Source organism: Heptranchias perlo, chromosome X (assembly GCF_035084215.1).
Source record: "Heptranchias perlo isolate sHepPer1 chromosome X, sHepPer1.hap1, whole genome shotgun sequence".
NCBI lineage: Eukaryota > Metazoa > Chordata > Chondrichthyes > Hexanchiformes > Hexanchidae > Heptranchias > Heptranchias perlo.
The window spans coordinates 17,161,362-17,305,540 of record NC_090370.1 but is presented as its reverse complement, the minus strand read 5'-3'; the positions used below and the strand labels follow the sequence as shown (position 1 = coordinate 17,305,540).

Sequence of the window (144,179 nt, the reverse complement as noted above, 5' to 3'; positions counted from 1 at the left end):
AGGTGTTATTCTGTTAATGGGTCTGTAGTGCCCAGGTGTGATTCTGTTAATGAGTCTGTAGTGCCCAGGTGTGATTCCATTAATGGGTCTGTAGTGCCCAGGTGTGATTCTGTCAATGGGTCTGTCGTGCCCAGGTGTGATTCCATTAATGGGTCTGTAGTGCCCAGGTGTGATTCTGTTAATGGGTCTGTAGTGCCCAGGTGTGATTCCATTAATGGGTCTGTAGTGCCCAGGTGTGATTCTGTTAATGAGTCTGTAGTCCACAGGTGTGATTCCATTAATGGGTCTGTACTGCCCAGGTGTGATTCTGTTAATGAGTCTGTAGTCCACAGGTGTGATTCCATTAATGGGTCTGTAGTGCCCAGGTGTGATTCTGTTAATGGGTCTGTCGTGCCCAGGTGTGATTCCATTAATGGGTCTGTAGTGCCCAGGTGTGATTCTGTTAATGGGTCTGTAGTGCCCAGGTGTGATTCCATTAATGGGTCTGAAGTGCGCAGGTGTGATTCTGTTAATGGGTCTGCAGTGCCCAGGTGTGATTCCATTAATGGGTCTGTAGTGCCTAGGTGTGATTCTGTTAATGGGTCTGTAGTGCCCAGTTGTGACTCTGTTGATGGGTCTGCAGTGCCCAGGTGTGATTCCATTAATGGGTCTGTAGTGCCCAGGTGTGATTCTGTTGATGGGTCTGTAGTGCCCAGGTGTGATTCTGTTAATGGGTCTGTAGTGCCCAGGTGTGATTCTGTTAATGGGTCTGTGGTGCCCAGGTGTGATTCTGTTCATGAGTCTGTAGTGCCCAGGTGTGATTCCATTAATGGGTCTGTAGTGCCCAGGTGTGATTCCATTAATGGGTCTGCAGTGCCCAGGTGTGATTCTGTTAATGGGTCTGTAGTGCCCAGGTGTGATTCTGTTAATGGGTCTGCAGTGCCCAGGTGTGATTGCATTAATGTGTCTGTAGTGCCCAGGTGTGATTCTGTTAATGGGTCTGTTGTGCCCAGGTGTGATTCCATTAATGGGTCTGTTGTGCCCAGGTGTGATTCTGTTAATGGGTCTGTAGTGCCCAGGTGTGATTCCATTAATAGGTCTGTAGTGCCCAGGTGTGATTCTGTTAATGGGTCTGTAGTGCCCAGGTGTGATTCCATTAATGTGTCTGTCGTGCCCAGGTGTGATTCTGTTAATGGGTCTGTTGTGCCCATGTGTGATTCCATTAATGGGTCTGTTGTGCCCAGGTGTGATTCTGTTAATGGGTCTGTAGTGCCCAGGTGTGATTGCATTAATGTGTCTGTAGTGCCCAGGTGTGATTCTGTTAATGGGTCTGCAGTGCCCAGGTGTGATTGCATTAATGTGTCTGTAGTGCCCAGGTGTGATTCTGTTAATGGGTCTGTCGTGCCCAGGTGTGATTGCATTAATGTGTCTGTAGTGCCCAGGTGTGATTCCATTAATGGGTCTGTAGTGCCCAGGTGTGATTCTGTTAATGAGTCTGTAGTCCACAGGTGTGATTCCATTAATGGGTCTGTAGTGCCCAGGTGTTATTCTGTTAATGGGTCTGTAGTGCCCAGGTGTTATTCTGTTAATGAGTCTGTAGTGCCCAGGTGTGATTCTGTTAATGGGTCTGTAGTGCCCAGGTGTGATTCTGTTAATGGGTCTGTAGTGCCCAGGTGTCATTCTGTTAATGGGTCTGTAGTGCCCAGGTGTCCTTCTGTTAATGGGTCTGTAGTGCCCAGGTGTGATTCTGTTAATGGGTCTGTAGTGCCCAGGTGTGATTCTGTTAATGAGTCGGTAGTGCCCAGGTGTGATTCTGTTAATGGGTCTGTAGTGCCCAGGTGTGATTCCATTAATGGGTCTGTAGTGCCCAGGTGTCATTCTGTTAATGGGTCTGTAGTGCCCAGTTGTGATTCTGTTAATGGGTCTGTAGTGCCCAGGTGTGATTCCGTTAATGGGTCTGTAGCGCCCAGGTGTGATTCCATTAATGGGTCTGTAGTGCCCAGGTGTGATTCCGTTAATGGGTCTGTAGCGCCCAGGTGTGATTCCATTCATGGGTCTGTAGTGCCCAGGAGTGATTCCATTAATGGGTCTGTAGCGCCCAGGTGTGATTCTGTTGATGGGTCTGTAGTGCCCAGGTGTCATTCTGTTAATGGGTCTGTCGCGCCCAGGTGTGATTCCATTAATGGGTCTGTAGTGCCCAGGTGTGATTCTGTTGATGGGTCTGTAGCGCCCAGGTGTGATTCTGTTAATGGGTCTGTAGTGCCCAGGTGTGATTCCATTAATGGGTCTGTAGTGCCCAGGTGTGATTCTGTTAATGGGTCTGTCGTGCCCAGGTGTGATTCCATTAATGGGTCTGTAGTGCCCAGGTGTGATTCCATTAATGGGTCTGTGGTGCCCAGGTGTGATTCTGTTAATGAGTCTGTAGTCCACAGGTGTGATTCCATTGATGGGTCTGTAGTGCCCAGGTGTTATTCTGTTAATGGGTCTGTAGTGCCCAGGTGTGATTCTGTTAATGAGTCTGTAGTGCCCAGGTGTGATTCCATTAATGGGTCTGTAGTGCCCAGGTGTGATTCTGTTAATGGGTCTGTCGTGCCCAGGTGTGATTCCATTAATGGGTCTGTAGTGCCCAGGTGTGATTCTGTTAATGGGTCTGTAGTGCCCAGGTGTGATTCCATTAATGAGTCTGTAGTGCCCAGGTGTGATTCTGTTAATGAGTCTGTAGTCCACAGGTGTGATTCCATTAATGGGTCTGTAGTGCCCAGGTGTGATTCTGTTAATGAGTCTGTAGTCCACAGGTGTGATTCCAATAATGGGTCTGTAGTGCCCAGGTGTGATTCCATTAATGGGTCTGTAGTGCCCAGGTGTGATTCTGTTAATGGGTCTGTAGTGCCCAGGTGTGATTCCATTAATGGTTCTGAAGTGCGCAGGTGTGATTCTGTTAATGGGTCTGTAGTGCCCAGGTGTGATTCCATTAATGGGTCTGTAGTGCCTAGGTGTGATTCTGTTAATGGGTCTGTAGTGCCCAGTTGTGACTCTGTTGATGGGTCTGCAGTGCCCAGGTGTGATTCCATTAATGGGTCTGTAGTGCCCAGGTGTGATTCTGTTAATGAGTCTGTAGTCCCCAGGTGTGATTCCATTAATTGGTCTGTAGTGCCCAGTTGTGATTCTGTTGATGGGTCTGCAGTGCCCAGGTGTGATTCCATTAATGGGTCTGAAGTGCGCAGGTGTGATTCTGTTAATGAGTCTGTCGTCCCCAGGTGTGATTCCATTAATGGGTCTGTAGTGCCCAGGTGTGATTCCATTAATGGGTCTGTAGTGCCCAGTTGTGATTCTGTTGATGGGTCTGTAGTGCCCAGGTGTGATTCTGTTAATGAGTCTGTGGTGCCCAGGTGTGATTCCATCAATGGGTCTGTAGTGCCCAGGTGTGATTCCATTAATGGGTCTGAAGTGCGCAGGTGTGATTCTGTTAATGAGTCTGTAGTCCCCAGGTGTGATTCCATTCATGGGTCTGTAGTGCCCAGGTGTGATTCCATTCATGGGTCTGTAGTGCCCAGTTGTGATTCTGTTGATGGGTCTGTAGTGCCCAGGTGTGATTCTGTTAATGGGTCTGTAGTGCCCAGGTGTGATTCTGTTAATGGGTCTGTGGTGCCCAGGTGTGATTCTGTTCATGAGTCTGTAGTGCCCAGGTGTGATTCCATTAATGGGTCTGTAGTGCCCAGGTGTGATTCCATTAATGGGTCTGTAGTGCCCAGGTGTGATTCTGTTAATGGGTCTGTAGTGCCCAGGTGTGATTCTGTTAATGGGTCTGCAGTGCCCAGGTGTGATTGCATTAATGTGTCTGTAGTGCCCAGGTGTGATTCTGTTAATGGGTCTGTAGTGCCCAGGTGTGATTCCATTAATGGGTCTGTTGTGCCCAGGTGTGATTCCGTTAATGGGTCTGTAGTGCCCAGGTGTGATTCCATTAATGGGTCTGTAGTGCCCAGGTGTGATTCTGTTAATGGGTCTGTAGTGCCCAGGTGTGATTCCATTAATGTGTCTGTAGTGCCCAGGTGTGATTCTGTTAATGGGTCTGTTGTGCCCATGTGTGATTGCATTAATGGGTCTGTTGTGCCCAGGTGTGATTCTGTTAATGGGTCTGTAGTGCCCAGGTGTGATTGCATTAATGTGTCTGTAGTGCCCAGGTGTGATTCTGTTAATGGGTCTGCAGTGCCCAGGTGTGATTGCATTAATGTGTCTGTAGTGCCCAGGTGTGATTCTGTTAATGGGTCTGTCGTGCCCAGGTGTGATTGCATTAATGTGTCTGTAGTGCCCAGGTGTGATTCCATTAATGGGTCTGTAGTGCCCAGGTGTGATTCTGTTAATGGGTCTGTTGTGCCCAGGTGTGATTGCATTAATGTGTCTGTAGTGCCCAGGTGTGATTCTGTTAATGGGTCTGTTGTGCCCATGTGTGATTCCATTAATGGGTCTGTGGTGCCCAGGTGTGATTCTGTTAATGGGTCTGTAGTGCCCAGTTGTGATTTTGTTAATGGGTCTGTTGTGCCCAGGTGTGATTCCATTAATGTGTCTGTAGTGCCCAGGTGTGATTCTGTTAATGGGTCTGTGGTGCCCATGTGTGATTCCATTAATGGGTCTGTGGTGCCCAGGTGTGATTCTGTTAATGGGTCTGTAGTGCCCAGGTGTGATTCTGTTAATGAGTCTGTAGTGCCCAGGTGTGATTCTGTTAATGTGTCTGTAGTGCCCAGGTGTGATTCTGTTAATGGGTCTGTAGTGCCCAGGTGTGATTCTGTTAATGGGTCTGTAGTGCCCAGGTGTGATTATGTTAATGGGTCTGTGGTGCCCATGTATGATTCCATTAATGGGTCTGTGGTGCCCAGGTGTGATTCTGTTAATGGGTCTGTAGTGCCCAGGTGTGATTCTGTTAATGTGTCTGTAGTGCCCAGGTGTGATTCTGTTAATGGGTCTGTGGTGCCCATGTGTGATTCCATTAATGGGTCTGTAGTGCCCAGGTGTCATTCTGTTAATGGGTCTGTAGTGCCCAGGTGTGATTCTGTTAATGGGTCTGTAGTGCCCAGGTGTGATTCCGTGAATGGGTCTGTAGCGCCCAGGTGTGATTCCATTAATGGGTCTGTAGTGCCCAGGTGTGATTCTGTTAATGGGTCTGTAGCGCCCAGGTGTGATTCCATTCATGGGTCTGTAGTGCCCAGGAGTGATTCCATTAATGGGTCTGTAACGCCCAGGTGTGATTCTGTTGATGGATCTGTAGTGCCCAGGTGTGATTCCATTAATGGGTCTGTAGTGCCCAGTTGTGATTCTGTTGATGGGTCTGCAGTGCCCAGGTGTGATTCCATTAATGGGTCTGAAGTGCGCAGGTGTGATTCTGTTAATGAGTCTGTAGTCCCCAGGTGTGATTCCATTAATGGGTCTGTAGTGCCCAGGTGTGATTCCATTAATGGGTCTGTCGTGCCCAGTTGTGATTCTGTTGATGGGTCTGTAGTGCCCAGGTGTGATTCTGTTAATGAGTCTGTGGTGCCCAGGTGTGATTCCATGAATGGGTCTGTAGTGCCCAGGTGTGATTCCATTAATGGGTCTGAAGTGCGCAGGTGTGATTCTGTTAATGAGTCTGTCGTCCCCAGGTGTGATTCCATTAATGGGTCTGTAGTGCCCAGGTGTGATTCCATTAATGGGTCTGTAGTGCCCAGTTGTGATTCTGTTGATGGGTCTGCAGTGCCCAGGTGTGATTGCATTAATGTGTCTGTAGTGCCCAGGTGTGATTCTGTTAATGGGTCTGTAGTGCCCAGGTGTGATTCCATTAATGGGTCTGTTGTGCCCAGGTGTGATTCCGTTAATGGGTCTGTAGTGCCCAGGTGTGATTCCATTAATGGGTCTGTAGTGCCCAGGTGTGATTCTGTTAATGGGTCTGTAGTGCCCAGGTGTGATTCCATTAATGTGTCTGTAGTGCCCAGGTGTGATTCTGTTAATGGGTCTGTTGTGCCCATGTGTGATTGCATTAATGTGTCTGTTGTGCCCAGGTGTGATTCTGTTAATGGGTCTGTAGTGCCCAGGTGTGATTGCATTAATGTGTCTGTAGTGCCCAGGTGTGATTCTGTTAATGGGTCTGCAGTGCCCAGGTGTGATTGCATTAATGTGTCTGTAGTGCCCAGGTGTGATTCTGTTAATGGGTCTGTTGTGCCCATGTGTGATTCCATTAATGGGTCTGTGGTGCCCAGGTGTGATTCTGTTAATGGGTCTGTAGTGCCCAGTTGTGATTTTGTTAATGGGTCTGTTGTGCCCAGGTGTGATTCCATTAATGTGTCTGTAGTGCCCAGGTGTGATTCTGTTAATGGGTCTGTGGTGCCCATGTGTGATTCCATTAATGGGTCTGTGGTGCCCAGGTGTGATTCTGTTAATGGGTCTGTAGTGCCCAGGTGTGATTCTGTTAATGAGTCTGTAGTGCCCAGGTGTGATTCTGTTAATGTGTCTGTAGTGCCCAGGTGTGATTCTGTTAATGGGTCTGTAGTGCCCAGGTGTGATTCTGTTAATGGGTCTGTAGTGCCCAGGTGTGATTATGTTAATGGGTCTGTGGTGCCCATGTATGATTCCATTAATGGGTCTGTGGTGCCCAGGTGTGATTCTGTTAATGGGTCTGTAGTGCCCAGGTGTGATTCTGTTAATGTGTCTGTAGTGCCCAGGTGTGATTCTGTTAATGGGTCTGTGGTGCCCATGTGTGATTCCATTAATGGGTCTGTAGTGCCCAGGTGTCATTCTGTTAATGGGTCTGTAGTGCCCAGGTGTGATTATGTTAATGGGTCTGTAGTGCCCAGGTGTGATTCCGTTAATGGGTCTGTAGCGCCCAGGTGTGATTCCATTAATGGGTCTGTAGTGCCCAGGTGTGATTCTGTTAATGGGTCTGTAGCGCCCAGGTGTGATTCCATTCATGGGTCTGTAGTGCCCAGGAGTGATTCCATTAATGGGTCTGTAGCGCCCAGGTGTGATTCTGTTGATGGATCTGTAGTGCCCAGGTGTGATTCCATTAATGGGTCTGTCGTGCCCAGTTGTGATTCTGTTGATGGGTCTGCAGTGCCCAGGTGTGATTCCATTAATGGGTCTGAAGTGCGCAGGTGTGATTCTGTTAATGAGTCTGTAGTCCCCAGGTGTGATTCCATTAATGGGTCTGTAGTGCCCAGGTGTGATTCCATTAATGGGTCTGTCGTGCCCAGTTGTGATTCTGTTGATGGGTCTGTAGTGCCCAGGTGTGATTCTGTTAATGAGTCTGTGGTGCCCAGGTGTGATTCCATGAATGGGTCTGTAGTGCCCAGGTGTGATTCCATTAATGGGTCTGAAGTGCGCAGGTGTGATTCTGTTAATGAGTCTGTCGTCCCCAGGTGTGATTCCATTAATGGGTCTGTAGTGCCCAGGTGTGATTCCATTAATGGGTCTGTAGTGCCCAGTTGTGATTCTGTTGATGGGTCTGTCGTGCCCAGGTGTGATTCTGTTAATGGGTCTGTAGTGCCCAGGTGTGATTCTGTTAATGGGTCTGTGGTGCCCAGGTGTGATTCTGTTAATTAGTCTGTAGTGCCCAGGTGTGATTCCATTAATGGGTCTGTAGTGCCCAGGTGTGATTCCATTAATGGGTCTGTAGTGCCCAGGTGTGATTCTGTTAATGGGTCTGTCGTGCCCAGGTGTGATTCTGTTAATGGGTCTGCAGTACCTAGGTGTGATTGCATTAATGTGTCTGTAGTGCCCAGGTGTGATTCTGTTAATGGGTCTGTAGTGCCCAGGTGTGATTCCATTAATGGGTCTGTAGTGCCCAGGTGTGATTCTGTTAATGGGTCTGTCATGCCCAGGTGTGATTCCATTAATGGGTCTGTAGTGCCCAGGTGTGATTCTGTTAATGGGTCTGTAGTGCCCAGGTGTGATTCCATTAATGGTTCTGAAGTGCGCAGGTGTGATTCTGTTAATGGGTCTGTGGTGCCCAGGTGTGATTCCATTAATGGGTCTGTAGTGCCTAGGTGTGATTCTGTTAATGGGTCTGTAGTGCCCAGTTGTGACTCTGTTGATGGGTCTGCAGTGCCCAGGTGTGATTCCATTAATGGGTCTGTAGTGCCCAGGTGTGATTCTGTTAATGAGTCTGTAGTCCCCAGGTGTGATTCCATTAATGGGTCTGTAGTGCCCAGGTGTGATTCTGTTAATGGGTCTGTAGCGCCCAGGTGTGATTCCATTCATGGGTCTGTAGTGCCCAGGAGTGATTCCATTAATGGGTCTGTAGCGCCCAGGTGTGATTCTGTTGATGGATCTGTAGTGCCCAGGTGTGATTCCATTAATGGGTCTGTAGTGCCCAGTTGTGATTCTGTTGATGGGTCTGCAGTGCCCAGGTGTGATTCCATTAATGGGTCTGAAGTGCGCAGGTGTGATTCTGTTAATGAGTCTGTAGTCCCCAGGTGTGATTCCATTAATGGGTCTGTAGTGCCCAGGTGTGATTCCATTAATGGGTCTGTCGTGCCCAGTTGTGATTCTGTTGATGGGTCTGTAGTGCCCAGGTGTGATTCTGTTAATGAGTCTGTGGTGCCCAGGTGTGATTCCATGAATGGGTCTGTAGTGCCCAGGTGTGATTCCATTAATGGGTCTGAAGTGCGCAGGTGTGATTCTGTTAATGAGTCTGTCGTCCCCAGGTGTGATTCCATTAATGGGTCTGTAGTGCCCAGGTGTGATTCCATTAATGGGTCTGTAGTGCCCAGTTGTGATTCTGTTGATGGGTCTGCAGTGCCCAGGTGTGATTGCATTAATGTGTCTGTAGTGCCCAGGTGTGATTCTGTTAATGGGTCTGTAGTGCCCAGGTGTGATTACATTAATGGGTCTGTTGTGCCCAGGTGTGATTCCGTTAATGGGTCTGTAGTGCCCAGGTGTGATTCCATTAATGGGTCTGTAGTGCCCAGGTGTGATTCTGTTAATGGGTCTGTAGTGCCCAGGTGTGATTCCATTAATGTGTCTGTAGTGCCCAGGTGTGATTCTGTTAATGGGTCTGTTGTGCCCATGTGTGATTGCATTAATGTGTCTGTTGTGCCCAGGTGTGATTCTGTTAATGGGTCTGTAGTGCCCAGGTGTGATTGCATTAATGTGTCTGTAGTGCCCAGGTGTGATTCTGTTAATGGGTCTGCAGTGCCCAGGTGTGATTGCATTAATGTGTCTGTAGTGCCCAGGTGTGATTCTGTTAATGGGTCTGTCGTGCCCAGGTGTGATTGCATTAATGTGTCTGTAGTGCCCAGGTGTGATTCCATTAATGGGTCTGTAGTGCCCAGGTGTGATTCTGTTAATGGGTCTGTTGTGCCCAGGTGTGATTGCATTAATGTGTCTGTAGTGCCCAGGTGTGATTCTGTTAATGGGTCTGTTGTGCCCATGTGTGATTCCATTAATGGGTCTGTGGTGCCCAGGTGTGATTCTGTTAATGGGTCTGTAGTGCCCAGTTGTGATTTTGTTAATGGGTCTGTTGTGCCCAGGTGTGATTCCATTAATGTGTCTGTAGTGCCCAGGTGTGATTCTGTTAATGGGTCTGTGGTGCCCATGTGTGATTCCATTAATGGGTCTGTGGTGCCCAGGTGTGATTCTGTTAATGGGTCTGTAGTGCCCAGGTGTGATTCTGTTAATGAGTCTGTAGTGCCCAGGTGTGATTCTGTTAATGTGTCTGTAGTGCCCAGGTGTGATTCTGTTAATGGGTCTGTAGTGCCCAGGTGTGATTCTGTTAATGGGTCTGTAGTGCCCAGGTGTGATTATGTTAATGGGTCTGTGGTGCCCATGTATGATTCCATTAATGGGTCTGTGGTGCCCAGGTGTGATTCTGTTAATGGGTCTGTAGTGCCCAGGTGTGATTCTGTTAATGTGTCTGTAGTGCCCAGGTGTGATTCTGTTAATGGGTCTGTGGTGCCCATGTGTGATTCCATTAATGGGTCTGTAGTGCCCAGGTGTCATTCTGTTAATGGGTCTGTAGTGCCCAGGTGTGATTATGTTAATGGGTCTGTAGTGCCCAGGTGTGATTCCGTTAATGGGTCTGTAGCGCCCAGGTGTGATTCCATTAATGGGTCTGTAGTGCCCAGGTGTGATTCTGTTAATGGGTCTGTAGCGCCCAGGTGTGATTCCATTCATGGGTCTGTAGTGCCCAGGAGTGATTCCATTAATGGGTCTGTAGCGCCCAGGTGTGATTCTGTTGATGGATCTGTAGTGCCCAGGTGTGATTCCATTAATGGGTCTGTCGTGCCCAGTTGTGATTCTGTTGATGGGTCTGCAGTGCACAGGTGTGATTCCATTAATGGGTCTGAAGTGCGCAGGTGTGATTCTGTTAATGAGTCTGTAGTCCCCAGGTGTGATTCCATTAATGGGTCTGTAGTGCCCAGGTGTGATTCCATTAATGGGTCTGTCGTGCCCAGTTGTGATTCTGTTGATGGGTCTGTAGTGCCCAGGTGTGATTCTGTTAATGAGTCTGTGGTGCCCAGGTGTGATTCCATGAATGGGTCTGTAGTGCCCAGGTGTGATTCCATTAATGGGTCTGAAGTGCGCAGGTGTGATTCTGTTAATGAGTCTGTCGTCCCCAGGTGTGATTCCATTAATGGGTCTGTAGTGCCCAGGTGTGATTCCATTAATGGGTCTGTAGTGCCCAGTTGTGATTCTGTTGATGGGTCTGTAGTGCCCAGGTGTGATTCTGTTAATGGGTCTGTAGTGCCCAGGTGTGATTCTGTTAATGGGTCTGTGGTGCCCAGGTGTGATTCTGTTAATTAGTCTGTAGTGCCCAGGTGTGATTCCATTAATGGGTCTGTAGTGCCCAGGTGTGATTCCATTAATGGGTCTGTAGTGCCCAGGTGTGATTCTGTTAATGGGTCTGTAGTGCCCAGGTGTGATTCTGTTAATGGGTCTGCAGTACCTAGGTGTGATTGCATTAATGTGTCTGTAGTGCCCAGGTGTGATTCTGTTAATGGGTCTGTAGTGCCCAGGTGTGATTCCATTAATGGGTCTGTTGTGCCCAGGTGTGATTCTGTTAATGGGTCTGTAGTGCCCAGGTGTGATTCTGTTAATGAGTCTGTAGTGCCCAGGTGTGATTCTGTTAATGTGTCTGTAGTGCCCAGGTGTGATTCTGTTAATGGGTCTGTGGTGCCCATGTCTGATTCCATTAATGGGTCTGTAGTGCCCAGGTGTCATTCTGTTAATGGGTCTGTAGTGCCCAGGTGTGATTTTGTTAATGGGTCTGTAGTGCCCAGGTGTGATTCCGTTAATGGGTCTGTAGCGCCCAGGTGTGATTCCATTAATGGGTCTGTAGTGCCCAGGTGTGATTCCGTTAATGGGTCTGTAGCGCCCAGGTGTGATTCCATTCATGGGTCTGTAGTGCCCAGGAGTGATTCCATTAATGGGTCTGTAGCGCCCAGGTGTGATTCTGTTGATGGGTCTGTAGTGCCCAGGTGTCATTCTGTTAATGGGTCTGTAGCGCCCAGGTGTGATTCCATTAATGGGTCTGTCGTGCCCAGGTGTGATTCTGTTAATGGGTCTGTAGCGCCCAGGTGTGATTCTGTTAATGGGTCTGTAGTGCCCAGGTGTGATTCCATTAATGGGTCTCTAGTGCCCAGGTGTGATTCTGTTAATGGGTCTGTCGTGCCCAGGTGTGATTCCAGTAATGGGTCTGTAGTGCCCAGGTGTGATTCCATTCATGGGTCTGTGGTGCCCAGGTGTGATTCTGTTAATGAGTCTGTAGTCCACAGGTGTGATTCCATTAATGGGTCTGTAGTGCCCAGGTGTTATTCTGTTAATGGGTCTGTAGTGCCCAGGTGTGATTCTGTTAATGAGTCTGTAGTGCCCAGGTGTGATTCCATTAATGGGTCTGTAGTACCCAGGTGTGATTCTGTTAATGGGTCTGTCGTGCCCAGGTGTGATTCCATTAATGGGTCTGTAGTGCCCAGGTGTGATTCTGTTAATGGGTCTGTAGTGCCCAGGTGTGATTCCATTAATGGGTCTGTAGTGCCCAGGTGTGATTCTGTTCATGAGTCTGTAGTCCACAGGTGTGATTCCATTCATAGGTCTGTAGTGCCCAGGTGTGATTCTGTTAATGAGTCTGTAGTCCACAGGTGTGATTCCATTAATGGGTCTGTAGTGCCCAGGTGTGATTCTGTTAATGGGTCTGTCGTGCCCAGGTGTGATTCCATTAATGGGTCTGAAGTGCGCAGGTGTGATTCTGTTAATGGGTCTGTAGTGCCCAGGTGTGATTCCATTAATGGGTCTGTAGTGCCCAGTTGTGATTCTGTTGATGGGTCTGTAGTGCCCAGGTGTGATTCTGTTAATGAGTCTGTGGTGCCCAGGTGTGATTCCATCAATGGGTCTGTAGTGCCCAGGTTTGATTCCATTAATGGGTCTGAAGTGCGCAGGTGTGATTCTGTTAATGAGTCTGTAGTCCCCAGGTGTGATTCCATTAATGGGTCTGTAGTGCCCAGGTGTGATTCCATTAATGGGTCTGTAGTGCCCAGGTGTGATTCTGTTAATGGGTCTGTAGTGCCCAGGTGTGATTCTGTTAATGGGTCTGTGGTGCCCAGGTGTGATTCTGTTAATGAGTCTGTAGTGCCCAGGTGTGATTCCATTAATGGGTCTGTAGTGCCCAGGTGTGATTCCATTAATGGGTCTGTAGTGCCCAGGTGTGATTCTGTTAATGGGTCTGTAGTGCCCAGGTGTGATTCTGTTAATGGGTCTGCAGTGCCCAGGTGTGATTGCATTAATGTGTCTGTAGTGCCCAGGTGTGATTCTGTTAATGGGCCTGTAGTGCCCAGGTGTGATTCCATTAATGGGTCTGTTGTGCCCAGGTGTGATTCTGTTAATGGGTCTGTAGTGCCCAGGTGTGATTCCATTAATGGGTCTGTAGTGCCCAGGTGTGATTCTGTTAATGGGTCTGTAGTGCCCAGGTGTGATTCCATTAATGTGTCTGTAGTGCCCAGGTGTGATTCTGTTAATGGGTCTGTTGTGCCCATGTGTGATTGCATTAATGGGTCTGTTGTGCCCAGGTGTGATTCTGTTAATGGGTCTGTCGTGCCCAGGTGTGATTGCATTAATGTGTCTGTAGTGCCCAGGTGTGATTCTGTTAATGGGTCTGCAGTGCCCAGGTGTGATTGCATTAATGTGTCTGTAGTGCCCAGGTGTGATTCTGTTAATGGGTCTGTCGTGCCCAGGTGTGATTGCATTAATGTGTCTGTAGTGCCCAGGTGTGATTCCATTAATGGGTCTGTAGTGCCCAGGTGTGATTCTGTTAATGGGTCTGTTGTGCCCAGGTGTGATTGCATTAATGTGTCTGTAGTGCCCAGGTGTGATTCTGTTAATGGGTCTGTTGTGCCCATGTGTGATTCCATTAATGGGTCTGTGGTGCCCAGGTGTGATTCTGTTAATGGGTCTGTAGTGCCCAGTTGTGATTTTGTTAATGGGTCTGTTGTGCCCAGGTGTGATTCCATTAATGTGTCTGTAGTGCCCAGGTGTGATTCTGTTAATGGGTCTGTAGTGCCCAGGTGTGATTCTGTTAATGGGTCTGTAGTGCCCAGGTGTGATTCTGTTCATGGGTCTGTAGTGCCCAGGTGTGATTCTGTTAATGGGTCTGTAGTGCCCAGGTGTGATTCCATTAATGGGTCTGTAGTGCCCAGTTGTGATTCTGTTAATGGGTCTGTAGTGCCCAGGTGTGATTCTGTTCATGGGTCTGTAGTGCCCAGGTGTGATTATGTTAATGGGTCTGTGGTGCCCATGTGTGATTCCATTAATGGGTCTGTGGTGCCCAGGTGTGATTCTGTTAATGGGTCTGTAGTGCCCAGGTGTGATTCCGTTAATGGGTCTGTAGTGCCCATGTGTGATTCTGTTAATGGGTCTGTAGTGCCCAGGTGTGATTCCATTAATGGGTCTGTGGTGCCCAGGTGTGATTCCATTAATGGGTCTGTAGTGCCCAGGTGTGATTCTGTTAATGGGTCTGTAGTGCCCAGGTATGATTCTGTTCATGTGTCTGTAGTGCCCAGGTGTGATTCTGTTAATGGGTCTGTTGTGCCCATGTGTGATTCCATTAATGGGTCTGTGGTGCCCAGGTGTGATTCTGTTAATGGGTCTGTAGTGCCCAGGTGTGATTCCGTTAATGGGTCTGTAGTGCCCAGGTGTGATTCCATTAATGTGTCTGTTGTGCCCAGTTGTGATTCTGTTAATGTGTCTGTAGTGCCCAGGTGTGATTCTGTTAATGGGTCTGTGGTGCCCAGGTGTGATTCTGTTAATGGGTCTGTGGTGCCCAGGTGTGATTCCGTTAATGGGTCTGTAGTGCCCAGTTGTGATTCTGTTAATGAGTCTGTAGTGCCCAGTTGTGATTCTGTTAATGGGTCTGTAGTGCCCAGGTGTGATTCTCTGATGAGGGAGATTACAGGAGGACAGAGACAGGGTTTGGGAGTGGGCAGATCGATGGCAGGTGCAGTGAAATGTGAAAAGTACATTTTGTGAGAAACGGACAGGAAATATACACCACAGCGAACCCTGGCTGAATTTGATCTCTCCGTAGCACAAAGGCGGGAGGCCAATTGTGCCCCCCCCCCCACTTTGCTGCCCCAGCTGAAAGCAGCTAACTCAGCACAGATCAGGGATTGAAGGGCTCAGTGTCACACCAGGTTGTGTATACATCCATTGTATAAATATCATCCCAGCTCAATTCATTCCAATGGGCTGTAACATTTGGTTTCCATGGTCTGACCTTGACCATGTAAACCAGGCTGCCCAGGACTCAACAGAAGACCCTAAGCCAACAAACTGCCTTTAGATCAGGGGGGTAATCGAAACAGAGTGAAGGCTGCAATGCAGCTGGGCCTGACCACAGTACAACTGCAATCAAATTTCTCATTCAACTCCGAGACTGTTCAGGGGGAAGGGTACAATGGTAGTTGGAGCTCCAACATACTGAGCCACCTAGTGGTAGGACACAGGCTCATGGCCAAGTGTCAGTGAGTGAGTGAACATTCTGAACCGGTCGAGGTGGGACATACCTGGGCGAGGCTCAGCAGTTTAAACAGAGAGAGAGAAAGAGGGAACTAATTGGAGTGAGTGTCTCCCTGGGCTTTGCCTCCCAGCAAAGCAGCATTGGCAGAGGGACAGGGAGCAGCCTGCACACCTTACAGAGCCATTTAATTGACCCTTCAGAAACTGAATGGAATATTTTGACCAAATAGCGAACTCCAGCAGAATGCAGCACTTACTCCTCCGCTTCTTCAGTCAGTTTCAGCAGGAAATGATGTCAGCTGTAGAATACATCTGCCCAAATATGGGCAGGAACATCAGGAAATGCAAGTGACAGAACTATGGCTTTCCCACCATCTGCACCTTAGCAACACTGGGTGCAAAGGATGCCAATTCACCCCAGCATCCAGTGCTGCTCTGGGTGATGGAGCTCTGCTGCAGCCAATCTCTGCCCCCCTCCAGGCAGACACCCCAGCAGAGGCCTGAGAACCTGCAAATGACCCTGGCCCCAGCAAATCAGCCAGGGTCAGGGGTGCATTCTCATGGCAGGTGGAACTCCCGCTTGGATGCAGAGGCTCCAGGAGTCCAGAAAAGGGGAAATTCTTGGCCGATGTGCTTTATCTGTAACCTTTGGATCCGGTACTTGAAACCATGAGGAGTGGACAAATCTGTGTGAACTGGTTTTCAAAGTTGAGACCAGATGAATTTACATGGACTCATGCATTTTCTGCATAGATTATTTTAAGATATAGCACCATACTCTATAGTTACAGGTGAGTACAGACAGCTGAAGCAGGTTAGAGGCAGCCGGGGAGGAGCTATTTAGTGCAAAACTGCTCCCCTGCCCCTGCCCTGATGTGACATAGATGGGTAGTGCTGCCTACAGTAAACTGCTCCCATTCACAGTCACATCAACTCATTCACCAGCACCCCCTCTATAACCTTCAACACTAGTAAAATATTTCAAACTGGCTTCTACTGCTCGTTTGCCTCTGCGGGTTTCCCACTACACCTGTAATGAAGGATCTCCTGTATTTGCTTTTTGAATAGGTAACATGTTCTGAACTGCCCCCAAAACCTAAATGCTATGAAGGTACCTGTCCCAGTACTGGGATCCTGTGTTCCAGAGTTTTATACTTTAGACCTGTTGGTTCTACACAGTCTGGGTGCAGCAATTCTGCATCGAAATTCCCTCCAGTGACATTGAGAAGGAGCCGTTCCTGTCACTGGAGCTGAATTTCATGCTATCATATCAGCTCCCAGACTGAGGTGCAGCACAGTAATTGGGTGACTGGCAACCACCAGAAAGACGGGGGGGTTAGCAGGATGGGGGGGGGGGAGGGGGAAAGGGAGGGAAATTGTGCGAGGCTCCATCTCACACTTGGTCAGAATGTTGTGGGCCTATCTCTGATGTGATCATTGTTAGCAAAGCTCCCTCCTGGGACTGAGCCTTAACATTACCCCCAATGTCATGCCCTTGACCTTACAGTTTATCAAAGAGTAACTTAAACCACATTGGGGGTTGGGTAGAACTTGGGGTGAATACACAGGAAAGGGGAGCAAAGATTAACAGTTATATGTGAGCCCAATGGGTAAATCTTCAATTTCTCAGTCACCAAAAATTGACGAATGAAATGCAGTTCTGGCATGGTTAACATAATCAGATTTACCAGGAGCCCTTTGTTGAACAAGGGCTATTAAAAGCTTGTCTGGGTGATGCTCCCCCTGATGTTTCAGTGATACTTGCCCCTCCTGCTGGGGTACTGAGCGTTATAGAGCAGGAAAGGCCCAGGCTCAATGCACAGTTTGTGCTGATCTCACTCATGGTTACTATCCAGATTGCTACCCGCAAAGAGAGTGTGTGAGTGGACATTGGGTGTGGGCAGAGCAGTCTTGGCTGTGATGCCCACCACAGTTGAATAGTCTGCGGCTGCTGTTTAGGCTTACACATAAAGAATGGCCATTGGTACCCCGGAGTCACACCTTCAGAAGAGGCGGGGAAACAATTGGAGGAGGGGGAAAAAACAGCTGCAGGAAAACTGACAAACATACAGAGCGGGAAGATGTCGACTGCATTGCAGGAGGACTCAGCAGGAATCAGCATGCAGGGCAAGGGGAATCAAGATGCAGTACTCACACCTCCAAGCAGCCAAGGCAGAGGATTTCTGGAGTGCTAGCGAAAGATGAAGGACAGTGTGTGGCAGTGAGCAGGTCCGGAGCTAGAACAAAGGAATAACAAAAGAGCCAATCTCAGCACAGCCAGCAGCAGAGTAGGTCACTCTCTGTGGCCTCTTGAATGGCACTTTCCCCACATAATCTTAGACAACGCACACGGAGTTTTGTGCACCTCCCAGTAGCTGGTTCATTGCAGGAGTCACCAAACCCGGAGTAGGCCCACGGTGTTGGTAAGAAAGTGTGCACTGTCAACGAGTGTGTGCGTGTGCAGTCGAGTGCAGCACATGAAGAAAGCTTTATTAAAAGCTTCAAGTTGGGTTAATGAAAACAAATTGCACTGTCCGCATCTCGCCTCAATGTGAGGCATATAACATGCTTCTCAAATCCATTGCAGATCAGTTAAATAAGTCAAGTCGTGCTCCCAGGCCTGACTACCGTCCAAAAACAAAACTCTCACCTTTGCAGGGGGTTGCTATTCTTGCCGAGGTTTCCTGATGTAATCATTGTACATAGAGTAGATGACACCTAGAAAAAAAATGATTGGAAATTCAGCATTATTGGGGTGCTACAGCGGAGTTTCTGGTTTAGCTGCCTGCTGGCTCAGTTGGTAAAAGCGCAGTGTAACTGAGCCATACAGACCAGAAGTCCCAGCTTCCATCCCCAGTCTGTGCTCAATTAGCTCATCTCAACCAGAGAATGGTTGGGGTCTTACAATTTAGCCTCAGTGTGCAGGATCTGGGAAGGGAACCTCATGATCACCATTCAGTGACTACTGCGGGAAAGTAGGACGACAGAATTGGGCTTGTGTGTGGTACCCTACATGGTGAAATAGCCAACCAACAACTCACATTCAAAATGGGCTCTTGGGCAAGGTACCAGGGTAGCCAATGTCTGCAAAACATAACCAGCAAGGAGCCAGCACCTCCAGAAGAGGGGAAAAACTGAGCCCGACTTTACAACCCAGTGAAGTGGGGAAGGGGAGAGGAAGAAGGATGCTTCAAGTTTAATGGGGAAGTGTAAATCTATTGAAGTGTAAAAACTGTAATATGCTTTAATATAACTGCATTCGTTAACACATACTGAACAATTACTCTGAACTATATGATGCACCAAGACATCGTTCAATAGCTCAGTCTTCCAGCTCCCGCTCATGCTGTTTCACCAGCACCCCCTCTTTCACTAGAAAAAGCCTGAAGTTCAATTTCCACAGGTCTACTCCAGAGTGATTGGGCTCTGCTGATGGTTCCATGGGTAAAGACACTGCCCACTACCCAAGACATGCAAACAGTCAGGTTCCAGGTTTGATCCCAAAATTGAGAGTTATTGGTGAGCGACAATGAGTCTCCGTCCTTGGTTGGGGGGGGGGGCGGGGAGGAGGGAGGAGGGGGAAGTCAGCCGTCGTTCCTTCTCATTATCGAAAGACCCCCTGCTGGGAGCTTGCCCCGGGGGGGGCGGGGGGGGAGTTGGGTGAAGACATAAGTGGCTTGGGTGTGATGCCCTCCACGATCAAAGAGCCTGCTGACACGGTATCTCATTAGAGAGTAAAATATTTAAGAGACATTGCCATCAATACCTCAGCAACGGACACTGCTTTATGTGACACCCCAATGCTACTCCACAGTACCAGTGCCAGCAGAACCCCCTCAACTACAACTCGTTGGACCCCAAGGAGAAAGGATGAGGAGAAAAACAAGATGGGAGAGGGAACAAGCAAGGACTGGAGCTTCTAAAGAGAGAGAGAGGGGGACAATAAGGGTGGAAGGTGAAGGGAAAGCAAGGGTGCGAGAACTTTAAAGGAAGAAATAACAAAGCACAGAGAGTAAGCAAAGACCATTTGGCCTATCAGCACCCCCCCCAGACACCGTACGATTCACCCCCCAGACACCGTACGAATCCCCCCCCTAGACACCGTACGAATCGCCCCCCCAGACACCGTACGAATCCCCCACCCAGACACCGTACGATTCACCCCCCAGACACCGTACGATTCACCCCCCAGACACCGTACGATTCACCCCCCAGACACCGTACGATTCACCCCCCAGACACCGTACGATTCACCCCCCAGACACCGTACGATTCACCCCCCAGACACCGTACGATTCACCCCCCAGACACCGTACGAATCCCCCCCAGACACTTGTACGATTCACCCCCCAGACACCGTACGATTCACCCCCCAGACACCGTACGATTCACCCCCCAGACACCGTACGATTCACCCCCCAGACACCGTACGCTTCACCCCCCAGACACCGTACGAATCCCCCCCAGACACTTGTACGATTCACCCCCCAGACACCGTACGATTCACCCCCCAGACACCATACGAATCCCCCCCCGAGACACCGTACGAATCGCCCCCCCAGACACCGTACGATTCACCCCCCAGACACCGTACGATTCACCCCCCAGACACCGTACGATTCACCCCCCAGACACCGTACGATTCACCCCCCAGACACCGTACGCTTCACCCCCCAGACACCGTACGAATCCCCCCCAGACACTTGTACGATTCACCCCCCAGACACCGTACGATTCACCCCACAGACACCGTACGATTCACCCCCAGACACCGTACGAATCCCCCCCCAGACACCGTACGAATCCCCCCCAGACACCGTACGATTCACCCCCCAGACACCGTACGATTCACCCCCCCCAGACACCGTACGATTCACCCCCCAGACACCGTACGATTCACCCCCCAGACACCGTACGATTCACCCCCCAGACACCGTACGATTCACCCCCCAGACACCGTACGAATCCCCCCCCAGACACCGTACGATTCACCCCCCAGACACCGTACGATTCACCCCCAGACACCGTACGAGTCCCCCCCAGACACCGTACGATGTCTGGGGGGGACTCGTACGGTGTCTGGGGGTGAATCGTACGGTGTCTGGGGGGTGAATCGTACGAATCGCCCCCCCAGACACCGTACGAATCCCCCACCCAGACACCGTACGATTCACCCCCCAGACACCGTACGATTCACCCCCCAGACACCGTACGATTCACCCCCCAGACACCGTACGATTCACCCCCCAGACACCGTACGATTCACCCCCCAGACACCGTACGAATCCCCCCCCAGACACCGTACGAATCCCCCCCCAGACACCGTACGATTCACCCCCCAGACACCGTACGATTCACCCCCCAGACACGGTACGAATCACCCCCCAGACACCGTACGATTCACCCTCCAGACACCGTACGAATCCCCCCCCCCAGACACCGTACGATTCACCCCCCAGACACCGTACGATTCACCCCCAGACACCGTACGAATCCCCCCCCAGACACCGTACGATTCACCCCCCAGACACGGTACGAATCACCCCCCAGACACCGTACGATTCACCCTCCAGACACCGTACGAATCCCCCCCCCAGACACCGTACGATTCACCCCCCAGACACCGTACGATTCACCCCCCCAGACACCGTACGAATCCCCCCCCAGACACCGTACGATTCACCCCCCAGACACCGTACGATTCACCCCCAGACACCGTACGATTCACCCCCAGACACCGTACGATTCACCCCCCAGACACCGTACGAATACCCCCCCAGACACCGTACGAATCCCCCCCCAGACACCGTACGATTCACCCCCCAGACACCGTACGAGTCACCCCCCAGACACCGTACGATTCACCCCCCAGACACCGTACGATTCACCCCCCAGACACCGTACGATTCACCCCCCAGACACCGTACGATTCACCCCCCAGACACCGTACGATTCACCCCCCAGACACCGTACGATTCACCCCCCAGACACCGTACGATTCACCCCCCAGACACCGTACGATTCACCCCCCAGACACCGTACGATTCACCCACCCAGACACCGTACGCTTCACCCCCCAGACACCGTACGATTCACCCCCCAGACACCGTACGATTCACCCCCCAGACACCGTACGAGTCACCCCCCAGACACCGTACGATTCACCCCCCAGACACCGTATGATTCACCCCCCAGACACCGTACGATTCACCCCCCAGACACCGTATGATTCACCCCCCAGACACGGTACGAATCACCCCCCAGACACCGTACGAATCCCCCCCCCAGACACCGTACGATTCACCCCCCAGACACCATACGAATCCCCCCCAGATACCGTACGATTCACCCCCCAGACACCGTACGATTCACCCCCAGACACCGTACGATTCACCCCCCAGACACCGTACGATTCACCCCCCCAGACACCGTACGAATCCCCCACCCAGACACCGTACGATTCACCCCCCAGACACCGTACGATTCACCCCCCAGACACCGTACGAATCCCCCCCCCCAGACACCGTACGATTCACCCCCCAGACACCGTACGATTCACCCCCCAGACACCGTACGATTCACCCCCAGACACCGTACGAATCCCCCCCAGACTCCGTAAGATTCACCCCCCAGACACCGTACGATTCACCCCCCAGACACCGTACGATTCACCCCCAGACACCGTACGATTCACCCCCCAGACTCCGTACGAATCCCCCCCCAGACACCGTACGATTCACCCCCCAGACACCGTACGATTCACCCCCCAGACTCCGTACGAATCCCCCCCCAGACACCGTACGATTCACCCCCCAGACACCGTACGATTCACCCCCAGACACCGTACGAATCCCCACCCCAGACACGGTACGAATCACCCCCCAGACACCGTACGATTCACCCCCCAGACACCGTACGAATCCCCCCCCAGACACCGTACGAATCCCCCCCCAGACACGGTACGAATCACCCCCCAGACACCGTACGATTCACCCCCAGACACCGTACGATTCACCCCCCAGAGACCGTACGATTCACCCCCAGACACCGTACGATTCACCCCCCAGACACCGTACGATTCACCCCCAGACACCGTACGAATCCCCCCCCAGACACCGTACGATTCACCCCCCAGACACCGTACGATTCACCACCCCAGACACCGTACGAATCCCCCCCAGACACCGTACGATTCACCCCCCCAGACACCGTACAAATACCCCCCCCAGTCACCGTACGAATCCCCCCCCAGACACCGTACGATTCACCCCCCAGACACCGTACGAATCCCCCCCCAGACACCGTACGAATCCCCCCCAGATACCGTACGATTCACCCCCCAGACACCGTACGATTCACCCCCCAGACACCGTACGATTCACCCCCCAGACACCGTACGAATCCCCCCCAGACACCGTACGATTCACCCCCCAGACACCGTACGATTCACCCCCAGACACCGTACGATTCACCCCCCAGACACCGTACGATTCACCCCCAGACACCGAACGAGTCCCCCCCCAGACACCGTACGATTCACCCCCAGACACCGTACGATTCACCCCCCAGACACCGTACGATTCACCCCCAGACACCGAACGAGTCCCCCCCAGACACCGTACGATTCACCCCCCAGACACCGTACGATTCACCCCCCCCAGACACCGTACGAATCCCCCCCCAGACACCGTACAATTCACCCCCCAGACACCGTACGAATCCCCACCCCCAGACACCGTACGATTCACCCCCCAGACACCGTACGATTCACCCCCAGACACCGTACGATTCACCCCCCAGACACCGTACGATTCACCCCCAGACACCGAACGAGTCCCCCCCAGACACCGTACGATTCACCCCCCAGACACGGTACGAATCACCCCCCAGACACCGTACGATTCACCCTCCAGACACCGTACGAATCCCCCCCCCAGACACCGTACGATTCACCCCCCAGACACCGTACGATTCACCCCCCCAGACACCGTACGAATCCCCCCCCAGACACCGTACGATTCACCCCCCAGACACCGTACGATTCACCCCCAGACACCGTACGATTCACCCCCAGACACCGTACGATTCACCCCCCAGACACCGTACGAATCCCCCCCCAGACACCGTACGAATCCCCCCCCAGACACCGTACGATTCACCCCCCAGACACCGTACGAGTCACCCCCCAGACACCGTACGATTCACCCCCCAGACACCGTACGATTCACCCCCCAGACACCGTACGCTTCACCCACCCAGACACCGTACGCTTCACCCCCCAGACACCGTACGATTCACCCCCCAGACACCGTACGATTCACCCCCCAGACACCGTACGAGTCACCCCCCAGACACCGTACGATTCACCCCCCAGACACCGTATGATTCACCCCCCAGACACCGTACGATTCACCCCCCAGACACCGTATGATTCACCCCCCAGACACGGTACGAATCACCCCCCAGACACCGTACGAATCCCCCCCCCAGACACCGTACGATTCACCCCCCAGACACCATACGAATCCCCCCCAGATACCGTACGATTCACCCCCCAGACACCGTACGATTCACCCCCAGACACCGTACGATTCACCCCCCAGACACCGTACGATTCACCCCCCCAGACACCGTACGAATCCCCCACCCAGACACCGTACGATTCACCCCCCAGACACCGTACGATTCACCCCCCAGACACCGTACGAATCCCCCCCCCCAGACACCGTACGATTCACCCCCCAGACACCGTACGATTCACCCCCCAGACACCGTACGATTCACCCCCAGACACCGTACGAATCCCCCCCAGACTCCGTAAGATTCACCCCCCAGACACCGTACGATTCACCCCCCAGACACCGTACGATTCACCCCCAGACACCGTACGATTCACCCCCCAGACTCCGTACGAATCCCCCCCCAGACACCGTACGATTCACCCCCCAGACACCGTACGATTCACCCCCCAGACTCCGTACGAATCCCCCCCCAGACACCGTACGATTCACCCCCCAGACACCGTACGATTCACCCCCAGACACCGTACGAATCCCCACCCCAGACACGGTACGAATCACCCCCCAGACACCGTACGATTCACCCCCCAGACACCGTACGAATCCCCCCCCAGACACCGTACGAATCCCCCCCCAGACACGGTACGAATCACCCCCCAGACACCGTACGATTCACCCCCAGACACCGTACGATTCACCCCCCAGAGACCGTACGATTCACCCCCAGACACCGTACGATTCACCCCCCAGACACCGTACGATTCACCCCCAGACACCGTACGAATCCCCCCCCAGACACCGTACGATTCACCCCCCAGACACCGTACGATTCACCACCCCAGACACCGTACGAATCCCCCCCAGACACCGTACGATTCACCCCCCCAGACACCGTACAAATACCCCCCCCAGTCACCGTACGAATCCCCCCCCAGACACCGTACGATTCACCCCCCAGACACCGTACGAATCCCCCCCCAGACACCGTACGAATCCCCCCCAGATACCGTACGATTCACCCCCCAGACACCGTACGATTCACCCCCCAGACACCGTACGATTCACCCCCCAGACACCGTACGAATCCCCCCCAGACACCGTACGATTCACCCCCCAGACACCGTACGATTCACCCCCAGACACCGTACGATTCACCCCCCAGACACCGTACGATTCACCCCCAGACACCGAACGAGTCCCCCCCAGACACCGTACGAATCCCCCCCCAGACACCGTACGATTCACCCCCAGACACCGTACGATTCACCCCCCAGACACCGTACGATTCACCCCCAGACACCGAACGAGTCCCCCCCAGACACCGTACGATTCACCCCCCAGACACCGTACGATTCACCCCCCCCAGACACCGTACGAATCCCCCCCCAGACACCGTACAATTCACCCCCCAGACACCGTACGAATCCCCACCCCCAGACACCGTACGATTCACCCCCCAGACACCGTACGATTCACCCCCAGACACCGTACGATTCACCCCCCAGACACCGTACGATTCACCCCCAGACACCGAACGAGTCCCCCCCAGACACCGTACGATTCACCCCCCAGACACCGTACGAGTCACCAACCCAGACACCGTACGATTCACCCCCCAGACACCGTACGATTCACCCCCCAGACACCGTACGAATCCCCCCCCAGACACCGTACGATTCACCCCCCAGACACCGTACGAATCCCCACCCCCAGACACCGTACGATTCACCCCCCAGACAACGTACGATTCACCCTCCAGGCACCGTACGATTCACCCCCAGACACCGAACGAGTCCCCCCCAGACACCGTACGATTCACCCCCCAGACACCGTACGATTCACCCCCCAGACAGCTTACGATTCACCCCCCAGACACCGTACGATTCACCCCCCAGACACCGTACGATTCACCCCCCAGACACCGTACGATTCACCCCCAGACACCGTACGATTCACCCCCCAGACACCGTACGATTCACCCCCCAGACACCGTACGATTCACCCCCAGACACCGTACGATTCACCCCCCAGACACCGTACGAATCCCCCCCCAGACACCGTACGATTCACCCCCCAGACACCGTACGATTCACCCCCAGACACCGTACGATTCACCCCCCAGACACCGTACGATTCACCCCCCAGACAGCTTACGATTCACCCCCCAGACACCGTACGATTCACCCCCCAGACACCGTACGATTCACCCCCCAGACACCGTACGATTCACCCCCAGACACCGTACGATTCACCCCCCAGACACCGTACGATTCACCCCCCAGACACCGTACGATTCACCCCCAGACACCGTACGATTCACCCCCCAGACACCGTACGAATCCCCCCCCAGACACCGTACGATTCACCCCCCAGACACCGTACGATTCACCCCCAGACACCGTACGATTCACCCCCCAGACACCGTACGATTCACCCCCCAGACACCGTACGATTCACCCCCCAGACACCGTACGATTCACCCCCCAGACACCGTACGATTCACCCCCCAGACACCGTACGATTCACCCCCCAGACACCGTACGATTCACCCTCCAGACACCGTACGATTCACCCCCCAGACACTTGTACGATTCACCCCCAGACACCGTACGATTCACCCCCCAGACACCGTACGATTCACCCCCCAGACACCGTACGAATCCCCCCCCAGACACCGTACGAATCCCCCCCCCAGACACCGTACGATTCACCCCCCAGACACCGTACGATTCACCCCCCAGACACCGTACTATTCACCCCCCAGACACCGTACGATTCACCCCCCAGACACCGTACGATTCACCCCCCAGACACCGTACGATTCACCCCCCAGACACCGTACGAATCCCCCCCCAGACACCGTACGAATCCCCCCCCCAGACACCGTCCGATTCACCCCCCAGACACCGTACGATTCACCCCCCAGACACCGTACGAATCCCCCCCCAGACACCGTACGATTCACCCCCCAGACACCGTACGATTCACCCCCCAGACACCGTACGATTCACCCCCCAGACACCGTACGATTCACCCCCCAGACACCGTACGATTCACCCCCCAGAGACCGTACGATTCACCCCCCCCCAGACACCGTACAATTCACCCCCCAGACACCGTACGAATCCCCCCAGACACCGTACGAATCCCCCCCAGACACCGTACGATTCACCCCCCAGAGACCGTACAATTCACCCCCCAGACACCGTACGATTCACCCCCCAGAGACCGTACAATTCACCCCCCAGACACCGTACGATTCACCCCCCAGACACCGTACGATTCACCCCCCAGAGACCGTACGATTCACCCCCCAGACACCGTACGATTCACCCCCCCCCAGACACCGTACAATTCACCCCCCAGACACCGTACGAATCCCCCCAGACACCGTACGAATCCCCCCCAGACACCGTACGATTCACCCCCCAGAGACCGTACAATTCACCCCCCAGACACCGTACGATTCACCCCCCAGACACCGTACGATTCACCCCCCAGACACCGTACGATTCACCCCCCAGAGACCGTACGATTCACCCCCCCAGACACCGTACGATTCACCCCCCAGACACCGTACGAGTCCCCCCCAGACACCGTACGATTCACCCCCCTGACACCGTACGATTCACCCCCCAGACACCGTACGATTCACCCCCCAGACACCGTACGATTCACCCCCCAGACACCGTACGATTCACCCCCCAGACACCGTACGAATCCCCCCCCCCAGACACCGTACGATTCACCCCCCCCCAGACACCGTACGATTCACCCCCCAGAGACCGTACGATTCACCCCCCCAGACACCGTACGATTCACCCCCCAGACACCGTACGATTCACCCCCCAGACACCGTACGATTCACCCCCCAGACACCGTACGATTCACCCCCCCCCAGACACCGTACGATTCACCCCCCAGACACCGTACGATTCACCCCCCAGAGACCGTACGATTCACCCCCCAGACACCGTACGAATCCCCCCCCAGACACCGTACGATTTCCCACTGCTCCCCCGCCCCCCCACAGACCCTCCAAGCAGGAAGCACGTCGTGGGAAATGGTCATGCACACAGTCCACTATTTCCTGAGGTCTGCTTCCTGTGGAGAATTTAAAATCATTTTTCCAAAAAAAGGGACGAGTTTGAAAGAAAAAATTCCGGAAATTTCGCGCTCCTGAAATATTGACAGAATTTCAAAAACATTCCCCTTGGAATATTGGCAAAGGAAATTCTGTGGCAGCCTGGGGAATGGTTTAATGAGTGCTCATCTCTTACCTAATGTCATCGCTCCCACCACAAAGCCCTGAGCAGCCACCCTTGTGTGGATCAGATGGACAGATATCTTCTGGTCTGTTTTGCGCAGTTTCTGTAAGCCCAACGCCACGATAGCGAGGCATCCCGCAATACCTGTGTCAAATAAAACCATTTCAAATCAGCAGGTCTGTATACAGGCTATGGAGCAATATCACCATTCACCCCCCCCCCCCATCCCCCATATATCGATTCCACCCATATGAAGATATCAACACTGCTTTTCTAAGTGAAAAGCTTCCACATGGCTAATCTCTCCTCGATCTGTTTTGTGATGTCCATAGATCTGTGGGAAAGATTTTGGAATGGAAGGGAGATTACATTTACACAGCATGTAGGGAGAAGGGAGATTTCGACCACTGGGCACAGTACAAGATTATACAGAAACAGGTCGGGGTCAAAAGAAAACTGGGAAGGGACAGCAGCAGATGGAAAACATAACTACAAAACTCATCCAATACAATAATAGTAAGAGGTTGGGAAATGAGCAAGTTAAACCCAGGAGGGACGCATGGGAAGGTAAAAACAAGGATGAACAGGAGATTGCTAACACACTGATTGGTAGAAACATCCTAGAATCAGTCAGAGAGGGTAGTAACAATGTGTCATCCAACAGCAATCACGTAACGAGCGCACTCTGGGATATTAAGAGTAAAGCACAGATTCGATATAGGTGAAAGGGGCTGAAACACATAAATAGCCCGGAATGGATGAGCTATACACCAAGTACTTCGAGAATCAACGAAGAACATTCGTCGAGCATTGCCAGTCATTTAGAGGGAACAATGCGGAGCTTCTGACAGACCAGATACAGGCAGATGAAGTTCATAGATTGAAGGAGGTGAAGGGCGACAAGCGCCATACCTGGGAACTACAGACCCATTAGAGAGTCACACCTGGGAACTACAGACCCATTAGAGAGTCACACCTGGGGACTACAGACCCATTAGAGAGTCACACCTGGAGACTACAGACCCATTGAAGAGTCACACCTGGAGACTACAGACCCATTAGAGAGTCACACCTGGGAACTACAGACCCATTGGAGAGTCACACCTGGGGACTACAGACCCATTAGAGAGTCACACCTGGGGACTACAGACCCATTGAAGAGTCACACCTGGAGACTACAGACCCATTGGAGAGTCACACCTGGGGACTACAGACCCATTGGAGAGTCACACCTGGGAACTACAGACCCATTGGAGAGTCACACCTGGGGACTACAGACCCATTAGAGAGTCATACCTGGGAACTACAGACCCATTGGAGAGTCACACCTGGAGACCACAGTCCCATTAGAGAGTCATACCTGGGAACTACAGACCCATTAGAGAGTCACACCTGGGGACTACAGACCCATTAGAGAGTCACACCTGGAGACTACAGACCCATTAGAGAGTCACACCTGGAGACTACAGACCCATTAGAGAGACACACCTGGGGACTACAGACCCATTGGAGAGTCACACCTGGAGACTACAGATCCATTGGAGAGTCACACCTGGAGACTACAGACCCATTAGAGAGTCACACCTGGAGACTACAGACCCATTAGAGAGACACACCTGGGGACTACAGACCCATTGGAGAGTCACACCTGGAGACTACAGATCCATTGGAGAGTCACACCTGGAGACTACAGATCCATTGGAGAGTCACACCTGGGGACTACAGATCCATTAGAGAGTCACACCTGGGGACTACAGACCCATTAGAGAGTCACACCTGGGGACTACAGACCCATTAGAGAGTCACACCTGGAGACTACAGACCCATTGGAGAGTCACACCTGGGGACTACAGACCCATTGGAGAGTCACACCTGGGAACTACAGACCCATTGGAGAGTCACACCTGGAGACTACAGTCCCATTAGAGAGTCATACCTGGGAACTACAGACCCATTAGAGAGTCACACCTGGGGACTACAGACCCATTAGAGAGTCACACCTGGAGACTACAGACCCATTAGAGAGTCACACCTGGAGACTACAGACCCATTAGAGAGACACACCTGGGGACTACAGACCCATTGGAGAGTCACACCTGGAGACTACAGATCCATTGGAGAGTCACACCTGGAGACTACAGATCCATTGGAGAGTCACACCTGGGGACTACAGATCCATTAGAGAGTCACACCTGGAGACTACAGACCCATTAGAGAGTCACACCTGGGGACTACAGACCCATTGGAGAGTCACACCTGGAGACTACAGATCCATTGGAGAGTCACACCTGGAGACTACAGATCCATTGGAGAGTCACACCTGGAGACTACAGACCCATTGGAGAGTCACACCTGGGGACTACAGACCCATTGGAGAGTCACACCTGGAGACTACAGACACATTGGAGAGTCACACCTGGGGACTACAGACCCATTAGAGTCACACCTGGGGACGACAGACCCATTAGAGTCACACCTGGGGACTACAGATCCATTGGAGAGTCACACCTGGAGACTACAGACCCATTAGCGTCACACCTGGGGACTACAGACCCATTAGCGTCAGACCTGGGGACTACAGACCCATTAGAGTCACACCTGGGGACTACAGACCCATTAGCGTCAGACCTGGGGACTACAGACCCATTAGAGTCACACCTGGGGACTACAGACCCATTAGTCACACCTGGGGACGACAGTACTTCGAGAATCAACGAAGAACATTCGTCGAGCATTGCCAGTCATTTAGAGGGAACAATGCGGAGCTTCTGACAGACCAGATACAGGCAGATGAAGTTCATATATTGAAGGAGGTGAGGGGCGACAAGCGCCATACCTGGGAACTACAGACCCATTAGAGAGTCACACCTGGGAACTACAGACCCATTAGAGAGTCACACCTGGGGACTACAGACCCATTAGAGAGTCACACCTGGAGACTACAGATCCATTGGAGAGTCACACCTGGGGACTACAGACCCATTCGAGAGTCACACCTGGGGACTACAGACCCATTGGAGAGTCACACCTGGAGACTAGAGATCCATTAGAGAGTCACACCTGGGGACTACAGACCCATTAGAGAGTCACACCTGGGGACTACAGACCCATTGCAGAGTCACACCTGGGGACTACAGACCCATTAGAGAGTCACACCTGGGGACTATAGACCCATTAGAGTCACACCTGGGGACTATAAACCCATTAAAGTCACACCTGGAGACTACAGACCCATTAGAGAGTCACATCTGGGGACTACAGACCCATTAGAGAGTCACATCTGGGGACTACAGATCCATTGGAGAGTCACACCTGGAGACTACAGACCCATTAGAGAGTCACACCTGGGGACTACAGACCCATTAGAGAGTCACACCTGGGGACTACAGACCCATTAGAGAGTCACACCTGGGGACGACAGACCCATTAGAGAGTCACACCTGGGGACTACAGTCCCATTAGAGGGTCACACCTGGAGACTACAGACCCATTAGAGAGTCACACCTGGGGACGACAGACCCATTGGAGAGTCACACCTGGGGACTACAGACCCATTAGAGAGTCACACCTGGGGACTACAGACCCATTGGAGAGTCACACCTGGGGACTACAGACCCATTAGAGAGTCACACCTGGGGACGACAGACCCATTAGAGAGTCACACCTGGGGACTACAGACCCATTGGAGAGTCACACCTGGGGACTACAGATCCATTGGAGAGTCAGACCTGGCGACGACAGACCCATTAGAATCACATCTGGTGACTACAGATCCATTAGAGAGTCACACCTGGAGACTACAGACCCATTAGAGAGTCACACCTGGGGACTACAGACCCATTAGTCACACCTGTGGACTACAGACCCATTAGAGAGTCACACCTGGAGACTACAGACCCATTAGTCACACCTGAGGACTACAGACCCATTGGAGAGTCACACCTGGGGACGACAGACCCATTGGAGAGTCACACCTGGGGACTACAGATCCATTGGAGAGTCACACCTGGCGACGACAGACCCATTAGAGAGTCACACCTGGAGACTACAGATCCATTGGAGAGTCACACCTGGAGACTACAGACCCATTGGAGAGTCACACCTGGGGACTACAGACCCATTGGAGAGTCACACCTGGAGACTACAGACCCATTGGAGAGTCACACCTGGGGATTACAGATCCATTGGAGAGTCACACCTGGGGACTACAGACCCATTAGTCACACCTGGGGACGACAGACCCATTGGAGAGTCACACCTGGGGACTACAGACCCATTGGAGAGTCACACCTGGGGACTACAGACCCATTGGAGAGTCACACCTGGAGACTACAGATCCATTGGAGAGTCACACCTGGAGACTACAGATCCATTGGAGAGTCACACCTGGAGACTACAGACCCATTGGAGAGTCACACCTGGGGACTACAGACCCATTGGAGAGTCACACCTGGAGACTACAGACCCATTGGAGAGTCACACCTGGAGACTACAGACCCATTGGAGAGTCACACCTGGGGACTACAGACCTATTGGAGAGTCACACCTGGAGACTACAGACCCATTGGAGAGTCACACCTGGGGACTACAGATCCATTGGAGAGTCACACCTGGGGACTACAGACCCATTAGTCACACCTGGGGACTACAGACCCATTGGAGAGTCACACCTGGAGACTACAGACACATTGGAGAGTCACACCTGGGGACTATAGACCCATTAGAGTCACACCTGGGGACTACAGACCCATTAGAGAGTCACACCTGGGGACTACAGACCCATTGGAGAGTCACACCTGGAGACTACAGACCCATTGGAGAGTCACACCTGGGGACTACAGACCCATTGGAGAGTCACACCTGGGGATTACAGATCCATTGGAGAGTCACACCTGGGGACTACAGACCCATTAGTCACACCTGGGGACGACAGACCCATTGGAGAGTCACACCTGGGGACTACAGACCCATTGGAGAGTCACACCTGGGGACTACAGATCCATTGGAGAGTCACACCTGGGGACTATAGACCCATTAGTCACACCTGGGGACTACAGATCCATTGGAGAGTCACACCTGGGGACTACAGACCCATTAGTCACACCTGGGGACTACAGACCCATTGGAGAGTCACACCTGGAGACTACAGACACATTGGAGAGTCACACCTGGGGACTATAGACCCATTAGAGTCACACCTGGGGACTACAGACCCATTAGAGAGTCACACCTGGGGACTACAGACCCATTGGAGAGTCACACCTGGAGACTACAGACCCATTAGTCACACCTGGAGACTACAGACCCATTAGAGAGTCACACCTGGGGACTACAGACCCATTAGAGAGTCACACCTGGGGACTATAGACCCATTAGAGTCACACCTGGGGACTACAGACCCATTAGAGAGTCATACCTGGGGACTACAGACCCATTAGAGAGTCACACCTGGGGACTATAGACCCATTAGAGTCACACCTGGGGACTACAGACCCATTAGAGAGTCATACCTGGGGACTACAGACCCATTGGAGAGTCACACCTGGAGACTACAGACCCATTAGTCACACCTGGGGACTACAGACCCATTAGAGAGTCACACCTGGGGACTACAGACCCATTGGAGAGTCACACCTGGAGACTACAGACCCATTGGAGAGTCACACCTGGGGACTACAGACCCATTAGAGAGTCACACCTGGAGACTACAGACCCATTGGAGAGTCACACCTGGGGACTACAGACCCATTGGAGAGTCACACCTGGGGACTACAGACCCATTGGAGAGTCACACCTGGGGACTACAGACCCATTGGAGAGTCACACCTGGGGACTACAGACCCATTAGAGTCACACCTGGGGACGACAGACCCATTGGAGAGTCACACCTGGGGACTACAGACCCATTAGAGTCACACCTGGAGACTACAGACCCATTGGAGAGTCACACCTGGCGACGACAGACCCATTGGAGAGTCACACCTGGGGACTACAGACCCATTGGAGAGTCACACCTGGAGACTACAGACACATTGGAGAGTCACACCTGGGGACTATAGACCCATTAGAGTCACACCTGGGGACTACAGACCCATTAGAGAGTCACACCTGGGGACTACAGACCCATTGGAGAGTCACACCTGGAGACTACAGACCCATTAGTCACACCTGGAGACTAGAGACCCATTAGAGAGTCACACCTGGGGACTACAGACCCATTAGAGAGTCACACCTGGGGACTATAGACCCATTAGAGTCACACCTGGGGACTACAGACCCATTAGAGAGTCACACCTGGGGACTACAGACCCATTGGAGAGTCACACCTGGAGACTACAGACCCATTAGTCACACCTGGAGACGACAGACCCATTAGAGAGTCACACCTGGAGACTACAGACCCATTGGAGAGTCACACCTGGAGACTACAGACCCATTGGAGAGTCACACCTGGGGACTACAGACCCATTAGAGAGTCACACCTGGAGACTACAGACCCATTGGAGAGTCACACCTGGGGACTACAGACCCATTGGAGAGTCACACCTGGGGACTACAGACCCATTGGAGAGTCACACCTGGGGACTACAGACCCATTGGAGAGTCACACCTGGGGACTACAGACCCATTAGAGTCATACCTGGGGACGACAGACCCATTGGAGAGTCACACCTGGGGACTACAGACCCATTAGAGTCACACCTGGAGACTACAGACCCATTGGAGAGTCACACCTGGCGACGACAGACCCATTAGAGAGTCACACCTGGCGACGACAGACCCATTGGAGAGTCATACCTGGGGACTACAGACCCATTGGAGAGTCACACCTGGCGACGACAGACCCATTGGAGAGTCACACCTGGAGACTACAGACCCATTAGCCTGACCTCAATAATTGGAAAACTAATGGAATCAACAACCAGACAGAAAAACAAAGAGGAGCAGTATGGAAATAAACTAATAACTGATTACCTTAGTCGGGGTAGATTGTGTCTGAACAACCACAGAGACGAAATAGAAGGATTATTCCAAATATCGGGACCAGGATCAGGGACCCCAAATATATACATCCACAACTTTGTGAATGCTGGGAGAAAAAAATGAACATCCAAATGCAGGTAAAGTAGCAACAAACTAACTTTAAGAAGCCCCACAAAGCAGGCTTTGCCTGTTTCACCAGTAATGCGCTCAGCTTTAATGAGCAAGACTAATGCGGTGAGCCTCACCCAAACTTGTGAAGTTCAGTGTGGAACCTAAATAGCTTCATTTAAATACTAAATTGAGGCCCATTCATGCCAGTTGCAGGTCCTCCTTGAACTCACCCAAGCAGCCACTCATCAAATACTCTGTACTGTACATGTACAGGAGCTGACACTGAGACACACACGGGCAGTACAGTCTCAGACAGGAGTGAATCGTTCCCTTTTACCCACTGTGTACTGTACATGTACAGGAGCTGACACTGAGACACACACGGGCCGTACAGTACCAGACGGGAGTGAATCGTTCCCTTTTACCCACTGTGTACTGTACATGTACAGGAGCTGACACTGAGACATACACGGACCGTACAGTACCAGACGGGAGTGAATCGTTCCCTTTTACCCACTGTGTACTGTACATGTACAGGAGCTGACACTGAGACACACACGGGCCGTACAGGACCAGACGGGAGTGAATCGTTCCCTTTTACCCACTGTGTACTGTACATGTACAGGAGCTGACACTGAGACACACACGGGCCGTACAGGACCAGACGGGAGTGAATCGTTCCCTTTTACCCACTGTGTACTGTACAATGTACAGGAGCTGACACTGAGACACACACAGGCAGTACAGTACCAGACGGGAGTGAATCGTTCCCTTTTACCCACTGTGTACTGTACAATGTACAGGAGCTGACACTGAGACACACACAGGCAGTACAGTACCAGACGGGAGTGAATCGTTCCCTTTTACCCACTGTGTACTGTACATGTACAGGAGCTGACACTGAGACATACACTGGCCGTACAGTACCAGACGGGAGTGAATCGTTCCCTTTTACCCACTGTGTACTGTACATGTACAGGAGCTGACACTGAGACACACACGGGCCGCACAGGACCAGACGGGAGTGAATCGTTCCCTTTTACCCACTGTGTACTGTACATGTACAGGAGCTGACACTGAGACACACACGGGCAGTACAGTACCAGACGGGAGTGAATCGTTCCCTTTTACCCACTGTGTACTGTACATGTACAGGAGCTGACACTGAGACACACACGGGCCGTACAGGACCAGACGGGAGTGAATCGTTCCCTTTTACCCACTGTGTACTGTACAATGTACAGGAGCTGACACTGAGACACACACAGGCAGTACAGTACCAGACGGGAGTGAATCGTTCCCTTTTACCCACTGTGCACTGTACAATGTACAGGAGCTGACACTGAGACACACACAGGCAGTACAGTACCAGACGGGAGTGAATCGTTCCCTTTTACCCACTGTGTACTGTACATGTACAGGAGCTGACACTGAGACACACACGGGCCGTACAGTACCAGACGGGAGTGAATCGTTCCCTTTTACCCACTGTGTACTGTACATGTACAGGAGCTGACACTGAGACACACACGGGCAGTACAGTACCAGACGGGAGTGAATCGTTCCCTTTTACCCACTGTGTACTGTACAATGTACAGGAGCTGACACTGAGACACACACGGGTCGTACAGTACCAGACAGGAGTGAATCGTTCCCTTTTACCCACTGTGTACTGTACATGTACAGGAGCTGACACTGAGACACACACGGGCCGTACAGTACCAGACGGGAGTGAATCGTTCCCTTTTACCCACTGTGTACTGTACATGTACAGGAGCTGACACTGAGACACACACGGGCAGTACAGTACCAGACGGGAGTGAATCGTTCCCTTTTACCCACTGTGTACTGTACAATGTACAGGAGCTGACACTGAGACACACACGGGCAGTACAGTACCAGACAGGAGTGAATCGTTCCCTTTTACCCACTGTGTACTATACATGTACAGGAGCTGACACTGAGACACACACGGGCAGTACAGTACCAGACAGGAGTGAATCGTTCCCTTTTACCCACTGTGTACTGTACATGTACAGGAGCTGACACTGAGACACACACGGGCCGTACAGTACCAGACAGGAGTGAATCGTTCCCTTTTACCCACTGTGTACTGTACATGTACAGGAGCTGACACTGAGACACACACGGGCAGTACAGTACCAGACGGGAGTGAATCGTTCCCTTTTACCCACTGTGTGTTGTACATGTACAGGAGCTGACACTGAGACACACACAGGCCGTACAGTACCAGACGGGAGTGAATCGTTCCCTTTTACCCACTGTGTACTGTACATGTACAAGAGCTGACACTGAGACACACACGGGCAGTACAGTACCAGACGGGAGTGAATCGTTCCCTTTTACACACTGTGTACTGTACATGTACAGGAGCTGACACTGAGACACACACGGGCCGTACAGTCCCAGACAGGAGTGAATTGTTCCCTTTTACCCACTGTGTACTGTACATGTACAGGAGCTGACATTGAGACACACACGGGCAGTTCAGTACCAGACGGGAGTGAATCGTTCCCTTTTACCCACTGTGTACTGTACATGTACAGGAGCTGACACTGAGACACACACAGGCCGTACAGTACCAGACGGGAGTGAATCGTTCCCTTTTACCCACTGTGTACTATACATGTACAGGAGCTGACACTGAGACACACACGGGCAGTACAGTACCAGACGGGGGTGAATCGTTCCCTTTTACCCACTGTGTACTGTACATGTACAGGAGCTGACACTGAGACACACACAGGCCGTACAGTACCAGACGGGAGTGAATCGTTCCCTTTTACCCACTGTGTACTATACATGTACAGGAGCTGACACTGAGACACACACGGGCAGTACAGTACCAGACGGGAGTGAATCGTTCCCTTTTACCCACTGTGTGTTGTTCATGTACAGGAGCTGACACTGAGACACACACAGGCCGTACAGTACCAGACAGGAGTGAATCGTTCCCTTTAACCCACTGTGTACTGTACATGTACAGGAGCTGACACTGAGACACACACGGGCTGTACAGTACCAGACAGGAGTGAATCGTTCCCTTTTACCCACTGTGTACTGTACATGTACAGGAGCTGACACTGAGACACACACGGGCCGTACAGTACCAGACGGGAGTGAATCGTTCCCTTTTACCCACTGTGTACTGTACATGTACAGGAGCTGACACTGAGACACACACCGGCCGTACAGTACCAGACAGGAGTGAATCGTTCCCTTTTACCCACTGTGTACTGTACATGTACAGGAGCTGACACTGAGACACACACGGGCCGTACAGTACCAGACAGGAGTGAATCATTCCCTTTTACCCACTGTGTACTGTACATGTACAGGAGCTGACACTGAGACACACACCGGCCGTACAGTACCAGACAGGAGTGAATCGTTCCCTTTTACCCACTGTGTACTGTACATTTACAGGAGCTGACACAGAGACACACACGGGCTGTACAGTCCCAGACAGGAGTGAATCGTTCCCTTTTACCCACTGTGTACTGTACATGTACAGGAGCTGACACAGAGACACACACGGGCTGTACAGTCCCAGACAGGAGTGAATCGTTCCCTTTTACCCACTGTGTACTGTACAATGTACAGGAGCTGACACTGAGACACACACGGGCCGTACAGTACCAGACAGGAGTGAATCGTTCCCTTTTACCCACTGTGTACTGTACAATGTACAGGAGCTGACACTGAGACACACACCGGCCGTACAGTACCAGACAGGAGTGAATCGTTCCCTTTTACCCACTGTGTACTGTACATTTACAGGAGCTGACACAGAGACACACACGGGCAGTACAGTCCCAGACAGGAGTGAATCGTTCCCTTTTACCCACTGTGTACTGTACATGTACAGGAGCTGACACAGAGACACACACGGGCTGTGCAGTCCCAGACAGGAGTGAATCGTTCCCTTTTACCCACTGTGTACTGTACATGTACAGGAGCTGACACTGAGACACAAACGGGCCGTACAGTACCAGACGGGAGTGAATCGTTCCCTTTTACCCACTGTGTACTGTACATGTACAGGAGCTGACACTGAGACACACACCGGCCGTACAGTACCAGACAGGAGTGAATCGTTCCCTTTTACCCACTGTGTACTGTACATTTACAGGAGCTGACACAGAGACACACACGGGCCGTACAGTACCAGACAGGAGTGAATCATTCCCTTTTACCCACTGTGTACTGTACATGTACAGGAGCTGACACTGAGACACACACCGGCCGTACAGTACCAGACAGGAGTGAATCGTTCCCTTTTACCCACTGTGTACTGTACATTTACAGGAGCTGACACAGAGACACACACGGGCTGTACAGTCCCAGACAGGAGTGAATCGTTCCCTTTTACCCACTGTGTACTGTACATGTACAGGAGCTGACACAGAGACACACACGGGCTGTACAGTCCCAGACAGGAGTGAATCGTTCCCTTTTACCCACTGTGTACTGTACAATGCACAGGAGCTGACACTGAGACACACACGGGCCGTACAGTACCAGACAGGAGTGAATCGTTCCCTTTTACCCACTGTGTCCTGTACAATGTACAGGAGCTGACACTGAGACACACACCGGCCGTACAGTACCAGACAGGAGTGAATCGTTCCCTTTTACCCACTGTGTACTGTACATTTACAGGAGCTGACACAGAGACACACACGGGCAGTACAGTCCCAGACAGGAGTGAATCGTTCCCTTTTACCCACTGTGTACTGTACATGTACAGGAGCTGACACAGAGACACACACGGGCTGTACAGTCCCAGACAGGAGTGAATCGTTCCCTTTTACCCACTGTGTACTGTACATGTACAGGAGCTGACACTGAGACACAAACGGGCCGTACAGTACCAGACGGGAGTGAATCGTTCCCTTTTACCCACTGTGTACTGTACAATGTACAGGAGCTGACACTGAGACACACACGGGGCCGTACAGTACCAGACGGGAGTGAATCGTTCCCTTTTACCCACTGTGTACTGTACATGTACAGTCCGTACAGTACCAGACGGGAGTGAATCGTTCCTTTTACCCACTGTGTACTGTACATGTACAGGAGCTGACACTGAGACACACACGGGCCGTACAGTCCCAGACAGGAGTGAATCGTTCCCTTTTACCCACTGTGTACTGTACATGTACAGGAGCTGACACTGAGACACACACGGGCCGTACAGTACCAGACAGGAGTGAATCGTTCCTTTTACCCACTGTGTACTGTACATGTACAGGAGCTGACACTGAGACACACACGGGCAGTACAGTACCAGACGGGAGTGAATCGTTCCCTTTTACCCGCTGTGTGTTGTGCAATGTACAGGAGCTGACACTGAGACACACACGGGCCGTACAGTACCAGACGGGAGTGAATCGTTCCCTTTTACCCACTGTGTGTTGTTCATGTACAGGAGCTGACACTGAGACACACACAGGCCGTACAGTACCAGACAGGAGTGAATCGTTCCCTTTAACCCACTGTGTACTGTACATGTACAGGAGCTGACACTGAGACACACACGGGCTGTACAGTACCAGACAGGAGTGAATCGTTCCCTTTTACCCACTGTGTACTGTACATGTACAGGAGCTGACACTGAGACACACACCGGCCGTACAGTACCAGACAGGAGTGAATCGTTCCCTTTTACCCGCTGTGTGTTGTGCAATGTACAGGAGCTGACACTGAGACACACACGGGCCGTACAGTACCAGACGGGAGTGAATCGTTCCCTTTTACCCACTGTGTACTGTACATGTACAGGAGCTGACACTGAGACACACACCATGACGAGACGGTACTGTCAGGCTCGACAGGGCGTGTGCTGTATTATCTGTCTTATGACCCAGATAGACTCTTACCTATTGGAATGAATGGTGATTCCTTCGACTTTCTGAGAAACTTGGAGCTTTCACTGTCATCCTGAGGCGAGGACCAAGAATTATTGGATGATGACATTATTTCCTGAGAAAGAAAATTGAACGAATAGAGAGAAAATGCTGAAAGAGAAAGCAACCTTAACCCACAGTAACACATGGATCGAGATATGGTCATTGTGTTTATCCAGCTAATAGACCAGGTACAATCATGAACACCCATCTTAGAGAGTGAACCATTGCAGAGAAAATCCAAGAGACATCTATATTTGCCCTGTTGCTGCCAGAAAGATAATACACAAAAACTCTAAGATATCAGGCTAATATCACAGCGAAAATGATTCAGCACTGACCAGTTGCATTGCACAGATGACATTCACATGCGCCCATTGTCTCCCATAAAGTATCCGATTACTTAGATCTGTATTTACCCTTCCCCTTATAAAATTCAATCCTCTAAAGTCAAATATTTATCAGGAGATAAACAAAATGGCATTATCCTGTCCACATCTTTTTTTTAAATTGAAACTCCCGAGTGAAAAGTCAAGGCCCATCAGTAAGGTTAAAAAGAGTAGGAGAGACACACAGACAAATCAAATCGTCATAGCTCGATGACACCAAGTGTGGGTTTTGAAAGCCCTCACGTTGTAGGCCTCCGAAAGCTTGTAGATTTCAAATAAAATCGTTGGACTATAACTTGGTGTTGTAAAATTGTTTACAATTGTCAACCCCAGTCCATCACCGGCATCTCCACATCGTTGTAGGAGGAAGGGAAGACCAAATCTCAGGATGCCGGGCATTTTTCATCTACACTATGGGGCTTGGCCCTTTATCTCACTTAGAGACTTCAAAAAAATCTTTGTTTCTGTTATCATAGTACAAATTTTAATAAGTCAGTTGTTGACTAGGTCAGACAGTTCATTCCAGGCCATTAGGTCAATGTGTTAGTGACAGCGTTAGTGGCTGCACACAGGATGGTCCCACCTTAGCTATCGAGAGAATGTGTGAGCAGCAAACAGTTTTCTCCCCAGTGCTGCCAACTGACCAGGGTCGGTCGTGTATGTCGGTCAGGCACAGTCAAAGAGCAGAATCATGGCCCAATGTGGCCTTCATCACCTTCCAAAGGGTTCCATCTGCTCTCTGGAAAACCTCATTAGCGGGGACTATAATTTGGAAATAATTCAGCCCAACTAATGAATATTAGATTATGGAGCGGACTCATATTTATCTGTGTAACTCACTGGTTCTCTATTAGAAGCTGTTGCAGATTGTCCTTTCATCATCGAGAACTGGATTCTAATCCAACTCACATCTATACAATGAATATCTGCTCTTAACCAGCTCTAAAAACCTCCCAACCAAAGTGTTTGGACAACCTCGACCCAACTTACTTGTGAATGTGGCCCCACAACATAGAACTGCTCTAATTCAGCATTAAACTGGTAATCTCACTCAAAAAGGTAATAAAGATGGGGTGTGAGATTAGAAAGATTCACTAAGGCAACAGGCTCAAGGGACTGAATGGCCTCCTCCTGTTACTACGTGATTGACATCCTGGGGATCTTTTTAAAATAATAGATTTGATTGACAGCTGTATTGGAGGTAATGACACGAGTCAGGTTTATGATGGGGCAAGTGGTCCCTTTGACGGCTCTGTAGCCAGGAGCTCCCAATTGTGGGTTTATATTTGGTTCACGATACTCAGATCACCGGTTAGTCTGAGGTCGCCAGTGGTGCAAACATAATCAGAGAGTTCTGCAGTGGTGTTAAGCCATGTGAGAAATGAGCAACTGTGTTTCAATGATTAATTTTATAGTGAGGGTTAGTGCAGAAGTGTTTTGTTGTTTTGATAGAGAAAAGTTTGTAATTACTGTAAATACACAATTTGTACTGAATACTGTTCATTTACCTGTTTAATGTTATTCTTCCACCTACCAAAGACAAGGCCTGTGATATAGACCAGTGAGTTGGAGTGCAGTGACGAGGGCTCTCTGTTCGACCTCTCAGTCTCACTACATTGGGCAGGTTCACGGGAGATGGGAAATCTGCTGATGGGACTGACTGATGACACGGAACCGAGCAAATATCTGGTGTAACAACCCAAAAATGAAACAGTGTGCTCGACTTGGCCAGAGAGTGCTGGAGCATTGTGCATGAAACCCGAGAAATCCTTCCATTCTCCAGACCTGATCTCACTCATCCTGACATGATGGGCACAAAAATTTCCCAAAAATATAAAATTAGAAGGAAACACCATTTATAATTGATCATTTATAACCCAGAGATATTCTGGCAAAGACATGAAACTTCATGGGATCGTTTTCCTGCTCCTGATGCGTTCCATATTGCTGATGCTCACTGATACTTGGTGAAGAATTAGCCAGCGATGAAAATGTCAGGTTTTTAAATTATAATGAATTAGTTAATGAGTAAATTTCCCAAAGTCCAGGAAGACATAGATTACGTGCATGTAGCCCTAACGTGCTCCTGCACACAATAATGGCACCTTCGTGAGCTAGTTACACTTAATCAAGATGCAGTCTAGTTTGTGTCTATCTGCACAGGATCATGCAGTGAATGGCCATTTCCTAGCAACAGTCAAGATGCTTTTATTGTACAGTAATCCACCATACTCCCATTATTTAACCCTGAATAATAGTGCAAGGTTGGCTACCCTCTGCTGCCCTGGCTTATGACATCTGTACAGCATTTATGTAAACCTGTTCAACATATATAATGAAGTCTGTACATGGAGAGCCATCATTGACCACATCATACATAGGCTCAGAGAGATTTCAGGGCTTCCTACAATACGGCCAGCCAAAGTGCGAGGTATTATTGTGGTTTGCTGTACAACTTTACTGCACAGCAAGCAATAAACATGAAGCACCAGGAGGAGGAGGGACCTAAGCCTCAACAAGGTGATGACATATAAGGGACCAAGAAGGCCGAGCATGCTGCCGGAGGTTCACATTCCGCAGGTGTGAGAGCGACTCAAAAGGATCTGACTGAGGATACTTTCTGGTAATTACCCCATCAACCTCTTGCATTAACAGTCCTCCCTACATTTTCACCATGCCCTCACCGACAGCAAAGGCTATGGGCCCCGACAACATCCCAGCTGTAGTGCTGAAGACTTGTGCTCCAGAACTAGCTGCGCCTCTAGCCAAACTGTTCCAGTACAGCTACAACACTGGCATCTACCCAACAATGTGGAAAATTGCCCAGGTATGTCCTGTCCACAAAAAGCAGGACAAATCCAATCCGGCCAATTACCGCCCCATCAGTCTACTCTCAATCATCAGCAAAGTGATGGAAGGTGTCGTCGACAGTGCTATCAAGCGACACTTACTCACCAATAACCTGCTCACCGATGCTCAGTTTGGGTTCCGCCAGGACCAATCGGCTCCAGACCTCATTACAGCCTTGGTCCAAACATGGACAAAAGAGCTGAATTCCAGAGGTGAGGTGAGAGTGACTGCCCTTGACATCAAGGCAGCATTTGACCGAGTGTGGCACCAAGGAGCCCTAGTAAAATTGAAGTCAATGGGAATCAGGGGGAAAACTCTCCAGTGGCTGGAGTCATACCTAGCACAAAGGAAGATGGTAGTGGTTGTTGGAGGCCAATCATCTCAGCCCCAGGACATTGCTGCAGGAGTTCCTCAGGGCTGTGTCCTAGGCCCAACCATCTTCAGCTGCTTCATCAATGACCTTCCCTCCATCATAAGGTCAGAAATGGGGATGTTCGCTGATGACTGCACAGTGTTCAGTTCCATTCGCAACCCCTCAAATAATGAAGCAGTCCGAGCCCGCATGCAGCAAGACCTGGACAACATCCAGGCTTGGACTCACAAGTGGCAAGTAACATTCGTGTCATATAAGTGCCAGGCAATGACCATCTCCAACAAGAGAGAGTCTAACCACCTCCCCTTGACATTCAACGGCATTACCATCGCCGAATCCCCCACCATCAACATTCTGGGGGTCACCATTGACCAGAAACTTAACTGGACCAGCCAGATAAATACTGTGGCTACTAGAGCAGGTCAGAGGCTGGGTATTCTGCGGCGAGTGACTCACCTCCTGACTCCCCAAAGCCTTTCCACCATCTACAAGGCACAAGTCAAGAGTGTGATGGAATACTCCCCACTTGCCTGGATGAGTGCAGCTCCAACAACACTCAAGAAGCTCGACACCATCCAAGATAAAGCAGCCCGCTTGATTGGCACCCCATCCACCACCCTGAACATTCACTCCCTTCACCACCGGCGCACCGTGGCTGCAGTGTGCACTATCCACAGGATGCACTGCATCAACTCGCCAAGGCTTCTCCGACAGCACCTCCCAAACCCGCGACCTCTACCACCTAGAAGGACAAGAGCAGCAGGCACATGGGAACAACACCACCTGCACGTTCCCCTCCAAGTCACACACCATCCCGACTTGGAAATATATCGCCGTTCCTTCATCGTCGCTGGGTCAAAATCCTGGAACTCCCTTCCTAACAGCACTGTGAGAGAACCGTCACCACACGGACTGCAGCGGTTCAAGAAGGCGGCTCACCACCACCTTCTCAAGGGCAATTAGGGATGGGCAATAAATGCTGGCCTCGCCAGCGACGCCCACATCCCGTGAACGAATAAAAAAAAACATCTAGTACATGCCACCTTTCTTTTGTTCGTTCATGGGATGTGGGCGTCGCTGGCGAGGCCGGCATTTATTGCCCATCCCTAATTGCCCTTGAGAAGGTGGTGGTGAGCCGCCTTCTTGAACCGCTGTAGTCCGTGTGGTGACGGTTCTCCCACAGTGCTGTTAGGAAGGGAGTTCTAGGATTTTGACCCAGCGACGATGAAGGAACAGCGATATATTTCCAAGTCGGGATGGTGTGTGACTTGGAGGGGAACGTGCAGGTGGTGTTGTTCCCATGCGCCTGCAGCTCTTGTCCTTCTAGGTGGTAGAGGTCGCGGGTTTGGGAGGTGCTGTCGAAGAAGCCTTGGCGAGTTGCTGCAGTGCATCCTGTGGATGGTACACACTGCAGCCACTGTGCGCCGGTGGTGAAGGGAGTGAATGTTTAGGGTGGTGGATGAGGTGCCAATCAAGCGGGCTGCTTTGTCCTGGATGATGTCGAGTTTCTTGAATGTTGTTGGAGCTGCACCCATCCAGGCAATTGGAAAGTATTCCATCACACTCCTGACTTGTTCCTTGTAGATGGCGGAAAGGCTTTGGGAAGTCAGGAGGTGAGTCACTCGCCGCAGAATACCCAGCCTCTGACCTGCTCTTGTAGCCACAGTATTTATGTGGCTGGTCCAGTTAAGTTTCTGGTCAATGGTGGCCCCCAGGATGTTGATGGTGGGGGATTCGGTGATGGTAATGTCGTTGAATGTCATGGGGAGGTGGTTGGACACTCGTTGGAGATGGTCATTGCCTGGTACTTTTCTGACGAGAATGTTATTTGCCACTTATCAGCCCAAGCCTGGATGTTGTCCAGGTCTTGCTGCATGTGGGCACAGACTGCTTCATTATTTGAGGGATTGCGAATGGAACTGAACACTGTGCAATCATCAGCGAACATCCCCATTTCTGACCTTATGATGGAGGGAAGGTCATTGATGAAGCAGCTGAAGATGGTTGGGCCTAGGACACTGCCCTGAGGAACTCCTGCAGCAATGTCCTGGGGCTGAGATGATTGGCCTCCAACAACCACTACCATCTTCCATTGTGCTAGGTATGACTCCAACCACTGGAGAGTTTTCCCCCTGATTCCCATTGACTTCAATTTTACTTGGGCTCCTTGGTGCCACACTCAGTCAAATGCTGCCTTGATGTCAAGAGCAGTCGCTCTCACCTCACCTCTGGAATTCAGCTTTTTTGTCCATGTTTGGACCAAGGCTGTAATGAGGTCTGGAGCCGATTGGTCCTGGCGGAACCCTAACTGAGCATCGGTGAGCAGGTTATTGGTGAGTAAGTGCCGCTTGATAGCACTGTCGTCGACACCTTCCATCACTTTGCTGATGATTGAGAGTAGACTGATGGGGCGGTAATTGGCCGGATTGGATTTGTCCTGCTTTTTGTGGACGGGAAATACCTGGGCAATTTTCCACATTGTCGGGTAGATGCCAGTGTTGTAGCTGTACTGGAACAGTTTGGCTAGAGGCGCAGCTAGTTCTGAAGCACAAGTCTTCAGCACTACAACCGGGATGTTGTCGGGGCCCATAGCCTTTGCTGTATCCAGTGCACTCAGCCGTTTCTTGATATCACGTGGAGTGAATCGAATTGGTTGAAGACTGGCTTCCGTGATGGTGGGGATATCGGGAGGAGGCCGAGATGGATCATCCACTCGGCACTTCTGGCTGAAGATGGTTGCAAACGCTTCAGCCTTGTCTTTTGCACTCACGTGCTGGACTCCGCCATCATTGAGGATGGGGATGTTTACAGAGCCTCCTCCTCCCGTTAATTGTTTCATTGTCCACCATCATTCACGACTGGATGTGGCAGGACTGCAGAGCTTTGATCTGATCCGTTGGTTGTGGAATCGCTTAGCTCTGTCTATAGCATGTTGCTTCCGTTGTTTAGCATGCATGTAGTCCTGTGTTGTAGCTTCACCAGGTTGGCACCTCATTTTTAGGTACGCCTGGTGCTGCTCCTGGCATGCTCTTCTCCACTCGTCATTGAACCAGGGTTGACTCCCCTGGCTTGTTGGTAATGGTAGAGTGAGGAATATGCCGGGCCATGAGGTTACAGATTGTGCTGGAATACAATTCTGCTGCTGCTGATGGCCCACAGCGCCTCATGGATGCCCAGTTTTGAGCTGCTGGATCTGTTCTGAATCTATCCCATTTAGCACGGTGGTCATGCCATACAACACGTTGGATGGTGTCCTCAGTGTGAAAACGGGACTTCGCCTCCACAAGGACTGTGCGGTGGTCACTCCTACCAATACTGTCATGGACAGATGCATTTGCGACAGGTAGATTGGTGAGGACGAGGTCAAGTCGGTTTTCCCTCATGTTGGTTGTCTCACCACCTGCCGCAGGCCCAGTCTGGCAGCCACATCCTTCAGGACTCAGCCAGCTCGGTCAGTAGTGGTGCTACCGAGCCACTCTTGGTGATGGACATTGAAGTCCCCCACCCAGAGTACATTTTGTGCCCTTGCTACCCTCAGTGCTTCCACCAAGTGGTGCTCAACATGGAGGAGGACTGATTCATCAGCTGAGGGAGGGTGGTAGGTGGTAATCAGCAGGAGGTTTCCTTGCCCATGTTTGACCTGATGCCATGAGATTTCATGGAGTCCAGAGTCAATGTTGAGGACTCCCAGGGCCACTCCCTCCTGACTGTATATCACTGTACCGCCACCTCTGGTGAGTCTGTCCTGCCGGTGGGACAGGACATACCCAGGGATGGTGATGGAAGAGTCTGGGACGTTGGCTGAAAGGTATGATTCTGTGAGTATGGCTATGTCAGTTTGTTGCTTGACTCGTCTGTGGGACAGCTCTCCCAATTTTGGCACAAGTCCCCAGATGTTAGTGAGGAGGACTTTGCAGGGTCGACTGGGCTTGGTTTGCCTTTGTCGTGTCCGGTGCCTAGTGGTCCGATGCCGGGTGGTCCGTCCGGTTTTATTCTTATTTTGACTTTTCGTAGTGAGATTTTACAACTCAGTGGCTTGCTGGGCCATTTCAGAGGGCGATTAAGAATCAACTACATTGCTATGGGTCTGGAGTCAGATATTGGCCAGACAGGGTAAGGACGGCAGGTTTCCTTCCCTAAAAAAGGACATTATTGAACTAAATGGGTTTTTACGACAATCTGGTAGTTTCGTGGCCTCCATTACTGATACTAGTTTTTTTTATTCCCGATTTTTAAAAATTAATTGAATTTAAATTCCCCAGCTGCCGTGGTGGGATTTGAAATCTGAGTCTATACTACCGTACATGATATTTCCCTGTCGTGTCATGATCTACTACCTAATCTGGCGCTCCATCTATGTGCTCCCCCAGTGACTGCAGCACGCAATGTGGCTCACTGTTTTGTGACCGGTGACCGGCTCTTGAAATTGAGGTGGCCCTGGACTCAAGTAGGTGTTCCCGAGACAGCCAGGCTGTCCCGCTTCAGCAGCTGCAGGGGCAGCATGGCCCTGCTTGCTATCTTGCACATGTCACAGTGATTGGGTGGGAGTAGTGGAAAGATGCAGATCTGCTGCTATCCAGAGATACAGCGACATCATTCATAGCCATTCCATGCATGCACCTGTTAATGTGCACAACCTCAACACACCCACTAATCTCCATACAGACCTGCATTTATATAACACCTTTCACAACCTCAGGACATCCCAAAGCACTTGATAGCTAATGAAGTACCTTTGAAGTGTAGTCACTGTTGTAATGTAGGAAACGCAGCAGCCAATTTGCACACAGCAAGATCCCACAATCAGCAATGTGATAATAACCAGATAATCTGTTTTAGTGATGTTGGTTGAGGGATGAATTTTGGCCAGGACACCGGGGAGAACTCACCTGCTTCTCTTCAAATAGTAGCCATGGGATCTTTTACGTCCACCTGAGGGGGCAGACGGGGCCTCGGTTTAACATCTCATCCGAAAGACGGCACCTCCGACAATGCAGCGCTCCCTCAGTACTGCACTGAAATATCAGCCTGGATTAAGTGCTCAAGTCTCTGGAGCAGGACTTGAACCCACAACCTTCTGACTCAGAGGAGAGAGTGCTATCACTGAGCCACGGCTGACACAAGTTGGGCACAAACCCCAAGCTGGGTCCAGCCCTCCTACTTCCCCATCCCCGCTTCCTCCGGAGTCTCTGTGCCCTGAATCTCTTGTGCTGCCTCCACAAAGGACATGAGCGGAAGGAGTTCTCCTCTTGTGCAGCTTCTCTCCCTCGTTATGTGCAATCTTTTCCTGCAAGACGAGTACAAGGGGTTGAATTATTGACGGATGCCCATGCAACTGCCTGCTGCCCATAGTGGATATAATTATGGGAACAAGCATCATACCGATCACTGGATAGAAGGAACTGCTGTCGAAAAGGGAGGTACAAAATGTCTTTAAACTGCTGTAGCCCTTTAAGACATAGGAACATAGGAACAGGAGTAGGCCATTCAGCCCCTCGAGCCCGCTCCGCCATTTGATAAGATCATGGCTGATCTGTGATCTAACTCCATATACCTGCCTTTGGCCCATATCCCTTAATACCTTTGGTTGGCAAAAAGCTATCTATCTCAGATTTAAATTTAGCAATTGAGATAGCATCAATTGCCGTTAGCTAGCATCAATCACTTACAGCAGCATGCGACTTCCTGCTCACTAATGGGTGAACTGCCAATCAGAGGTATCATTCATGCCTGGAGGTTGCCCACAATACATTAATACGGCTGAACCCGGAAATTTAGGTGGGTTTATCATCCATAGACTCGGGTGGGAGCATTCACGTCCCACCAGTTCCAGACACGGAGATGAAAACTGACCGCAAGTCACACCAAACTTCCAAGGCCAGTGATTAACTGAAATGTACAGATAGATATTTACTCTGGGAAAACAAAAAATTGTGCCAATCCTGTAGATGGATGTCCTTCGACAGCGAAGGCGGCAGTCAGAATATCGTATTTTCTGCAGTGAGTTCTTTGATGACTGATGAGATCTATTTTTGCTCAGAATGAGGGTCTGCAGGGTGAACAGTGGATCCTGGATACACCAGGTTGGGAATCTTGATTTTTCAGGCGAGACTTCCTCAGCTGATGTTTACATTCAGCATCAACAATGTGACCGGCCTCACAGTAGGAAATGACTTCATGGATGGTTTCTTGCCATGTTTTCTTATCTTGAGCAAGTTGTTCCCACTTATGGACATCTATTTTGCACTGTTTCAGAGTCACTTTTAAGCCTTTGCTGTCCACCACAAAATCGCTTCCTAGTTGTCAATGCGCCATAAAAGATCTTCGGGATTCATTCATCAGACGTTCACACCACATGACCTGACCATCGTAGCCGTTCCTTCATGATCAGAGCATCTATGCTTGGCATGCCAGCTTTTGTTTTTCTTAAGAACTTCGGTCCCTGGGATCTGGTCTTGCCATCTGATCGTCATTAGTTGTCTCAGGCAGCTTCGGTGAAAGTGATTCAGTTTCTTAGTGTGGTGTGCTTATGTTGTCCAAGTTTCACAGGCCTAAAGCAGGGCCGTCAGAATGTCAGCCCTGTATACTTTGAGCTTGGTTTGTAGGCTGATGCCACTCTTGTCCCAGAGGCGCTCATGGAGTTTGCCAAAAGCTAAGCTGGCTTCAGCAATATATTGGGAAGACAGAAAGCATTGTCTTTGGTCCCCGCCACAAACTCCATTCCCTAGCCACCGACTCCATCCCAGTCTCTGGTCACTAGTGAGGCTGAACCAGGCCGTTCGGAAACTCAGCATCCTATATGACCCTGAGCTCAGCTTCTGACCACATATCCGCTCCATCACCAAGGCCGCCTACTTCCATCTCCATAACATTGCCCATCTCCACCTCTGTCCCAGCTCATCTGCTGCTGAAACCCTCATCCATGCGATCCCTCAATCTTCTAACTCAGTAGGTGAGAGCGCTACCACTGAGCCCAGGCTGATATGCTCAACCCCTATAGAAAGGTTGTGCAAGAAATCATGGACAGGGACAATACAGAGTCTAGAAGGTTGAATGGTGATTTAATCAAGGCCTTCAAAAAGGACAAAAGGATTCGATAGGGTAGTTATCAAGAAACTATTTCCTCTGGTGGGGGAATCCAGAACATGGATCCTTATCCTTACACTTGCATTGGAGGCAGTTCAGAGAAGGTTCACTAGGTTGATTCTGGATATGGAAGGGTTGTCTTATGAGGAAAGATTGAACAGGTTGGGTCTATACTCATTGGAGTTTAGAAGAATAAGAGGAGATCTTATTGAAACATACAAGATTCTGAGGGGACTCGATAGGGTAGATGCTGAGAGGATGTTTCCCCTCATGGGGGATCTAAAACTAGGGGGCATAGTCTCAGAATAAGGGGCCGCCCATTTAATACAGAAATGAAGAGGAATTTCTTCTCCCAGAGGGTCATGAATCTTTGGAATTCTTTCCCCCAAAAAGCTGTGGAGGCTGAGTCATTGAATACATTCAAGGCTGAGTTAGACAAATTTTCAGCAAGGGAGTCAAAGGATATGGGGAAAGGGCGGGGAAGTGGAGTTGAGGTAAAAATCAGATCAGCCATGATCTCATTAAATGGCGGAGCAGGCTCGAAGGGCCTACTCCTGCTCCTATCTCTTATGGTCTTATAACAACAGGGCACAATCTTAAAATTAGAACTTGGCCATTTAGGAGTGAAATCGTGAAGCACTTTTTCACACAAAAGGGTCGTAGAAATCTGGAACTCTCTCCCCAAAAGGCTGTGGATGCTGAGGGTCAACTGAGATTTCAAGGACTGAGATCGATAGATTTTTGTTAGATAAGGGCATCAAGAGATATGGATTAAAGGTGGCTAGATGGAATTAAGATACAGATCAGCCATGATTTAATTGAATGGTAGAACAGGCTCAAGGGGCTGAATGGCCTACTCCTATTCCTATGAAGCAGGAGATGGGAAGCTGGAGGCCTGGTCCCAGATGAGTGTTGTGGACAACCTTTTTGCATCCTTTTATCATGGTCTGCTCCTTCATTCACTGTAACCACATCAGAGACTGAGCATCAAAACCTGGTCTAGCACTGTGTCCAAATAGCAAGACTCAGACTTGGGGTCCAGGGAGAGGGACACGGAAACCCCTCCAGAAGATGCAAGATGCACAATCGCTCAATCTTAACCTGCACAGCACCAGAAACATCCACCCTGCGTGTTTTAAACAGCGAGTTAGAGGGGGTGCACTGGATGATACTAATAGTCTACCCAGATTTTCTAAAGGTAAGGCACAGAAAAGGAATGGTACCCAGAATCAGCTAACTGACAAACCATTGAAATGCTTCTATGCTAATACAAGAAGTCTTCGAAATAAACTGCTGGAACTACAATCTTATGCAGCATTAGAAAACCCAGATGTTATAGGTGTTACTGAGGCACGGCTAAATTTAAACGATGGTGCGGAATGCCATAATCACAGGGTATAACTGTTTTAGGAAAGATAGAATAGGTCGGAAGGGAGGTGGTGTAGCCTCATTTGTCAGAAATAATCTGCCTGCTGTGGTAAGAGATAGTAGCACGTCAGCAGGAGCTGAAGCTGTTTGGATTCAATTAATCCAAGCCAATGGCCTCAAGTTTATGATTGGCACCTGTTGTAGACCGCAGGACAAGCATTCCAAGCTGATGGACTTTGTTCACAAATTGCTATGGCTTCTAGCCTGGGACCAATTCGCATTATGGGAGACTTCAATTTTATTAAATTGCATTAAATGGTCTGATAGTGAAGCATCTAGTGTAGTGGGGAGAGCAACTGAGACTCTTGTAGACACCATAACTGATAGTTTCCTTACACAACATGTTGGTGAGGCAACTAGATACGAACAAATCCTCGATCTGGTTTTCAGCAGTGTCCCTAGTGCTGTTTCAAACCTCCATGTGGGGGACACCTGGCCAGCACTGATCATAATATTAGGTTTAATCTTATTGGCCAATCCAAGGCTGCAGCCAATCTAATGCTGGTCCCAGATTTTAAGATGGCTAACTTTACAAAAATGGCTGAAGATCTGGCAAAAGTTGACTGGACAATCCTACTAGATAGACAATCAAGTACAGAGGACAAATGGTTCTATCTAAAACCATTCTCAAACCGAATGAAGCCATATATGTCTCAATGGTTAAAAGAAGGGCATATGGTAAAACAAAACTATCATGGTTGACGAGAAAGGTACAGAGGCAAATTCGAACCAAACAGAAGACATTCTACACACTTATGGCAATTAACTCGCAGCAGAACAGGGAAAAGTATCGCATGCTATTGAGGAAGACAAAAACAGCCATAAGATTAGCCAAGAGATCTCTGGATCAGAAGATGCTGCGTAATTGTGGCAGTAATAGCAAAAGCTTTTTTTAAGCTATGTCTGCAGTCAGAAGACCATAAAAAGACAGTTTAGGGCGACTAAAGGATACTGCAGGGTAGATTCAAACTGATTCTCAGGTTATGGCAGAGTTGCTAAATGACTATTTTTCATCAATCTACACTCCTGTAGACGATGCTTATGTTCCAGATGAGGGGTGCTTAGAATTGAATAACATTATTAATATTAAAATAGATTGTAATGTCCTCTAGGATAGGTTAGGAAAGCTCAAAATTGATCGGGTCCAGGTCCGGATAATATCCATCCAAGGGTGATTAGAGAGATGGGACAGGTGCTCTGTGAGCCCCTTGTCCGTACCTCCAATAGTTCAATAGAGTCAGGGATAGATCCCGTAGACTGGAAGCTCGCTCATGGAGTTCCTATTTTCAAAAAAAAGGGACAAATCAGAGCCGGGAACTATCAGCCTGACATCAATTATTGGGAAGATGCTAGAAGGGATCATAAGAGATGCCCTTTATGATCACTGGGAAAGGGAAGGGGCCATTAGAAATACACAACACGGCTTCCGGAAAAATAGGTCGTGCCTAGCAAATTTGATAGAGTTTTTTGAGGCAGTCACTTGGGTGATCCAGTAGATATTGTCTACCTGGACTTTCAGAAAGCCTTTGCTAAGGTACCTCACACCAGGTTACTTCACAAGATAGAATCTCGTGGTATCAGTAGAAATTTGAAACGCTGGATTAGGAATCGGCTCCAACCCCGCAGCCAAAAAGTTGTAGTTCTCGGATATGGTTCAGCTTGGAGACATGTTATTAGTGGTGTCCCCCAGGGATTGGTCCTAGGCCCGTTACTCTTCACGGTCTTAATAATGACCTGGACAGTGGTGTTGGGAGCATGGTCAGTAAGTTTGCAGATGACGCCAAGATCTGTGCAAGGGTTAAGACAGTAGAGGAGTGCAATCAAATCCAAAAAGATTTAGATGTGCTAGAGGAGTGGGCCACACATTAGCAAATGGCGTTTAATTTAGATAAATGTAGTGTCATGCATGTTGGTAGGGCCAACACAGAATACATGTTCAATTTGCAGGGAATAATACTGAAAGAGGTTGAGTGATAAAAAGATCTTGGTGTTATTGTGTACAGATCACTAAAGGTTCATGACCAATACAGAGAAACTGTAGCTAAAGCTAACAAGGTATTGGGTTGTATTAATAGAACCAGTCAGTATAAATCAAAGGACACCATTTTGACACTATACACATCACTGGTCAGACCACATCTAGAGTACTGGGCCCAGTTTTGGTCCCCCACATGGTGGGTCATATAGAGGCCTTGGTGGGTGATATAGTGACCCAAAAGGTCCAGAGGAGAGCAACATGAACGAACCTCAGCTACTCAGATAGGCTCAAGGACCTTGGTCCATTTACTTCAGAGCAGCGTAGATTTAGAGGTGACCTGATAGAGGTCCATAAAATAATTAAAGGGCTGGATAGTGTCCCCATTGATAGATTGGGGAGGACCAGGGGACAAGAGTTAAAACTATGGAAGAGTAGGAATAGACTGGATGTTAGGCGGTTCTTGTTTTCCCAGAGAATTGTGAGCCTCTGGAATACATTGCTGGCTGGTGTGGTGGGTGCTGACTCTCTGCCTTCAAGAGGGAGTTGGACCAGTACCTGACTGGGGCAGAGATCACATCGTATAGAAGGTAAATGTCTTTATAATTAACACTTGGTCCGTGTGATCTCCTGGAATGGTTTCGATTACCTGAGGGGGTCGGAGAGGAATCTTGCAGAGTATTTTTTCCCTTATTGGCCCTGTGTTTTTTCTGGTTTTTGCCTCTCCCAGGAGATTATATAGGGCCTTGGTGAGACTGCACCTGGAGTATTGTGTACAGTTTTGGTCTCCTTAACGAAGAAAGGATATACTTGCCATGGAGGGAGTGCAACGAAGGTTCACAAGACTGATTCCTGGGATGGCGGGATTGTCGTATGAGGAGAGATTGAGTAGACTAGGCCTGTATTCTCTAGAGTTTAGAAGAATGAGAGGTGATCTCATTGAAACATACAAAATTCTTACAGGGCTCAACAGGGTTGATGCAAGGAGGATGTTTCCCCTGGCTGGGGAGTCTAGAACCAGGCCATTTAGGACTGAGATGAGGAGAAATTTCTTCACTCAGAGTGGGGGTGAATCTTTGGAATTCTCTACCCCAGAGGGCTGTGGAGGCTCAGTCATTGAGTACATTCAAAACAGAGATCGATAGATTTCTAGATATTAAAGGCATCAAGGGGTATGGAGATGGTGCAGGAAAATGGTGTTGAGGTCTAAGATCAGCCATGACCTTATTGAATGGCGGAGCAGGCTCGAGGGGCCGGATGGCCTATTCCTGCTCCTATTTCTTATGTTCTTATAACACGGCTGCAGATGTGAGGAGGAGTGGGTGGGGGGTGGCTGGAGGGAACAAGTGTTTAGTCATGATGGACCGCCATCACGGTGTGGGGCAGGCTTGGTGGACCAGCTGGTCTTTTCCTGCCCGTCAATTTGATAGGGCGCATGAGCACGTGGGTTCCTTTTCTCATTTTAATTTGATGTTTTTTTAAGTTGAATTTTGAAAGCAACATCTGAGTTTGAACGCAAAATCGGGGTAAGGGAGGGTCTGGGAGAAAGACGCATGGAAAGACCTCAACACAGAAAAGTTAAAAAGTATCTTTCCTCATTCTAATTTGATTTTCTAATGCTGCCGGCAAACAAAATCTATCAGATCAGAAAGTATAGGAGGGAGAAAGGAAACAGGTTAAAGGTGAGCAGGCATCTGATCTCTTGACAACCTGGGGGTGGTAGTGAGTAGCAATAGATTAAGATTAAGTATGAGGTGAATGACAACAGAGCAAGGAGGTGGGGAGAATTCAGGGGCTGAGCAAGTGGGGCAAAGGGGAACGGGTGAGGGAAGTTACGGATCATGCATGTAGTGTATATGATAAATATAACGCGGATAATGGATGTGATAATATATTAAATGCATGTGATACACGTGGTAAATTGTAAGATAAAGACCAGTCCCTTACCGCCCCCTCACCGTGACCGTGTTCGTCCTTCCCGCCGCAACGTGTTTCCCGCCCGGACTCAGTCCGTCCCGCCCCGCCTTCTGAGTGCGGCCGCCTCCTCACCCCATTGGTGGGGCTCATGTCGCTCACAAAAGATCTGTGTTTCCCATTGGCTCCCTTGATCTCCCGTCGCCTCGCACGCGTTCAGCCGGCGGGCCGCTGTTGCCAGGAGACGGTTTTTATTAAAGGTAAGGAGCAGCGAGGGATTGAGGGATGGACGGGGGTCAAGGATTTTTCTGAATGAATGCTGTAGACATTTAACACACAAAAATATCAAACGGATAGTGTTTATGAGCTATAACAGCAAAACAAAACCATCCCTGTGTTCAGTAATGAGTGATGATGTGGTGATGGACTGGGGTGGACAAATGTAAGGAATCTTACAACACCAGGTTATAGTCCAACAGTTTTATTTGAAAATCACAAGCTTTCAGAGCTTACCTCCTTCGTCCTTTCTCTTTCTCCTCCTCCTCCTCACCTGACGAAGGAGATAATCTCCGAAAGCTTGTGATTTTCAAATAAAACTGTTGGACTATAACCTGGTGTTGTAAGATTCCTTACATTCAGTAATGAGTGTAATTACACACAGTGGGGTAGATCTTGACTTTGTCTGATAGTGTAGAAGGGTAATAGTGAATTGACATCTCTCCCCATTCTTATTCCCGGTGAAGTCAATAGAAATAAAAATCAGAAGAGATGTAAAACAGGCTGCTGTCTTGCTATCACCCGTTTTACACAATCGCACAAAGTCAAGGCCTACCCCAGACTGTCATTTTTTTCCCCTTATGCCCCTGTGAAGAGCCTTGGGATGTTTTTATACGTTAGAAATGCAAGTTGTTGTGAGGCACACTAAATATTCCAATACACGTTGCATAAACAAACCTGAGTTTATTTTTATCTGATCTTCACAATTTTTTGTGAGTTTAAAAGTTGTAAAGCTTATTAAGGTGTTAATTAATTATTTATTTTAGTGACTGTCACATTGTATCAAATAACAAAAATAAAATCATAAAAAATGAATTGAGGTCTTCATGTCCACTTGTATTCGTCTGCCACTTTTCTGGGTAAAGGCCCTAAAAATAAGCTAAACTGCGAAAAGCATGTTTAAATATTCGGTAAATGACAACTGCATCACCACATAACAATGCAGCTTTTATAACATAATCTTTAGACTCGGTGTAAGGCTTCTGCATAATTTCAAGTTGTTCCCGCAAAGTCCGTAAGTTTCTTGTATAAAACAAGAATTCCTTCATGGACTAGCCACGAGCAGCACCATAGGAGATCTACGAGTGGTGAGTCAAAGTCCCAAGTCTTAGCATTATCACACCCGTCAATTTTATTTTGAATTGAACGTGTATGTTTACAGGTCTTATTGATAACATTTTAATGCAACCGGTTGTAAGTTCCTGAATATTTATGTCTTTTTTTTTAGGTTTCCAGTACGTCTGCCAATGTCCCGTTTTTGTGTGTGTGCATCTTCATATCTAACCAATCACAGAATGCCCAATAGCAAAATGAGAGTCCATGGAATTGGAGGTAACCTTGTGACTTGGGTCGGTAATTGGTTGGGAGGTAGGAGACAGAGAGTAGGGATAATGGGAATGTTCTCTCTTTGATGGGATGTGACAAGTGATGTTCCCCAGGGATATGCTGTGGGGCCTCAGCTTTTCACCCTATATATTAATGACTTGGATGAAGGAATAGAGAGTTGTATATTCAAGTTTTCAGATGACACTAAGTTAGGAGGCACAGTAAGTTGTGTGGTTGGGAGCAGAAAGTTGCAATGGGACATTGATAGATTAAGTGAGTGGGTAAAACTGTGGCGGATGGAGTTCAATGTGGGGAATTGTGAGGTCATCCACTTTGGAGCTGAGAAAGTCAAATCGGAATATTTTTCAATGGTAAGAAGCTAGGAACTGTGGAGGAGCAAAGGGATTTAGGTGTCCATGTACATGAATACCAAAAAGCTAATGGACATGTACAAAATGTAATCAAAAAGGCTAATGGAATGTTGGCTTTTATCTCAAGGGGATTGTGATACAAAAGTGAGGAAGTTATGCTTCAGTTGTACAGTGGACATTGATAGCCAAGTTCCGCACCCATGAGGATGGCCTCAACCGGGATCTTGGGTTCATGTCACACTACATGTAACCCCACCAGCGAACAAATGTTATCTGTTTTTAATATAACAGGTCATTGACTGTCTTCCTTCTCTCTCTCTCTTTTTTTGGGGGTTTGTATATTCGGTGGCCTTTTAGGTGACACCTTTCTGTCTGCTCACTGTGATTGCCTTGGCAACGGGCAGTAATCACCAGGCATTGTTCTGTGATTTTAAAATGCGAAGGATTCGAAAATGTCATTTCCATACCGTTCACCTGACGAAGGAGGAAGCCTCCGAAAGCTTGTGGAATTTAAAATAAATTTGTTGGACTATAACTTGGAGTTGTAAAATTGTTTACAGTTTTCAGTTGTACAGAGCCTTGGTCAGACCCTATCTGGGAGTACTGTGTTCAGGTTTGGGCACCGATTTTTATTTATGATTAGATGTTCTATTTGCTCCTCAAATAAGTAAGGTTCTGAGACATTGAGGCCATCATTCATAGTTTATTAAGCATGCAATACATGCAATAGTGTTTAGCATACATTTAACAGATAGTATTCACAATCACACCAGGTCATGGCTAGGTTGGGGACTCAAACACGCTACAGTTCAGAGCTGGGTATACAGGTTGATCAGACGTTTTTCGAATCCGAGAGATCTGTTCAAACAGACACTTTTTGTACATTACTCTCACCCCCTCTATGATACAATCCACACTTTTCTGCATTACATTATTGTACAAAATAAACTTCATATAAGGAGAATTTTAATTGAACTTGTCCCTTATCAATAAGTTAATAAACTAGTTTCCATGCTTAGTGAGCTCTTTTTCCACTGGGCTAACGAGATTGGTATAAACTCCTTTACTTTGTTATCTTATCAGTAGTTGTTCTCTTGTTACATATAATTGCTATACTACCAAGTAAAACCTTTAACTGTAAATGGTAGTTGATTCAGTATCATTCGGTACCAATCTGCTGACTCTACAGAAACCCCAATTAAAAGGATGATATATGCCCAGATGTTTTCCTTCTATGGGGCTAACTGTTTTCCCTGAAATGTATCATCACTGATTACAGCTCCTTAGGAACTAGTATGCAATGGCACATCTTTAATTAAGTTGCCTCATTACTCAGGTGATTACTTCATCCTGCAACTGACCATTGCTGTAGGGTCAGCCTGGGTTCAACACTTCAGTGATCACGACTTTAAAATTGATTTTTACTATCCTGCTTAACAAGAAAAGGCTAAAGGTTATTATTACCATCATATAAATATAAATCAATAGCGGTATCAACAACAACAACTTGCATTTATATAGCGCCTTTGACGTAGTAAAATGTCCCAAGGTGCTTCACAGGAGCGATTATCAAACAAAATTTGACATTGAGCCACTTAAGGAGATATTAGGACAGATGACCAAAAGCTTGGTCAAAGAGGTAGGTTTTAAGGAGCGTCTTAAAGGAGGAGAGAGAGGTAGAGAGGTTTAGGAGGGGAATTCCAGAGCTTAGGGCCTAGGCAGCTGAAGGCACGGCCGCCAATGGTGCAGCGATGGAAATCGGGGATGCACAAGAGGCCAGAATTGGAGGAGCGCAGAGATCTCGGAGGGTTGTAGGGCTGGAGGAGGTTACAGAGATAGGGAGGGGCGAAGCCATGGAGGGATTTGAAAACAAGGTTGAGGATTTTAAAATCAAGGCGTTCCCAGACCGGGAGCCAATGTAGGTCAGCGAGCACAGGAGTGATGGGTGAATGGGACTTGGTGCGAGTTAGGATACGGGCAGCAGAGTTTTGGATGAGCTGAAGTTTATGGAGGGTGGAAGATGGGAGGCCATCCAGGAGAGCATTGGAATAGTCCAGTCTGGAAGTAACAAAGGCATGGATGAGAGATTCAGCAGCAGATGAGCTGAGGCAGGGGTGGAGACGGGCGATGTTACAGAGGTGGAAGTAGGCGGTCTTGGTGATGGAGAGGAGATGTGGTCAGAAGCTCATCCCAGGGTCAAATAGGACGCCAGGGTTGCGGATGGTCTGGTTCAGCCTCAGACAGTGGCCAGGGAGGGGGATGGAGTCGGTGGCTAGGGAATGGAGTTTGTGGCGGGGACCGGAGACAATGGCTTCGGTATTCCCAATATTTAGTTGGAGGAAATCTTTGCTCATCCAGTACTGGATGTCACATTAGTAGACTTCAAGGCAGTCTGATTAACTCCTTCCGAACAGTTCCCCCTCCCCACCCCCTTGTTTGGTTTAAAGTATCTAAGACCGACATTAAAACATTATTTAAGAACATAAGAAATAGGAGCAGGAGTCGGCCAATCGGCCCCTCGAGCCTGCTCCGCCATTCAATAAGATCATGGCTGATCTGATCCTAACCTCAAATCGAAATTCATGTCCAATTTCATAGGAACATAGGAACAGGAGGAGGTCATTCAGCTCCTTGAGCCTGCTCTGCCATTCAATTAGATCATGGTTGATCTGTACCTCAACTCCATTTATCCTCCTTAGCTCCATATCCTTTGATACCCTTACCTAACAAAAATCTAGCAATTTCAGTCTTGAAACTCCAATTGTCCCCCAGCATCCACAGCCCTTTTGCGGGGGTGGTGGGGGGGGGGGGGGGGGGAGAATTCCAGATTTCCACTACACTTTGTGTGAAAAAGTGCTTCCTGATTCCTCTCCTAGCCTTAATTTTAAGATTATGTCCCCTCGTTCTTGATTCCCCCATCAGAGGAAATAATTTCTCCGTATCTACTCTATCGGAACATTTTAAACACCTCGATCAGATCACCCCTCAATCTCCTATACTCAAGGGAATACAAGCCAAGTTTATGCACCATGTCCTCATAATTTAACCCTTTAAGCCCTGGTATCATTCTGGTGAATCTGCGCTGCACTTCCTCCAAGGCTGGTATATCCTTCCTGAGGTGCGGTGCCCAGAACTGAACGCAGTACTCCAGATGGGGTCTGACCAAGGCTCTGTACAACTGAAGCATCACTTCCTCACTTTTGTATTCCAGCCCCCTTGAGATAAAGGCCAACATTCCATTAGCCTTTTTAATTATGTTTTGTACCTGTTTACTAGCTTTTAGTGATTTGTGTACCTGGGACACCGAAATCCCTCTGGTCCTCCACAGTTCCTAATCTCGCCCCATTATGAAAATGTTCTGATTGGTCTTTCTTGGATCTAAAATGGGTGACCTCACACTTCCCCACATTGAACTCCACCCGCCACAGTTTTACCCTTGGTGACTCACCCTCTGATTTATTTCCCCTGCCCTATATGGAAGCAGCTTGGCTTGGTGCTACCTCCTGATAGCACAACAAATTCAGTGATTGACCACATGTGGAGCCACAAGCATGAAGCCACACCGTCAGCATTTGGTTATAAGGCAACATTGGCAGAGAGCTGAAGGCAGGCCTGTCCTTTGACCCTGGGATGGTGAATAGCACTGGGAAACCTGGACTGGTGGAGGGAGGAAAATGTATCCATTTTTTCCTTTAAAATACTTCCCTTTTGCCTATGGGGTCGGGGGTGGGGGGTGGTCGCTAGCATTAGATAATCTAATGGATCAATCAATTAAGAGATTATTAAAGCTTTCTCATGTCCTTACTTCAGGGCCCAGGAGGTGAAGAAGGTTTCCTCCAGATCGAATCAACTGGTGGCCCCAGACCACACCGGTACCCGTGAGATTCGCTCGCTACAGGCCCATTTCTTTCTTCAGTGTTGATTTTCAAACACTAGTTAAGGTTCTACAGAATAGATGAGATCATCATGAAGCAAGATGAAAACTGTTGGGTTTTATAATCATCACAGATGATTGAAAGGAAACTTAGGAAATGACACATAACATGACTGTTTCAATTTTGCACACACAGTCAAAGGAGATCCATGTAGGAATGTGAGGAGCAAACAGCAAGGTTTGCAGATACAGTATGTTACATGGATGTCCACAGTCCCCCAAGTCTGGAAGGAGGTAACAGAATGGAGAGATCAGGGGAAAGGAATTGTGTAGCATGACTCTCTCAAATGTAGATCCAGATTATGAATCTTGAATTGCAGTTGAAGGGAAAAATGACGTTGCAAGCACAGAAGGTCATGATACCCTCCACTGCTACATTGGAGAAGCATATGGGTGCTCCCAAGAAGAATGGAAAGGCCAAACCTGGACCTGTGGAGAAGGAGAGATAGAATTAGTACACATGGTCTGGGATGTACCCAGGTCTTTCTGCATTCTGGAGCAAATCAACAATGCAGGAGAAAATGGTGTCGGGTAAGACATGAAATAGACCACAAAATAGAAATCTGAGGAAGATTACCAAGTATAAATTTTTCAGACTGATGAGTCTTGCGTTACTATTGAGGGGAAAATGGTGTTGCAAACATGGCCGAACAAAGAATCTCCTACAGTGCAATACAGGGACAGATGTGTTGGTTAATATGGCAAGATTCGAAGGGCCAACTTAGCAGCATTAGGAAAGATTACAAGATATGATCAAAAATGAAAGCTGGTGTGGAAAGGGTTTGAAGACAGGAGACTGGGACAAAGAAATGAGGGACAATGTGAAGAATAGAGTGCAGGCATCACCAATACAAGCTATCAAGAGAAATATATTATTGGAGAAGCCGAGGGCCACATTACTGCTAAGATCTCAGACGATTTGGATGGAAAACTGCCAGGGAATACCAGGGGCAGTAGTCTTCCCAAACAGAGCCTGTCAATTATCATAAGGGAATTAGATATTTGCTTGAGAAACAGGAATATTAAAGGATATGGGGAATGAGCAGGAGAGTGGGATTATAGTAGGTGGAATATTAAAGGGTACGGGGAGTGAGCAGGTGAGTGGGATTAGACTGGGGGGAATATTAAAGGGTACGGGGAGTGAGGGGGAGAGTGGGATTAGACTAGGTGGCATATTAAAGGGTACAGGGAGTGAGGGGGAGAGTGGGATTAGACTAGGTGGGATATTAAAGGGTACGGGGAGTGAGGGGGAGAGTGAGATTAGACTGGGTGGGATACTAAAGGGTATGGGGAGTGAGGGGAGAGTGGGATTAGACTGGGTGGGATATTAAAGGGTACGGGGAGTGAGGGGGAGAGTGGGATTAGACTAGGTGGGATACTAAAGGGTACGGGGAGTGAGCAGGAGAGTGGGATTAGACTAGGTGGGATATTAAAGGGTACGGGGAGTGAGGGGGAGAGTGGGATTAGACTAGGTGGGATACTAAAGGGTACGGGGAGTGAGCAGGAGAGTGGGATTAGACTGGGTGGGATATTAAAGGGTATGGGGAGTGAGGGTGAGAGTAGGATTGGACTGCGTGGGATATTAAAGGGTGCGGGGAGTGAGGGGGAGAGTGGGATTAGACTGGGTGGGATATTAAAGGGTACGGGGAGTGAGGGTGAGAGGGGGATTAGACTGGGTGGGATATTAAAGGGTACGGGGAGTGAGGGTGAGAGGGGGATTAGACTGGGTGGGATATTAAAGGGTACGGGGAGTGGGGAGGAGAGTGGGATTAGACTGGGTGGGATATTAAAGGGTACGGGGAGTGGGGAGGAGAGTGGGATTAGACTGGGTGGGATATTAAAGGGTATGGGGAGTGAGGGTGAGAGTGGGATTAGACTGGGTGGGATATTAAAGGGTACGGGGAGTGAGTGGGAGAGTGGGATTAGATTGTATGGAAAATGCTGGAAATGGACAGCAGGTCCAGCAGCATTGGAGAGAGTTTGGGTGGGAGCCTTTGACTTTTCTCTTCAGATGCTGCAGATTTCCAGTCTTTGCCATTTTCCTTTTTGTCATCCTGTGCAGTATAACTACCCCATCATATACAACCTATATTACACATCTGAAACCAGTTCCATACCTTGACCAAACATTTCCATCATTCCAGCATCACATTCCACCCAGCATTTGATCGTCTCCATTTATACTTTTTCTTTCAACCCTCGGTCCTGCTCCTAACCAGACACCTAGCCAGCTCTTCTCTGAAGGTGCCAGTGTCAACGGCTCTATCTGGCAATCTGTTCCACAAATCATCTGCCAAAGAAAAAAAAAATCCCTTCCATTCTTAAGTCTTGCTTGAGGCTGGTTAATTTTCCACTTGTCCTCTAGTGCTAGGCTCACAGTCCACGTTAACTGAACTGCTCGTACTCACATTCCGAATGGTAAGTTGGGCAGATGTGAAGGGTTCCCCACGCCAGTGACTGTTTCAGGACAAGTCAGAGCCCAGCAATGAGGAAAATCTCTGCTCTGTTTTATAAATAAAGACTGAAGGATATGCTGATAGGGTGGGAGGAAGCTCTTGTGGAGCATAAACACCGGCATAGACCAGTTGGACCAAATGGCCTGTTTCTGTGTTGTACAGTCTATGTAATTCTATGAATACAACACATCTAGATTTCACTCACAGTTGGTCAGTTTTGGGGGAGGGGGAGGATTGGCTTACATTATCAGCAAACCTATCAATGTTGGGGAACTGCTATGATGTTAATCATCAGTAAAAAAAGATCTTCTAGCTCAGCTAATAAATTAACCACACAGGCGGTACTGAACAGATACAGACCAGAAGGTCCCAGGTTTGACTCCTGCTCTGCAAGAGTCAACCGAGGCAGCAGTAGGGGCATTGCAATTGACCCTAGCATGTCATGGGCAAGAGAGGATAAGATTCGGCAGGGTTCCACAATCGCTATGTCATGAGTGCTGCTGGAGAGCGGAGCAGATTGGATGTGATGCCCTCCACAGTTGAATACCCTGCCAGCACTGACTGTCTGGGCTCAAACATGAAGAATAGGCACTTGGGTGAGGCACTGGCAGGCTGTTGCCTTTTGTGCACTAGTGCCCCGTACCTGAGCATAGGAACAGGAGTCGGCCATTCAGCCCCTCGAGCCTGCTGTCGCCAGTCTCTTCAGGAGTGGAGGGAGGGGAAATGAAATGGTCAATAAGACTGATGTCGATCTGGAACCTATTTTAATATATGGAGCTGTGTTCATTTATTTTTTAAAAAGAGTGATGCACATCGAAATAGGTCACATTTATTTTTAAAACCAAAATGAGTGACTTCCATCCTTTGGAAGCTACACTTGGCGGATTTACTTTCTGTTCAGATCTGTTCAATTGGATCTCATTGCTTCTGATCGGGGGTCCCACCTTAAATGTTCCCCTGTTGAATGAACCCATGGAAAATACTGGGTTGCCCCAGTGTTATGAACCCCAATTTTTTTTTGTGTGTGGCACAAACAATAAACAACCAAATCATATGAATGAAATAACAATACTACTGTCCCTGTCCATTATACACTCCAGTCCCTGCCGTTCCCACCGGGTGCGGAAATCTATTCTCTTCGGCCTGCGGAGTATTGTCAACATTCACTGTTTTTGGTTCAGATTCGCAGTTGTTTTTTAAAACTATGTCCTTGATGAGTTAATTTTAGAGCGGATTTGCTGGTGGTCGAGGGGATGTGTGCTGGTGGCATTGATTGGGAGAGAGCTGGATGGAGGCGGGACTGTAATTGACGCGGGTGTAACTGACACGGGCAGTTCCAGTGTCTCCGGGCAGCAGAGAATGCAAAGTTGTGGGTTTTTAAATCCCCGCTAACTTGCAGACACAAGTCTACCCTCCAGAATGGCATCTAACCAGGAGCGAAAGAGACTGAGTAAAACCGGTACTGTTTTAGTAATTTCGCAGATGCATTTCTACTTTTAATTACACAATAATTGTTGCTTTGCAAGAATGTTGCTGAAAAATATTATTTGTAAACGTTAATCATTGGTAGAAGGTACATTGTGAGCATATTAAAGTAAGTTTAAAAACAATGCAGAAGTAAGGCCCCTCTCCTAATCACCCGCGGATTCAAATTCAGGATTTCAGATGGAAACAGTTATGAGCTGTGAGTGGATTCGGCTGGATTAATGGGACATCGTTTGCTGTAGTTTGTAAAACTGGTTTAAGAAAAAAACGGGGGTCGGGAATTTTAAAAATCACGGTGGGGTATCCACCTCCGCCTTTTCTATCTTCCTGTCACGTCCCCTGTTGAGTTTTGCTGTGCTGTGATATGAACCTCTGACCACACTTCCATAGGGAGGGGTGAGGAGGGCAGTCCCTTTATTCCAACCCCCGTACAAGGCAGTGATGCAGTTGACAGAGTTTCTTTAATATTGAGTTTTATTGTTACTGAGAATTTCTTTCTCAGCCCGGAGTTGAATCAACTGGGTGTCCCCGGTTTGCACGATAAGTTCCCACTGCTTAGTTTCTCTTATGTTTTGCCTCCACATCATGAACGGAAAAGTCGTGCTTTGGGTTATATTTTAGAAATTTCTAGATGGGACCACTTTTTATATTTAAAAAAAACGGAGCAGCAGCATTCTTAATCCTAATGTCAATGCAGACCGACACTCGCCTGGAGGGGAGGGGCAAAGGGTCGAGCCGCTACTCTTGGGACTAAACCTGCCTTGAGGTGGATCTGGAATCACTCACAACATCCAGGGAAGAGCGTCACCTCCCGGAACCATGGAAATATTAAACATGGGGCAGCCTGACTGAGGATGGATACAATGGGGGGGGGAGGGAGATGCCGAAAGGGAGGCAGGGAATGGACATTAGGAAGAGAGAAACTATCCAACGTAGAGCGAGGGGTGAAGTTAATCCCTTTCAGCCTAGACTTTCGTTTAAAGAGACTGCATTTTTTTTTTGCTTGCAGGCTTAAAAACATGCGTTTCTAAAGACTGAATTCTCAGGCCATGGTGTATTGAAGGCAAAGCTAGATAAACTCACGGGATAAAGGATATGCTGATAGGGTTAGATGAGGCTCGTGTGGAGCATAAACACGGACAGACCTGTTGGGCCGAATGGCCTATCTCTGTACTGTACATTGGGTAACATTGCTGCTCAGTTACTCGCTTGTGGTAGTTCTAGACAGGATCCCAGATGAGTTTTTGGAAGGCTGTAAGGGCCTCTGAATGCACCACAAGCCCTGCCTCTCTGATCCGTCATTCTATAGTTTGGGTGATATCACGCATTTGGCATCTTTAAAAACGATCATTTTCCCCACTTTGCACCTATCTGGCACCCGTTTATCTTTGCCTCCTTTGTCTAATCACACAGCACAATGAGGCACCTGATGCAGCCTCTTCAACCTACCCTGAGTAGGAATTCAGAGGTGACACCAAAATTGGTACAACAGTTCGTTATTTTATTTTAAACACAAGCGAGTTCGAATACATTTCGATATTTAAGCAGTAATTTACAGAGAAGCAAAACAATATTTCCCTATTCCTCCTCTCGGTAGAAGTGTGTAGTCTAGGCAGTCTTCATACTTTGCTGAATGGTCACTCTACCACTCACTACTGCACAGTGTTCCTCCTTTTATACACCATTTTCATCTCTATAAACAATCCTGATTGATTTATTATTCACCAAGACTCCCAGAAATGAGGTAGTTCTTCACAACTCCAGATGGCCAGTTTGCTTAATGTTAATCATATAGCTGTCTCACCATTGTTCCGCTCCTATCGTTATCTTAGGCCCATTGTTTCATCTCAAAACTGTCTAGTTTCACAATGTGGTAACAAGGTCCAGCAAGCAGTCACAAGTTAGTACATTTTCCTTTTCAGCAGAATAAGCAGCCGAGTCAGTTAGGTTGTGCAATAGGTACATTGACACACCAGCTTTAACTTAAACATTAAGCACATCATACACCCTTGTCACCCTATGCCCTCATTAAGCCCTTTTACAGTCCCCACCTTGAGGGTGAAGAGCAATTTCTGATCCCTCATTACTTAATCAATAATGCTAATTCATAGTTATACATTTGCTGTGACAATCGCTGCATCACATGCTTAAGCCAACATATCAAGATGATTAAAACAATACAATCACTTGCGCTATTACAAAGCCCATGGGGATTATTCGATGCCACAGATGCGTTCCTACATTATAGACCAATTCCCATCAATTATGATCCCCTAACTTATAAAACGAATCTGAATGTGGGTGCGTGCACCATCTGAGGGTGGTGTGGTTAATATGTGAGGTTGGGTTATGCTGAAGGCAAATCAAACATGGTTGGTCACATCGGGTTATATAGTCGTAGCAGTCAGGCCACCAAGCAACTTTACTTATAGGTGGTGTCTGTGGAATAATGTCCTCCCACAGGATGGGAGTGGATCATATCAAAGAAATCTTCGGCCAACGAGGGTGGGACACGTACAACGGGAATGAAGTCAGATTGTGGTTGGCACGTGAACTGGTTGTTCAGCACGGTGTCTCCTGCCCAAGGAGTTGGCTGGGGAAGGGGCCTATCCTCTGCCTGCCTGTGCTTACAGCATCCAGGACATCTGGAGGGTATGGAGGTGGAGTGAAGACTTGACACGGGGCACAGTGGCTATGACCGATGCTGGGACTTGCCAAGGTCTTTCGACATGTGCTGCATCTTTGGCTGCTTGATCGGTTGAGTTGCCTAGGGAGTGAGGATTGGTTGCCCTGGAGTGGGCTTTAATCTTCCAAATGAAACGGGTGAATTCCTGGCCTTTGAGAGCCTGCCATAATTGGAGGAATAGGTGGGCTTGTACCCGGGGGGGGGGGGGGGGCGGTCACCATCTATGGTATTGAACTGGTTTTTATGGTAGTGGGAGTGACAACATGGTGTTGATAGCATAGGCACTGTCGGACCAAATGTTCACTGATTGTTGGGATGTAATCGAGACCGCGGTTGGCATACTGAGCTGGGTGAACGTCACACTTATATTGCAGAGTCTTATCGGGAAAGATAATAGCGAACCCAGTGTGGGGGGAGTCCCTTGTTTTTGAAAGGATGAGCCATCAATGTACACATTAGTCGTCTGAGATTGGGGTCTTCTGGATGGGGGTGGGTTTCGAACTGCAGCAGGGGAAGTGGGCACTCGTGAGGCTCACCTTCGCAGAGCATCAACTGTAGCAGGAGCATTGTCTGCTTCGGGGTAATGTCCAAGTGTCGTTGCAGAAGTAACAAAGTCCGATGACTGAGGCGGGAGTAGGACACCAATGTGTGAGGTGAGTTCACTGGCATGTAGGGAGTGGAGGACCAGGATTTGGAGGCCGGTAATGAAAGTGAAATGTTTGGCGGCCAACAAGTGGCACTCACGGAGATCGTATGTACGCTCCGCTCCCATAAGAATTCTGGAGGCATGGGCAATGGGAAGGGGCCTCCCTTGTACCTCCTGATAGCCATTAGTCTTTGGTCAGTCAGCTTGTTTGCCTCAAGAAATGCAACCTGTTAAAACAGCAGCAGTTTCTGATCTGCTTATCAGTTGATAACATCACTGTTAGTCTTTCAAGATCATGTAGCTCGCAGTAAACTTTCACACATTCAATTAGCAAGGCTTTTGACAAGGTCCCACATGACAGATTGGTCAAAAAAGTAAAAGCCCATGGGATCCAAGGGAATGTGGCAAATTGGATCCAAAGTTGGCTCAGTGGCAGGAAGCAAAGGACAATGGTCGACGGGTGTTTTTGTGACTGGAAGGCTGTTTCCAGTGGGGTTCGCAGGGCTTAGTACTAGGTCCTTTGCTTTTTGTGGTACACATTAACGATTTGGACTTAATCGTGCCCCCTACATTTAAGAAATTTGCGGATGACACAAAGATAGGCCTTGTGGTTGATAGTGAGGAGGAAAGCTGTAGACTGCAGGAAGATATCAATGGACTGGTCAGATGGGCAGAAAAGTGGCAAATGGAATTCAATCCGGAGAAATGTGAGGTAATGCATTTGGGGAGGGCAAACTAGGCAAGGGAATACACAATAAATTGGAGGATACTGAGAGGTGTAGAAGAAGTGAGGGACCTTGGAGTGCATGTCCACAGATCCCTAAAGGTAGCAGGACAGGTAGATAAGGTGGTTAAGAATACTTTCCTTTATTAGCTGAGGCATAGAATATAAGAGCAGGGATGTTATGCTAGAACTGTATAAAACACTAGTTAGGCCACAGTTTGAGTACTGCGCACAGTTCTGGTCACCACATTACAGGAAGGATGTAATTGTACTAGAGAGGGTGCAGAGGAGATTTACAAGAATGTTGCCAGGACTGGAGAATTTTAGCTATGATTACAGATTGGATAGGCTGGGGTTGTTTTCCTTGGAACAGAGGAGGCTGAGGGGAGATTTAATTGAGGTGTACAAAATTATGAGGGGCCTAGATAGAGTGGATAGGGAGGACCTATTTCCCTTAGCAGAGGGGTCAGTGACCAGGGGGCATAGATTTAAAGTAATTAGTAGAAGGATTAGAGAGGAGCCGAGGAGAAATGTTTTCACCCAGAGGGTGGTGGGGGTCTGGAACTCACTGCCTGAAAGGGTGATAGAGGCAGAAACCCTCAACTCATTTTTAAAAAGTACTTGGATGTGCACCTGAAGTGCCGTAACCTACAGGGCTACAGACCAAGTGCTGGATAGTGGGATTAAGCTGGGCGGCTCATTTCTCAGCCGGCACGAACACAATGGGCCGAATGGCGGCCTCCTGTGCCGTAACTTTCTATGATTCACACACACTTCACACAGAAAACAAAGGGAGAGTGGTAAGCTTCCTCAAGCTCTCACCTAACTCTCAAAGGAACATCAGCACTACAAGCATGTTTATATCTTTCAATAAGCAACACTCACCTGCTGTGAAAAGTGGGGGTGCATGTTTACGTAACTACGGTGGGTTTCATTGGGTGGTATAGTCTGCCACTCGCTTGTCAGGGGCTACCTTGGGTCGTCCCATGACATTAAACATCTCACATTCCTGAGGCGGACCCTTATCAATAAACACAAGTCCCAGACATTGAGACTGCACGGAGGGTCTTCACAAAGTCCTGAGCAGCTCATCCGTCACTCCTTTTTGTGCTGGGGTGACCTTGGAGGTATCCACCGCTCCTCCCTTAATCATCCGAAGTAAACTGGTTAGGATAAACAATGTCAGCCTCCGCCTTGGGTAAACATTCCTTAATGTGTTCTGGAGATAAGCGAGGTGATGGCCATAAATCCAACAAACCTGCCTTTGTCAGCTTTTACAGTGTGAGTCACGAACTGGTCCCATAATGGTCAAGTATCCCATCATGCTTTGCTGCTACCTAAATGCTGCATGTGCAATTTAACTACTTATGTGTGTGAGGATAGGAGTGGCTAATCATTTTTTTTGTATATGTATGTATGTGGGGAGGCTGGAGGTTTTGGATTTCTGTGCACAAGCCTATTTTTTTTTTCCAGTCCAACACCTGGTATTAACTCCGCGTCCTTCTGTGCATTCTCTTGTCTTTTTGTTTAAATCCTCCGAGGCAGTAGCAGCCATTGATTGCATCTGACCCAGCTCATTCCAACAGGATTTTACCAGGTTCCAGACTATCTCATCCTCCAATGAGAATTTTCCTATATGTAACTGTATCTTGACCACATCCTTTGCAGTTCTCTCTGCCCAGAAGCATGCAGCATTGCCCAACAGCTTCTCTACAGAGATATCTCTCTCTCTCTCTCTCTCTCTCTGACCATGGATATGGTCTCCCACTGATTTTAAACAGCTCATTTCCCATCCCTTTTTCACAATAATTCCACCACCTGCTTTTCGCTTCTTTCTGCACAAAAATGAGTTGCAAACATCGACAATTTAGGTGCTGCCTTGAGCTTCAGTTTCTTTCTCGTCTACTAATCCGCAAACGGGACACGGCCCCCAAGGTGGGGTCTGACCAGAGTTCTGTACAGTTTGATCGTGACTCCCTCTGACTGGTATTCTACTGTTGTTAAATATCCTATTGCCGTTGCTGATTTCTGCTCTGAATTGTTTGGACATGTTGAATGTCGAGTTTATGGAGACTCCATGCCTCTTTCAGCTTCATCCGTCACTATTTCAACACCGTTCATGGAGTATGTGTGTTGCCTATTTTACTTTACTTTACACTCACATTAAACTTCATCTGCCATTGTTGTACCCATGTACATCTGAGCTGCCTCCTTTTGATTTCACTGCTCTTTCTAGTGTGATATTGTCTGCAAATTTGATTGATTTGCATTGAGTTTCTGAATCAAAGTCAGTGATTTAAATTAGAAACAGTAGTGGTCCCAACATCAATCACTGGGGCAGCCCACTCATTATTTCCCCCCTCCCACACTCACAACTCCTCTAACACTGATTTGTTAAAGGAAAATAGTGTTTGACTAACTTGATTGAGTTCTTTGATGGAGTAACGGAGAGGGTTGATGAGGGTAGTGTGGTTGATGTGTATATGGACTTTCAAAAGGTGTTTGATAAAGTGCCACATAACAGACTTGTTAGCAAAATTGAAGTCCATGGGATTAAAGGGACAGTGGCAGTGTGGATACAAAATTGGCCAAGGGACAGAAAGCAGAGAGTAGTGGTGAACGATTGTTTTTCAGACTGGAGGGAAGTATACAGTGGTGTTCCCCAGGGGTCAGTATTAGGACCACTGCTCTTTTTGATATACATTAATGACCTGGACTTGTGTATACAAGGTATAATTTCAAAGTTTGCAGATGACACAAAACTCTGAAATGTAGTGAACAATGTGGATAGTGACAGACTTCAGGAGGACATAGACAGACTGGTGAAATGGGCAGACACATGGCGGATGAAATTTAGTGCAGAGAAGTGTGAAGTGATGCATTTAAGTAGGAAGAATGAGGAGAGGCAATATAAACTAAATGGTACAATTTTTAAAGGGGGTGCAGGAACAGAGACCTGGGGGTGCACATACATAAATCTTTTGAAGGTGGCAGGACAAGTTGAGAAGGCTGTTAATAAAGCACAAGGGACTCCGAGGTTTATTAATAGAGGCATGGAGCACAAAAGCATGTTATACTAAACCTTTGTAAAATACTAGTTAAGCTGCAGCTGGAGTATTCTGGGCACCACACTTTAGGAAGGATGTCAAGGCTTGAGAGATTTACTAGAATGGTACCAGGGATGAGGGGCTTCAGTTATGTGGTGAGATTGGGGAAGCTGGAGTTCACCTTTGAACAGTGAAGGTTCAGGGGAGATTTGATAGACGTGTTCAAAATCAATGGTTTTGATAGAGTAAATCAGGAGAAACTGTTTCCAGTGGCAGAAGGGTCGGAAACCAGAGGACACAGATTTAAGGTGATCGGCAAAGGAACCAGAGGGGAGGTGAGGAAACGTTTTTTTACGCAGTGGGTTGTTATGATCTGGAATGTACTGCCTGAAAGGGTGGTGGAAGCAGATTCAATAGTAACTTTCAAAAGGGAATTAGATAAATACTTGAAGGGAAAAATTTACAGGCCTATGGGGAAAGAGCAGGGGAATGGGACTAATTGGATAGCTCTTTCAAAGAGCAGGCATGATGGGCCGAATGGCCACCTCCTGTGCTGTACCTACTATAATACTAGTTTCCTGCCCTTCAGCCAGTTTCTTATCCATTCCCAGGGTTTACCCTGAATCCCTACAGCTTTTAGTTTAACTAACAGCCTTTCATGTGGAACTTTGTTAAAAGCCTTCTGGAAGTCCAGGTACATGATGTCATAGGGCTTCCCATAGTCCACTTAGGCTGTCAGTTCCTCAAAGAAGTCGAGGAGGTTGGTTAGGAAGGATTGATCCCCTTCTGACTCCATGCTGACTGCTGTTTACTAGATTATTGTATGGTTAACCCTTAAGGCTACTTCTGATCAATTGTTATTTTGCACCAAATGGAAGAGACTAATGGGTCGGTAGTTGTCTTTTTTTATTTCCCTTGAGTCTGGACACCATGTTATTCTGTTTCCAGCATGGATCAAGTCCTGCATGAGTCTGACTTCCTCCAGCGCAACATCGGAAAGACAGAATCTGTCATCTTTGGCCCTGTCCCACTGTCCATTGACTCTCTTATTGATTGTCTCTCACATCTCCTCCCTAGCGTCTCTCAGCACTCGAGATAACTACCATCTATCGATTGGGGGTTTGTTTTCAGATGGTCTCGTGCTTCCATCTCATTTCTAAGTCACTAATTTGGCATGGGTTATCTCTGTTTGGGGAGGGTATGTTGCTCAGATCGTCCCCTGTGAATGTCTAGAAGCAATAATCATTCAGAATGTTTACTATCTTGAGTTCACCCTTTTTTGTGTTCAGCCTGTTTGCTTCTTTTATGGGTCTTAACTCGCCTGACTGCTATCTAACAGTTGTAAAACTAAGATTTTTAAACCGTTTTCTTCAATGTCTGCAGCTGTGCTTTTTCCATGTGTCTGGGTCCCTCTGATTGCTCTTTTAACGTGTTGCTGCATTCTCTATTCATCCGAGACATTCTTTTCTCCTTGGGGAATTTGTAGAGATAATTTTTCCTCTTTTGATTTGTTAATCCATTTAAGATCCTATTTGTTTAGTCTGAACTTGCTGATTTCTAGATGTGACGTTGTCCTGCATGCTCAGCATTGGGAGCTAAAGTAGGCAAGGATAGGAGTAATGGGTGAGAGGCACTTGGTGGGGGATAGATTGAGTTTTGGATGAGCTGACGTTTAGAAGGTGGAGGATGGGAGGCCGGCCAAGAGAGCATTGGCGTGATAGTCTGGAGGTGACAAAAGCATAGATGAGTGTTTTAGTAGCCAATAGGCTGAAGCAGAGATGGACAATGTTATGGAGGTGGAAGTAGGTGGTCTTTGTGATTGAGGATGTGGTCAGAAGCTCATCTCAGGGTCAAATTTGCTTAGGTTGCAAACGGTCTGGTTCAGCCCAAGACAGTGGCCAGGGAGAGGGATGGAATCGGTGGCCAGCGAACATAATTTGTGTTGGGGTTGAACACAATGGATTTGGTCTTCCCATTGTTTAATTGGAGGAAATTTCTGCTCGTCCAGGACTGGATGCTGGACAAGCAGTGTGACAAATCAGAGGCAATGGAATGGGCAAGTGAGATGGAGAGGTGGAGCTGGGTGTCATCAACTTGCATCTGGAAGCTGACCCCATGTCTTCAGGTGGTGTCGCCGAGGGGCAGCATGTGGATGCGAAATAGGAGGGGGCCAAGGATAGATCCGATTCAGTACTGTGGCAAGGGAGGAAACTTGTTTGGAGAGGTTCAAACATGGAGTTGCAGGAAAGATGGGCACGGATTTGGGAGGTGACAGCACGTTCAAGAACTTTGAGAGGAAAGGGAGGTTGGAGATGGAGCAGTTGTTTGCTAGGACAGGGATCAAAGGTGGTTTTTTTTGAGGGGATGATGGTGGCTTTGAAAGAGAGTACCTAAGGCGATGGAACCATTTGTAATGGAGGCAGGAAGGAAGGGAGGTTGGGTGGTCAGTAATTTAGTGACAATGGGGTCAAGGGACCCGGAGGTAGGTCGCATGGGCATAATGAGCTTGGTAAGGGCATGAGGGGAGATGGGAGGGAAACTAGAGGAAGACGTGGGGTTCAGGACAAAGACGGGAGACATTTTTCCTGCTGGGGAAAGGGGTACCAGAAGCGGCTGAATGGATGACATGGTCTGTGATCACGACCATGGGAGCAGAGAGGCCACGGGAGATGTCAAGGTTGAATTGGATGGCTGTGACTATGGATAGGAGAGATTATGTGGAGAGGTAGGAGTGAACTCAGGAGAGAGGGCAAGTGGTTTATTACCAAATGCTTCACCCTTTGGCTCCTAATGCCGATAGTGTGTGCCCCACACTGATTACTGTTAGGAATCTACAGATGTATTTGTTTTTAATCCGTTACTAACAATGAGCATTCCCTCCTCACTTAGGGCATAAATCATGCCCTGTGCTATATAACCCTCCACAAGAAGGCCAGCAGGTGACTTGTTCCCAGGCATCTGCTGTTATTGATGTGTAAGTGGCTACTTGAACATGGCAGGCAGTGATCAGGTCATTATTGCAAATCCCAGCTGCTTTTTCTGACCAGTTATCAGCCACTGCTGTTTTTATTTGTGTATTGGTTATTTTAGGATGATGCAATTGTCCTCCCAGCTAAGCATTAAAGTAGATGAATGTAAATAAAGCATTGTTTGAATGGCCTTCTCATATTCAATCAACCCTGTTCCTGCTATAATCTGTAGTATCCTGCACTGCGCCCAGCCCATTTCATATCCTGAAGTAAGAAACAGTCAATCTTGCATGCTACATTGCACATTCTGTTCTTTGGCATGGCATGGCATTGACATGGTCCCAGTAGCTCAGGAATAATTGTGTTCTACAGTGTTTGGTTTGATGCTGGGCTTGTAGTGTCAATGTAAATTGCTTCACTTCCTCCCTCACTCCAATCTGTAATGTCAACACAACCTTTTTTTCAACCTCCTGTCTGATATTTTGTCCCATCCAAGTTTGGAGACTGGGCCCTTGACTCTCAATGAGCTCATGCTCATAATACTGACTCATTACGTGGGAGTAAAGAAATGTTTCATCACAAGACAAAGAACTTGCATTTCTATAGTGGGTTTCACAACCTTAGGATGCCCCAAAGAGCTTTACAGCCAATGAAGTACTTTTTGAAGTGTCGTCACCGTTGTAATGTAGGAAACACGGCAGCCAATTCATACACAGCAAGATCCCACAAACAGCAATAAGATAAATGGCCAGATAATCTGTTTAGTAATGTTGGTTGAGGGATAAATGTTTGCCAGGACATTGGGAGGACCTGAGTGAGCAGATGGGGCCTTGGTTTAACATCTCAGCCAAAAGCCATCTCTCTCGTTCCCTGCTACACTGAGTCAGGAAGCAGCCGTGCTCTACAATGACCAGCTCTGTCTTTCCCACTTGACAATCCTTGTTTATGTTGGGTTGGTTGAAATCCCCCATCAACACTACCTTTTCCCACTTGGCCTTCCAATAACAACAATAAATGATGAGCTTTTAGGCGTGGTGTGTCGGTAAAAAAACTCCCGAGGATTGTCCCAGCCTTTTTCACATTCAACACATCGAACCAGAGAGTGATTTCCAAAGGAGTTGAAATCGACAGTTGTGTACCTGACCTCTTCGGAGACAGGAGAGATAGCAATCTGTCAAAGTAAATGTGTATATGGTAAATATGAGCTCAATGGGAGAATAACTACACTGTATCCTCTTCCTTGATCTGCTGTTGCTTAGTGACATCATCCATAAGCATGGAGTTAGTTCACGCTGATGGCCAGTTCTACCTCCCCTCCACTTCCCATGGGTATTCCTGCACTGTCAGTCTATCTGTCTGATGATAAGCCAACATTCATGGAAGGAGGACACAAATAACTTCTCAGAAATGCTAGGGAACCAAGGGACTAGTGAGAAGGAGGAATTAAAGGAAATTAGTAAAAAAAAAATAGTGCTGGAGAAATTAATGGGACTGAAAGCGGATAAATCCCCAGGACCTGATAATCTGCATCCCAGAGTACTAAAAGAGGTAGCCATGGAAATAATGGATGCATTGGTTGTCATCTTCCAAAATTCTATAGATTATGGAACAGTTCCTGCAGATTGGAGGGTGGCAAATGTAACCCCACTATTTAAAAAAGGAGGGAGAGAGAAAACAGGGAACTACAGACCGGTTAGCCTAACATCAGTAGTGGGGAAAATGCTAGAGTTTATTATAAAGGATGTGATAACAGGACACTTAGAAAATATCAACGGGATTAGACAAAGTCAACATGGATTTATGAAAGGGAAATCATGTTTGACAAATCTACTGGCGTTTTTTGAGGATGTAACTGGTAGAATAGATCAGGGAGAACCAGTGGATGTGGTTTATTTGGATTTTCAGAAGGCCTTTGATAAAGTCCCACATAAGAGGTTAGTGTGCAAAATTAGAGCACAAGGGAATGGTGGTAATATACTGGCATGGATTGAAAATTGGTAAACAGAGTAGGAATAAATGGGTCTTTTTCGGGGTGGCAGGCAGTGACTAGTGGGGTACCGCAGGGATCAGTGCTTGGGCCCCAGCTATTCACAGCATACAGCAATGATTTGGATGAGGGAACCAAATGTAATATTTCCAAGTTTGCTGACGACACAAAACTAGGTGGGATTGTGAGTTGTGAGGAGGATGCAAAGAGGCTTCAAGGCAATTTAGACAAGTTGAGTGAGTGGGCAAATACATGGCAGATGCAGTATAATGTGGGTAAATGTGAAGTTATCCACTTCGGAAGGAAAAACAGAAAGACAGCGTATTATTTAAATGGTGATAAATTGGGGAATGTTGATGTACAAAGGGACCTGGGTGTCCTCGTACACCAGTCACTGAAAGCAAACATGCAAGTGCAGCAAGCAGTTAGGAAGGCAAATGGTATGTTGGCCTTCATTGCAAGAGGATTTGAGTACAAGAGCAAGGATGTCTTGCTGCACTTATACAGTGCCTTGGTGAGACCACACCTGGAGTATTGTGTGCAGTTTTGGTCTCCTTACCTAAGAAAGGATATACTTGCCATCGAGGGAGTGCAGCGAAGGTTCACCAGACTGATTCCTGGGATGGCAGGACTGTCATATGAGGGGAGATTGGGTTGACTCGGCCTGTATTCACTCGAGTTTAGAAGAATGAGAGGGGATCTCATTGAAACGTATAAAATTCTGACAGGGCGAGACAGACTGGATGCAGGGAGGATGTTTCCCCTGGCTGGGGGGTCTGGAACGAGGGGTCACAGTCTCAGGATACGGGGTAGGACATTTAGGACTGAGATGAGGAGAAATTTCTTCACTCAGAGGGTGGTGAACCTGTGGAATTCTCTACCACAGAAGGCTGTGGAGGCCAAATCACTGAATATATTTAAGAAGGAGCTGGATAGGTTTCTAGACACAAAAGGCATCAAGGGGTATGGGGAGAGCAGGAATATGGTATTGAGATAGAGGATCAGCCATGATCATATTGAATGGCGGAGTAGGCTCGAATGGTCTCCTCCTGCTCCTATTTTCTATGTTGCTAATTGAAAATCCGGAAGACTGAAATCATTGTTTTCAACTGCCTTAGAACTGATTGCATCTCCCTCTCCACTACTCACTCAGGCTGGACCTGAGTGCAAAACTTTGGCATCCTGTTTGACTGAGTGGAGTTTCAAAAGCCATGTCCTATCTGTCACCAAAGCCACTTAGTTCCACCTTCGTAACTTCACTCGCCTCCACACACTGACCTCCGCTCTCCACAGACTCTCAACTGTCCAGACTTGCACTTTATCTCAAAAAATTGTCTGTGACCAGTCTTGAAGAAAATAAAATTTAATATCTAACAGCCAGGCATGTCCCAAAGTTCCTATTTTTGAGAAAAATGAAGTGGTTTTAAAAACTATATTTTAATCTGATTTGTTGATAGAATTTCCAATCCCAGTGAGGGGAAAAATTTACTTTTTTCTCAATGGGACAGTGTAGAGGGAGCGTTACTCTGTATCTAACCCTGTACCTGCCCTGGGAGTGTTTGATGGGACAGTGTAGAGGGAGCTTTAATTTGTCGCTAGTAAAATGAGCTTGGAGGGGCAGCTGGGGGATGGTGGATAGAGAGAGAAAGGCAAATATGGGTATGGTAGCATAGTGGTTATGTTATTGGACTAGTAATCCAGAGTCATGAGTTCAAATCCCACCACAGCAGCTGGAGAATTTAAATTCAGTTAATTAAAATAAATACTAGTATCAGTAATGGTGACCTTGCAACTACCAGATTGTCGTAAAAACCCATCTAGTTCACTAATGTCCTTTTTTAGGAAAGGAAACCTGCCGTCCTTACCCGGTCTGGCCGATATGTGACTCCAGACTCTCGGCAATGTGGATGATTCTTAATTGCGCTCAGTTGTACAATCCTGCTACAAAAAGACATAATAAGAATAAAACTGGACGGACCACCCGGCATCTGACCACCAGGCACCGGACGCAGCAAAAGCAAACCAAGCCCAGTCGACCCTGCAAAGTCCTCCTCACTAACATCTGGGGACTTGTGCCAAAATTGGGAGAGCTGTCCCACAGACGAGTCAAGCAACAGCCTGACATAGCCATACTCACAGAATCCTATCTTTCAGCCAACGTCCCAGACTCTTCCATCACCATCCCTGGGTATGTCCTGTCCCACCGGCAGGACAGACCCACCAGAGGTGGCGGTACAGTGGTATACAGTCAGGAGGGAGTGGTCCTGGGAGTCCTCAACATTGACTCTGGACCCCATGAAATCTCATGGCATCAGGTCAAACATGGGTAAGGAAACCTCCTGCTGATTACCACCTACCGTCCTCCCTCAGCTGATGAATCAGTCCTCCCCCATGTTGAGCACCACTTAGAGGAAGCACTGAGGGTAGCAAGGGCACAGAATGTACTCTGGGTGGGGGACTTCAATGTTCATCACCAAGAGTGGCTCGGTAGCACCACCACTGACCGAGCTGGCTGAGTCCTGAAGGACATAGCTGCCAGACTGGGCCTGCGGCAGGTGGTGAGCGAACCAACACAAGGGAGAAACCTACTTGACTTCGTCCTCACCAATCTACCTGTCGCAGATGCATCTGTCCATGGCAGTATTGGTAGGAATGACCACCGCATAGTCCTTGGAGACGAAGTCCCATCTTCACACTGAGGACACCATCCAACGTGTTGTGTGGCACTACCACCGTGCTAAATGGGATAGATTCAGAACAGATCTAGCAGCTCAAAATGGGGCTTCCGTAAGGCTCTGTGGGCCATCAGCAGCAGAATTGTATTCCAGCACAATCTGTAACCTCATGGCCCGGCATATCCCTCACTCTACCATTACCAACAAGCCAGGGGATCAACCCTGGTTCAATGAGGAGTGCAGAAGAGCAGCACCAGGTGCACCTAAAAATGAGGTGCCAACCTGGTGAAGCTACAACTCCGGACTACATGCATGCTAAACAACGGAAGCAACATGCTATAGACAGAGCTAAGCGATTCCACAACCAACGGATCAGATCAAAGCTCTGCAGTCCTGCCACATCCAGTCGTGAATGGTGGTGGACAATTAAACAACTAACGGGAGGAGGAAGCTCTGTAAACATCCCCATCCTCAATGATGGCAGAGCCCAGCACGTGAGTGCAAAAGACAAGGCTGAAGCGTTTGCAACCATCTTCAGCCAGAAATGCCGAGTGGATGATCCATCTCGACCTCCTTCCGATATCTTCAGCCAATTCGATTCACTCCACGTGATATCAAGAAACGGCTGAGTGCACTGGATGCAGCAAAGGCCATGGGCCCTGACAACATCCCAGCTGCAGTGCTGAACACTTGTGCTCCAGAACTAGCCACGCCTCTAGCCAAACTGTTCCAGTACAGCTACAACACTGGCATCTACCCGACAATGTGGAAAATTGCCCAGGTATGTCCTGTCCACAAAAAGCAGGACAAATCCAATCCAGCCAATTACTGTCCCATCAGTCTACTCTCAATCATCAGCTAAGTGATGGAAGGTGTCATAGACAGTGCTATCAAGCAGCACTTACTCACCAATAACCTGCTCACCAATACTCAGTTTGGGTTCCGCCAGGACCACTCGGCTCCAGACCTCATTACAGCCTTGGTCCAAACATGGACAAAAGAGCTGAATTCCAGAGGTGAGGTGAGAGTGACTGCCCTTGACATCAAGGCAGCATTTGACCGAGTGTGGCACCAAGGAGCCCTAGTAAAATTGAAGTCAATGGGAATCAGGGGGAAAACTCTCCAGTGGCTGGAGTCATACCTAACACAAAGGAAGATGGTAGTAGATGTTGGAGGCCAATCATCCCAGCCCCAGGACAGTGCTGCAGGAGTTCCTCAGGGCAGTGTCCTAGGCCCAACCATCTTCAGCTGCTTCATCAATGACCTTCCCTCCATCATAAGGTCAGAAATGGGGATGTTCGCTGACGATTGCACAGTGTTCAGTTCCATTCGCAACCCCTCAAATAATGAAGCAGTCCGTGCCCGCATGCAGCAAGGCCTGGACGACATCCAGGCTTGGGCTGATCAGTGGCAAGTAACATTTGCGCCAGGCAATGACCATCTCCAACAAGAGAGAGTCTCACCACCTCCCCATGACATTCAATTACATTACCATCATCAAATTCCCCACCAACATCCTGGGGGCTGCCATTGACAAGAAACTTAACTGGACCAGCCACATAAATACTGTGACTACAAGAGCAGGTCAGAGGCCTGATATTCTGCAGCGAGTGACTCACCTCCTGACTCCCCAAAGCCTTTCCACCATCTACAAGGCACAAGTCAGGAGTGTGATGGAATACTCTCCACTTGCCTGGATGAGTGCAGCTCCAACAACACCCAAGCTCGACACCATCCAGGACACAGCAGCCCGCTTGATTGGCATCCCATTCACTCCCTTCACCACCGGTGCACCGTGGCTGCAGTGTGTACCATCCACAGGATGCACTGCAGCAACTCGCCAAGGCTTCTTCAACAGCACCTCCCAAACCCACGACCTCTACCACCTAGAAGGACAAGGGCAGCAGGCACATGGGAACAACACCACCTGCACGTTCCCCTCCAAGTCACACACCATCCCGACTTGGAAATATATCGCCGTTCCTTCATCGTCGCTGGGTCAAAATCCTGGAACTCCCTTCCTAACAGCACTGTGGGAGAACCTTCACCACACGGACTGCAGCGGTTCAAGAAGGCGGCTCACCACCACCTTCTCCAGGGCAATTCGGGATGGGCAATAAATGCCGGCCTCGCCAGCGACGCCCACATCCCATGAACGAATGAATTTTTTTAAAATGTCCTCAAGTGTTACCAAGTATGAAATGCTATCAAACTAGTAATGGTGAGGCAAGACTGTGGTGGTTGAGCAGGGATTTATACCACCCCTGCTCTCCAACCTGCAGTCTGATTGTGTCCGGGGCTGTGAAATGAGTGTTTCCCTCCTCTCCTGACGGCACTAACCCTCACTGGGGTTCAGCTCCACGCCCACCAGGCACTCTCCGCTGTACCTCAGCAGAGTGAATGCTCTTCGTGTGAGTCACTATCGAGCTATGGGGGAGTGACCATAGATCTGTGACCCCCAGCCAGGGGTCAGTGCTGTCAGGAGTGAAGTGGGAGAATTGGAGAAATCAAAGGGTGAGATGGATGGATGTGAGCAGCAGGCTGAAATTCTCCAGTGTCTTTTTTTAGTTGGGAAGGAATGTTTTTACAGATACTGCAGGGTCATATGAGACAATTGTGTTGCTTCTTTTATATTTTCTCGAAACAGATGTTCTTGACTCTTGCTGTAGTGAAGTGTGCTACAAATAACGGTTAAATAACTCTCCGACATCAGCTTTGATCCAGTGAGAATAGTTATTGTGATATTTGGCACAGTCCCATGCAGTGTCTCACATTCCTCTCTTCCCCTCACTCAGCATCTACACACCCAAACGTTGCTGTGCCTGACCCGGGTCCCGCTGTCTCCAGTCGCCCGCAGGCACTGACTGCATGCTCCTCCTCCACATATCTCTCGAGCCTGTTGACGGATTCTGCACAGCCTGGCACTGTGCCAGGCTTCACGCCACATCTGGCAGCTATTTTGCTTGCTTTTTTTTCCCCCCCTCTTTTTAAGTGGTCACCATGGTAACCTAAGCTGACCTCAAGCGCAGAACAAACTTAAATTGGGTTGGAGTCCTGAATATTTTTTGTTTAAATCAAAACAAAGAATAACTTCCCCCTGCTCTGCTAATTCCTTGCAGTGCGGCTGAGCAGGCTCGAGGAGCCCTCCGGGCTCCTGCCAATGTGAGTCATTTGTGAGCGTAGATGATGAGATGGGTCAAGCTATTCAACCGTGGAGAGCAGCACAGCTGAGCTTGATTTTTGGAGTCAGAGTGGACCCAACATCCATGCTCTTTTAACAGGCGCTCGAGATGGTGAGGAGGAACAGGAACCAATGAGTGACTGACTGACTGGGCTTCAACAGCTAGAGTGCTCGTGTTCAGGAACAATCAGATTAGACTCCATGGATCCTCCTGGACCTCTTTGAGATTACATAGGGCGGGAGGTGCTCGTTATCCAAGTATGCAGCTAATTTTCACAGGCACATGTGCACATTCCCACTGTTTCCTTGTGTTGATGGCAAGTTCTTTCTAGTAGTAGCAGAGTCTGTAAATCATTTTTAAAAGGGTATGGGGAGCGAGCAGGAGAGTGGGATTAGACTGGGTGGGATATTAAAGGGTATGGGGAGTGAGGGGGAGAGTGGGATTAGACTGGGTGGGATATTGAAGGGTATGGGGAGTGAGGGGGAGAGTGGGATTAGACTGGGTGGGATATTGAAGGGTATGGGGAGTGAGCAGGAGAGTGGGATTAGACTGGGTGGGATATTAAAGGGTACGGGGGGAGAGTGGGATTAGACTGGGTGGGATGTTGAAGGGTATGGGGAGTGAGGGGGAGAGTGGGATTAGACTGGGTGGGATATTAAAGGGTACGGGGGGAGAGTGGGATTAGACTGGGTAGGATATTAAAGGGTATGGGGAGTGAGGGGGGAGAGTGGGATTAGACTGGGTGGGATATTAAAGGGTATGGGGGGAGTGGGATTAGACTGGGTGGGATATTAAAGGGTACGGGGAGTGAGGGGGGAGAGTGGGATTAGACTGGGTGGGATATTAAAGGGTATGGGGGGAGTGGGATTAGACTGGGTGGGATATTAAAGGGTACGGGGAGTGAGGGGGGAGAGTGGGATTAGACTGGGTGGGATATTAAAGGGTACGGGGAGTGAGGGGGAGAGTGGGATGAGACTGGGTGGGATATTAAAGGGTACGGGGAGTGAGGGGGAGAGTGGGATTAGACTGGGTGGGATGTTGAAGGGTATGGGGAGTGAGGGGGAGAGTGGGATTAGACTGGGTGGGATATGAAAGGGTATGGGGAGTGAGGGGGAGAGTGGGATTAGACTGGGTGGCTTGTGGTGGAAAAACACTGGCACAGGCTTGATCGGTTAAATTGGCAGTTTGTGTGTCAGAACATTGAATGGATCTGGTGCTCTCTCCTGACACTGAATCAGATTTGTGATGAATCGAGGTTAGGCCTCCCAGTTGATCCTTTTCAGTGATTGCACTCTGATTTCCTGGCTCTCACTTCCAGTGCTCGAAGCTGGAGTTCAGCTTTGTCCCTTTTCCAGTCCTGTGACTGACGACCTTATCAAGGACTCTGGCTGAAGGATTGCTGGGGCTGTGAAAATCCAAGACCAGAGCTGAATTAACGTCACCAGTAGATTGTCCTCGGGTGGTGGTTTTGCCATTTTGCCTACAGTGAATTTTCTTTTAAAACCCTGTTCACTCGTGCTGTCTGACTGTGAGTCCTCCACGCCCAGTGTATTCTCTTGGTAGCATAGGGTCGGAAGCTGAGATGGGATGTTTTTGTTCCAAGCTGCCAACTAAGTCAAGGTGATGCTCTGAGAAATTCAGGTGGCTTGTTACCTAAAGGATAATTCTCAGCCTGGAGCCCGATGACAGAAGTGTATCAAGTCTTCTGTTATCAAATGCAGCTTGACTGAACATATTTGAATGTTGCCGTGGCAGCTACTGCTGATAATACAATCAATGACCTGAAGCTTGAACCGACGACATGTTTGGGATAAAGGAACGCAGTAGAAGCGTTATTTTTTGTAATATCTTGAACTGAGAGACTGCCGGCCAGCTCAATAAATGGTCCGAGTGACCATTTGTTGCATTGCAGTTATCAAGTTTCTAGTTTGATGCCAGATGATAATGACTTGAAGTGGGCAAAACACAGCTCCTATCCCCCAGCCTTAATGAAATTGGGACTCCGAAAGAGGGTGAAATTCTCCTCCAGTTTTAAGGGTTAGCGCAGGAATGCACCTGCATCGTCTCCATGCTTTCTTGCGTTCAGCTTGTCCAGCCTGCTCCTCCCACAGTCCATGTACACTCTCCCCTAGCATGGACTTTACCTGCTGCCCTGCACTGTGGGCCTGGGCCCTTCACTCAGGTTCCTCAATGAAAGATAAATCTGCAGTCGCAGTTTGTTAAATAAACTGCTTGTATCTGTTATCTGTATTTTTCAACATTTTGAGGACCTGGTTCCTATCTCGGATTAAAGTCTGTGTGGCTCCCCTCCTAAGCTTAACTGTGTTTTCATTAGGTTTGCAGTCTGGCCTTGGACACTGTGTATTGTAAGATTACATTAATACTATGATGAGCACTCATAATTGGGAGAGGTTGTGTTTATCTTGTAAGGTTTGATCCATGCTGGGGGTCGGGGGTGGCATCCCCTTTTCCCTGTTCCGAGAGTTATTCCTATCGCTGCTGACGAAGGCTCTGTTCCTGTTTTGGGGACGGATTCCTTTCATGTTGCTGCATTCTGAGGCAACAGGCCCCCTGTGGGTATTTTAAAAGGATAAAGCCATAAGATTGATGGCTTTTAATGAGTATTCTTTGCATCACTTGCAAACCAAATAACTAGGGTGGTAGAGAAGGCTTTAAACTAAATAGAAGGGGGGAGGGCTCAGATTGGGGCTAAGGTTCGATCGATAAGAGAAACGACAAGGAAGTAGTACAGGAAAGTGATGGGGGTAATGATAAACAGAGTGTGTCAGGAAGGGACAGAGCGTACAAATAAAAGAGCGCACTAGCAAATGGGGCCGGGGTAGGAAAGAATGGTAAAAAGACAAAATTTAAGGTTCTTTATCCGAATGCGCACAGCATTCGTAATCAGATAGATGAATTGACGGCATAAATAGAAACAAATGGGCATGATCTCGTGGCCATTACAGAGACGTGGTTACAAGGTGACCAAGGTTGGGAGCTAAATATTCAGGGTTATTTAACATTTCAGAAGGATAGGAAAAAAGGTAAAGGTGGTGGAGTAGCTCTGTTAATAAAGGATGAAATTGGTATAATAGTGAGAAATGATCTTGGCTCAGAAGATCAAGATATCGAATCATTTTGGGTGGAGGTAAGAAATAGCAAGGGAAAGAAATCACTGGTGGGAGTAGTATATAGGCCCCCTAACAGTAGCTACACGCAAAATATTAATCAGGAAATAAGGGGGGCTTGTAAAAAAGGTAATGAAATAATCATGGGCGATTAACTTTCGCATAGATTGGACAAATCAAATTGGCAAAAATAGCCCCGAGGAGGAGTTCATAAGAGTGTATTAGGGACTGTTTCTTAGACCAATACATCGGGGAACCAACCAGGGAACAGGCCATTTTGGATCTGGTAATGGGTAACGGAACAGGATTAATTAATGATCTCAAAGTAAAGGATCCCTTGGGAAGCAGTGATCATAACATGATAGAATTTCACATCCAGTTTGAGAGCGAGGATCTTGGATCTGAAACTACTGTATTAAACTTAAATAAGGGCAATTATAAAGGAATGAGGGTGGAATTGGCTAAAGTGGACTGGGTGAACAGATTAGATGGGATGATGGTGGATAAGCAGTGGCAAACATTAAAAAAGATATTTTATGACTCGCAACAAAAATATATCCCTGTGAGGAGGAAAGACTCCATAAAAAGGGTGAACCAACCATGGCTAACTAAGGAAGTCAAGGATGGTATCAAGTTAAAAGAAAAAGCATACATGGCAAAGATTACTGGTAAGCCCGAAGATTGGGAAAACTTTAAAAACCAGCAAAGGATGACTAAAAGAATAATAAAGAGGGAGAAAATAAATTATGAGAGTAAACTAGCAAGAAATATAAAAACTGACAGTAAAAGCTTCTACAAGTATATAAAAAGGAAGAGGGTAGCTAAAGTAAACATTGGTCCCTTAGAGGATGAGATTGGGGAAATAATAATGGAAAACAAGGAAATGGCAGAGGAATTGAACAGATTTTGTATCTGTCTTCACAGTAGAAGACACTAATAACATACCAATAATAGTAGAAAATCAAGGGGCAAAGGGGAGGGAGGAATGAAAAACCATCACTAGAGAAAAAGTACTAGGTAAACTAATGGGTCTAAAGGCTGACAAGTCCCCTGGACCTGATGGCTTGCATCCGAGGGTCTTAAAGGAAGTGGCTACAGAGATATTGGTTGTCATCTTCCAGAATTCACTAGATTCTGGAAAGGTCCCATGGGATTGGAAAACCGCAAACGTAACACCCCTATTCAAGAAGGGAGTGAGACAGAAAGCAGGTAACTATAGACCAGTTAGCCTAACATCTGTCACTGGGAAAATGCTAGAATCCATTATTACGGAAGTAGTATCAGGACATTTGGAGACTCTGAATACAATCAAGGAGAGTCAACATGGTTTTATGAAGGGGAAATCATATCTGACAAATTTAGGAGAGTTCTTTTGAGGAAGTAACGGGCAGGGTGGATAAAGGGGAACCAATGGATGCAGTATATTTGGATTTCCAAAAGGCATTCAATAAGGTGCCACATAAAAGATTACTGCACAAGATAAGAGCTCATGGTGTTGGGGGTAATATACTGGCATGGATAGAGGATTGGCTAACTAACAGAAAATAAAGAGTCGGGATAAAAGGGTCATTTTCAAAATGGCAATCTGTAACTAGTGGGTGCTGCAGGGATCAGTGCTGGGGCCTCAACTATTTACAATATATATCAATGACTTGGATGAAGGAACAGAGTGTCTTGTGGCCAAATTTGTTGATGATACAAAGGTAGGTGGAAAAGCAAGTTGTGATGAGGACACAAAGTGTCTGCAAAAGGATATTGACAGGTTAAGCGAATGGGCAAAAATTTGGCAGATGGAATATAATGTGGGAAAATGTGAAATCATCCACTTTGGGAGGAAAAATAAAAAAGCAAAATATTATTATTTGACTGGAGAAATACGACAAAATGCTTCAGTACAGAGGGATCTGGGTGTCCTCGTACATGAAACGCAAAAAGTTAACTTACAGGTACAGCAGGCAATCCGGAAGGCAAATGGAATACTGGCCTTTATTTCTAGGAGGATGGAGTATAAAAGCAGGGAAGTCATGCTACAACTGTACAGGGTGCTGGTGAGACCACACCTGGAGCACTGCGTACAGTTTTGGTGCCCTTATTTAAGGAAGGACATACTTGCATTGGAGGCAGTTCAGAGAAGGTTCACTAGGTTGATTCTGGGTATGGAAGGGTTGTGTTATGAGGAAAGATTGAACAGGTTGGGTCTATACTCATTGGAGTTTAGAAGAATGAGCGGCGATCTTAGTGAAACATACAAGATTCCGAGGGGACGCGATAGGGTAGATGCTGAGAGGATGTTGCCCCTCATGGGGGAATCTAAAACTAGGGGGCATAGTCTCAGAATAAGGGGTCGCCCGTTTAAGATGGAAATGAGGAGGAATTTCTTCTCCCAGAGGGTCGTGAATCTTTGGAATTCTTTACTCCCAAAAAGCTGTGGAGGTCGAGTCATTGAATACATTCAAGGCTGAGTTAGACACATTTTTGTTCAGCAAGGGAGTCAAAGGATATGGGGAAAGGCGGGAAAGTGAATTTGAGGTAAAGATCAGATCAGCCATGATCTCATTAAATGGCGGAGCAGGCTCGAGGGGCCGAATGGCCTACTCCTGCTCCTATCTCTTATGGTCACTTGTGTGTTAAATATCTTTTGGACACAGGGTTGCACTTGGCTTAGTTTTAAGTTTTTAAGTTTAAGCTTAAAAATCCTGACTCAGGAATGGACGGAAGGAAATACTTTCCAAGTTGGAAAGACTGGGGACTAGGTCCAGAGGAGAGCAACATGAACAATTCCTGGCTTAAAGAACCTCAGCAACTCAGGCTCAAGGACCTTGGTCCATTTACTTCAGAGCAGCGTAGATTTAGAGGTGACCTGATAGAGGTCTATAAAATAATTAAAGGGCTGGATAGTGTCCCCATTGATAGATTGGGGAGGACCAGGGGACAAGAGTTAAAACTATGGAAGAGTAGGAATAGACTGGATGTTAGGCGGTTCTTGTTTTCCCAGAGAATTGCGTGCCTCTGGAACATATTGGCCATCAAAAGGGAACTGAATAAGTACTTGAGAGGAAAAAATTTGCAGGGTTACAGGGAAAAGAGGGGGAGCGGTACTAGTTGGATTGCTCTCTCATAGAGCGGCCGCGGACTCGATGGGCCAAATGGCCTCCTTCCATGCTGTAACCTTTCTATGATTCTAACAAGTCATGTGGATTAGTTCAAAAATACAACAAACGTCTGCTTTATTCTGCTCTGATTGTTGACAAACTTTTTTTTGCTTTTTTAAAAAAAAATAAGATTTCTTTCATTCTTTAACTGAAGGATGTCTTGTTTCGTGTGTTTAGTTGTATTTGTGGCTTGTTTGATGTCACTGATGGGCAGGGATTCCCAATAAAGGCTTTCTTTGTGAAACTGAGGTTTTTAGGGAGCTTAGACTTCTGGATTGAAGAGGTGGGCAGTGAGGCTGGGAATGAACAGGCTGGCTGACCTGGAGAGGCCTGTCTGCTGCCATAGCCGCCATCTTGATGTTGCCACATGGGGAAAACCACCACCAAAAATGGCTTGATCGTCGCAGAGGCCATTGGAATCGCCAGAATGTACTGGATTCTCTGATTAATGGAACTTTTGTCCCTATTCCCGGTGGATTCACCTTTTAAATTATAAACACAATAAAATCAGCAATACGATATCCAGGAGAATTTCTTGAGCTTTTAATTTGACGTTCAACAATTTCGAGTTGGCATCTTGCAAATGTCAGCAGATTAGCACTAGCTTTACGGGGCAGCAAGGTTTGGGCTTGGTGATGCCCTCCATTGCTGAATAGCCCATCAGCATTCATAATGAATGGCCACCAGGGTGAGGTGCTGGAAAGATGCTGACACCCATGGGATGGGGGGAGGGTGAGGAATGAGAGCAAACATGAGCTGGCTGTGTTAACTGCCATTTGCAGCAGTTTTCTGAGGACTGAGGCAGTGCAGGGGACATTGTGGTGCATTTGAGGAATGTCCCAGGACAGTTTTTTCCAATCCCATCTCTTGATTGAAATGCTTGGGCCCATGAAGCGTTGTTCTAGACACTGGTAAAAAAGGAGTGTGGTCAGATGGGAAGGATCCCACTTGTGTCAATGTGAGTCTTGGTTTAGCCTTCTCTGGCTGCATAGATCTGTACTAATGTGCAAGACATGACAGTAAAGCAAACAAGGGGACACTTGTGATCGAACACAAATCCACACCTCTAAGCCCTGCCTGAGCAGTAACGGGGAAAATCAATGTGGCTTTTATGTCTATCAAATAGGCTGATGTCACTCCTGTAAATAGTAACTCTCTCTCTGTGTCTAGGCATAATCATGCCATCTGATATTAGTTTCCATGGTAATGTACTTTATTTGTGTAACATCAGGATCATTTACAAGTGACATTGATTTGTGTGAGGACTGAGATGTTTTATCCTACTTGCATGGCTTTATAATGGACTAGGGTGTAAAACCCACGTCGACAGTTGAACACATCTATCAGGAAAGGGTGAACAGGCTGGGCTGCTTTATATATATATTTTTTTAAAAAGACTGAGGGGTGACCTGATAGAGGTCTTTAAGATTATGAAAGGGTTTGATAGGGTAGATGTCGAGAAGATGTTTCCACTTGTGATGGAGACTAGAACTAGGGGCCATTAATATAAGATATACACTAATAAATCCAATAGGGAATTCAGGAGAAACTTCTTCACCCAGAGAGTGGTGAGAATGTGGAACTCGCTCCCACAAGGAGTAGTTGAGGTGAATACCAGAGATGCATTTAAGGGGAAGATAGATAAGCACAAGAGGGAGAAAGGAATAGAACGATATGTTAGGGTGAGATGAAGTAGGGAGGGAGGGAGGGAGGAGGCTCGTGTGGAGCATAAACCTGTTGGGCCGAATGGCCTGTTTCTGTGCTGTACGTTCTATGTAGCACATGATTTTTTTTTTTTTTTAAATGCCCAGCCTGGACTTTGAAACTGCTTTCCTAAAGTAATGGTGCACAGTGCTGTGTGGAGTGAAACTATCACTTCATTCTCTTTTTCTCCTTCTCCTCCTCCCCCTTATCTCTGTCTTTTGAGTCTCCTAATATGACATTTCTAGATGTCAGTAACCTTTCCTTGTGTCCTGTTAACTGCTTTACACTATGCGGAGGTAGTTAGGCAAACAGGTTGTTGGGACAAAGTAGAGTTCTGTTGTTCATTAATGAAAGTTCTATTTATCTGTTGGTCTCCAGACTGTTAGTTTATTTTGTACCTGTTGGGGTTCAACAGTTCTTTTTATGGAGAAACCAAAGGATGTTTCCAGTTCCTGATTTTTAATGGCGTAAATCCAGCAATTTCATGACACACAATGCAGAGGCTTGCGGCAAGTAATTTGTTTTCAAATTGTCCAGCTATGTGGACAATCCTCTCTGCAGACACTGCCCTGGTTTGGAATGACGCAATCTATTATTGTATTGGGGGTTGGGGGGGTTCTCAGTTCCTGTAGACACCCGATGAATTGTCACACTTCACTGAAATCCCAGTGATTGTACTGGTCATCAGATCCCCAGAAATTGCTGCAAAAATAAGTGAGTTCATGGCGCTCGCCGTTATTAATGCGTTTTTTAAAACCAAAGCAATTCGTGGCGAGGAAGAGATACGCCATGCGTTCCGAGTTGCCGTAAATTGCTGGACAATTTGCTCCATGGTTAATCTCAAACCGAACAAATGACCATCTTGCCACGAGCATCCCTATTGTGTGTCATGAAGTTGCTGGATTTACGCCGTTAATAATGAATTAGCCTCTCCGCAGCCATTTAGGGCTAGCAATTCATGTTGTAAGGACCCTGTTAATGTGATTTATGGTCCTGACGTGAAACTCAACTTTGGAGGCCCAGAAAGGGAACAATTGAAACTCCCACAGGTTCCTGGAGGTGTTAAGTTTTATATATTTTTTTCTTTTTGTCTTCTCTCTTTTTCTGTATTTAATTTAACTCTAATTCATTCTATTTCCTCCTCCGTCGTTTGCTGTTTTTCTCTCTCTTTCATTGGTTATCGCCACTGTTAACTGGCACTTTCTGGGCCATTGTGGCGTCAAATTATTTGCAATCAACTGATTTTTAAAAAAATTTGGCAGCTGGTATTTTCTACCCGGTGACCGGTGTTCCATTTTTTTTAAAGCATATCTTGTATTGTTTCCTCTTTAAGAGCCCAATGGCCTGTTAAGGAAACGACCTGTTACTGTGGATGGAATATTGCTGGACAGACCCATGAGTGACCCAAAAGCAGGAGAACAATTTGTACAAGATGCATTTCAGATCATTTTAGAGGAGGCCATCAGGAAGGGGACAGATGTCAACGAGAAGGTAGGAGCAGTTTCAATCTCCGTACCAAAATCGGGGAGCAGACGACTAATGCTTAAATGATTGGGTGTTAACCATTTCAGTGTTGTCACTGGGCTCCTTGCTCTCTGTTCATTCCGTCCGCCCCAGGCCAGGTCCTAATTCAAGTCTCACTCATGAGATTCTTGAGGCACTCACCGGGGAAGAGGAGCTGAGGTGGTTTCCTGTTGCCTTCCTCACTGTTTTTATCTGTGGAGAACCTTCTAGGTGGGCTTCAACCACGGCTGAAGTGGTCACTCCGTTACTTCTGATAAAAGGTTCTCAACCTGAAACCATGGGGCAGAAATTACTCCTGATATAATGGTGAGCTCAACAGCGCGCTCCATTGTTGGTGAAATGGAGGAGCAAGTTCTGGCGTTCGCACACGCACAGTGAAACGCGGAAATCCAGAAATTGCTACTCTTGGTTCACCAGCACTATGACTGCTTCGAATTAAAGGGCCATCGCACACTGCAATCAGAGAAATCATTGAAAAACAGCAAACGTGCTCTTCTGCCCAGCTGGAAAGTAACTACTTACCCCACCAAATAGGTACACTAAAAACACAGGTCTAAACTAAGTTTTAACAATGTGCTAAGTCTTAATTGCCAAATAACTAAAAATTAACATTTAAAAATGTGGCGTCTCATTACTCAATAGTTTTGGTCATTAAAAAAAAATCAATTTTTTACTTTTCTGTCTTTTAATTCAATTATTTCTTACCCTCTTTCTTACTGTCTAATAACTGTTTACATTTATTTTAATGTTGTACCTTTCACTTCCTGGTTTAATGCTGCAAGCCTGCAGAGACAGTGAACGCAGCTTGTTAAGAATGCTGCGATCTGATCGGTCGAGGGGAGAAATCGCTCCTCTCACTTCTCCCGTGGGCCCCAGCTTCACTTGACTGACACTATGCTCTTCTCCGCTTCCTATTCGAGGAAGTGCTGACGAAAAGCCCGCAGTGGGTTAGTATAAATCTATGGAAGGCCGAGCACTGTTGGTTCACCGCTCCGAGCAATTTCTCCCCCGTTACCTCTGTTTCTCTCTCCACAGATGCTGCCTGACCTGAGTGTTTCGAGCATTTTGTTTTTATTTCTGCTACTTTAGTGTGTTGGTTCTAATTTGCTACCAACAAAATTGCTCTTGAGCCAATGCACTTTTTGTCTGATCCTTTTAATTCATCCCATCAAATTGTGCCCGCTGCCAGTGGCAGGCCTGTCCCCACCAGTGCCGAACCCCAGTGTTGTTCAGTGGCAGGCCTATTTCCTTGTATTCTAATTCTGTAGAGGTTTGGACAGGAGTTTATTAAATCAAGTTGGCCACGTGGGACTCGGGTCTGTAACCAAGTTTGTTGCTCATTCCTAACCCTTGTCAATAAAATCTGATGTTACTTGCAGGAGTAACACCTAATCTCTTTTTGTAGTATGGTCACCCCTCTTGCTTGGTTTGCCTCTAGGTCTGTGAATGGAAGGAACCGGATGAACTGCGGGATCTCCTTGACCTTGATTTAGTTGATGCTGGTGAGCCCCACGAGAAACTCCTGGAGCGCTGCCAAGATGTCATCCGATACAGTGTCAAAACCAGTAGGTGACCTTCTCCCTGACCCCATTTTTGATTGCCTGAATGTTGTACATTTTCAAACTTGTTTTTGAGGGTGTTGAACCCAATTCCTAAACCCCTGAGATGCTCCCATCCCATCCACCATATTGGAAATGTCTTACTTTTTTTTTGCATTAGGTACTGGTTATCCATTTGTTCAATTAATCTCTTTATTCACTGGTCCTCAGTGGGGTTTTTTCTGGTTTTGGGGCTGGGGGGTGGGGGGGAGAAATGGTAGGACGTATCTAGTCATGATGTTCCAGGCACCATGTGTGGGGCAGGCTTGATGGACCATCTGGTCTTTTCCTTCTCGTATTTTTTTGTATGTTCGGAAAGTAAATGGTTTCACACCCCCAGCAACCAACTTGGACAAGACTTCAGTTTAACAGGCAGTAGATGAGTTGGGTGATTCTCATGTTAGAAAGGTCGGCCTCCTTTGACCCCAGGAGAGGTTGCTGTAATAAGACTCTAGCACACCAGGGGACTTTTTTAACAAATCTATGCCGTTCATTGTGCAATCTCCACCTCCTTGCAAGAAACTGGGGTTGGGGGAAGAGTCTCTGCTCTTAGCTGAGCAAAAGAGTGCCCATTGCTCACGTCTTTGGTTGTACCCATGGGTGAATTTTTCTGCTGATCCAGGTGGATGCTCAGGTTGGGAAATTCGAACACTTTCCCACGATGCGTGCCCTGTGTCAGCCCCATATTTGCCTCTGTTAGAGGCAGCGTCGATGACGCCAACATCAGAACAGCCCTTACTTTGAGTGTGACGCTTTCCATTCTCCTTGGTGCGATTTCCACTTTGGTACTCTGGACCCATCTGGATCAAGACTGGCTGCCCTTCAGCCAGCACGTACAGCCTGGATTGGATCTGAACCCAAGTCTGAGGTGAAAGGCCAATGTCTAACCCATTGTATTACTCCGTCCCCTCTTGTAGCTGGGCCATAGTCTGCAACTCGCTTAAGTTTGTGAAGTAAGTGAGGCTCTGCAGGTCACTCGGGGCTGAGGATCGTGCAGTGATAAACTTGGATGTGGGGGCTTTTTATTTGATAAATGGCTGCTTTCTCCTAACTGTTGAAATGTATCTTGTTTTTATTTCTTCAGTTCATCCTCGATTTTTCAACCAGCTGTTTGCAGGACTGGATCATCACTCCTTGGTCGGCCGTTACATAACGGAAACACTGAACACAAGCCAGTGAGCAGCATTTACTGATGGTACAATCTAAACACTTTCAGTGGGTGTTGTGCACAGCGCCATTTATTAGAAATGGGAAACACGAACGCCTTTTTATTTTCCTGTTTTAAATTTCTTTGCCCCTCTTTTCCATCCCCAACCCCCTACACTCTACATCCAGGTTTGTGCCATTACTGAGCTGCCCATTAGCTGCATAAGAAGCTTGGGTTCTCTTTCTCTTGGGTTTATGTAGGATATTGTCATATCCTTTTGCCCTTATGTGGGGGTATTATAGAATATTGTCAAATATTCTTTACTTCTAGTACAAGTTCGAGGATTAGGAAACATCTGGATAATACTTTTTTTTTATTAAATCAAGTCAATGAGATCAAAACACAACCCCTTGCCTTGTGTGCAGTGCATGTGAGAGATCTGTACCAATACTCACATACCAAGAACTCCTTCAGGATGTCTCAAGCATGTCACCTTGACTGCTTAGCTTCAGCAAAACTAGATGGAAGGTCCCTAGGAGCTCTAGTGTTTTTATATTAATTATGTAGGACAAATGTGGGTGCCATATGTCACATTTTTTGTGTATGCTGTTGATACGTGAGCTGGTTTAGTGGTGAGGTTGGCTGTTATCATTTGTTGTGCAGGTCTTTGATGTCTTGGGTTGTTTATTACACAATGTTCCACATGAGTGCTCATTAATTCTCTGGAGCGTTCGAAGTCTCATACAGCCATTGCAGAATGAGGACAATATGTGGATATATATATTTTAAAAGCTTACTTATGGCTATTCTACCTGGTAGACCTGCGCTCCCTTGGCCCAGTATGGCCAAACATGGCAACATGAAGGTGCTGCTGCTGTGGGAGAGTCTCCTGCTGTACTGAATTGCTGCTTGGCAGGTCTCTGTGTATTCTCCCATTTTATAATCTCAAGTGCTGATAATTGAACCTATCAATGGGCAATTGGCAAGACCCTTTCTTCTCATTTTCCCCCCTCGCCAATTATCCATTCTGTTCTGAGGCACTCTGCTTTCTGTTATGAAGCTGGTTCTCCAGCAAAGGGACCGTGACTCTGCCGTTCGTACTGCTCTGGTCACCAATTTACTCCTCTGCTAAAAGGAAAATTCTGAGCTCCCTGAAATTCTCCAATTATTTTTGATTTTGGGTTGGGGGGGAGTTTGGGGTGATAGTTTCTGCCTGTGAATGTGACCAATATCAGTGCTGAGAAGTCAAATGCTTAATTTTTTCCCAGTTTTGACAGCAATACTGGGATCAAACACTCCCAGGGCAGGTACAGGGTTAGATACAGAGTAAAGCTCCCTCTACACTGTCCCATCAAACACTCCCAGGGCAGGTACAGGGTTAGATATAGAGTAAAGCTCCCTCTACACTGTCCCATCAAACACTCCCAGGGCAGGTACAGGGTTAGATACAGAGTAAAGCTCCCTCTACACTGTCCCATCAAACACTCCCAGGGCAGGTACAGGGTCAGATACAGAGTAAAGCCCCCTCTACACTGTCCCATCAAACACTCCCAGGGCAGGTACAGGGTTAGATACAGAGTAAAGCTCCCTCTACACTGTCCCATCAAACACTCCCAGGGCAGGTACAGGGCTAGATACAGAGTAAAGCTCCCTCTACACTGTCCCATCAAACACTCCCAGGGCAGGTACAGCACAGGTTAGATACAGAGTAAAGCTCCCTCTACACTGTCCCATCAAACACTCCCAGGGCAGGTACAGGGTTAGATACAGAGTAAAGCTCCCTCTACACTGTCCCATCAAACACTCCCAGGGCAGGTACAGGGTTAGATACAGAGTAAAGCTCCCTCTACATTGTCCCATCAAACACTCCCAGGGCAGGTAAAGGGTTAGATGCAGAATAAAGCTCCCTCTACACTGTCTCATCAATGTGCTCTGCCCCAACCTCAAACATTTTACCATGTTCAATCTCAAGTTAGCTTACCTCAGATGGCCTTTTTATTGACCTCAGTGCCTGTGGGCTAGGGTAAACATCTGGCAGTTTTCACTCCTGGAAAGGAGTACCAATGAGTACTGTGTTTGGTGTATCAGTGATTGGGTACCACGCTCGAGTGTGATACAGTAATGTGGTTAAATACGCTGCTGACACTCTCTCTGGCCTCACTTGGGTGAGGTGCTGCTGGTGCCCATGGAATCTTACACTGGCATCAATCACCGCCTTTGTAGAAGGTTACGGGCAGTTTTGGGTTCTGCACTTGCATCCCTGATGGATCGGGTTGTGCCAAGTAGTACTGGACTTGTAGTTTAAGTTTTGATACAGACGCTGGCTATTGATTGCTCTGTTTCTCATGTTGCCTCTCTACCTCTTCCCCACCCCCTCCTTTGGTGTTACCTTTCTTGTCCTGTGCTTCCCTTCTCTTGCTGCCTCTGTTCCCGTTCACCTACTCCCTTCTCTGCTACCCCTCTTTTTTTTCCCCCACCCCCCCGGGGCTGTCTCTTTCAGATACACCTATGAGATCGCACCAGTTTTTGTGCTGATGGAGGAAGTGGTATTGAAAAAGCTTCACGAGCTTATTGGATGGAAGAGTGGTGATGGAATGTTCTGCCCAGGTTAGTGCCATGACTCTGATGGACGGTAAGACCAGGGATTCCAGCTGGATGTTTTTTTAAATCCTGCTCTTTCTGCCCTGCTCCTACATTTTATAAAATATTGGTTAGGCTCCAGCTGGAGTGTTATTTTCAATTCTGGCTGCCACACTTTAGGAAGGATGTCAAGGCCTTGGAGAGGGTGCAGAGGAGATTGACTAGAATGGTACCAGGGATGAGGGACTTCAGTTATGTGGAGAAGCTGGGATTGTTCTCCTTAGAACAGAGGTTAAAAGGGCATTTGATAGAGGTGTTCAAAATCATGAACAGTTTCTCATTTAATCTATCAAAACTGTTTCCAGTGTCAGAAGGGTCAATAACAAGAAAACACAGATTTAAGGTAATTGGCAAAAGAACCAGGGGGGAGATAAGGGAACATTTTTTTTACGCAGTGGGTTGTTATGATCTGGAATGCACTGTCTGAAAGGGCGGTGGAAGCAGATTCAATAGTAACTTTCAAAAGGGAATTTGATAAATACTAGTAGGGAAAAATTTGCAGCGCTTCGGGGAAAGAGCAGGGGAATGGGACTAATTGGATAGCTCTTTCGAAGAGCCGGCACAGGCATGATGGGTCGAATGGCCTCCTGTGCTGTGTGATCCTATGGTTGACCTGCCCTTCTGGTCCAATGTTCGAAGCAGCAGGCTGTGAACCCAGCACTATTCAAAATCGGGATCCAGATCCAGCCATTTCAGAATTAAAAATGGAGTCTGTGCTGTGAGGTGGCCGTCCACTCTGAATTCTCACTTTTTGGAGTATTCTTCCCTGTGAGCCGTACTTCATTCTCTCGGATGTAATTTTCTCACTACGTGTTGAGGAAGAGGCTCATCCTGTGCCGGCGATTTAGTACTGTTGGCTGGAGTGCAGTTTCTATTTAACTAATTGGTGGTACTGTCATTTTAAGTCACCTTGAGAGTGTAATCGTAATGGTGTACATTTAGAAACGATAGTGCTTTCAAAGCCAAAACTTGCCCTACGATTTGCGTCTTGGTGTCTATGTTCATGAATAGGGTTTGCGATTGGAGAAGCTCAGTGTGATCCCAGAAATTCAGGACGCAGTAGTGCGCAACCCAAAATTCCAGGATTGGGATCATTATCAACTTTCATAGGATAAGAAACTGTGCTCGGGGCCCACTAAAACTTTGGAGGGGTGGATGTTAGAGAAACAACACTGTGGATCAGATTGTATTGATCATACTCAACACCATAATTACTTTTTTTTAAAAAAAGGAACATGTATAAAAGTGGTGAGCTCCACACTCTGCTTCAGCTGGTGTCGTACAGATTCTGATCAAAGTGATCGGTCTCAAACTGACCACAAGTTGTTCAATCCTTCCATTCCACATACACAGTAACGGTGCAACCACTAAAGGAGATGATTACCACCACCTTTGACAATCTATAAAAGAAGATGCATCATCAACAAGCATATTGCTATATCCACAGGCAGTAACACCCCCTCCACCAGTCAGCAATCCCTTCAAACCTCAGCAGTGTGTAAAACCAGTAAGAGGTGCCAACAATTGAACACACATAACATGTAAGTTTTGCACGATTTGGATTAGCTCCTGAACAAGTGTCTAGAGAGTTATCAAGACAAGAACAAGAGTTTATTAGAAATTAGTACAGTCACTCGAACAGCAAGGTGTGTTATTGTGTGACTCTTCTGTCTGCAGGAGGCTCCATCTCCAACATGTACGCAGTGAATGTGGCCAGATACAAGCTCTTCCCTGAAATCAAAAAGCAAGGCCTGTGGGAAGTGCCGAGACTAGCAATCTTTACCTCCGAAGAGGTGAGTTCTTTAGCAGGGATTGTCTCACGGCCTGAGCTGCTTCAGTGGACCTTTTTTAATAAGGAATTATTTTGCACTGAGATTTTTTCTTTACAATACAGTGTTTGTCTCAGCCCAAGAATATCATCATTTAAGGTTGGCACTTGTTACCGGGGTGGGGATGAGGTGCGTTCGTTCTTGTGATAGAAGTGCCTCACAAGGTGGTGGCTATTTTAATAGTGATGCCCTAAACGCTGAATTTACTCTGACTAACGTCACCTGTTGTTGTCACGGGGAATTGTGATGCGGGAGGGTTAATAAGTCAGGGGTTGGAAGAGCGACACAGCTCATCTCTGAGGGAGAGGGAGAGGATTGTGGTCGCATGGCTCTTTTGGATTCCCATTCTGTGCTCTGCTTTCTCTCGTTGTGACATCAGTTTAAGGGGGGGATGTATAGACCATCAGCCAGTGTCTTTGAGAAACATTCCCAGAACTGATTCAGACACTCCTGTCTTTGTATCAATCGGAGCAGGTCCCCACGAGAATGTTGGGGCTGGAGTGACTCCTGTCAACACTGGCCAAGCCTTGGCTGAGCGGTTTCCAGGAACCAGGCAGTGATGTACCATAACTACAGCCTCACCCCACAATATGCGATCTCGCTGCCTCTCCCAACAGTGAGGCCTCAACCATAATTTCCCCTCGTGAGATCCCAATCTCTTGCTTTTTGTGTCAACTCACGCTGATTTCCACGGCTTACACTGTACTAACACTGCCTGATGCCTGTCCATTCTGCTTCACGAGACCCATGTAATTTTTATGACGACCTGGCACTCCTGAGAAGCGACAGTTCTGGTATTGCTCAACAAAACTTGCATTTATATAGCGCCTTTAACACGGGGAGGTTAACTAGTGCTGTGGGGGAGGGTTCAAACTAATTTGGAAGGGAGGTGGACACCAGAATGAAACAGTAGAAAAGAGAAACAAGGTGCACAGAGGACTGGGAGAGAGAAATAGCACTAGAGTAAGAATAGTTCAGAAATAGGAGGGATCAAACTGGGCAAATGCACTCCAAACTCATCTTGAATTGTCTTGCATGTGTGTAAACGCACGTGGTGTGGTAAATAAGGTTGGTGAGCTGCAGGTTCAAGTCGTCACATGGGACCTTGATATAGTGGTAATAACAGAGACCTGGCTCAAAGAAGGGGAGGATTGGGTACTTAATATTCCTGGCTACAAGGTATTCAGGAAAGATAGGGAAGGAAAGGAGTTGGAGGGGGGGGGTGTCAGTATTGATCAAATAAATTATTAAAGCAATGGAAAGGGCTGATGTAGTTGAGGGGTCAAAGACAGGAGCTATTACACTAGTAGGTGTATACTATAGGCCACCAAATAGTGGGAAGGAGGTAGAGGAGCAAATTTGCAGGGCAAATTACAGAAAGATGCAAGAACCATAGAATAGTAATAATGGGTGACTTCAATTATCCCAATATAGACTGGGACAGTAACAGTGTAAAGGGCAAAGAGGGGGAGGAATTCCTGAAATATGTTCAAGGACTTTCATGATTGGTGTTTCTAGCCCAACCAGGAAGGAAGCCGTGCTAGATCTAGTTCTGGGGAATGAAGTGGGGCAAATGGAGCATGTTTCAGTGGGGGAGCATTTGGGGAACAGTGATCATAATATCATTAGGTTTAGAATAGTTATGGAAAAGGACGAGGAAGAATCAAATGTGAAAATACTCAACTGGAGGAGGGCAAATTTCAGTGAGTTAAAAAGGGATCTTGCTCAGGTGGATTGGAATCAAAAATTGAGGCGCAAAACAGTAATTGAACAATGGGAGGCCTTCAAGGAGAGGAGATGGTTTGGGGACAGAGTAAATACATTCCTACGAGGGGGAAAGGAAGGGCATCCAAAGCTAGAGGTCCCTGGATGACTAAAGATATAGAGATTAAAATGAAACAGAAAAAGGAGGCTTATGATAAATGAAAGGTTCATAATACAGTAGAGAACCAGGGTGAATACAGAAAGTACAGAGGAGATCAAAGAAAGGGAATAAGAGGGGCAGAGAGAGAATGAGAAATTAGCAGCTAACAAAAGAGAACTCCAGTCTTTTTATCAACATATAAGTAGTCAAAGCAAGGTTGGGGCTGATTAGTGACCAAAAAGGAGATCATCTTGTGGAGGCAGAGGGCGTGGCTGAGGTACTAAATGAATACTTCACATCTGTCTTCACTGGAGAAGAGGATGCTGCCATTGTAGCAGCAAAGGAGGAGGTAGTAGTGATATTGGAGAGGATAAAAATAGATAAAGAGGAGGTACTTAAAAGATTGGCAGTACTCAAAATAGAAAAGTCACCCGGTCCAGATGGGATGCATCCTCGGTTACTGAGGGAAGTAAGGGTGGAAATTGCGGAGGATCTGGCCACAATCTTCCAATCCTCCTTGGATATGGAGATGGTGCCGGAGGACTGAAGGATTGTAAATGTCACATCCTTGTTCAAAAAAGGGGAGAGGGATAAATCTGCAATTACAGGCCAGTCAGTCTAATGTCGGTGGTGGGGAAACTATTAGAGACAATAATCTGGGACAAAATTAATTGGCACTTGGAAAAATATGGGCTAATAAATTGTGTTCGACTAACTTGATCGAGTTCTTTGAAGTAACGGAGAGGGTTGATGAGGGTAGTGCGGTTGGTGTTGTGTATATGGACTTTCAGAGGACATTTGACACAGTACCACATAATAGACTTGTTAGCAAAATTAAAGCCCATAGGATTAAAGGGACAGTGACAGTGTGGATACAAAATTGGCCAAGGGACAGAAAGCAGAGAGTAGTGGTGAATGGGTGTTTTTCAGACTGGAGGGAAGTATACAGTGGTGTTCCCCAGGGGTCAGTATTAGGACCACTGCTCTTTTTGATATATATTAACGACCTGGACTCGTGTATACAGGGTATAATTTCAAAGTTTGCAGATGACATGAAACTCTGAAATGTAGTAAACAATGTGGAGGATAGTAACAGACTTCAGGAGGACACAGACAGACTGGTGAAATGGGCAGACACATAGCAGATGAAATTTAACGCAGAGAAGTGTGAAGTGATACATTTTGGTAGGGAGAATGAGGAGGGGCAATATAAACTAAATGGTACAATTTTAAAGAGGGTGCAGGAACAGAGAGACCTGGGGGTGCACATACACAAATCTTTGAAGGTGGCAGGACAAATTGAGAAGGCTGTTTTTTTTTTAAAAAGCATATGGGATCCTGGGCTTTATCAATAGAGGTATAGAGTACAAAAGCAAGGAAGTTATGCTAAACCTTTATAAAACACTGATTAGGTCTCAGCTGGAGTATTGTGTCCAATTCTGGGCACCACACTTTAGGAAGGATGTCAAGGCCTTAGAGAGGGTGCAGAGGAGATTTACTAGAATGGTACCAGGGATGAGGGACTTCAGTTATGTGGAGAGACTGGGGTTTCTCTCTAGAATTTAGAAGGGAGATTTGATAGGTGTTCCAGATCATGAACAGTTTTGATGGAGTAAATAAGGAGAAACTGTTTCCAGTGGTAGAAGGGTTGGTAACCAGAGGACACAGATTTACGGTGATTGACAAAAGAACCAGAGGGGAGATGAGGAAACATTTTTTTTTTAACGCAGTGAGTTGTTATGATCTGGAATGCACTGCTTGAAAGGGAGGTGGAAGCAGATTCAATAATAACTTTCAGAAGGGAATTGGATAAATATTTAAAGGGGGGAAAAGGTTACCGGGCTATAGGGAAAGAGCAGGGGAATGGGACTAATTGGATAGCTCTTTTAAAGAGCTGGCACAAGCACGATGGGCTGAATGGTGTCCTGCTACGATTAACATTGCAAGGCGCTTCATAAGAGCATAATTGAACAAAATTTGACACCGAGCCACATAAGGAGATATTCAGACAGGTGACCAAAAGCTCGGTCCGAGAGAGAGGTTTTAAGGACTGTCTTGGGGTAGAGATGCGAAGAGATTTCGGGAGGGAATTCCAGAGCTTGGGAATAGATAGCTGAAGGCACAGGCTCCAATGGTGTGGTGAAGAAAGTGGGGGATGCACAACAAGCCAGTGTTGGAGGAACGCAGAGTTCTCGGAGGGTTGTAGGGATGGAGGTGGTTAGCGGTTTCGAGGTGCATGGCCATTGAGGGATTTGAACACAGGATGTGAATTTTTAAATTCTAGGCATTGGTGGACTGGGAGCCAATGTAGGGCAGCGAGCACAGGGATAATGGGTGAACGAGACTTAGTGTGAGTTAGGATACGGGCCGCAGAGTTTTTGAATCAACTAAAGTTTACCATGGGTGGATGAGGTAATAAAAGCAAGGATGAGGGTTTCAGCAGCAGATGGGCTGAGGCGGGGCGGAGATGGACGTAGAAACATAGAAAATAGGAGCAGCAGTAGGCCATTTGGCCCTTCGAGCCTGCTCCGCCGTTCAATAAGATCGTGGCTGATCCTCTATCTATCTACCATATTCCCACTCTCTCCCCATACCCCTTGATGCCTTTTGTGTCTAGAAATCTATCCAGCTCCTTCTTAAATATATTCAATGACTTGGCCTCCACAGCCTTCTGTGGTAGAGAATTCTACAGGTTCACCACCCTCTGAGTGAAGAAATTTCTCCTCCTCTCAGTCCTAAATGTCCTATGCTGTATCCTGAGACTGTGACCCCTCGTTCTGGACCCCCCAGCCAGGGGAAACATCCTCCCTGCATCCAGTCTGTCTAGCCCTGTCAGAATTTTATACATTTCAATGAGATCCCCTCTCATTCTTCTAAACTCGAGTGAATACAGGCCGAGTCGACCCAATCTCTCCTCATACAACAGTCCTACCATCCCAGGAATCAGTCTGGTGAACCTTCGTTGCACTCCCTCTATGGCAAGTATATCCTTTCTTAGGTAAGGAGACCAAAACTGCATACAATACTCCAGGTATGGTCTCACCAAGGCCCTGTATAACTGTAGTAAGACATCCTTGCTCCTGTACTCAAATCCTCTTGCAATGAAGACCAACATACCATTTGCCTTCCTAACTGCTTGCTGCACCTGCATGTTTGCTTTCAGTGACTGGTGTACAAGGACACCCAGGTCCCTTTGTACATCAACATTCCCCAATCTATCACCATTTAAATAATACTCTGCCTTTCTGTTTTTCCTTCCGAAGTGGATAACTTCACATTTATCCACATTATACTGCATCTGCCATGTATTTGCCCACTCACTCAACTTGTCTAAATCGCCTTGAAGCCTCTTTGCATCCTCCTCACAACTCTCAATCCCACCTAGTTTTGTGTCATCAGCAAACTTGGAAATAATACATTTGGTTCCCTCATCCAAATCATTGATATATATTGTGAATAGCTGGGGCCCAAGCACTGATCCCTGCGGTACCCCACTAGTCACTGCCTGCCACCCTGAAAAAGACCCATTTATTCCTATTGTTTCCTGTCTGTTAACCAATTTTCAATCCATGCCAGTATATTACCCCCAATCCCATGTGCTTTAATTTTGCACACTAACCTCTTATGTAGGACTTTATCAAAGGCCTTCTGAAAATCCAAATGAACCACATCCACTGGTTCTCCCTTATCTATTCTACCAGTTACATCCTCAAAAAAAAAAAAAACTCCAGTAGGTTTGTCAAACATGATTTCCCTTTCATAAATCCATGTTGACTTTGTCTAATCCCGTTGATATTTTCTAAGTGTCCTGTTATCACATCCTTTATAATAAACTCTAGCATTTTCCCCACTACTGATGTCAGGCTAACCGGTCTCTAGTTCCCTGTTTTCTCTCTTCCCTCTTTTTTAAATAGCGGGGTTACATTTGCCACCCTCCAATCTGCAGGAACTGTTCCATAATCTATAGAATTTTGGAAGATGACAACTAATGCATCCACTATTTCCATGGCTACCTCTTTTAGTACTCTGGGATGCAGATTATCAGGCCCTTGGGATTTATCAGCTTTCAGTCCCATTAATTTCTCCAGCACTTTTTTTACTAATACTAATTTCCTTTAATTCCACCTTCTCACTAGTCCCTTGGTTCCCTAGCATTTCTGGGAAGTTATTTGTGTCCTCTTCCATGAAGACAGAACCAAAGTATTTGTTTAATTGCTCTGCCATCTCCCTGTTCCCCATTTTAAATTCTCCTATTTCTGACTGTAAGGGACCTACATTTTATCTTCAGTAATCTTTTTCTTTTTACATACTTGTAGAAGCTTTTACAGTCCACTTTTATGTTCCTTGCAAGTTTACTCTCATACTCTATTTTCCCCCTTTTTAATCAACCTCTTGGTCCTTTTTTGCTGAATTCTAAACTGCTCCCAATCCTCAGGCTTGCTACTTTTTCTGGCAACTTTATATGACTCCTCTTTGGATCTAATACTATCCTTAATTTCTTTTGTTAACCATGGTTGGCCCGCTTCTTTTGTGTTTTTGTGCCAGAAAGGAATGTATAATTGCAATTCATGCATTCATTCCTTAAATGTCAGCCATTGCCTATCCACCATCATGCCTTTTAATGAAGCTTCCCAATCTATCATAGCCAACTCACTCCTCATACCTTTGTAGTTTCCTTGGTTTAGATTTAGGACCCTAGTTTCGGATTGGATGATGTTATGGAGGTGGAAGTAATGGTCTTTGTGATGGAGAAGATATGGGAATTGGGCAATGTGGGCAAGATCTAGTCCCTGAGCCAGAGACCTTGGCACCAGGAGTGGATAAGATGAAAGCCACACCCAGTTTTCACTGCATAATAGGAAGACAATCTTTTATTTGTAGTTTCCCAACAGGAACTTGGTCAGGTGAAACTGATCCGTTCGAGAGGCAGCAATATTCCTAGCTTGCTTTCAAAAGAGGCTATTTTTGTGGTAGATGGTTTTTTTTTGTATACTTTTTGTTTATTGATGAGAATTCCCCATTTTTGCATTACAATAGGGTCCCCTCACACCACTGAAGAATGAGTGGAGGCTGGGACGACTCCTCGGGCCTGTGACGTCTCATGTATTTGGAGTGATGCGTTCTTGTTTTGATTTTAAAAAGTGACCTATTTTTACAGCTTGGACAGCTCCATGTATTTCAATGGGCAGTGGTGGTTGGGCTGGGGGGGTGGGGTAGGTGGGCTGCACAGAGATCACAATGGTCACGTGACCTGCTACGTGGGATCGGCCAGCCTCCCTTGCAGTGCAGCACTGACATACCCTTATTTTTTTCCTTCTCTCCATCAACATTTCAAGCAATATATAGGTAGAACCAAAACATTCATAGCCCACCATGGCCTCCAAGACACCCTAGACTGTACCCACCATATCTCTTGCTTCCATGTCATATTCTGCACTTCTCCAATCTTCATAGCTCCTCAAATCAGGATCCTGTCCACTTCCTTCTCCAGTCCTCCTGCCCTCACCTTTTTTATCTCCGTGCCCTTCAATCTGTTCATGGAAGTCGTTTTTTTTTCAATTGCTCAAAGACTGTTTCCATGCTGCTCCCAGACTTTGATGTCTCGACCCTTAGACCTGCTCCAATAATCACCATTCTTGGCCTCACTATCTCCTCTGATCTCAGATGCTATGCTTGCATCTCCTCCATTCGTAAAGCTGTCTCGAAGAAGTTTAGTTTCCCCTTAACAGCTCTTCGCTCTCTGTATAAAGCTTATATCTGTCCAGGACTTGAGTCCTGCTCCCGCATGTGGGAAGGGCTCCTTTTACCATTCACTCTTGGGCAGGGTATAAAGGAAAAAGCTTGTCACCTGAGAGATGACCCCCCTTTCACCTCGAGCATCCCAGCCTCTTCCTTGCAACCTTTCTTGTTTTTAGTTTTGTGATGATAATCTAGTCAGTGCTCCTCTGAACCTTCCTGTCGTTTCTCCTAAATTCCGAATAACTGGTCACTTGTTCCTTCTCCCTACGTTGCAACTTTGTTACTATCCAGACTCATTTCTCTCTCCAACTCCAATCATTTTTTCCCTGGAGGCTCTTGGCTCTTTAATTGTTTCCTTCCTTCTGTAAACTTCAGGCTTTTAAAACACTAGCTTGGTGTCACTTCATCACTACTTCCTGATTGACCCCATCTTTTTTCATATCGAATTCGGTTCTATGAGCCTTTCGCTTTGGGACTTTTTTCCTCCATTAAAGGTGCTATATCAATGCAAGTTCTTGTTGAAAATGCAGTGGGGCAAAGGTTGTCATCACTTCAGCTGCAGAAAGACCCAACACTCCAGTGCTGGCACAGTGGAAAATTTAGGGCAAAATTTGTGTGGATTTCTTGCAGGCTGTTGTGGATAGATATTGGTCTGTCTGTTACTAATCCTGATAGCTAAATCAGTTTAAAATTGTTAATTTGGTAATCGCCATGCCATAGAACAACATTGCTGCCAATCTTGCCTTTTCCCCTCCCCTCTTTCTCTTCTCTCCCACCCCACAGTCCGCAGTGACTTTCAATCCCCTCTTTCAGCAGCAGTCGGCAGGGGTGGAACTGGGAGACAGTCTGGGAAGAGCAGCAAGCAAATGGGACTGAACCAGTGGCTATTTTGAAGACTGTATAAAATAACTCTGTTCTTGATCTTTGCTTCTCCACAGTGCCATTACTCTTTGGCTAAAGGAGCTGCCTTCCAGGGTCTGGGCACAGACAATGTGTACATGGTAAAAGCAGATGAAAGGTGAGTCCCAAGTGTGCAAGCGCTGTGCAGTGTTACTAGCTGGTGTGGTGTTGGGGAACACAGGTACTTAGACTCCAATAGGAGGAACTGCAAGTATTCCAAGGTTTCAAACCTCCCACTTTACATGTTCTCCCTCTCCTTCCATCCTCACTGTGTTGACCCAACAACAACTTGCATTTATATAGCACCTTTAACATCATAAAAGGTCCCAAGGCATTTCACATGAGTGTACTCACACCAAAGGAGATGTTAGGACAGTTGATTAAAAGCTTGGTCAAAGAGGAACCATTGCACAATCTTTTTTTTTCACCAGGGTCTCCCTGCAGAGCTACTCACCTCCCTCAGTCTTCACCCCCTCCTCCCATGCAATCTACAGGCACTTAAAACCGAAACTCACCGAACCATTGTTTCTCCTGTCCCTCACAATCTCTCACTCTTTTCAGCCTTGGTGGTCTGATTCACCGCAACCTCAACTGCTTTTCCTGGGGATCTGTTCCAAACTCTGGCAGGGTATGAAAGACCCACCGTGAGGCTCAAAGTGGAGGAAGCTGTCAGACTTTAGCAACACGTTTAAAGTCATCTAAAATTGTTGCCATCTCTTTCCCATTACCAATTCTAGCAGTAGAGTTTGTTTGGGAAGTATCCTGCTGTGCTCTGGGGAGAGTACACGGACTGTAGTGATTTCATTACTGAGCAATCCGGGTGAGCAGTAAGATCCTTCAAACTGACCAACTACCTGGGAACTTTTAAAAGTTTGTTTTGCATCCACCCAAACAGCGTGAGATCTCCTTGGGAGGTGGATGGGGAGAGATGAGATTTTTTTTTTTATGCAGAGTTGTTATGATCTGGAATGCACTGCCTGAAAGGGTAGTGGAAGCAGATTCAATAGTAACTTTCAAAAGGGAATTGGATAAATACTTTTTAAAAAGGAAAAATTTGCCGAGCTATCAGGGAAACGGCAGGCGAGTGGGACTAATTTGGATAGCTCTTTCAAAGAGCCAGCACAGGCATGATGGGTCGAATGGACTCCTATGCTGAATGATTCTACGAGACGCTTGTGACCATTTTAATGAAATGGCATGTGATTTCAGTCTGTTGATTTCACTACCAAATTATTCTGCGGTTTTTGTATTAATGTGATGTTTCCATGGTGATCAACGCACAAACTGGAAATAATGTTCAGACCAGAATGACACTGTATATTCTCTGATCTGATTTGGTTGTTGTCCAACTGCAGTTGCTGGTCCATTGAATCTCCCGCTGTCCATCTCTTTCCTCTACTGACAGGAGTGGAGTGGCACTTTCCTCAACCCATTGTCCTGCCCTTGTTGAACTCTCTGGTCCAGGGTCCAGCCTCTGCTCTTTAATCCACAGGAGCAGATACACTGAGGTTCTAACCTCATGCACCCAGCACGTGCTGAACTCCTGACCAGCACAGCTCGTTCATGGACTGCCTGGCTCTGAGTAGATCTGGCCTCAGTAACTGGGGATAGCCCTTGTGAAAGCTCGTTCTTACTAGTGTGTGTGATGGGTCCTTGTTTCAAATGTTTTTGCCATGTCCCCTCTTTTTTAATATATTTTGCTGACCTGGGTATTTCCAGCAATTTCTGTTTTTAAGTAAAGGTATTCTTTTCTTCTTGAATTGCACAGTAAGTTTACATATGTTCTCACCACCTAAATACATTTCATCTCTATCATCCCTTTGCCGGACACTGCAATAATTACTGTGCTAATAATGACCCTGCCATTTACACATTGAAGTACTTTGGGATGTCCTGTGGTCATTAAAGGTGCACAATGAAAGTCCATCCGACTGGTTTTACATTCTGCTTTACAGCAATCACTGCACCATTAGTGATTTTGTTGACTTGTGCAGCCTTTATAATGAAAATAAATTTCCATAAACACAAAATGACTTCATAAAACACTCAATTTATTATTTATGCAGTTTGTGATTTTTAAACAAAGATCCTTCAACCCCTAAACATGGTTCAAGAGATTTTATAACTGAATTTTCAACCTTTTCAATTGAGGAAAAAGCGATCCATTCTCTAAACTTCAGCTTTATTGACGGGAAGATAAAGAAATGACAGCTTATGCTAATCTCAGGTGTGGTAATCAGAGGTCTTGTCTGACAGAAAATTTCATAATTTAAAAAAAGTTAATATTTTAAATGAGACCAGCCTGAAATGAGAATTCAGTCTCTGTTTATTTGCTTTTTCCAAAATAAATACCTTCAAAGAAACCCAAATCCTCATCAGATGAGGTAACTCACCCCTCTAGCCTTCAACTCCTGATGCAGATTGCATGCTGGGGGCAATTCTGCAAATGACAATGCTCCGATCCAGTTGGAAACTTTGCAACTTTTCTGATGTAAAAATTTGCATTTGAAGCCCAAAGTTTTGAGACCGGCTGAGGCCTTGAAGCAAAAACTTTTAATTGCGTAATTATTGGCACAAAAGAAATTTATTTGATTAAATTTAACGGTTACTGTGAAATAAAAATGTTTTGAATCATTTTCCTTTTTGTTTAAAGTCGTATTTTGGACATGAGATTTGTTAGAGAAAAAGTATTTTGAGTGATTTGGTTGATTATCAAGAAACCGTGAGATGCAATGTTTGCACGGGGACATGGCATATTATAGAATGTTTGCACGGGTAGTTTCAATGTTAAATGGTAACACGGGAAGTAAGGTATGTTGATTTTGGGGGGGGTGGGGTTTATGATTTGTTTTAATTTTATTAATCTCTCATCTATTTACCTGTAGGGTGTTTTGCCTTCACTGGGACGGTCTGTACTATGCTTGAAATAACTTTTTTTTAACGTTGAACAGGGGGAGGATGATTCCGACACACCTGGAAGAGCAAATTTCCACAGCAAAGTCCAAGGTAAAGCCCATTTACGCTAAATGGGCAATGTTTGTGGGGTTTTTCCGATTTCACCTGTTCCCCTACTTTCCTGCCATTAGCAATTTCTACAGACACCACTCAGCCTCCATTATCTCACCCAAGTGGTCATTCTCCATGTGTGAATCTGGAATGTGTTGATGGGCTATTTGACCATGGGATGGGGGTATTGCAGCTGAAACAGATGCCCATGCCTGGCTAATTTCCTTCCCCAAACCAGGAGCACTGAGGCCAGTGGTAGCAACCCCATGACTGCTTTGACTGAGATCAGCACAGACTGGGGGAATCTAGTGCTCTGTTTCACATTGGGATGGTGGGAAGGAGGACATTAAGAAGGAGTACGGTTCACCAGTCACTGCATGGTGATTTTGAGTGGCTGTGTCCACTTCCCTCAATGTAACAGATTGCTTTCCATTGATGTGATGGGACAGTGGAACGTGGCCTCCGATGTAACAATGTTGTCGTCGCACATTACCTTGAGTGGATTTAACCAAGTCCCTTTTTGAGATGCAAGTTCTGGGAGCTTGCTGTGTGTGAATGCCTCAGATGGGTTGAGTGCTATGTCTAGCAGTGTGAGGTTTGCATTGCTGGTCTTTGGGGACCCTCCCCTGACACCGAATCACGACTTAAGCACCTGTGTGTGTGTGGAAGATTGCCCGTGACCAGTTGTTTCTCTATTGATGGTGCTGTGAAATCCACCCAGCAGTGTAAGTGGGACACATGGCAATAGTGGGGCCCCTCCAGCTTAGTAAGCCACTTCTCCCTGATCGCGTTCTGTATAAAAGGGGTGCAGCATGGCCAGTGTTGGTTCTTCAACCCTATTCTGGTTTCAGGGAGCGGTTCCATTCCTGGTGACTGCTACATCTGGAACAACTGTCTTCGGAGCGTTTGATCCCCTGCCTGAAATTGCGGATATCTGCGAAAAGCATGGAATCTGGCTTCACGTTGATGTAAGTAGGGTGATCAAGGTAGGGGCCAGTGATTACAGCTGGTGTGTGAACAGTAATGCACCTGGTGTAACTGATCCAAGATCGGTTTTGTTTCAGAAAGGCTCTCGGGCCAATTCTCCTGACTGGTAACAATGTAACCTGGGAGGGAGGGAGGGAGGGGAATTGATGGGGAGATGTTCTGATGGTTCTGTGCCAACAAATGCCGCTTGTGAGATTTTTCAGCCAGAAGTGATGGGCATATAATACTTCTGTCCAAATATGGGTGGGCATATTTTAATGAGGTAGATCAGCCATGATCTTATTGACTGGTGGAGCAGATTCAAGGGGCCATATGGTCTATGCCTGTTCCTATTTATGTTCTTTTGAGGCAGATGCCAGGTTGATGTATTTCCTGTGATTTGCACCCCAGCAATGTTGGGCACGAGCATTGCTGGTGCATGCCTGGCATCCAGCTTTGCTATGGGACACAGTGAGGGGTGTAGTGGATATTAAAACTTAATTGGCTGGTTTGCCTAGTGCAAGAGCAGTCGATTGCATTAGGAAAAGCACAAATCTTAAAAGCTTTTTACTATCTTTTTAAAAACTCTTTCCTCCCAAATCTTTGGCGGCACTGCCAATCAACCTCCGCTGTGTGAGGGTGCTGGAGTAATTCCCCTTCCTCTATATGTTCATGACCTTGACTCCAGCAAATGAACCAGGCTCAGGGCCATAGACAAAAGATGGGGCAGAAGTGGCGCACCCTACCAAAGATCTGGAGCTGGGAGGACAAGCCAGACCCCTTTTTTTTTTTTAATATTGAGAGTTTGTGATCAGTTTTGTTTGGTTACTGGTCTGCCTGAGCACTGGTGACCAGTTAGAACATACATTTCTGTAGCTCATAGCTTTGCAAATAGCATGTGTTTGGGTTCCATTAAATTAAAGCACATGGGATTGGGGGGAATATACTGCCATGGATTGAGAATTGGTTGACAGACAGGAAACAGAGAGTAGGAATATATGGGTCTTTTTCCGGGTGGCAGGCAGTGACTGGTGAGGTACCGCAGGGATCAGTGCTTGGGCCCCAGCTATTCACAATATATATCAATGATTTGGATGAGGGAACTGAATGCAATATTCCCAAGTTTGCAGACGACACAAAGCTGGGGTGGAATGTGAGCTGTGAGGAGGATGCAAAGAGGCTCCAATGTGATTTAGACAAGTTGGGTGAGTGGGCAAGAACATGGCAGATGCAGTATAATGTGGATAAATGTGAGGTTATCCACTTTGGTTGTAAAAACAGAAAGACAGAGTATTATCTGAATGGTGATAGATTGGGAAAAGGGGAGATGCAACGAGACCTGGGTGTCCTTGGACACCAGTCGCTGAAAGTGAGCATTCAGGTGCAGCAAGCAGTTAGGAAGGCGAATGGTATGTTGGCCTTCATTGCAAGAGGATTTGAGTACAGGAGAAGGGATGTCTTACTGCAGTTGTACGGGGCCTTGGTGAGACCACATCTGGAGTATTGTGTGCAGTTTTGGTCTCCTTATCTGAGGAAGGATGTCCTTGCCGTGGAGGGAGTGCAACGAAGGTTTACCAGACTGATTCCTGGGATGGCAGGACTGCTGTATGAGGAGAGATTGGGTCGACTAGGCCTGTATTCACGAGAGTTTAGAAGAATGAGAGGGGATCTCATTGAAACATATAAAATTCTAACAGGACCAGACAGACTAGATGCAGGGAGGATATTCCCGATGGCTGGGGAGTCCAGAACGAGGGGTCACAGTCTCAGGATATGGGATATGCCATTTAGAACAGATGAGGAGAAATTTCTTCACTCAGAGGGTGGTGAACCAGTGGAATTCTCTACCACAGAAGGCAGTGGAGGCCAAGTCATTAGATGTATTCAAGAAGGAGATAGATATATTTCTTAATGTTAAAGGGATCAAGGGATATGGGGAAAAAGCGGGAACAGGGTACTGAGTTAGACGATCAGCCATGATCATTTTGAATGGCAGAGCAGGCCAGAAGGGCCGAATGGCCTACTCTTGCTCCTATTTTCTATGTTTTCTTTTTGAATGGAATTACATGTGTCGGATTATGTGGACAGTGTGTATCTGGGTTTCAGAGGGACCCAAAGCATGCGTTTGTGCTCCTCCTCCTCCTCCTCCTCTAGGGAGGTGTCTATGGACCAATATATGACAGTATTTCTGATTAATTTTTCACACCTGTATTCAATGAGCCTTCCAGTTCACCCCTCCCTCCACTCCTGAGGGTGCTGAGTCCTTGCTGGGAGTCTTAGGAAAGAACTGCAGCCCCTTCCAATCTGGAAGGTTGCCTCTTCCTCTGCATTTCACACCCTATGCAGATGAGAGGAGCTGGGAATACACCCAAGAATACACGCACTGAAGTAAAAACAACTTGCATTTTTACGGCGTCCTTAATGTAGAAAAATATCCCAAGGCCCTTCACTGAGGTGTAATCAGACAAAAATTGGATGCTGAGCCAAAGGAGGAGTGCAATGAAGTGGGTTTTAAGGAGGGCCTTAAAGGAGCAGAGGGATGTGGAGGGGTTTAGGAAGGGAATTTCAAAGCCTGGGGCCTGGTGCTTGAGGCATAGCCGCGAAGGGTGGAGTGGGGGGATTCACAAGAGGCTGGAGTCAGGAACGGAGATAGGGGGCTGGAGGAGGTTAGAGAAAGGGAGGGGAGAGGCCACGGAGGGAATTAAACACCAGTATAAGATGTCTGCGGATGGTGTCGCCAAGGGGTAGCATGTACGTGAGAAATAGGAAGGGGCCAATGATAGATCCTTGGGGGACTCCAGAGGTAACGGTGTGGAAGAGAAGCCATTGCAGGTGATTCTGTGCTGGATGATGGAGGAGGATGGTGTGATCAACCGTGTCGAAGGCTCCAGAGGTTGAGAAGGACGAGGAGGGAGTGCACTCCATGGTCACATAGGATGTAATTTGTGACTTTGATAAGGGCCGTTTCAGTATTTGTGGCAGGGGCAGAAACCTGATTTTGGAGGGATTCAAACAATGGAGTTGTGGGAGAGATGGGCATGGATTTGGGAGGCGACAACACATTCAAGGACCCAGTAATGGTGTGTTCCACTTAAAAGTCTAATACTTGAAAGAGAAATTAGCCAGGGTTCCTGCTCCTGATCACTATCCACTATCCACTGCTCCCTCTGCCCCATCCCCACCTGGAGGAAGCAGCTCTCCACCTGCCCTCTGAGAGGGTGCAAGGTCAGGGGGCAGCTGTCCACTTTTTTATACGTAGAATGTACAGCACACAAATAGGCCATTTGGCCCAACTGGTCTATGCTGGTGTTTATGCTCCACACAAGCCTCCTCCCTCCTTACCTCATCTCACCCTTTCTCTTTCCCCCTCTCCTTGCCTACAGATGTAGGAGGAGTGTGACACTGCCAGCAGACTGGGGGAAGAGTCAAAGCGGACACATTTTCACGGAACAGTACCAAAGAGCTATTTATTAATTTGTACTGTTAGAATTAGTTCTCAGGGTAAACGCCACCCCATAGTAGAGTATTGGTTGGAAATGGCTGGTGGTAGTGGTGATTTGTATCTTCAACAGGGGCAGTGTGTGTGCAACAACTTAACCCTGTCAAAAGTCACCCTGGAGGCTGTGTGCTGGGCCTGTCTCCTGTCCAGCTGCCTATCCGTTTCCTGCTGTCGGGGTGTGAATGCTGTTGGACGCTGTGCTCTTCCCTTCGCTGTTTCTCACTCCTTTTTATTCTTTCTTTCTCTCAGGCAGCCTGGGGTGGAAGTGCCCTAATCTCCAGGAAACACCGACACCTGCTGACTGGGATTGAGAGGTGGGAACTATTGCAATTCAGCAATCAGTAGGACGCTGTGTGCACTGTTTAGCTCCGTCCCAAAGGGGGCATTTATTAAAAGACTCACCCATTGAGGTGCCTCGGTATCTTCAAGATTTTTTTTCTCTTGATCTCCCTCTTCTGAAGTGCTGCCAGTTTCTCTAGGATTGGTTGATACTGAATCAATTGGTAGGCCTATAAGAACCAATCAATTACATGTTACTTTCTCCCACTGTTTGTCGCACATGAATTTAGAATCATAGAAAATTTACAGCACAGGAGGAGGCCATTCGGCCCATCGTGTCTGCACCGGCTGAGAAACGAACCACCCAGTTTAATCCCACTTTCCAACACTTGGTCCGTGGCCAGTAGGTTACAGCACTTCAGGTGCACATCCAGATACTTTTTAAATGAGTTGAGGGTTTCTGCCTCTATCACCCTCTCAGGCAGTGAGTTCCAGACCCCCACCACCCTCTGGGTGAAAGAAAATTCTCTTCAGCTCCCCTCTAATCCTTCTCCCATCACTTTAAATCTATGCCCCCTGGTTATTGACCCCTCCGCTAAGGGAAATAGGTCTTTCCTATCCTCTCTATCTAGGCCCCTCGTAATTTTATACACCTCAATTAAATCATCCTTCAGCCTCCTCTGTTCCAAAGAGAACAACCCCAGCCTATCCAATCTTTCCTCATAGCTAAAATTCTCCAGTCCTGGCAACATCCTCGTAAATCTCCTCTGTACCCTCTCTGGTGCAATTACATCCTTCCTGTGATGTGGTGACCAGAACTGTATGCAGTACTCAAACTGTGGCCTAACTAGTGTTTTATACAGTTCCAGCATAACCTCCCTGCCTTGGCTAATAAAGGAAAGTATTCCATATGCCTTCATAACCACCTTATCTACCTGTCCTGCTACCTTCAGGGATCTGTGGACATGCACTCCAAGGTCCCTCACTTCCTCTACACCTCTCAGTATCCTCCCATTTATTGTGTATTCCCTTGCCTTGTTTGCCCTCTCCAAATCCATTACCTCACACTTCTCTGGATTGAATTCCATTTGCCACTTTTCTGCCCATCTGACCAGTCCATTGATATCTTCCTGCAGTCTACAGCTTTCAGTCTACAGAATTTAAGGCAGCAAAGTTTTCTGATCTGATGATTTCAGAGAGTCACAGTGTTTATTAGTATTTGTCTTCAGAGAGGTTGTATACATCAGATAAACTGCAGCTTCTTAAACTTTCCTCAGTGGAACTTTCTGGAGCATGCCTGGATGTTGTTTTGTGATGGTTTCTATTCCATAAGACTGATAGCAACTTTGTTTTAGACTAGGAGGATATTCTATGGTTTGAATGGTTAAGTGGCTTTTTTTTTGAGAATTCAGCCACTGCACTTGTGGAACTGCCTGGATTTAGAAATAAAATGCAGAATGTACTGGTTGGGATTGTTGGGAGATGAAATTTAATGTGAGCGTAAAGTACGGCACGTAGGAAGTAAAAATAGGCAACACACATACTCCATGAACGGTGTTGAAATAGTGACGGATGAAGCTGAAAGAGGCATGGAGTCTCCATAAACTCGACATTCAACATGTCCAAACAATTCAGAGCAGAAATCAGCAACGGCAATAGGATATTTAACAACAGTAGAATACCAGTCAGAGGGAGTCACGATCAAACTGTACAGAACTCTGGTCAGACCCCACCTTGGGGGCCGTGTCCCGTTCTGGTCCGCGTGCGCCACAAGGGAGACGTTCAAGTGCTGGAGACTGTGTAGAAAAGAGTCACAGGGCTGATCCCAAGAACCACAAAATACTAAGTACAGAAGGAGGTCATTCAGCCCATTGTACCTGTGCTGGCTCTCTGAAAGAGCTCTCCCCTTAGTCCTAATCTCCATTTGCCCTTTTCCCGTACCCTCTTTTAAAATTTTTATTTTTCAAATTATCTACTTTCAAAAGCTATTATAGATTCTGCTCCCCTCACTGTTTCTGGTCGGGCATTCCAGATCCGAACAACATTCTATAAGTAAACTCTCCTAACCTCTCCCTTCATTCTTTTGGTTGTGGTAAATTTCTCCCCTCTAGCATTTCAGTTTTCTGATTGACCTTAAAGCCCCTTGTAATTTTGACCATCTCTATGGTCTCCTCTTAACCTTCTCTGTTCTAATGAAAAGATCGCCATTTCTCTCTTCTCTCCTCATAACTTTTTATTCGTTCGTAGGATGTGGGCGTCACTGTCAAGGCCGGCATTTATTGCCCATCCCTAATTGCCCTTGAGAAGGTGGTGGTGAGCCGCCTTCTTGAACCGCTGCAGTCCGTGTGGTGACGGTTCTCCCACAGTGCTGTTAGGAAGGGAGTTCCAGGATTTTGACCCAGTGACAATGAAGGAACGGCGATATATTTCCAAGTCGGGATGGTGTGTGACTTGGAGGGGAACGTGCAGGTGGTGGTGTTCCCATGTGCCTGCTGCCCTTGTCCTTCTAGGTGGTAGAGGTCGCGGGTTTGGGAGGTGCTGTCGAAGAAGCCTTGGTGAGTTGCTGCAGTGCATCCTGTGGATGGTACACACTGCAGCCACGGTGTGCCGGTGGTGAAGGGAGTGAATGTTTAGGGTGGTGGATGGGGTGCCAATCAAGCGGGCTGCTTTGTCCTGGATGGTGTCGAGCTTCTTGAGTGTTGTTGGAGCTGCTCTCATCCAAGCAAGTGGAGAGTATTCCATCACACTCCTGACTTGTGCCTTGTAGATGGTGGAAAGGCTTTGGGGAGTCAGGTGGTGAGTCACTCGCCGCAGAATACCCAGCCTCTGACCTGCTCTTGTAGCCACAGTATTTATGTGGCTGGTCCAGTTAAGTTTCTGGTCAATGGTGACCCCGGATGTTGATGGTGGGGGATTCGGCGATGGTAATGTCATTGAATGTCAAGGGGAGGTGTTTAGACTCTCTCTTGTTGGAGATGGTCATTGCCTGGCACTTATCTGGCACGAATGTTACTTGCCACTTATGAGCCCAAGCCTGGATGTTGTCCAGGTCTTGCTGCATGCAGGCTCGGACTGCTTCATTATTTGAGGGATTGCGAATGGAACTGAACACTGTGCAATCATCAGCGAACATCCCCATTTCTGACCTTATGATGGAGGGAAGGTCATTGATGAAGCAGCTGAAGATGGTTGGGCCTCGGACACTGCCCTGAGGAACTCCTGCAGCAATGTCCTGGGGCTGAGATGATTGGCCTCCAACAACCACTACCATCTTCCTTTGTGCTAGGTATGACTCCAGCCACTGGAGAGTTTTCCCCTTGATTCCCATTGACTTCAATTTTACTAGGGCTCCTTGGTGCCACACTCTGTCAAATACTGCCTTGATGTCAAGGGCAGTCACTCTCACCTCACCTCTGGAATTCAGCTCTTTTGTCCATGTTTGGATCAAGGCTGTAATGAGGTCTGGAGCCGAGTGGTCCTGGCGGAACCCAAACTGAGCATCGGTGAGCAGGTTATTGGTGAGTAAGTGCCGCTTGATAGCACTGTTGATGACTCCTTCCATCACTTTGCTGATGATTGAGAGTAGACTGATGGGGCGGTAATTGGCCGGATTGGATTTGTCCTGCTTTTTGTGGACAGGACATACCTGGGCAATTTTCCACATTGTCGGGTGGATGCCAGTGTTGTAGCTGTACTGGAACAGCTTGGCTAGAGGCGCAGCTAGTTCTGGAGCACAAGTCTTCAGCACGACAGCTGGGATGTTGTCGGGGCCCATAGCCTTTGCTGTATCCAGTGCACTCAGCCGTTTCTTGATATCACGTGGAGTGAATTGAATTGGCTGAAGACTGGCTTCTGTGATGGTGGGGATATCGGGAGGAGGCAGAGAAGAATCATCCACATGGTACTTGTTGCCAGATCATTTATGTCGCATCAGCTATAGCTGGTAGCACTCTTGTCTCCGAGTCAGAAGGTTGTGGGTTCAAGTCCCACTCCAAAGACTTGAGCACAAAATCTAGGCTGACGCTCCCAGTACAGTCCTGAGGGAATGCTGTACTGTTGGAGGTGCGACACAGTCTTCCCCCTCAGGTGGATGTAAAAGATCCCTCTGCCACTATTCGGAGAACAGTAGGGGCGTTCTTCTGGTGTCCTGGCCAATATTTATCAGTCAACATCACAAACAGATTATGTGGTAATTTATCTCATTGCTGCCTGTGGGACTTTGCTGTGTGCAAATCGGCTGCTGTATTTCCTACATTACAACACGTAAAGTAATTAATTGGTTATAAAGCACTTTGGGATATCCTGAGGTTGAGAGGGGCTATAGAAATGCAAGTTCGTTCTTTATGGAATATTGCGAAGTGAATAGTCCCAACACTGACCCCTGGTGGACACCACGGTTTAGATCCCTCCATTCATTAACCAGAACTCCCTTCTGTTCTTTGAACAACTTTATCCTATGTGGCACCTTATCAAACACCTTTTGAAAGTCCATGCACACAACATCCACTGCAAATCCTTTATCAATACAATATTATTTTCTCAAGGACTATTAAATTTGTCAGACACAACTCACCTTTTACAAATCCATGCCAGCTGTCTTTAATTAACCTGTCGTTCTAGGTGAGTATTAATTTTATCCCATTTATATTATGTCCTCTGGAAGCTTACTCACTACCAATGTTAGGCTGACTGGTCTATGGTTACCTGGTTTATCCCTCACTCCCTTTTTGAACAGCGGTGTTACATTGAAAACCCTCCAGTCCTCTGGCACAACTTCCATATCCAAGGATATTTGAAAGATTGTGGTCAGAGCCACTGCTATTCCCTCTCTGACCCCTCATCATTGTAGGATACGGCCATCAGGGTCTGGTGCCTTTTCCCCTGTGAGTTCCACCAATATTTTCAGCACTCCTTCCTTACCTATCATTACCCTGTCTAATTGCACCACCTCCTCCTCTTAAACCCTTTCATTCCCACTACCACACTCTCCTGAGAAAACGGAGGCAAAGTCCTCATTTAGTATCTCCGCCATTCCTTCATCCTCCCTAAGATGATTTACTTTTTCATCTCCAATAATTGTCCCTCCCCTTCCTTTAATTATTCTTTTATTTTCTGTGTTTATAAAATCATTTATTATTTCCCTTTACGTTCCCTGTCACTCTGTCTTCAGACTTCCTCTTAACCTTTTAATCTCTTTTGCTTCTCCTCTATATTTTCTAAATTTAGCTTTATTTTATTTTGTATTATTAGCCTCAGGTTTGTGATATTCCTCTTTTTAACTCTAATAATTTTAATCTATCTTCTCATCCAAGGAATTCCAGCTTTTGCAGCACCCCCTTTACTTGTGCCCAGCGATGCACCCCTCGTTCCCTCCTTGCGAGCAGCACCTCCAACTACCTCTTCTCCCCTGTCTCGATGACCTTCCCACCCAGCGTGCCCGCAGCGGCCTAATCTAGTCAGCCTCCATCAAATTCCACTTACCCCACCCACCACTGCCCCCTCTGACTCTACCAGCAATTCCCTTTTCCCTATTTTCCTACACTTGTAAACCATGCTCTTGCCATTCATGATCTTGTGGACGATTGTATTGGCATCATGAGACTGAGACTTGGCTTATAGTTATGACACCTTACCCCTTACCCCTTACCAAAGCCTCCTTTTGGTTATACTTCATACCCTTTCCACCGATTCCGTGGCCACTGTCGCAGGCTGTTTGCAACCTTGGCGTCCTATTTGACCCTGAGCTGATCTTCCGACCCCCCCCCCCCCCCCCCCCCCATATCCGCTCCCATCACGAAGACCGCTGACTTGCACTTCCATAACGTCGCCCATCTCTGCCTCAGCCCATCTGCTGCTGAAACCCTTATTCACGCTTTTGTTACCTCTGGACTCGACTATTCCAATGGTCTCCGAGCCGGCCTCCTATCTTCCACCCTCCGTAAACTGCACCTCGTCCAGAACTCTGCCCGTATCCTATCCTGCGTTGTCCTGCTCTCCTATCGCCCTTGCGCTTGCTGAACTACATTGGCTCTTGGTCCCTAGTTGATTTAAAATTCTCATCTCGTGTGTTTAAATTCCTCAATGGCTTGGCCCCTCCCTATCTCTGTAACCTTCTACAACCCTCCAGGAACTCTGCGTTCCTCCAACTCTGGCCTCGTGTGCTACCACCACCCCCCCACCCAACCTTGCCTCTCCATTGGTGGCCAATGCTTCAGCTGCCTGGGCTCCATGCTTTGGAATTCCCTCCCTAAATCCCTCTTCCTCTTATACCCACCTGTTTGACCAAGCTTTTGATCACCCTTCCTAATATCTCTAATGGCTCTGTGTCCTTTTTTTATACCCCTCTGAAGAGACTTGGGATGTTTTTCTATATTGAAGGCGCTGTATAAATGCAAATTGTTGTGTGAGGAGAGTGGTGGAGAATATAAATGGAAACACTGGGCGTACAGTTCAAACACATGGTTGATCTTATGCATTTTTGTTGAGTATGAGGGGGGAAATGGGGAGATCAGAGAGTTAAATGTTTCATTTGTCCACATTGGCAATTTGTATTAAAAGTAGACGCAACACTTGTGTAATGTTTCCTTTTTTAAAAAAAAAGTCCTCTTGAGTGAGGATTTGACTCCTGTGCCTTCAAAATGGCAGCGAACCGGTGCCAGTCATTCCTCAATTCCACCTCTTGGTATCTACAACAGACCCAGACATGGAGGTTCTGAGCAAATGTTGGCTGCCATCTGTCCCGAGTTTGATCTGTAGTTGCTGGTGCAGAGTTCCAGTAGGAGAGGTCTGGCCTAGGCCGCTCACTGCTGCCATAGCCAAGAACTGGTGCATTGTGAGGAAATCCAAGGAGAGGGAGGAAATACTTTTTTTTTCTTAAAGTGGGAACAATTAGATAGCTTTTTAAAAAAAAAATGTGAATGGTGGGATTCTGAAATGTAAAAAATAATTGAAAATACATAGGTCAGTCAGCATCTGAAGGCAATGTGAGGTGAATGTTTGGATGGGACCTTTCAGCAGGACTGGGGAGTGTTCCTGCCCAAAGCATGAGCCTTCCCCTTCAAACGCTGGCCGCTCTTCAAAGCGTTTCCTGGTTTATTTGGGAATCAATGCCAGTTGTGAGCTGAGGACCTCGGCATGCCAACACCAATCACTTCTCTCGCACTTTTTTTTTCCCTAGGGCTGATTCCGTTGCTTGGAACCCGCACAAAATGCTGCTGGCTGGACTGCAGTGCTCCGCCTTCCTGCTCAAAGACAACACAGTGAGTAGAAATCCTGACAAAACCCAGGCACAAAGGGGTTATTCCCTAACTTCCCCACTCCCAAAGGTGCTGCTGACTCCATGCTGGGATCTGGTTTCATGGGCATTTGCTGATGACCCCCTCCCCCCACAGGTGTCAGCGTCAAGAGCCCAGCTTCTACGTGCCCATCACTAATGTCAAAAGCTGGCAGTATTGGGGCATTGTGTCGCAGGGCTGAATGAGCAGTCCTTCCTGGCACTAGGTCAGATTTCCTCTTTTGGATTAGAGGCTAATCCTCCATTGTGGTTTCAGGTTAGGCTGACACTATAATGCAGTAATCACACCGATGGGAGGTGAGCCTCACAACTGCTGTACTCCCACAGTATGCTTGTCCTTGTGACATTCTCTATTTCCCACACCAACCATCCTGTGCCATTTGATGCTATAGCTCTCACATGGCCCCACGTTGTTTCACATGGGACCCTTGCAGCTGGCTGATTTGAGGAGACTTTCCCATCAGACTGTGCTGAAGTCGAGCTCTCCGATGTAGGGGAATGTTTAACCCGTCATATCCCCTGCGATGGTGTATTTCTTTGTCATGTGTAGTTGGATTTTATCAGCATGAATTCTTGCATCGAAACCCCTCTCTCCACGTGGGAGCAGGGCTCGAGTTCTGGTGTTTGCTTTGCAAAAGATTTAAGTTCCTTCAATCAGGTAACTAGTTAATTGGTTAATAGCTGTTGCTTCCATTTCCACAAGATCCCCTCTGTAAGGGGCCCTGTGCTGTGGCTGTACCCCTGTTTCTTGCCCACCTGTTGTTGATTTTTGCTTGTCTTTTTTCCAGGAGCTCCTGAAGAGGTGTCACTCGGCCAATGCCAGCTACCTCTTCCAGCCGGACAAGTTCTACGATATCTGTTACGACACTGGTGACAAGTCTCTGCAGTGTGGTCGGAAGGTGGACTGCCTCAAGCTATGGCTGATGTGGAAAGCTGTTGGTACTCAAGGGCTGGAGGAAAGGATCGACCGCGCTTTCGCCTACACCAGGTTAGTGTCGGGGCCATGACTGTGCCAATTTAGACCTTTAGACCAGACTATTCCGATGCTCTCCTGTCCAGTCTCCCACCTACCATCCTCCGTAAACTTCAGATTATCCAAAACTCTGCTGCCCGTATCCTAACTCGCACCAAGTCCCGTTCACCCATCACCCCTGTGCTCGTTGACCTACATTGGCTTCTGGGCTGGCAACCTCGTCTTGAAATTCTCATCCTTGTGTTCAAATCTCTCCACGGCCCTCGCCCTCCCTCCCCCCTCCCTATCTCTGTCACCTCCTCCAGCCCTACAACCCTCTGAGATTTCTGCGCTCCTCCAATTCTGGCCTCTTGTGCATCCCCCGATTTTAATCGCTCTGCCATTGGCGGCCGTGCCTTCGGCTGCCTAGGCCCTAAGCTCTGGAATTCCCTCCATAAACCTCTCCGCCTCCTTTTAAGATGCTCCTTAAAAACCGACTTCTGCCCAAGCTTTGGTCACCTGTCCTAATATCTCCTTATGTGGCTCGGTGTCAAATTTTGTTCGATAATCGCTCCTGTGAAGCGCCTTGGGAGGTTTTACTACGTTAAGGGCGCTATATAAATGCAAGTTGTCATTTGGCTTGGATTGGTCAGAGTCCATTTGGTGATGCATCCGAAAAGGATAAGAGGGTGGAAATAAATTGTATCTTCCAAATGTTGTGTGGACCTTCACACGGAGAAGGTCGTCTGTCGTTAGCTACCTGGAGTTCTAATGGCTGGGAACCAATTAGGCCGACAAAAGGGCAGATCTTCCCCGATCGCTCACCAACCCCCCCCCACAAGCCAACTCTCCATGAGAAGTTTATAGTTATTTATCTTCCATTTCCCCCTGAAAAGGTGGGGGGGGAGGTGAAATGCAGCAGCCAAGTTGTGTACAGTGAGATCCCACAAACAGCAATGAAATAATGACCAGATAATCTGTTTGTGATGTTGATTGTGGGATAAATATTGGCCCCAGGACACCGGGGAGAACTTCCCCGCACTTCTTCCAATAGTGGCCGTGGGATCTTTTCCATCCACCTGAGAGGGCAGTCGGGACCTCTGTCTCAGTTTAACGTCTCATCTGAAGGATGGCACCTCCGACAGTGCAGCACTCCCTCAGTACTGTGCTGGAGCGTCAGCCTGGATTATGTGCTCAAGTCTCTGGAGTAGGGCTTGAGCCCGTGACCTTCTGACTCTGAGGTGAGTGTGCTACCACTGAGCCAAGGCTGACACTTTTTTATAAATTGGAGGAGACGAAAAGGTTTCATCTGATATCATTGGGGAACACGATGACATTTTCAAAAAAAATTGAAGATTAGAATCACTGATAGTCTTTTTGCCCCAACACTGTTTACTTTATACCTGTATTGGAACTTGTTCTGAACAGCCATGTATCTTCATTGGCTGAGCATCATGTTTAAGGGCTCTCTATAACTAAAGCATCGGGCAAAGTCTCTTAGCCAGGTGGATCCCATCAGTGTTCAATTGAGTCTCACCCAGATTCTCCTCCAAACAGGATCCACCCACTTTGTTACTCTTTGGTCAGATATAAAAGTAGAGAAGGTTTCTGCTGCAAATTCACCCGAGTCATCGCTCCATCCCCACACACTAGCTAACCACTACCTCCAGGAGGGGATGGAGCCAAGTGTTCACTGGACACTGGCCAGTCTTTGGAGGTGATGCTGAGTGTTCAGTATAGTTTCATTGTTCAGGGGGTTTCTACCCATCCTCCCACTCTGGGGGGGGGGGAACTTACTTTTCCAAACTGTAATTGTTTTTTTTTCCTCTAAAAGTTGAGGGGTTTCTGGGGCAGATGTAATGAGTAATGTGGTGACATCGTGTTACCGATTTACGTCATTGCGCCTTCCCCATGTATAACTCGGGTAAGTGTGTGTTCTCCATGTCTGTGCATGAATGTGAACATCCAGGAGAAGATGGAAACTATAACTGTTTCTGCCCTTTGTGCTTCACATCTGTGAACAAATATATTTATCTGGCCGGCTGTTTCCCCACACTTCTGTCCTTTTTGCTTCTCCACTACTTTGTATCTCTTGCATACACAATCTCTTTCTGACGTATGCTCACCTTTCTTTTGTCCATTCTCACTTGCTCCCTCTCTTGCATACTCTCTCATTTTCTCTCTCGCGTGTCCTCCATCTCTGCATGCACGCACTCTCTGTCTCTCTCCCCATTCCTCCCCTCCCAAATTACTGGACCTCTCAGAACCTCTTCCCCTTGCTTCCTCTGTCCATTTCACTGATGTCCAATTCTGTTCATTCTTCATGCCTGGTCCGTCTGGCACAAAACTTCATGCTGTTGTACATCTGTGCGCTGACTCATGACTAGGAGGAAAGGCTATCCTTTTTTATTCGTTCATGGGATGTGGGCGTCGCTGGCAAGGCCAGCATTTATTGCCCATCCCTAATTGCCCTTGAGAAGGTGGTGGTGAGCCGCCTTCTTGAACCGCTGCAGTCCGTGTGGTGAAGGTTCTCCCACAGTGCTGTTAGGAAGGGAGTTCCAGGATTTTGACCCAGCGACGATGAAGGAACGGCGATATATTTCCAAGTCGGGATGGTGTGTGACTTGGAGGGGAACGTGCAGGTGGTGGTGTTCCCATGTACCTGCTGCTCTTGTCCTTCTAGGTGGTAGAGGTCGCGGGTTTGGGAAGTGCTGTCGAAGAAGCCTTGACGAGTTGCTGCAGTGCATCCTGTAGATGGTACACACTGCAGCCACTGTGCGCCGGTGGTGAAGGGAGTGAATGTTTAGGGTGGTGGATGGGGTGCCAATCAAGCTGGCTGCTTTGTCCTGGATGGTGTCGAGCTTCTTGAGTGTTGTTGGAGCTGCACTCATCCAGGCAAGTGGAGAGTATTCCATCACACTCCTGACTTGTGCCTTGAAGATGGTGGAAAGGCTTTGGGGAGTCAGGAGGTGAGTCACTTGCCACAGAATACCCAGCCTCTGACCTGCTCTCGTAGCCACAGTATTTATGTGGCTGGTCCAGTTAAGTTTCTGGTCAATGGTGACCCCCAGGATGTTGTTGGTGGGGGATTTGGCGATGGTAATGCCATTGAATGTCAAGGGGAGGTGATTGGACTCTTGCCACTTATCAGCCCAAGCCTGGATGTTGTCCAGGTCTTGCAGCATGTGGGCACGGATTGCTTCATTATCTGAGGGGTTGTGAATGGAGCTAAACACACTGCAATCATCCCCATTTCTGACCTTATGATGGAGGGGTCATTGATGAAGCAGCTGAAGATGTTTGGGCCTAGGACACTGCCCTGAGGAACTCCTGCAGCAATGTCCTGGGGCTGAGATGATTGGCCTCCAATAACCACTACCATCTTCCTTTGTGCTGGGTATGACTCCAACCACTGGAGAGTTTTCCCCCTGATTCCCATTGACTTCAATTTTACTCTGGCTCCTTGGTGCCACACTCGGTCAAATGCTGCCTTGATGTCGAGGGCAGTCACTCTCCCCTCACCTCTGGAATTCAGCTCTTTTGTCCATGTTTGGACCAAGGCTGTAATGAGGTCTGGAGCCGAGTGGTCCTGGTGGAACCCAAACTGAGTATTGGTGAGCAGGTTATTGGTGAGTAAGTGCCGCTTGATAGCACTGTCGACGACACTTTCCATCACTTTGCTGATGATTGAGAGTAGACTGATGGGGTGGTAATTGGCCGGATTGGATATGTCCTGCTTTTTGTGGACAGGACATACCTGGGCAATTTTCCACATTGTCGCTGCATATCCTGTGCAGTGTGAAATCACTCATTCTTTCCCCAGCCCGAACTTCGAATAACATTTCCTGATTTGGTGAGAGCAGAACGGAGTAGCATATTTATAGCAGCAGGTCTTGGGGTGGAGAGAGATCGAGAAGTACCTTCCTCTTCACCATTGTGTGACGTTCCTACTGATCCTCTGCTTTGGTGAGAAATCCGCCCAATGGACCTTTTGAGCTCTACCCATGCACGGGAGGCAGTGGCCTGGTTTCGTACACATGCCCATATATGGGTGTGTTAACTACCATGAGAAGGCTGCACCCCCCCCTCCCACCACCACGTACATGAACAAGGAGGGGGCGAGGCCTGCTTTTTTGTAGATTTACCTTTCCCTTTGCACCATACATGTGGTTTTACCTTGACTGTAAGTGATTCCATGTCAGATTTTTGTGTATTAACATTCTGTTTGTGGTTTTAATTTTTCCAGGTATTTGGTCAATGAGATGAAAGAAAGAGAAGGTTTTCAGCTACTGATGGAGGTAAAATGTCACAAACACTTGGCTACATATCGAGCCCCAGAATGTGGTCCTTCGCGCCCCCCCCCCCCCCAACCCAAACAATTTTATTTGTAATTGAGGATATTGTCCAATTAACCACATTCGTGGATGAAAATCCTTATCCCTCCCATTATTTCCTCATCTTTCTGCCTTCTGATCAGTACAGCTCCACGTCTGAGGCCACTGACCTCCTGTTGCAGGTGTTTGAAACTGGAGGTAGGGGCCTGGAGGGGGAGGAGGAAATGCCTGGGTAGAGCTGTGGTGGAGGGGAGGGAAAATGGATGAGTCGCAGTTTCCTCTAGCTAATCTTTGGGATGACCAAAACTATTATCTTTGGCCGCAAACACACATTCTGCACCCTCACCACAGATTCCAGCCACTGTCTCGGACTGTTCACAACCTTGGTGTAATATTTGGGGCTCCATATCCTCAGTCACAAAGACTACCTACTTCAGCCTCTAATGTTGCCCACCTCTGGCCCTACCTCAGCCTTGGTTCAGTGGTAGTGCTCACCTCTGAATCAGAAGGTTGTGGGCTCAAGCCTCACTCCAGGGACTTGAGCTCATAATCTAGGCTGACACTCCCTGTGCAGCACTGAGGGTGTGCTGCATTATTGGATGCCCCATCTTTCAAATTGGACATTAACGGAGACCCTGTCTGCCTGTTCAGGTGGATGTAAAAGATCCCATGACTCATCCTACATAATCTTCAGCTTATCCAAAACTTTGTTGCCTGTATCCTATCCTGCACCAAATCCCACTCACCCATCACCCTTGTCCTCGCTGACTGACATTGATTCTCAGTCTCTCCACTGCTTAAATTTTAATTCTCATCCTCCTGTTTAAAGCCCTCTGTAACCTCCAAGCTCGACACTCCCCCTATCTCTCCATTCCCCTGACTTGGGCTTTGTGCTCCCCTCTGTTGGCAGCCGTTCCTTCAGCTGCCTAGGCCCCATTTTCTGCAATTGCCTCCCTAAACCCCTCCTCCCTCCTTTTTAAGACCCTGTGTAAAAACTCACCCCTTAGCCCACATCAAAGGAGCTCTACAAATGCAAGTCCTTTACTTTCAAACTGCAAAGCTGTCATTTGCAAAGTTATAAAGTGTTTAACATGGTGCATTCTGGTTTAATTTTCCATGGGAGCAAGTCTCTGGACCCAAAGTAATGGCCCACCAGTCTGGGGTTGCACAATTCTAAACCTGCTGCTTACAGCCCTGACCCTCTGCTCACTGAGACTGGCTTCAAATCCTTTAATTTCTGTTGGGCCATTATTTAAAAAGAAAAAGTCTTTTGAAGTCCACACTTGTCTCCCCTTCAAGCTTTCGTGTACTTGTCTTTTTCCCTCCAATTTGAGTGAAGGAATGTTGGGAATTTTTACAGCTTCCACTGCAAACCTGTGTCCGAGCACACTTTCAGTGTAACGACATTTTCTACGTCACTGGCTTGAATTCAGGCCTGCCTTTGAGTTGTCACATTCTTGGAGGGCTGTCTCTGCTTTTTTCAAGCACGTATGATTTCAGAGATACAACTGAGCGGGGGAAAGCTGGAGTCTTTAACGGGTAAACATTTACTCTTGCACTCTCTTGCAGCCTCAGTGTGTCAATGTCTGCTTCTGGTACATCCCACCCAGCCTACGAGGGAAAGAGGAGACCCCTGACTTCTGGAAAAACCTCGGAAAGGTGAGGGTGCACTAGGAATAGTCTTTAGCTGCCAATTTCAATCTCCCTCCACGCTTGAAAAATTGGGTGACTCAACCATGAATAATGGAATTGTTTTTGGTATGGAAATTGAAAGAAAGTGAGAGGAGGTTGTTGCCTTTCTTTCTTGAACTTATAGAAAATTTATGGCACAGAAGGAGACCATTCAGCCCATTGTGTCAACACCCGCAAATCTGGGTCTGCTAACCTTATATGGAATGACAGAACAGTGCGATAACCCATTTTTTCCAGTCACACTCTGGGACTGGGTGATAGTGGGTTATCACACTGTCCTTTCACACTCTGGGACTGGGTGATACAGTGGGTTATCACACTGTCCTTTCACACTCTGGGACTGGGTGATACAGTGGGTTATCACACTGTCCTTTCACACTCGGGGACTGGGTGATACAGTGGGTCATCACACTGTCCTTTCACACTCGGACTGGGTGATACAGTGGGTTATCGCACTGTCCTCTCCCACTCTGGGACTGGGTGATACAGTGGGTTATCGCACTGTCCTTTCACACTCTGGGACTGGGTGATACGGTGGGTTATCACACTGTCCTTTCACACTCTGGGACTGGGTGATACGGTGGGTTATCACACTGTCCTTTCACACTCTGGGACTGGGTGATACGGTGGGTTATCACACTGTCCTCTCACACTCTGGGACTGGGTGATACGGTGGGTTATCACACTGTCCTTTCACACTCTGGGACTGGGTGATACAGTGGGTTATCACACTGTCCTTTCACACTCTGGGACTGGGTGATACAGTGGGTTATCACACTGTCCTTTCACACTCTGGCACTGGGTGATACCGTGGGTTATCACACTGTCCTTTCACACTCTGGGACTGGGTGATACAGTGGGTTATCGCACTGTCCTCTCCCACTCTGGGACTGGGTGATACAGTGGGTTATCGCACTGTCCTTTCACACTCTGGGACTGGGTGATACAGTGGGTTATCACACTGTCCTCTCACACTCTGGGACTGGGTGACACGGTGGGTTATCACACTGTCCTTTCACACTCTGGGACTGGGTGATACCGTGGGTTATCACACTGTCCTTTCACACTCTGGGACTGGGTGATACGGTGGGTTATCACACTGTCCTTTCATACTCTGGGACTGGGTGATACGGTGGGTTATCACACTGTCCTTTCACACTCTGGGACTGGGTGATACAGTGGGTTATCACACTGTCCTTTCACACTCTGGGACTGGGTGATACAGTGGGTTATCACACTGTCCTTTCACACTCTGGGACTGGGTGATAGTGGGTTATCACACTGTCCTTTCACACTCTAGGACTGGGTGATACAGTGGGTTATCACACTGTCCTCTCACACTCTGGGACTGGGTAATACAGTGGGTTATCACACTGCCCTTTCACACTCTGGGACTGGGTGATACAGTGGGTCATCACACTGTCCTCTCACACTCTGGGACTGGGTGTTACAGTGGGTTATCACACTGTCCTCTCACACTCTGGGACTGGGTGATACAGTGGGTCATCACACTGTCCTTTCACACTCTGGGACTGGGTGATACAGTGGGTTATCACACTGTCCTTTCACACTCGGACTGGGTGATACAGTGGGTTATCGCACTGTCCTCTCCCACTCTGGGACTGGGTGATACAGTGGGTTATCGCACTGTCCTCTCCCACTCTGGGACTGGGTGATACAGTGGGTTATCGCACTGTCCTTTCACACTCTGGGACTGGGTGATACAGTGGGTTATCACACTGTCCTTTCACACTCTGGGACTGGGTGATACAGTGGGTTATCACACTGTCCTTTCACACTCTGGGACTGGGTGATACGGTGGGTTATCACACTGTCCTTTCACACTCTGGGACTGGGTGATACGGTGGGTTATCACACTGTCCTCTCACACTCTGGGACTGGGTGATACGGTGGGTTATCACACTGTCCTTTCACACTCTGGGACTGGGTGATACAGTGGGTTATCACACTGTCCTTTCACACTCTGGGACTGGGTGATACCGTGGGTTATCACACTGTCCTTTCACACTCTGGGACTGGGTGATACAGTGGGTTATCGCACTGTCCTCTCCCACTCTGGGACTGGGTGATACAGTGGGTTATCGCACTGTCCTTTCACACTCTGGGACTGGGTGATACAGTGGGTTATCACACTGTCCTCTCACACTCTGGGACTGGGTGATACGGTGGGTTATCACACTGTCCTTTCACACTCTGGGACTGGGTGATACCGTGGGTTATCACACTGTCCTTTCACACTCTGGGACTGGGTGATACGGTGGGTTATCACACTGTCCTTTCATACTCTGGGACTGGGTGATACGGTGGGTTATCACACTGTCCTTTCACACTCTGGGACTGGGTGATACAGTGGGTTATCACACTGTCCTTTCACACTCTGGGACTGGGTGATACAGTGGGTTATCACACTGTCCTTTCATACTCTGGGACTGTGTGATACAGTGGGTTATCACACTGTCCTTTCACACTCTGGGACTGGGTGATAGTGGGTTATCACACTGTCCTTTCACACTCTAGGACTGGGTGATACAGTGGGTTATCACACTGTCCTCTCACACTCTGGGACTGGGTAATACAGTGGGTTATCACACTGCCCTTTCACACTCTGGGACTGGGTGATACAGTGGGTGATCACACTGTCCTCTCACACTCTGGGACTGGGTGTTACAGTGGGTTATCACACTGTCCTCTCTCACTCTGGGACTGGGTGATACAGTGGGTCATCACACTGTCCTTTCACACTCTGGGACTGGGTGTTACAGTGGGTTAACACACTGTCCTCTCACACTCTGGGACTGGGTAATACAGTGGGTTATCACACTGCCCTTTCACACTCTGGGACTGGGTGATACAGTGGGTTATCACACTGTCCTTTCACACTCTGGGACTGGGTGATACAGTGGATTATCACACTGTCCTTTCACGCTCTGGGACCGGGTGATACAGTGGGTTATCACACTGTCCTTTCACGCTCTGGGACCGGGTGATACAGTGGGTTATCACACTGTCCTCTCACACTCTGGGACTGGCTGATACAGTGGGTTATCACACTGTCCTCTCACACTCTGGGACTGGCTGATACAGTGGGTTATCACACTGTCCTTTCACACTCTGGGACTGGGTGATAGTGGGTTATCACACTGTCCTTTCACACTCTAGGACTGGGTGATACAGTGGGTTATCACACTGTCCTTTCACACTCTGGGACTGGGTGATACAGTGGGTTATCACACTGTCCTCTCACACTCTGGCACTGGCTGATACAGTGGGTTATCACACTGTCCTTTCACACTCTGGGACTGGGTGATACAGTGGGTTATCACACTGTCCTTTCACACTCTGGGACTGGGTGATACAGTGGGTTATCACACTGTCCTTTCACACTCTGGGACTGGGTGATACAGTGGGTTATCACACTGTCCTTTCACACTCTGGGACTGGGTGATACAGTGGGTTATCACACTGTCCTTTCACGCTCTGGGACCGGGTGGTGCTGTGGGTTATCACACTGTCCTCTCACACTCTGGGACCGGGTGATACAGTGGGTTATCACACTGTCCTCTCACACTCTGGGACTGGGTGATACAGTGGGTTATCACACTGTCCTCTCACACTCTGGGACTGGGTGATACAGTGGGTTATCACACTGTCCTCTCACACTCTGGGACTGGGTGATACAGTGGGTTATCACACTGTCCTCTCACACTCTGGGACTGGGTGATACAGTGGGTTATCACACTGTCCTCTCACACTCTGGGACTGGGTGATACAGTGGGTTATCACACTGTCCTCTCACACTCTGGGACTGGGTGATACAGTGGGTTATCACACTGTCCTTTCACACTCTGGGACCGGGTGGTGCTGTGGGTTATCACACTGTCCTTTCACGCTCTGGGACCGGGTGGTGCTGTGGGTTATCACACTGTCCTTTCACACTCTGGGACCGGGTGATACAGTGTGTTATCACACTGTCCGTTCACACTCTGGGACTGTGTGATACAGTGGGTTATCACACTGTCCTTTCACACTCTGGGACTGGGTGATACAGTGGGTTATCACACTGTCCTTTCACACTCTGGGACTGGGTGATACAGTGGGTCATCACACTGTCCTTTCACACTCTGGGACTGGGTGATACAGTGGGTCATCACACTGTCCTCTCACACTCTGGGACTGGGTGATACAGTGGGTTATCACACTGTCCTCTCACACTCTGGGACTGGGTGATACAGTGGGTTATCACACTGTCCTCTCACACTCTGGGACTGGGTGATACAGTGGGTTATCACACTGTCCTCTCACACTCTGGGACTGGGTGATACAGTGGGTTATCACACTGTCCTCTCACACTCTGGGACTGGGTGATACAGTGGGTTATCACACTGTCCTTTCACACTCTGGGACCGGGTGGTGCTGTGGGTTATCACACTGTCCTTTCACGCTCTGGGACCGGGTGGTGCTGTGGGTTATCACACTGTCCTTTCACACTCTGGGACCGGGTGATACAGTGTGTTATCACACTGTCCGTTCACACTCTGGGACTGTGTGATACAGTGGGTTATCACACTGTCCTTTCACACTCTGGGACTGGGTGATACAGTGGGTTATCACACTGTCCTTTCACACTCTGGGACTGGGTGATACAGTGGGTCATCACACTGTCCTTTCACACTCTGGGACTGGGTGATACAGTGGGTCATCACACTGTCCTCTCACACTCTGGGACTGGGTGATACAGTGGGTCATCACACTGTCCTCTCACACTCTGGGACTGGGTGTTACAGTGGGTTATCACACTGTCCTCTCACACTCTGGGACTGGGTGATACGGTGGGTTATCACACTGTCCTTTCACACTCTGGGACTGGGTGATACCGTGGGTTATCACACTGTCCTTTCACACTCTGGGACTGGGTGATACGGTGGGTTATCACACTGTCCTTTCATACTCTGGGACTGGGTGATACGGTGGGTTATCACACTGTCCTTTCACACTCTGGGACTGGGTGATACAGTGGGTTATCACACTGTCCTTTCATACTCTGGGACTGTGTGATACAGTGGGTTATCACACTGTCCTTTCACACTCTGGGACTGGGTGATAGTGGGTTATCACACTGTCCTTTCACACTCTGGGACTGGGTGATACAGTGGGTTATCACACTGTCCTTTCACACTCTGGGACTGGGTAATACAGTGGGTTATCACACTGCCCTTTCACACTCTGGGACTGGGTGATACAGTGGGTCATCACACTGTCCTCTCACACTCTGGGACTGGGTGTTACAGTGGGTTATCACACTGTCCTCTCACACTCTGGGACTGGGTGATACAGTGGGTCATCACACTGTCCTTTCACACTCTGGGACTGGGTGTTACAGTGGGTTAACACACTGTCCTCTCACACTCTGGGACTGGGTAATACAGTGGGTTATCACACTGCCCTTTCACACTCTGGGACTGGGTGATACAGTGGGTTATCACACTGTCCTTTCACACTCTGGGACTGGGTGATACAGTGGATTATCACACTGTCCTTTCACGCTCTGGGACCGGGTGATACAGTGGGTTATCACACTGCCCTTTCACACTCTGGGACTGGGTGATACAGTGGGTTATCACACTGTCCTTTCACACTCTGGGACTGGGTGATACAGTGGATTATCACACTGTCCTCTCACACTCTGGGACTGGCTGATACAGTGGGTTATCACACTGTCCTTTCACACTCTGGGACTGGGTGATAGTGGGTTATCACACTGTCCTTTCACACTCTGGGACTGGGTGATACAGTGGGTTATCACACTGTCCTTTCACACTCTGGGACTGGGTGATACAGTGGGTTATCACACTGTCCTCTCACACTCTGGCACTGGCTGATACAGTGGGTTATCACACTGTCCTTTCACACTCTGGGACTGGGTGATACAGTGGGTTATCACACTGTCCTTTCACACTCTGGGACTGGGTGATACAGTGGGTTATCACACTGTCCTTTCACACTCTGGGACTGGGTGATACAGTGGGTTATCACACTGTCCTTTCACACTCTGGGACTGGGTGATACAGTGGGTTATCACACTGTCCTTTCACGCTCTGGGACCGGGTGGTGCTGTGGGTTATCACACTGTCCTTTCACGCTCTGGGACCGGGTGGTGCTGCGGGTTATCACACTGTCCTCTCACGCTCTGGGACCGGGTGATACAGTGGGTTATCACACTGTCCTTTCACACTCTGGGACTGGGTGATACAGTGGGTTATCACACTGTCCTTTCACACTCTGGGACTGGGTGATACAGTGGGTTATCACACTGTCCTCTCACACTCTGGGACTGGGTGATACAGTGGGTTATCACACTGTCCTCTCACACTCTGGGACTGGGTGATACAGTGGGTTATCACACTGTCCTCTCACACTCTGGGACTGGGTGATACAGTGGGTTATCACACTGTCCTTTCACACTCTGGGACTGGGTGATACAGTGGGTTATCACACTGTCCTTTCACACTCTGGGACTGGGTGATACAGTGGGTTATCACACTGTCCTTTCACACTCTGGGACTGGGTGATACAGTGGGTTATCACACTGTCCTTTCACACTCTGGGACCGGGTGCTGCTGTGGGTTATCACACTGTCCTTTCACACTCTGGGACCGGGTGATACAGTGTGTTATCACACTGTCCGTTCACACTCTGGGACTGTGTGATACAGTGGGTTATCACACTGTCCTTTCACACTCTGGGACTGGGTGATACAGTGGGTTATCACACTGTCCTCTCACACTCTGGGACTGGGTGATACAGTGGGTTATCACACTGTCCTCTCACACTCTGGGACTGGGTGATACAGTGGGTTATCACACTGTCCTCTCACACTCTGGGACTGGGTGATACAGTGGGTTATCACACTGTCCTTTCACACTCTGGGACTGGGTGATACAGTGGGTTATCACACTGTCCTTTCACACTCTGGGACTGGGTGATACAGTGGGTTATCACACTGTCCTTTCACACTCTGGGACCGGGTGCTGCTGTGGGTTATCACACTGTCCTTTCACACTCTGGGACCGGGTGATACAGTGTGTTATCACACTGTCCGTTCACACTCTGGGACTGTGTGATACAGTGGGTTATCACACTGTCCTTTCACACTCTGGGACTGGGTGATACAGTGGGTTATCACACTGTCCTTTCACACTCTGGGACTGGGTGATACAGTGGGTCATCACACTGTCCTTTCACACTCTGGGACTGGGTGATACAGTGGGTCATCACACTGTCCTCTCACACTCTGGGACTGGGTGATACAGTGGGTTATCACACTGTCCTTTCACACTCTGGGACTGGGTGATACAGTGGGTTATCACACTGTCCTCTCACACTCTGGGACTGGGTGATACAGTGGGTTATCACACTGTCCTTTCACGCTCTGGGACTGGGTGATACAGTGGGTTATCACACTGTCCTCTCACACTCTGGGACTGGGTGATACAGTGGGTTATCACACTGTCCTTTCACACTCTGGGACTGGGTGATACAGTGGGTTATCACACTGTCCTTTCACGCTCTGGGACTGGGTGATACAGTGGGTTATCACACTGTCCTTTCACACTCTGGGACTGGGTGATACAGTGGGTCATCACACTGTCCTTTCACACTCTGGGACTGGGTGATACAGTGGGTTATCACACTGTCCTCTCACACTCTGGGACTGGGTGATACAGTGGGTTATCACACTGTCCTTTCACACTCTGGGACTGGGTGATACAGTGGGTCATCACACTGTCCTTTCACACTCTGGGACTGGGTGATACAGTGGGTCATCACACTGTCCTTTCACACTCTGGGACTGGGTGATACAGTGGGTTATCACACTGTCCTTTCACACTCTGGGACTGGGTGATACAGTGGGTTATCACACTGTCCTCTCACACTCTGGGACTGGGTGATACAGTGGGTTATCACACTGTCCTCTCACACTCTGGGACTGGGTGATACAGTGGGTTATCACACTGTCCTTTCACACTCTGGGACCGGATGGTGCAGTGGGTCATCACACTGTCCTTTCACACTCTGGGACTGGGTGATACAGTGGGTTATCACACTGTCCTTTCACACTCTGGGACTGGGTGATACAGTGGGTCATCACACTGTCCTTTCACACTCTGGGACTGGGTGATACAGTGGGTTATCACACTGTCCTTTCACACTCTGGGACTGGGTGATACAGTGGGTTATCACACTGTCCTTTCACACTCTGGGACTGGGTGATACAGTGGGTTATCACACTGTCCTTTCACACTCTGGGACTGGGTGATACAGTGGGTTATCACACTGTCCTTTCACACTCTGGGACTGGGTGATACAGTGGGTTATCACACTGTCCTTTCACACGCTGGGACTGGGTGATACAGTGGGTTATCACACTGTCCTTTCACACTCTGGGACCGGGTGGTGCAGTGGGTTGGTCCTATGTTACTTGGTGGTCTGTTTTGACATAATCAGCCTCTTACCGGAACGCACGAGGCCAGAGTCGGAGGAATGGAGAATTTGTGGGGGTGGGGGGCTGTGGTCCGGAGGAGGAGCTATCCAATATGGAGAGGGCAAGGCCATGCAGGGATTCAAACATAAGGATGCAAATTTTAAATTGGCTCACAGTTCCCCAGTACTTCCAATGTAAGTCAGCAATGACAGGGGTGATTAGTGAGCAGGATTTGGTGCGAGTTAAGATACAGGCAGCAGAGTATTGGATGAATTTAAGTTCGTGGAGGGTGGGAGGTTGGCCAAGAGGGCATTGGAATAGTGGAGTCTGGAAGTGACAAAGGCATGGATGAGGGTTTCAGCAGATGAGCTGAGGCAGGGGCGGAGACGGGCAATATTACTCGGGTGGAAGTTTGTGGTCTTTGTTATTGGAGAAGATATGAGGTCAGATACTTGGCTGTGGTCAAATAGGATGCCTGAGATGGTGGTGTGGGAGGGTGATAGAATTGGTGACAAGGATACGGTGGTGGGCGCTGAAGATCATGGCACTGGTCTCCATGTTTAATTGGAGGAAATTGTGGCTCATTCATGTCTGCGTGTCTGACAAAAATGAGGCAGTGGAGGGGTCGAGGCAAGTGGTCATAATGTACAAAGTTGGGTCATGCAATGGAGGGAGAAATGGAGAGCTGGTTATTGGAAAAGGTGATGGCCACATGCTCATTATCCCAGGAGAAGGATCTCTGCAATATGGAGAAGCCACGTTTTGAATTTGCCTTGATCGTACTTTGGGAAACCACTGAAGACTCGTGCGGGCACAATTGCCTAGAAGTTGTTTGCTCCTTTACTATTCTGACAACTGATCTGCCTGACCTCGGGGCTAGGTCTGAACAGGCTGGTGATGTGAACGGTTGGACTGGGAGCTCGGCTTGCTCTCAGCTGAAGTAAAGTGAAGACCCTGATGTCATGTAGTTTCCATTTATCTGCCGATTTTTTTTTTTTTTAGATTTAAAATGTAACTTGATATTTACATCTCCCATTTCAGGGAGGCTGCTGTAATATAAATGAAGTGATTGTTAAAGATCTATTGTTTCAGACTCCCTACGCCACAATTGTTCGAAGTTAGACATTGACCTGCTTAGGAACCAAAACATGACTCCCCAAAACACTCTGCTAGCCCCGTTCGTAAAGGCAGCTTGTAATACAGCCTTAGTAATGACCATTGAGCTGCGCTGCATCAGGTTCCTGTGGAAACCCTCCTAGCTTTTTTAAAACCAGTAAATAAGCACAGGATGTCTCGCTGACAATGTGAAGCTTCAAAAATGTGAATGTTTGTAACTCCAGGAGCTTGGCAAAAAAGAGGGATTCACCTCACTGCACTAAGCTGGTTAAGTTGAAAGCATCATCTCCTGATCAGTCGGTCATTTCTACATGGCTCAATAGGTAAATGCACTATTGGGTGTGGCACGGAGTCTATACAAAAATATTTCTCCTCCGATCAGGTTCCATCCCTGGACTGTGCTGAGTTAGATGATCTCGGGTGGGGTAGTGATGTCTTCGGCCTCAGTGTGCCAAGTTTAGAGGGAAAAAAAATCCAGCTGGGGTTTCCTCGTCTCTATCCAGGAGTCCTGCCTATGTGGACATTGGGTAAGGACAGGATCAGACTCAGCTGTGATGCCCCCCCCCCCCATGTTGGAATGTTCTGTTGCCACTCAACGTCATAAAGGGTGGCCATTTGGACGAGGTACTGCAGGGCTCCTGGCACCTGTGGAACTGTACCCCAGCAGGAGCCTGCACCTTCAGGGGAGGTGGGGACGGGGATACAGGGGGAAAGAGAAAGATTCCAAAAGGTGGATGTACCTTTTTAACCATTGACCATTTTGTGTTGCGTTTAGGTGGCTCCATTTATCAAGGAGCGGATGATGAAACGAGGCAGCTTGATGGTTGGCTACCAGCAGCATGGGACCAAAGTTAACTTCTTCCGACAGGTCCTGATCAACCCACAGGTCAGCAGGGATGACCTGGACTTCTTTCTGGATGAAATTGAGCGTCTGGGAAGTGACTTCCAGCCTCAATAATGTGCTAGCTCGCTCTATCTCTGCTACACCTACCCATTATTGTCTGGTGATCTAGTCCAGACTGAGCTCAGGTGACCTGTCTCTTCTCTTCCCCTCCCCATGTTGCTTGTTTATTTTAGGAATGCTTGGTTAAACAATTTAGCTCAATAAGGTAACTGTAATAAAGCAACTGTCAACTGCAGCTACAACCCTGCCCCATGATGCTTAATGGCTTCTGAATAAACTACTTTTATTATAGGTTGATGGTGCTGAAGAATGGGACTTTAATAATGTTCTTTGGACTGTGTGCCAGCATCTTGGCTGCCATTTAGAACTCACTCTGTACTGCCCCTATAATGACCCTAACACTCTTTTTCAGAAAAGCATTGTGTCCTGTTCTGGTGTGATGTTTCCATTTCCCACAGCAGACGGTGTCAACTTGCTCATTGAGTAGAACTATTTCAGCTCCTCCAATCGCCCAGTGGGTAAATGCACCACCTGTTGCGATACTGAGCCCCTCGCAGTGGCTAGCGCTCACTGGTACCAGAGGGCTGCAGGTGTTGTGAAATTATACCCCAGTGATCGGTGGCTTCAGGAGAGAAAAGGAGGAAACCATGAAGTAGAACTATTTGAGCACAGAAATTGTTTAATTTTCAGAAGCTTTTTGTCCCATCCCACTGCCAACCTACCTCTTTGGGACACTTCAGCTCATGAAGTGTGAGGACAAATGTTGTGATGCCTGGTGTATTTGCTCCATTTTAATGTTGGAATGTGGAGAAAATATTGGCTTCACCTGTACGACCATATACAAACTCTGTTACAGTGGCTTATAGCATACATCTGATTATCTGGAAGCTGACACAAACCTAAAATGTGTCTGAACTGTATCTGATGCACTGACATTGTTGCCTTTAGTCCAATATGTAACTGGGAAAAACCAAGTTGGATGCACAGATCTTCAATGTGACAATCCCTGTAAAGTCAAAAATTGGAAGTCCAAATATTGCCCCCAAGAAATTCCTGACGATTGGGTGTGGATTTCCAAGTGGACCATGGAATTTGAATGTCCTACCTAGGGGACCCCTCTAGTTTGGCCTTTGCTGGACTGTACAGTAGTGATTGATTGCCATTGCAGCCTATAGGAACTGATTGACAAGTTCCTTCTGTAACTATTGAGACTGGTGAAAACCTATTGACCAGCAAAACCTTCTGCTCTGTATTTTCTCACATTGTGCAATCTGTATGTTTATCACACCCTGATTTAGTGGGTGAGGTGCTCAAATGTATGATGTTACTGATAACATGCAGTCTTTTTAGAGGAAAAAAACAGATTTAATGAACTGTATTTATGTATAAAAATTTACTATCTTCATTTAGTATAAAGAGTTTTTGTGCATTTAGTGTAGGCAATTTTCTGGTGGGTCTTTACAGATCTGATTTTTGATTGGTATGTAGCCAAGCCTGAAATGATGGTGTACTTTATGTACAATTAGTTTATAAAGAAGCAGTGCCAACATTTATTCCCTTGTCAGTTGTCATCACTTTTGTAGTTTATGAATATACAAACATATGAATTAAGAGCAGGAGAAGGCCATTCGGCCCCTCGAATCTGCTCTGCCATTTGATAAGATCATGGCTGATCTGATTGTGACCTCAACCCTACTTTCCCGTCTACCTACTATAACCTTTGACTCCTTTGTTAATCAGGAATCTATCTAACTCAGCCTTAAAAATATTCAATGACCCTGCCTCCACCGCTCTCTGGGGAAGGGAGTTCCACCGACTCACGACCCTCAGAGAAAAAATTCTCGTCATCTCCGTCTTAAATGGGAGACC

General features: G+C 47.8%; 1 protein-coding gene across 1 annotated transcript; it reads left to right on the top strand.

Moving 5' to 3' along the window:
* Positions 1 to 66,445: 66,445 nt before the first annotated feature.
* csad (cysteine sulfinic acid decarboxylase) lies at positions 66,446 to 143,863 on the top strand. Its single transcript, XM_067976790.1, has 15 exons — positions 66,446 to 66,598; positions 93,858 to 94,015; positions 95,487 to 95,613; positions 96,731 to 96,821; positions 99,294 to 99,400; positions 101,111 to 101,226; positions 109,804 to 109,883; positions 112,717 to 112,771; positions 113,623 to 113,739; positions 117,486 to 117,550; positions 124,693 to 124,774; positions 125,598 to 125,797; positions 130,008 to 130,059; positions 131,665 to 131,754; positions 142,182 to 143,863. Exons 1-15 carry the CDS (start codon positions 66,559 to 66,561, stop codon positions 142,362 to 142,364), a joined length of 1,563 nt encoding a protein of 520 aa, XP_067832891.1. The 5' UTR covers positions 66,446 to 66,558; the 3' UTR covers positions 142,365 to 143,863.
* The last annotated feature ends 316 nt before the right edge of the window (positions 143,864 to 144,179 follow it).

Coding starts and splice junctions, on each gene's coding strand:
- csad (XM_067976790.1), top strand. CDS start 66,559: ATGGCATCTAACCAGGAGCGAAAGAGACTGAGTAAAACCG. Junction 112,772..113,622: donor TTTCCACAGCAAAGTCCAAG/GTAAAGCCCATT, acceptor TTCTGGTTTCAG/GGAGCGGTTCCATTCCTGGT. Junction 131,755..142,181: donor TCTGGAAAAACCTCGGAAAG/GTGAGGGTGCAC, acceptor TGTTGCGTTTAG/GTGGCTCCATTTATCAAGGA.